Raw genomic sequence first — 144,179 nt, 5'->3', positions numbered from 1 at the left:
GCATGAGAAATAATTATTTTTTATTTCATATATTTGTTCATGTGTTTAATTATTTTATAAAATTAACTTTAATATTTTGTTAATATTCATATTTATATTTAAATTTCTTTATGCTGAATGGCAACTAGTTCTAGTTCTGATTCATGATTGCTAGGTTTTGGTTTCAAAACGTTGCTCGTAGCGTCGCATTTCGACAGCCGGAAAATAAAATGCAATAACTTAGCTATTTGTTTATAATTCATGCTGTTCCTAGTCATAAATTAATTTTAAACATTAGTAGCCAAGGCTACATCGTGGTGACCCTGATTAATTTTCGAAATGTCAACAAATGACTCTTCTGAAACTGCTATGAAAGATACGATGCAGTCACCGGAGCTTCATAAGGCGAGTGTAAAAATACCTCCTTTTTGGATTGATAAACCGGAAATATGGTTTTTTCAAGTTGAAGCTCATTTTAAAATTAGTAATATCGTTTCAGAAGAAACGAAATTTAATTATTTAGTTTCACAGCTTGAACCTAAGTTCGTCGAAAATATTTGGGACATTGTAACGAACGATAGTGCCACAAAATATTCGGATGCTAAAATTAGGTTATTACATTTATTCAAAGAAAGTGAAAATGTCCGGATTAAACGTTTGATTACTGGTATCGAACTTGGAGACATGAAACCAAGCCAACTTTTGCAGAAGTTGAGATCAGTTGCTACTACAGATGTGTCTGAAAATCTAATCAAAACTTTATGGCTGGAGAAGCTACCTGACTCCATAAAAAATATATTATTAGTTAGTGATGAAGATGTAACTAAGTTAGCGTCTATGGCAGATAAAATTAGTGATATGAATCGGAAACCAGAAGTATTTAGTACTAATGCTCCTTCCGTTCCCGCAAATGATTTGTTACAAAGAATTACCTTTCTTGAACAAAAAATTGATCAAATAACCATTCGCTCAAGACGCAGGGACTCGGATTTACGTAATTCACGTTCACGATCTCGAAGCCGATCTCGTAAACGATATGACCCTACTGGCAAATTTTGTTTTTATCACTTTCGTTTTGGAGCAAAATGCATTCCAGAGCATTTTGGAGCAAAATGCAAGCCTCCGTGTGCTTGGGTAAAAAACGATTTCAAAAACCAGGAAAACTCGAATCTGCAGTAGGTTCAGCGGCAAACGCTGCTGCAGAAAATATGAAGGATTGTCGCAAATTTCGTTTATTCGTTCGTGACCGAAGATCAAATTTGCACTTTCTTATTGATAGCGGAGCTGACGTAAGCATAATTCCTGCTACTTCACAGAATAAATGTAAAACTGAATATAAACTGTATGCAGCTAATGGCACAGATATTTCCACTTATGGCATAAAAACGCTAACTCTTGATTTGGGATTACGTCGTGATTTTCAGTTTCCATTCATAATTGCTGATGTCACAAAAGGTATTTTAGGAGCTGACTTTCTTCACAAATATAAATTGCTTATCGATATAAATAAGAAAAAATTAATTGATGGCGTAACACAGCTTTGTGTCCAGTGTGATGTCGCTGCTATTTCCAGTGATTACTCAGTAACCACATTAAATAAATCCATAAAAATTTTCGATTTACTGTCGAAATATCCCGAAATTTCTAAACCTAACCTTTTTCCTACACAAATTAAACATGGTGTTACACATTTTATTACGACTGATGGTCAACCCGTTTATTCAAAGGCACGACAGCTCGATCCAAAACGCTTAGCTATAGCTAAAGAGGAATTTAAATTTATGCTTGACAATGGAATAATTCGTCCATCAAACTCCCAGTGGTCAAGCCCCTTGCACCTTGTTACGAAAAAGGATGGTTCATATCGTCCTTGCAGAGACTACCGACGATTGAATGCGCAGACGATACCTGATCGATACCCAATTCCTCGCATTGAAGATTTTCATCATATTTTAAGAGGTACAAATATTTTTTCTAAAATTGATTTATTCAAAGCTTATTTTCAAATTCCCATTGCAGAAGAAGACAAATGTAAAACGGCTATCATCACTCCTTTCGGTTTATACGAATTTAATGTAATGAGTTTCGGTTTAAAAAATGCTCCTGCAACGTTCCAAAGATTTATTCACGAAGTCTTTAGAGGATTAGAATTCGTTTTTCCCTGTTTAGACGATATACTCATTGCATCCAGTACCCATGAAGAACATGAAAATCACCTTAAATTAGTTTTCGAAAGATTACATACATTTGGGTTAAGAATTAATGTTTCAAAATCTGTGTTTGCTGTTCCACAAATTGAGTTTCTAGGCTACCTAATTACACTTAAGGGTTCCTTTGCCAGAAAGAGTTCAAGCTATTACTAACTACAAACGACCAGAAACAATTCATGAACTTAGAACTTTTCTTGGAATACTTAACTTTTATCGTCGTTACATAAAGGATGCAGCGAAGAATCAAGCATTGTTACATGCGTATCTCAAAGGAGCTAAAAAGAGGGACAAACGTAAAATCGAATGGACTGAAGAAGCTGAAAAACAGTTTGAAACGTGCAAGAATGACCTGGTGAACACGGCACTGTTGTCTTTTCCCAATTCTGAATTACCTCTGGCGTTATTTACAGATGCTTCAGATATGGCGATTGGCTCAGTGTTGCAACAATATGAAAACTCCTCATGGAAGCCAATAGCATTTTTTTCTAAAAAATTAAGTGATACTCAGCAAAAATATAGCACCTATGATAGAGAACTATTAAGCATATATCTTTCAGTTAGACACTTTAAGCATTATCTAGAAGGAAGAGTATTTACAATTTATACAGATCACAAGTCCTTAACATTCGCCTTTCGTCAAAAACGTGACAAAGCAACACCTAGACAGGCTCGCCAACTTCAATACATCTCCCAGTTTTCGACTGATATCAAATATGTAAAAGGTGAGAATAATATTGTGGCGGATACATTATCTAGAGTTAATGGAATTTCATCGATAGATTATGATAAAATAGCTGATGAACAAACTCAAGATGAAGAACTGAAGAGTTTGCAAACCACTACTTCCTTGAATTTCAACCAATGTTCTCTACCTTCGGGGAAATATTTGTGGTGTGATACATCAACTAAACATGTTCGGCCGTATATTCCTCAGGCTTTCAGACAACACGTCTTTCAACGAATTCATGGTTTATCACACCCAGGAATAAAATCGACTATGAAATTAATGACATCAAAATTCATTTGGCCTAACATAAAAAAAGATGTACAGTTGTGGACAAGAACCTGCATTCCTTGCCAAAAAGCTAAAATCAGTCGGCACACCAAAACAAAATTAGGTGAGTTTGAAGTACCATCAGGAAGATTTTCTGTCATCCATATCGATCTCATAGGACCACTTCCACCATCTAAAGGGAATATTTATTGTCTTACTTGCATAGATAGATTTTCGAATTGGATGGAAGCAATTCCTTTAGAAAATATTTCCGCTGAGAACGTCGCAAGAGCCTTTTATAGCAACTGGATTGCGCGTTTCGGAACGCCAAGTAAACTCATTAGTGATCGTGGATCCCAATTTAAAAGTGATACATTACGAGCTTTGTCCAAAATCTGTGGCATCAATTTACAACACACTACTGCCTACCACCCCTCGTTTAATGGCAAAGTTGAGCGCCTTCATCGAACATTAAAAACAGCATTCAAAGCCCACAACAACATATCTTGGACGGACACGTTACCAACAGTACTTTTGGGTTTGCGTACTGCTATTCAAGAAGATACCAATCATTCTATCGCGCAAGTAGTTTATGGCCAGAGTCTCAGACTTCCTGGAGAGTTTTTCAGCGAACCAAGTATCCAGACAGCATCGGAGACTTTTGCTAATAAACTCCAGAAACAGATGGAAGTTGTTGGACCGAGACTAATTCGTAAAAATTCATCTGAACAGATATTTGTCCATAAAGACTTAAAAACTTGTTCTCATGTGTTTCAGCGAATAGATCGGGTAAAAAAACCTTTGGAACCTCCTTATGAAAGACCATTTCCTGTTATTGATCGCAAGGACAAATATTTTACTATTAGCATAAAAGGAAAACATGTTAATGTATCCCTGGATCGCTTGAAACCAGCATATATTTTAGCTGAGGAAAATTCTCAATTGATACAACCTCACTATGTAGTGGCCCAGTTATTGCATGAGAAATAATTATTTTTTATTTCATATATTTGTTCATGTGTTTAATTATTTTATAAAATTAACTTTAATATTTTGTTAATATTCATATTTATATTTAAATTTCTTTATGCTGAATGGCAACTAGTTCTAGTTCTGATTCATGATTGCTAGGTTTTGGTTTCAAAACGTTGCTCGTAGCGTCGCATTTCGACAGCCGGAAAATAAAATGCAATAACTTAGCTATTTGTTTATAATTCATGCTGTTCCTAGTCATAAATTAATTTTAAACATTAGTAGCCAAGGCTACATCGTGGTGACCCTGATTAATTTTCGAAATGTCAACAAATGACTCTTCTGAAACTGCTATGAAAGATACGATGCAGTCACCGGAGCTTCATAAGGCGAGTGTAAAAATACCTCCTTTTTGGATTGATAAACCGGAAATATGGTTTTTTCAAGTTGAAGCTCATTTTAAAATTAGTAATATCGTTTCAGAAGAAACGAAATTTAATTATTTAGTTTCACAGCTTGAACCTAAGTTCGTCGAAAATATTTGGGACATTGTAACGAACGATAGTGCCACAAAATATTCGGATGCTAAAATTAGGTTATTACATTTATTCAAAGAAAGTGAAAATGTCCGGATTAAACGTTTGATTACTGGTATCGAACTTGGAGACATGAAACCAAGCCAACTTTTGCAGAAGTTGAGATCAGTTGCTACTACAGATGTGTCTGAAAATCTAATCAAAACTTTATGGCTGGAGAAGCTACCTGACTCCATAAAAAATATATTATTAGTTAGTGATGAAGATGTAACTAAGTTAGCGTCTATGGCAGATAAAATTAGTGATATGAATCGGAAACCAGAAGTATTTAGTACTAATGCTCCTTCCGTTCCCGCAAATGATTTGTTACAAAGAATTACCTTTCTTGAACAAAAAATTGATCAAATAACCATTCGCTCAAGACGCAGGGACTCGGATTTACGTAATTCACGTTCACGATCTCGAAGCCGATCTCGTAAACGATATGACCCTACTGGCAAATTTTGTTTTTATCACTTTCGTTTTGGAGCAAAATGCATTCCAGAGCATTTTGGAGCAAAATGCAAGCCTCCGTGTGCTTGGGTAAAAAACGATTTCAAAAACCAGGAAAACTCGAATCTGCAGTAGGTTCAGCGGCAAACGCTGCTGCAGAAAATATGAAGGATTGTCGCAAATTTCGTTTATTCGTTCGTGACCGAAGATCAAATTTGCACTTTCTTATTGATAGCGGAGCTGACGTAAGCATAATTCCTGCTACTTCACAGAATAAATGTAAAACTGAATATAAACTGTATGCAGCTAATGGCACAGATATTTCCACTTATGGCATAAAAACGCTAACTCTTGATTTGGGATTACGTCGTGATTTTCAGTTTCCATTCATAATTGCTGATGTCACAAAAGGTATTTTAGGAGCTGACTTTCTTCACAAATATAAATTGCTTATCGATATAAATAAGAAAAAATTAATTGATGGCGTAACACAGCTTTGTGTCCAGTGTGATGTCGCTGCTATTTCCAGTGATTACTCAGTAACCACATTAAATAAATCCATAAAAATTTTCGATTTACTGTCGAAATATCCCGAAATTTCTAAACCTAACCTTTTTCCTACACAAATTAAACATGGTGTTACACATTTTATTACGACTGATGGTCAACCCGTTTATTCAAAGGCACGACAGCTCGATCCAAAACGCTTAGCTATAGCTAAAGAGGAATTTAAATTTATGCTTGACAATGGAATAATTCGTCCATCAAACTCCCAGTGGTCAAGCCCCTTGCACCTTGTTACGAAAAAGGATGGTTCATATCGTCCTTGCAGAGACTACCGACGATTGAATGCGCAGACGATACCTGATCGATACCCAATTCCTCGCATTGAAGATTTTCATCATATTTTAAGAGGTACAAATATTTTTTCTAAAATTGATTTATTCAAAGCTTATTTTCAAATTCCCATTGCAGAAGAAGACAAATGTAAAACGGCTATCATCACTCCTTTCGGTTTATACGAATTTAATGTAATGAGTTTCGGTTTAAAAAATGCTCCTGCAACGTTCCAAAGATTTATTCACGAAGTCTTTAGAGGATTAGAATTCGTTTTTCCCTGTTTAGACGATATACTCATTGCATCCAGTACCCATGAAGAACATGAAAATCACCTTAAATTAGTTTTCGAAAGATTACATACATTTGGGTTAAGAATTAATGTTTCAAAATCTGTGTTTGCTGTTCCACAAATTGAGTTTCTAGGCTACCTAATTACACTTAAGGGTTCCTTTGCCAGAAAGAGTTCAAGCTATTACTAACTACAAACGACCAGAAACAATTCATGAACTTAGAACTTTTCTTGGAATACTTAACTTTTATCGTCGTTATATAAAGGATGCAGCGAAGAATCAAGCATTGTTACATGCGTATCTCAAAGGAGCTAAAAAGAGGGACAAACGTAAAATCGAATGGACTGAAGAAGCTGAAAAACAGTTTGAAACGTGCAAGAATGACCTGGTGAACACGGCACTGTTGTCTTTTCCCAATTCTGAATTACCTCTGGCGTTATTTACAGATGCTTCAGATATGGCGATTGGCTCAGTGTTGCAACAATATGAAAACTCCTCATGGAAGCCAATAGCATTTTTTTCTAAAAAATTAAGTGATACTCAGCAAAAATATAGCACCTATGATAGAGAACTATTAAGCATATATCTTTCAGTTAGACACTTTAAGCATTATCTAGAAGGAAGAGTATTTACAATTTATACAGATCACAAGTCCTTAACATTCGCCTTTCGTCAAAAACGTGACAAAGCAACACCTAGACAGGCTCGCCAACTTCAATACATCTCCCAGTTTTCGACTGATATCAAATATGTAAAAGGTGAGAATAATATTGTGGCGGATACATTATCTAGAGTTAATGAAATTTCATCGATAGATTATGATAAAATAGCTGATGAACAAACTCAAGATGAAGAACTGAAGAGTTTGCAAACCACTACTTCCTTGAATTTCAACCAATGTTCTCTACCTTCGGGGAAATATTTGTGGTGTGATACATCAACTAAACATGTTCGGCCGTATATTCCTCAGGCTTTCAGACAACACGTCTTTCAACGAATTCATGGTTTATCACACCCAGGAATAAAATCGACTATGAAATTAATGACATCAAAATTCATTTGGCCTAACATAAAAAAAGATGTACAGTTGTGGACAAGAACCTGCATTCCTTGCCAAAAAGCTAAAATCAGTCGGCACACCAAAACAAAATTAGGTGAGTTTGAAGTACCATCAGGAAGATTTTCTGTCATCCATATCGATCTCATAGGACCACTTCCACCATCTAAAGGGAATATTTATTGTCTTACTTGCATAGATAGATTTTCGAATTGGATGGAAGCAATTCCTTTAGAAAATATTTCCGCTGAGAACGTCGCAAGAGCCTTTTATAGCAACTGGATTGCGCGTTTCGGAACGCCAAGTAAACTCATTAGTGATCGTGGATCCCAATTTAAAAGTGATACATTACGAGCTTTGTCCAAAATCTGTGGCATCAATTTACAACACACTACTGCCTACCACCCCTCGTTTAATGGCAAAGTTGAGCGCCTTCATCGAACATTAAAAACAGCATTCAAAGCCCACAACAACATATCTTGGACGGACACGTTACCAACAGTACTTTTGGGTTTGCGTACTGCTATTCAAGAAGATACCAATCATTCTATCGCGCAAGTAGTTTATGGCCAGAGTCTCAGACTTCCTGGAGAGTTTTTCAGCGAACCAAGTATCCAGACAGCATCGGAGACTTTTGCTAATAAACTCCAGAAACAGATGGAAGTTGTTGGACCGAGACTAATTCGTAAAAATTCATCTGAACAGATATTTGTCCATAAAGACTTAAAAACTTGTTCTCATGTGTTTCAGCGAATAGATCGGGTAAAAAAACCTTTGGAACCTCCTTATGAAAGACCATTTCCTGTTATTGATCGCAAGGACAAATATTTTACTATTAGCATAAAAGGAAAACATGTTAATGTATCCCTGGATCGCTTGAAACCAGCATATATTTTAGCTGAGGAAAATTCTCAATTGATACAACCTCACTATGTAGTGGCCCAGTTATTGCATGAGAAATAATTATTTTTTATTTCATATATTTGTTCATGTGTTTAATTATTTTATAAAATTAACTTTAATATTTTGTTAATATTCATATTTATATTTAAATTTCTTTATGCTGAATGGCAACTAGTTCTAGTTCTGATTCATGATTGCTAGGTTTTGGTTTCAAAACGTTGCTCGTAGCGTCGCATTTCGACAGCCGGAAAATAAAATGCAATAACTTAGCTATTTGTTTATAATTCATGCTGTTCCTAGTCATAAATTAATTTTAAACATTAGTAGCCAAGGCTACATCGTGGTGACCCTGATTAATTTTCGAAATGTCAACAAATGACTCTTCTGAAACTGCTATGAAAGATACGATGCAGTCACCGGAGCTTCATAAGGCGAGTGTAAAAATACCTCCTTTTTGGATTGATAAACCGGAAATATGGTTTTTTCAAGTTGAAGCTCATTTTAAAATTAGTAATATCGTTTCAGAAGAAACGAAATTTAATTATTTAGTTTCACAGCTTGAACCTAAGTTCGTCGAAAATATTTGGGACATTGTAACGAACGATAGTGCCACAAAATATTCGGATGCTAAAATTAGGTTATTACATTTATTCAAAGAAAGTGAAAATGTCCGGATTAAACGTTTGATTACTGGTATCGAACTTGGAGACATGAAACCAAGCCAACTTTTGCAGAAGTTGAGATCAGTTGCTACTACAGATGTGTCTGAAAATCTAATCAAAACTTTATGGCTGGAGAAGCTACCTGACTCCATAAAAAATATATTATTAGTTAGTGATGAAGATGTAACTAAGTTAGCGTCTATGGCAGATAAAATTAGTGATATGAATCGGAAACCAGAAGTATTTAGTACTAATGCTCCTTCCGTTCCCGCAAATGATTTGTTACAAAGAATTACCTTTCTTGAACAAAAAATTGATCAAATAACCATTCGCTCAAGACGCAGGGACTCGGATTTACGTAATTCACGTTCACGATCTCGAAGCCGATCTCGTAAACGATATGACCCTACTGGCAAATTTTGTTTTTATCACTTTCGTTTTGGAGCAAAATGCATTCCAGAGAAATGCAAGCCTCCGTGTGCTTGGGTAAAAAACGATTTCAAAAACCAGGAAAACTCGAATCTGCAGTAGGTTCAGCGGCAAACGCTGCTGCAGAAAATATGAAGGATTGTCGCAAATTTCGTTTATTCGTTCGTGACCGAAGATCAAATTTGCACTTTCTTATTGATAGCGGAGCTGACGTAAGCATAATTCCTGCTACTTCACAGAATAAATGTAAAACTGAATATAAACTGTATGCAGCTAATGGCACAGATATTTCCACTTATGGCATAAAAACGCTAACTCTTGATTTGGGATTACGTCGTGATTTTCAGTTTCCATTCATAATTGCTGATGTCACAAAAGGTATTTTAGGAGCTGACTTTCTTCACAAATATAAATTGCTTATCGATATAAATAAGAAAAAATTAATTGATGGCGTAACACAGCTTTGTGTCCAGTGTGATGTCGCTGCTATTTCCAGTGATTACTCAGTAACCACATTAAATAAATCCATAAAAATTTTCGATTTACTGTCGAAATATCCCGAAATTTCTAAACCTAACCTTTTTCCTACACAAATTAAACATGGTGTTACACATTTTATTACGACTGATGGTCAACCCGTTTATTCAAAGGCACGACAGCTCGATCCAAAACGCTTAGCTATAGCTAAAGAGGAATTTAAATTTATGCTTGACAATGGAATAATTCGTCCATCAAACTCCCAGTGGTCAAGCCCCTTGCACCTTGTTACGAAAAAGGATGGTTCGTATCGTCCTTGCGGAGACTACCGACGATTGAATGCTCAGACGATACCTGATCGATACCCAATTCCTCGCATTGAAGATTTTCATCATATTTTAAGAGGTACAAATATTTTTTCTAAAATTGATTTATTCAAAGCTTATTTTCAAATTCCCATTGCAGAAGAAGACAAATGTAAAACGGCTATCATCACTCCTTTCGGTTTATACGAATTTAATGTAATGAGTTTCGGTTTAAAAAATGCTCCTGCAACGTTCCAAAGATTTATTCACGAAGTCTTTAGAGGATTAGAATTCGTTTTTCCCTGTTTAGACGATATACTCATTGCATCCAGTACCCATGGAGAACATGAAAATCACCTTAAATTAGTTTTCGAAAGATTACATACATTTGGGTTAAGAATTAATGTTTCAAAATCTGTGTTTGCTGTTCCACAAATTGAGTTTCTAGGCTACCTAATTACACTTAAGGGTTCCTTTGCCAGAAAGAGTTCAAGCTATTACTAACTACAAACGACCAGAAACAATTCATGAACTTAGAACTTTTCTTGGAATACTTAACTTTTATCGTCGTTATATAAAGGATGCAGCGAAGAATCAAGCATTGTTACATGCGTATCTCAAAGGAGCTAAAAAGAGGGACAAACGTAAAATCGAATGGACTGAAGAAGCTGAAAAACAGTTTGAAACGTGCAAGAATGACCTGGTGAACACGGCACTGTGTTCTTTTCCCAATTCTGAATTACCTCTGGCGTTATTTACAGATGCTTCAGATATGGCGATTGGCTCAGTGTTGCAACAATATGAAAACTCCTCATGGAAGCCAATAGCATTTTTTTCTAAAAAATTAAGTGATACTCAGCAAAAATATAGCACCTATGATAGAGAACTATTAAGCATATATCTTTCAGTTAGACACTTTAAGCATTATCTAGAAGGAAGAGTATTTACAATTTATACAGATCACAAGTCCTTAACATTCGCCTTTCGTCAAAAACGTGACAAAGCAACACCTAGACAGGCTCGCCAACTTCAATACATCTCCCAGTTTTCGACTGATATCAAATATGTAAAAGGTGAGAATAATATTGTGGCGGATACATTATCTAGAGTTAATGAAATTTCATCGATAGATTATGATAAAATAGCTGATGAACAAACTCAAGATGAAGAACTGAAGAGTTTGCAAACCACTACTTCCTTGAATTTCAACCAATGTTCTCTACCTTCGGGGAAATATTTGTGGTGTGATACATCAACTAAACATGTTCGGCCGTATATTCCTCAGGCTTTCAGACAACACGTCTTTCAACGAATTCATGGTTTATCACACCCAGGAATAAAATCGACTATGAAATTAATGACATCAAAATTCATTTGGCCTAACATAAAAAAAGATGTACAGTTGTGGACAAGAACCTGCATTCCTTGCCAAAAAGCTAAAATCAGTCGGCACACCAAAACAAAATTAGGTGAGTTTGAAGTACCATCAGGAAGATTTTCTGTCATCCATATCGATCTCATAGGACCACTTCCACCATCTAAAGGGAATATTTATTGTCTTACTTGCATAGATAGATTTTCGAATTGGATGGAAGCAATTCCTTTAGAAAATATTTCCGCTGAGAACGTCGCAAGAGCCTTTTATAGCAACTGGATTGCGCGTTTCGGAACGCCAAGTAAACTCATTAGTGATCGTGGATCCCAATTTAAAAGTGATACATTACGAGCTTTGTCCAAAATCTGTGGCATCAATTTACAACACACTACTGCCTACCACCCCTCGTTTAATGGCAAAGTTGAGCGCCTTCATCGAACATTAAAAACAGCATTCAAAGCCCACAACAACATATCTTGGACGGACACGTTACCAACAGTACTTTTGGGTTTGCGTACTGCTATTCAAGAAGATACCAATCATTCTATCGCGCAAGTAGTTTATGGCCAGAGTCTCAGACTTCCTGGAGAGTTTTTCAGCGAACCAAGTATCCAGACAGCATCGGAGACTTTTGCTAATAAACTCCAGAAACAGATGGAAGTTGTTGGACCGAGACTAATTCGTAAAAATTCATCTGAACAGATATTTGTCCATAAAGACTTAAAAACTTGTTCTCATGTGTTTCAGCGAATAGATCGGGTAAAAAAACCTTTGGAACCTCCTTATAAAAGACCATTTCCTGTTATTGATCGCAAGGACAAATATTTTACTATTAGCATAAAAGGAAAACATGTTAATGTATCCCTGGATCGCTTGAAACCAGCATATATTTTAGCTGAGGAAAATTCTCAATTGATACAACCTCACTATGTAGTGGCCCAGTTATTGCATGAGAAATAATTATTTTTTATTTCATATATTTGTTCATGTGTTTAATTATTTTATAAAATTAACTTTAATATTTTGTTAATATTCATATTTATATTTAAATTTCTTTATGCTGAATGGCAACTAGTTCTAGTTCTGATTCATGATTGCTAGGTTTTGGTTTCAAAACGTTGCTCGTAGCGTCGCATTTCGACAGCCGGAAAATAAAATGCAATAACTTAGCTATTTGTTTATAATTCATGCTGTTCCTAGTCATAAATTAATTTTAAACATTAGTAGCCAAGGCTACATCGTGGTGACCCTGATTAATTTTCGAAATGTCAACAAATGACTCTTCTGAAACTGCTATGAAAGATACGATGCAGTCACCGGAGCTTCATAAGGCGAGTGTAAAAATACCTCCTTTTTGGATTGATAAACCGGAAATATGGTTTTTTCAAGTTGAAGCTCATTTTAAAATTAGTAATATCGTTTCAGAAGAAACGAAATTTAATTATTTAGTTTCACAGCTTGAACCTAAGTTCGTCGAAAATATTTGGGACATTGTAACGAACGATAGTGCCACAAAATATTCGGATGCTAAAATTAGGTTATTACATTTATTCAAAGAAAGTGAAAATGTCCGGATTAAACGTTTGATTACTGGTATCGAACTTGGAGACATGAAACCAAGCCAACTTTTGCAGAAGTTGAGATCAGTTGCTACTACAGATGTGTCTGAAAATCTAATCAAAACTTTATGGCTGGAGAAGCTACCTGACTCCATAAAAAATATATTATTAGTTAGTGATGAAGATGTAACTAAGTTAGCGTCTATGGCAGATAAAATTAGTGATATGAATCGGAAACCAGAAGTATTTAGTACTAATGCTCCTTCCGTTCCCGCAAATGATTTGTTACAAAGAATTACCTTTCTTGAACAAAAAATTGATCAAATAACCATTCGCTCAAGACGCAGGGACTCGGATTTACGTAATTCACGTTCACGATCTCGAAGCCGATCTCGTAAACGATATGACCCTACTGGCAAATTTTGTTTTTATCACTTTCGTTTTGGAGCAAAATGCATTCCAGAGAAATGCAAGCCTCCGTGTGCTTGGGTAAAAAACGATTTCAAAAACCAGGAAAACTCGAATCTGCAGTAGGTTCAGCGGCAAACGCTGCTGCAGAAAATATGAAGGATTGTCGCAAATTTCGTTTATTCGTTCGTGACAGAAGATCAAATTTGCACTTTCTTATTGATAGCGGAGCTGACGTAAGCATAATTCCTGCTACTTCACAGAATAAATGTAAAACTGAATATAAACTGTATGCAGCTAATGGCACAGATATTTCCACTTATGGCATAAAAACGCTAACTCTTGATTTGGGTTTACGTCGTGATTTTCAGTTTCCATTCATAATTGCTGATGTCACAAAAGGTATTTTAGGAGCTGACTTTCTTCACAAATATAAATTGCTTATCGATATAAATAAGAAAAAATTAATTGATGGCGTAACACAGCTTTGTGTCCAGTGTGATGTCGCTGCTATTTCCAGTGATTACTCAGTAACCACATTAAATAAATCCATAAAAATTTTCGATTTACTGTCGAAATATCCCGAAATTTCTAAACCTAACCTTTTTCCTACACAAATTAAACATGGTGTTACACATTTTATTACGACTGATGGTCAACCCGTTTATTCAAAGGCACGACAGCTCGATCCAAAACGCTTAGCTATAGCTAAAGAGGAATTTAAATTTATGCTTGACAATGGAATAATTCGTCCATCAAACTCCCAGTGGTCAAGCCCCTTGCACCTTGTAACGAAAAAGGATGGTTCATATCGTCCTTGCAGAGACTACCGACGATTGAATGCGCAGACGATACCTGATCGATACCCAATTCCTCGCATTGAAGATTTTCATCATATTTTAAGAGGTACAAATATTTTTTCTAAAATTGATTTATTCAAAGCTTATTTTCAAATTCCCATTGCAGAAGAAGACAAATGTAAAACGGCTATCATCACTCCTTTCGGTTTATACGAATTTAATGTAATGAGTTTCGGTTTAAAAAATGCTCCTGCAACGTTCCAAAGATTTATTCACGAAGTCTTTAGAGGATTAGAATTCGTTTTTCCCTGTTTAGACGATATACTCATTGCATCCAGTACCCATGAAGAACATGAAAATCACCTTAAATTAGTTTTCGAAAGATTACATACATTTGGGTTAAGAATTAATGTTTCAAAATCTGTGTTTGCTGTTCCACAAATTGAGTTTCTAGGCTACCTAATTACACTTAAGGGTTCCTTTGCCAGAAAGAGTTCAAGCTATTACTAACTACAAACGACCAGAAACAATTCATGAACTTAGAACTTTTCTTGGAATACTTAACTTTTATCGTCGTTATATAAAGGATGCAGCGAAGAATCAAGCATTGTTACATGCGTATCTCAAAGGAGCTAAAAAGAGGGACAAACGTAAAATCGAATGGACTGAAAAAGCTGAAAAACAGTTTGAAACGTGCAAGAATGACCTGGTGAACACGGCACTGTTGTCTTTTCCCAATTCTGAATTACCTCTGGCGTTATTTACAGATGCTTCAGATATGGCGATTGGCTCAGTGTTGCAACAATATGAAAACTCCTCATGGAAGCCAATAGCATTTTTTTCTAAAAAATTAAGTGATACTCAGCAAAAATATAGCACCTATGATAGAGAACTATTAAGCATATATCTTTCAGTTAGACACTTTAAGCATTATCTAGAAGGAAGAGTATTTACAATTTATACAGATCACAAGTCCTTAACATTCGCCTTTCGTCAAAAACGTGACAAAGCAACACCTAGACAGGCTCGCCAACTTCAATACATCTCCCAGTTTTCGACTGATATCAAATATGTAAAAGGTGAGAATAATATTGTGGCGGATACATTATCTAGAGTTAATGAAATTTCATCGATAGATTATGATAAAATAGCTGATGAACAAACTCAAGATGAAGAACTGAAGAGTTTGCAAACCACTACTTCCTTGAATTTCAACCAATGTTCTCTACCTTCGGGGAAATATTTGTGGTGTGATACATCAACTAAACATGTTCGGCCGTATATTCCTCAGGCTTTCAGACAACACGTCTTTCAACGAATTCATGGTTTATCACACCCAGGAATAAAATCGACTATGAAATTAATGACATCAAAATTCATTTGGCCTAACATAAAAAAAGATGTACAGTTGTGGACAAGAACCTGCATTCCTTGCCAAAAAGCTAAAATCAGTCGGCACACCAAAACAAAATTAGGTGAGTTTGAAGTACCATCAGGAAGATTTTCTGTCATCCATATCGATCTCATAGGACCACTTCCACCATCTAAAGGGAATATTTATTGTCTTACTTGCATAGATAGATTTTCGAATTGGATGGAAGCAATTCCTTTAGAAAATATTTCCGCTGAGAACGTCGCAAGAGCCTTTTATAGCAACTGGATTGCGCGTTTCGGAACGCCAAGTAAACTCATTAGTGATCGTGGATCCCAATTTAAAAGTGATACATTACGAGCTTTGTCCAAAATCTGTGGCATCAATTTACAACACACTACTGCCTACCACCCCTCGTTTAATGGCAAAGTTGAGCGCCTTCATCGAACATTAAAAACAGCATGCAAAGCCCACAACAACATATCTTGGACGGACACGTTACCAACAGTACTTTTGGGTTTGCGTACTGCTATTCAAGAAGATACCAATCATTCTATCGCGCAAGTAGTTTATGGCCAGAGTCTCAGACTTCCTGGAGAGTTTTTCAGCGAACCAAGTATCCAGACAGCATCGGAGACTTTTGCTAATAAACTCCAGAAACAGATGGAAGTTGTTGGACCGAGACTAATTCGTAAAAATTCATCTGAACAGATATTTGTCCATAAAGACTTAAAAACTTGTTCTCATGTGTTTCAGCGAATAGATCGGGTAAAAAAACCTTTGGAACCTCCTTATGAAAGACCATTTCCTGTTATTGATCGCAAGGACAAATATTTTACTATTAGCATAAAAGGAAAACATGTTAATGTATCCCTGGATCGCTTGAAACCAGCATATATTTTAGCTGAGGAAAATTCTCAATTGATACAACCTCACTATGTAGTGGCCCAGTTATTGCATGAGAAATAATTATTTTTTATTTCATATATTTGTTCATGTGTTTAATTATTTTATAAAATTAACTTTAATATTTTGTTAATATTCATATTTATATTTAAATTTCTTTATGCTGAATGGCAACTAGTTCTAGTTCTGATTCATGATTGCTAGGTTTTGGTTTCAAAACGTTGCTCGTAGCGTCGCATTTCGACAGCCGGAAAATAAAATGCAATAACTTAGCTATTTGTTTATAATTCATGCTGTTCCTAGTCATAAATTAATTTTAAACATTAGTAGCCAAGGCTACATCGTGGTGACCCTGATTAATTTTCGAAATGTCAACAAATGACTCTTCTGAAACTGCTATGAAAGATACGATGCAGTCACCGGAGCTTCATAAGGCGAGTGTAAAAATACCTCCTTTTTGGATTGATAAACCGGAAATATGGTTTTTTCAAGTTGAAGCTCATTTTAAAATTAGTAATATCGTTTCAGAAGAAACGAAATTTAATTATTTAGTTTCACAGCTTGAACCTAAGTTCGTCGAAAATATTTGGGACATTGTAACGAACGATAGTGCCACAAAATATTCGGATGCTAAAATTAGGTTATTACATTTATTCAAAGAAAGTGAAAATGTCCGGATTAAACGTTTGATTACTGGTATCGAACTTGGAGACATGAAACCAAGCCAACTTTTGCAGAAGTTGAGATCAGTTGCTACTACAGATGTGTCTGAAAATCTAATCAAAACTTTATGGCTGGAGAAGCTACCTGACTCCATAAAAAATATATTATTAGTTAGTGATGAAGATGTAACTAAGTTAGCGTCTATGGCAGATAAAATTAGTGATATGAATCGGAAACCAGAAGTATTTAGTACTAATGCTCCTTCCGTTCCCGCAAATGATTTGTTACAAAGAATTACCTTTCTTGAACAAAAAATTGATCAAATAACCATTCGCTCAAGACGCAGGGACTCGTATTTACGTAATTCACGTTCACGATCTCGAAGCCGATCTCGTAAACGATATGACCCTACTGGCAAATTTTGTTTTTATCACTTTCGTTTTGGAGCAAAATGCATTCCAGAGAAATGCAAGCCTCCGTGTGCTTGGGTAAAAAACGATTTCAAAAACCAGGAAAACTCGAATCTGCAGTAGGTTCAGCGGCAAACGCTGCTGCAGAAAATATGAAGGATTGTCGCAAATTTCGTTTATTCGTTCGTGACCGAAGATCAAATTTGCACTTTCTTATTGATAGCGGAGCTGACGTAAGCATAATTCCTGCTACTTCACAGAATAAATGTAAAACTGAATATAAACTGTATGCAGCTAATGGCACAGATATTTCCACTTATGGCATAAAAACGCTAACTCTTGATTTGGGATTACGTCGTGATTTTCAGTTTCCATTCATAATTGCTGATGTCACAAAAGGTATTTTAGGAGCTGACTTTCTTCACAAATATAAATTGCTTATCGATATAAATAAGAAAAAATTAATTGATGGCGTAACACAGCTTTGTGTCCAGTGTGATGTCGCTGCTATTTCCAGTGATTACTCAGTAACCACATTAAATAAATCCATAAAAATTTTCGATTTACTGTCGAAATATCCCGAAATTTCTAAACCTAACCTTTTTCCTACACAAATTAAACATGGTGTTACACATTTTATTACGACTGATGGTCAACCCGTTTATTCAAAGGCACGACAGCTCGATCCAAAACGCTTAGCTATAGCTAAAGAGGAATTTAAATTTATGCTTGACAATGGAATAATTCGTCCATCAAACTCCCAGTGGTCAAGCCCCTTGCACCTTGTAACGAAAAAGGATGGTTCATATCGTCCTTGCAGAGACTACCGACGATTGAATGCGCAGACGATACCTGATCGATACCCAATTCCTCGCATTGAAGATTTTCATCATATTTTAAGAGGTACAAATATTTTTTCTAAAATTGATTTATTCAAAGCTTATTTTCAAATTCCCATTGCAGAAGAAGACAAATGTAAAACGGCTATCATCACTCCTTTCGGTTTATACGAATTTAATGTAATGAGTTTCGGTTTAAAAAATGCTCCTGCAACGTTCCAAAGATTTATTCACGAAGTCTTTAGAGGATTAGAATTCGTTTTTCCCTGTTTAGACGATATACTCATTGCATCCAGTACCCATGAAGAACATGAAAATCACCTTAAATTAGTTTTCGAAAGATTACATACATTTGGGTTAAGAATTAATGTTTCAAAATCTGTGTTTGCTGTTCCACAAATTGAGTTTCTAGGCTACCTAATTACACTTAAGGGTTCCTTTGCCAGAAAGAGTTCAAGCTATTACTAACTACAAACGACCAGAAACAATTCATGAACTTAGAACTTTTCTTGGAATACTTAACTTTTATCGTCGTTATATAAAGGATGCAGCGAAGAATCAAGCATTGTTACATGCGTATCTCAAAGGAGCTAAAAAGAGGGACAAACGTAAAATCGAATGGACTGAAAAAGCTGAAAAACAGTTTGAAACGTGCAAGAATGACCTGGTGAACACGGCACTGTTGTCTTTTCCCAATTCTGAATTACCTCTGGCGTTATTTACAGATGCTTCAGATATGGCGATTGGCTCAGTGTTGCAACAATATGAAAACTCCTCATGGAAGCCAATAGCATTTTTTTCTAAAAAATTAAGTGATACTCAGCAAAAATATAGCACCTATGATAGAGAACTATTAAGCATATATCTTTCAGTTAGACACTTTAAGCATTATCTAGAAGGAAGAGTATTTACAATTTATACAGATCACAAGTCCTTAACATTCGCCTTTCGTCAAAAACGTGACAAAGCAACACCTAGACAGGCTCGCCAACTTCAATACATCTCCCAGTTTTCGACTGATATCAAATATGTAAAAGGTGAGAATAATATTGTGGCGGATACATTATCTAGAGTTAATGAAATTTCATCGATAGATTATGATAAAATAGCTGATGAACAAACTCAAGATGAAGAACTGAAGAGTTTGCAAACCACTACTTCCTTGAATTTCAACCAATGTTCTCTACCTTCGGGGAAATATTTGTGGTGTGATACATCAACTAAACATGTTCGGCCGTATATTCCTCAGGCTTTCAGACAACACGTCTTTCAACGAATTCATGGTTTATCACACCCAGGAATAAAATCGACTATGAAATTAATGACATCAAAATTCATTTGGCCTAACATAAAAAAAGATGTACAGTTGTGGACAAGAACCTGCATTCCTTGCCAAAAAGCTAAAATCAGTCGGCACACCAAAACAAAATTAGGTGAGTTTGAAGTACCATCAGGAAGATTTTCTGTCATCCATATCGATCTCATAGGACCACTTCCACCATCTAAAGGGAATATTTATTGTCTTACTTGCATAGATAGATTTTCGAATTGGATGGAAGCAATTCCTTTAGAAAATATTTCCGCTGAGAACGTCGCAAGAGCCTTTTATAGCAACTGGATTGCGCGTTTCGGAACGCCAAGTAAACTCATTAGTGATCGTGGATCCCAATTTAAAAGTGATACATTACGAGCTTTGTCCAAAATCTGTGGCATCAATTTACAACACACTACTGCCTACCACCCCTCGTTTAATGGCAAAGTTGAGCGCCTTCATCGAACATTAAAAACAGCATTCAAAGCCCACAACAACATATCTTGGACGGACACGTTACCAACAGTACTTTTGGGTTTGCGTACTGCTATTCAAGAAGATACCAATCATTCTATCGCGCAAGTAGTTTATGGCCAGAGTCTCAGACTTCCTGGAGAGTTTTTCAGCGAACCAAGTATCCAGACAGCATCGGAGACTTTTGCTAATAAACTCCAGAAACAGATGGAAGTTGTTGGACCGAGACTAATTCGTAAAAATTCATCTGAACAGATATTTGTCCATAAAGACTTAAAAACTTGTTCTCATGTGTTTCAGCGAATAGATCGGGTAAAAAAACCTTTGGAACCTCCTTATGAAAGACCATTTCCTGTTATTGATCGCAAGGACAAATATTTTACTATTAGCATAAAAGGAAAACATGTTAATGTATCCCTGGATCGCTTGAAACCAGCATATATTTTAGCTGAGGAAAATTCTCAATTGATACAACCTCACTATGTAGTGGCCCAGTTATTGCATGAGAAATAATTATTTTTTATTTCATATATTTGTTCATGTGTTTAATTATTTTATAAAATTAACTTTAATATTTTGTTAATATTCATATTTATATTTAAATTTCTTTATGCTGAATGGCAACTAGTTCTAGTTCTGATTCATGATTGCTAGGTTTTGGTTTCAAAACGTTGCTCGTAGCGTCGCATTTCGACAGCCGGAAAATAAAATGCAATAACTTAGCTATTTGTTTATAATTCATGCTGTTCCTAGTCATAAATTAATTTTAAACATTAGTAGCCAAGGCTACATCGTGGTGACCCTGATTAATTTTCGAAATGTCAACAAATGACTCTTCTGAAACTGCTATGAAAGATACGATGCAGTCACCGGAGCTTCATAAGGCGAGTGTAAAAATACCTCCTTTTTGGATTGATAAACCGGAAATATGGTTTTTTCAAGTTGAAGCTCATTTTAAAATTAGTAATATCGTTTCAGAAGAAACGAAATTTAATTATTTAGTTTCACAGCTTGAACCTAAGTTCGTCGAAAATATTTGGGACATTGTAACGAACGATAGTGCCACAAAATATTCGGATGCTAAAATTAGGTTATTACATTTATTCAAAGAAAGTGAAAATGTCCGGATTAAACGTTTGATTACTGGTATCGAACTTGGAGACATGAAACCAAGCCAACTTTTGCAGAAGTTGAGATCAGTTGCTACTACAGATGTGTCTGAAAATCTAATCAAAACTTTATGGCTGGAGAAGCTACCTGACTCCATAAAAAATATATTATTAGTTAGTGATGAAGATGTAACTAAGTTAGCGTCTATGGCAGATAAAATTAGTGATATGAATCGGAAACCAGAAGTATTTAGTACTAATGCTCCTTCCGTTCCCGCAAATGATTTGTTACAAAGAATTACCTTTCTTGAACAAAAAATTGATCAAATAACCATTCGCTCAAGACGCAGGGACTCGGATTTACGTAATTCACGTTCACGATCTCGAAGCCGATCTCGTAAACGATATGACCCTACTGGCAAATTTTGTTTTTATCACTTTCGTTTTGGAGCAAAATGCATTCCAGAGAAATGCAAGCCTCCGTGTGCTTGGGTAAAAAACGATTTCAAAAACCAGGAAAACTCGAATCTGCAGTAGGTTCAGCGGCAAACGCTGCTGCAGAAAATATGAAGGATTGTCGCAAATTTCGTTTATTCGTTCGTGACCGAAGATCAAATTTGCACTTTCTTATTGATAGCGGAGCTGACGTAAGCATAATTCCTGCTACTTCACAGAATAAATGTAAAACTGAATATAAACTGTATGCAGCTAATGGCACAGATATTTCCACTTATGGCATAAAAACGCTAACTCTTGATTTGGGATTACGTCGTGATTTTCAGTTTCCATTCATAATTGCTGATGTCACAAAAGGTATTTTAGGAGCTGACTTTCTTCACAAATATAAATTGCTTATCGATATAAATAAGAAAAAATTAATTGATGGCGTAACACAGCTTTGTGTCCAGTGTGATGTCGCTGCTATTTCCAGTGATTACTCAGTAACCACATTAAATAAATCCATAAAAATTTTCGATTTACTGTCGAAATATCCCGAAATTTCTAAACCTAACCTTTTTCCTACACAAATTAAACATGGTGTTACACATTTTATTACGACTGATGGTCAACCCGTTTATTCAAAGGCACGACAGCTCGATCCAAAACGCTTAGCTATAGCTAAAGAGGAATTTAAATTTATGCTTGACAATGGAATAATTCGTCCATCAAACTCCCAGTGGTCAAGCCCCTTGCACCTTGTTACGAAAAAGGATGGTTCATATCGTCCTTGCAGAGACTACCGACGATTGAATGCGCAGACGATACCTGATCGATACCCAATTCCTCGCATTGAAGATTTTCATCATATTTTAAGAGGTACAAATATTTTTTCTAAAATTGATTTATTCAAAGCTTATTTTCAAATTCCCATTGCAGAAGAAGACAAATGTAAAACGGCTATCATCACTCCTTTCGGTTTATACGAATTTAATGTAATGAGTTTCGGTTTAAAAAATGCTCCTGCAACGTTCCAAAGATTTATTCACGAAGTCTTTAGAGGATTAGAATTCGTTTTTCCCTGTTTAGACGATATACTCATTGCATCCAGTACCCATGAAGAACATGAAAATCACCTTAAATTAGTTTTCGAAAGATTACATACATTTGGGTTAAGAATTAATGTTTCAAAATCTGTGTTTGCTGTTCCACAAATTGAGTTTCTAGGCTACCTAATTACACTTAAGGGTTCCTTTGCCAGAAAGAGTTCAAGCTATTACTAACTACAAACGACCAGAAACAATTCATGAACTTAGAACTTTTCTTGGAATACTTAACTTTTATCGTCGTTATATAAAGGATGCAGCGAAGAATCAAGCATTGTTACATGCGTATCTCAAAGGAGCTAAAAAGAGGGACAAACGTAAAATCGAATGGACTGAAGAAGCTGAAAAACAGTTTGAAACGTGCAAGAATGACCTGGTGAACACGGCACTGTTGTCTTTTCCCAATTCTGAATTACCTCTGGCGTTATTTACAGATGCTTCAGATATGGCGATTGGCTCAGTGTTGCAACAATATGAAAACTCCTCATGGAAGCCAATAGCATTTTTTTCTAAAAAATTAAGTGATACTCAGCAAAAATATAGCACCTATGATAGAGAACTATTAAGCATATATCTTTCAGTTAGACACTTTAAGCATTATCTAGAAGGAAGAGTATTTACAATTTATACAGATCACAAGTCCTTAACATTCGCCTTTCGTCAAAAACGTGACAAAGCAACACCTAGACAGGCTCGCCAACTTCAATACATCTCCCAGTTTTCGACTGATATCAAATATGTAAAAGGTGAGAATAATATTGTGGCGGATACATTATCTAGAGTTAATGAAATTTCATCGATAGATTATGATAAAATAGCTGATGAACAAACTCAAGATGAAGAACTGAAGAGTTTGCAAACCACTACTTCCTTGAATTTCAACCAATGTTCTCTACCTTCGGGGAAATATTTGTGGTGTGATACATCAACTAAACATGTTCGGCCGTATATTCCTCAGGCTTTCAGACAACACGTCTTTCAACGAATTCATGGTTTATCACACCCAGGAATAAAATCGACTATGAAATTAATGACATCAAAATTCATTTGGCCTAACATAAAAAAAGATGTACAGTTGTGGACAAGAACCTGCATTCCTTGCCAAAAAGCTAAAATCAGTCGGCACACCAAAACAAAATTAGGTGAGTTTGAAGTACCATCAGGAAGATTTTCTGTCATCCATATCGATCTCATAGGACCACTTCCACCATCTAAAGGGAATATTTATTGTCTTACTTGCATAGATAGATTTTCGAATTGGATGGAAGCAATTCCTTTAGAAAATATTTCCGCTGAGAACGTCGCAAGAGCCTTTTATAGCAACTGGATTGCGCGTTTCGGAACGCCAAGTAAACTCATTAGTGATCGTGGATCCCAATTTAAAAGTGATACATTACGAGCTTTGTCCAAAATCTGTGGCATCAATTTACAACACACTACTGCCTACCACCCCTCGTTTAATGGCAAAGTTGAGCGCCTTCATCGAACATTAAAAACAGCATTCAAAGCCCACAACAACATATCTTGGACGGACACGTTACCAACAGTACTTTTGGGTTTGCGTACTGCTATTCAAGAAGATACCAATCATTCTATCGCGCAAGTAGTTTATGGCCAGAGTCTCAGACTTCCTGGAGAGTTTTTCAGCGAACCAAGTATCCAGACAGCATCGGAGACTTTTGCTAATAAACTCCAGAAACAGATGGAAGTTGTTGGACCGAGACTAATTCGTAAAAATTCATCTGAACAGATATTTGTCCATAAAGACTTAAAAACTTGTTCTCATGTGTTTCAGCGAATAGATCGGGTAAAAAAACCTTTGGAACCTCCTTATGAAAGACCATTTCCTGTTATTGATCGCAAGGACAAATATTTTACTATTAGCATAAAAGGAAAACATGTTAATGTATCCCTGGATCGCTTGAAACCAGCATATATTTTAGCTGAGGAAAATTCTCAATTGATACAACCTCACTATGTAGTGGCCCAGTTATTGCATGAGAAATAATTATTTTTTATTTCATATATTTGTTCATGTGTTTAATTATTTTATAAAATTAACTTTAATATTTTGTTAATATTCATATTTATATTTAAATTTCTTTATGCTGAATGGCAACTAGTTCTAGTTCTGATTCATGATTGCTAGGTTTTGGTTTCAAAACGTTGCTCGTAGCGTCGCATTTCGACAGCCGGAAAATAAAATGCAATAACTTAGCTATTTGTTTATAATTCATGCTGTTCCTAGTCATAAATTAATTTTAAACATTAGTAGCCAAGGCTACATCGTGGTGACCCTGATTAATTTTCGAAATGTCAACAAATGACTCTTCTGAAACTGCTATGAAAGATACGATGCAGTCACCGGAGCTTCATAAGGCGAGTGTAAAAATACCTCCTTTTTGGATTGATAAACCGGAAATATGGTTTTTTCAAGTTGAAGCTCATTTTAAAATTAGTAATATCGTTTCAGAAGAAACGAAATTTAATTATTTAGTTTCACAGCTTGAACCTAAGTTCGTCGAAAATATTTGGGACATTGTAACGAACGATAGTGCCACAAAATATTCGGATGCTAAAATTAGGTTATTACATTTATTCAAAGAAAGTGAAAATGTCCGGATTAAACGTTTGATTACTGGTATCGAACTTGGAGACATGAAACCAAGCCAACTTTTGCAGAAGTTGAGATCAGTTGCTACTACAGATGTGTCTGAAAATCTAATCAAAACTTTATGGCTGGAGAAGCTACCTGACTCCATAAAAAATATATTATTAGTTAGTGATGAAGATGTAACTAAGTTAGCGTCTATGGCAGATAAAATTAGTGATATGAATCGGAAACCAGAAGTATTTAGTACTAATGCTCCTTCCGTTCCCGCAAATGATTTGTTACAAAGAATTACCTTTCTTGAACAAAAAATTGATCAAATAACCATTCGCTCAAGACGCAGGGACTCGGATTAACGTAATTCACGTTCACGATCTCGAAGCCGATCTCGTAAACGATATGACCCTACTGGCAAATTTTGTTTTTATCACTTTCGTTTTGGAGCAAAATGCATTCCAGAGAAATGCAAGCCTCCGTGTGCTTGGGTAAAAAACGATTTCAAAAACCAGGAAAACTCGAATCTGCAGTAGGTTCAGCGGCAAACGCTGCTGCAGAAAATATGAAGGATTGTCGCAAATTTCGTTTATTCGTTCGTGACCGAAGATCAAATTTGCACTTTCTTATTGATAGCGGAGCTGACGTAAGCATAATTCCTGCTACTTCACAGAATAAATGTAAAACTGAATATAAACTGTATGCAGCTAATGGCACAGATATTTCCACTTATGGCATAAAAACGCTAACTCTTGATTTGGGATTACGTCGTGATTTTCAGTTTCCATTCATAATTGCTGATGTCACAAAAGGTATTTTAGGAGCTGACTTTCTTCACAAATATAAATTGCTTATCGATATAAATAAGAAAAAATTAATTGATGGCGTAACACAGCTTTGTGTCCAGTGTGATGTCGCTGCTATTTCCAGTGATTACTCAGTAACCACATTAAATAAATCCATAAAAATTTTCGATTTACTGTCGAAATATCCCGAAATTTCTAAACCTAACCTTTTTCCTACACAAATTAAACATGGTGTTACACATTTTATTACGACTGATGGTCAACCCGTTTATTCAAAGGCACGACAGCTCGATCCAAAACGCTTAGCTATAGCTAAAGAGGAATTTAAATTTATGCTTGACAATGGAATAATTCGTCCATCAAACTCCCAGTGGTCAAGCCCCTTGCACCTTGTTACGAAAAAGGATGGTTCATATCGTCCTTGCAGAGACTACCGACGATTGAATGCGCAGACGATACCTGATCGATACCCAATTCCTCGCATTGAAGATTTTCATCATATTTTAAGAGGTACAAATATTTTTTCTAAAATTGATTTATTCAAAGCTTATTTTCAAATTCCCATTGCAGAAGAAGACAAATGTAAAACGGCTATCATCACTCTTTTCGGTTTATACGAATTTAATGTAATGAGTTTCGGTTTAAAAAATGCTCCTGCAACGTTCCAAAGATTTATTCACGAAGTCTTTAGAGGATTAGAATTCGTTTTTCCCTGTTTAGACGATATACTCATTGCATCCAGTACCCATGAAGAACATGAAAATCACCTTAAATTAGTTTTCGAAAGATTACATACATTTGGGTTAAGAATTAATGTTTCAAAATCTGTGTTTGCTGTTCCACAAATTGAGTTTCTAGGCTACCTAATTACACTTAAGGGTTCCTTTGCCAGAAAGAGTTCAAGCTATTACTAACTACAAACGACCAGAAACAATTCATGAACTTAGAACTTTTCTTGGAATACTTAACTTTTATCGTCGTTATATAAAGGATGCAGCGAAGAATCAAGCATTGTTACATGCGTATCTCAAAGGAGCTAAAAAGAGGGACAAACGTAAAATCGAATGGACTGAAAAAGCTGAAAAACAGTTTGAAACGTGCAAGAATGACCTGGTGAACACGGCACTGTTGTCTTTTCCCAATTCTGAATTACCTCTGGCGTTATTTACAGATGCTTCAGATATGGCGATTGGCTCAGTGTTGCAACAATATGAAAACTCCTCATGGAAGCCAATAGCATTTTTTTCTAAAAAATTAAGTGATACTCAGCAAAAATATAGCACCTATGATAGAGAACTATTAAGCATATATCTTTCAGTTAGACACTTTAAGCATTATCTAGAAGGAAGAGTATTTACAATTTATACAGATCACAAGTCCTTAACATTCGCCTTTCGTCAAAAACGTGACAAAGCAACACCTAGACAGGCTCGCCAACTTCAATACATCTCCCAGTTTTCGACTGATATCAAATATGTAAAAGGTGAGAATAATATTGTGGCGGATACATTATCTAGAGTTAATGAAATTTCATCGATAGATTATGATAAAATAGCTGATGAACAAACTCAAGATGAAGAACTGAAGAGTTTGCAAACCACTACTTCCTTGAATTTCAACCAATGTTCTCTACCTTCGGGGAAATATTTGTGGTGTGATACATCAACTAAACATGTTCGGCCGTATATTCCTCAGGCTTTCAGACAACACGTCTTTCAACGAATTCATGGTTTATCACACCCAGGAATAAAATCGACTATGAAATTAATGACATCAAAATTCATTTGGCCTAACATAAAAAAAGATGTACAGTTGTGGACAAGAACCTGCATTCCTTGCCAAAAAGCTAAAATCAGTCGGCACACCAAAACAAAATTAGGTGAGTTTGAAGTACCATCAGGAAGATTTTCTGTCATCCATATCGATCTCATAGGACCACTTCCACCATCTAAAGGGAATATTTATTGTCTTACTTGCATAGATAGATTTTCGAATTGGATGGAAGCAATTCCTTTAGAAAATATTTCCGCTGAGAACGTCGCAAGAGCCTTTTATAGCAACTGGATTGCGCGTTTCGGAACGCCAAGTAAACTCATTAGTGATCGTGGATCCCAATTTAAAAGTGATACATTACGAGCTTTGTCCAAAATCTGTGGCATCAATTTACAACACACTACTGCCTACCACCCCTCGTTTAATGGCAAAGTTGAGCGCCTTCATCGAACATTAAAAACAGCATTCAAAGCCCACAACAACATATCTTGGACGGACACGTTACCAACAGTACTTTTGGGTTTGCGTACTGCTATTCAAGAAGATACCAATCATTCTATCGCGCAAGTAGTTTATGGCCAGAGTCTCAGACTTCCTGGAGAGTTTTTCAGCGAACCAAGTATCCAGACAGCATCGGAGACTTTTGCTAATAAACTCCAGAAACAGATGGAAGTTGTTGGACCGAGACTAATTCGTAAAAATTCATCTGAACAGATATTTGTCCATAAAGACTTAAAAACTTGTTCTCATGTGTTTCAGCGAATAGATCGGGTAAAAAAACCTTTGGAACCTCCTTATGAAAGACCATTTCCTGTTATTGATCGCAAGGACAAATATTTTACTATTAGCATAAAAGGAAAACATGTTAATGTATCCCTGGATCGCTTGAAACCAGCATATATTTTAGCTGAGGAAAATTCTCAATTGATACAACCTCACTATGTAGTGGCCCAGTTATTGCATGAGAAATAATTATTTTTTATTTCATATATTTGTTCATGTGTTTAATTATTTTATAAAATTAACTTTAATATTTTGTTAATATTCATATTTATATTTAAATTTCTTTATGCTGAATGGCAACTAGTTCTAGTTCTGATTCATGATTGCTAGGTTTTGGTTTCAAAACGTTGCTCGTAGCGTCGCATTTCGACAGCCGGAAAATAAAATGCAATAACTTAGCTATTTGTTTATAATTCATGCTGTTCCTAGTCATAAATTAATTTTAAACATTAGTAGCCAAGGCTACATCGTGGTGACCCTGATTAATTTTCGAAATGTCAACAAATGACTCTTCTGAAACTGCTATGAAAGATACGATGCAGTCACCGGAGCTTCATAAGGCGAGTGTAAAAATACCTCCTTTTTGGATTGATAAACCGGAAATATGGTTTTTTCAAGTTGAAGCTCATTTTAAAATTAGTAATATCGTTTCAGAAGAAACGAAATTTAATTATTTAGTTTCACAGCTTGAACCTAAGTTCGTCGAAAATATTTGGGACATTGTAACGAACGATAGTGCCACAAAATATTCGGATGCTAAAATTAGGTTATTACATTTATTCAAAGAAAGTGAAAATGTCCGGATTAAACGTTTGATTACTGGTATCGAACTTGGAGACATGAAACCAAGCCAACTTTTGCAGAAGTTGAGATCAGTTGCTACTACAGATGTGTCTGAAAATCTAATCAAAACTTTATGGCTGGAGAAGCTACCTGACTCCATAAAAAATATATTATTAGTTAGTGATGAAGATGTAACTAAGTTAGCGTCTATGGCAGATAAAATTAGTGATATGAATCGGAAACCAGAAGTATTTAGTACTAATGCTCCTTCCGTTCCCGCAAATGATTTGTTACAAAGAATTACCTTTCTTGAACAAAAAATTGATCAAATAACCATTCGCTCAAGACGCAGGGACTCGGATTTACGTAATTCACGTTCACGATCTCGAAGCCGATCTCGTAAACGATATGACCCTACTGGCAAATTTTGTTTTTATCACTTTCGTTTTGGAGCAAAATGCATTCCAGAGAAATGCAAGCCTCCGTGTGCTTGGGTAAAAAACGATTTCAAAAACCAGGAAAACTCGAATCTGCAGTAGGTTCAGCGGCAAACGCTGCTGCAGAAAATATGAAGGATTGTCGCAAATTTCGTTTATTCGTTCGTGACCGAAGATCAAATTTGCACTTTCTTATTGATAGCGGAGCTGACGTAAGCATAATTCCTGCTACTTCACAGAATAAATGTAAAACTGAATATAAACTGTATGCAGCTAATGGCACAGATATTTCCACTTATGGCATAAAAACGCTAACTCTTGATTTGGGATTACGTCGTGATTTTCAGTTTCCATTCATAATTGCTGATGTCACAAAAGGTATTTTAGGAGCTGACTTTCTTCACAAATATAAATTGCTTATCGATATAAATAAGAAAAAATTAATTGATGGCGTAACACAGCTTTGTGTCCAGTGTGATGTCGCTGCTATTTCCAGTGATTACTCAGTAACCACATTAAATAAATCCATAAAAATTTTCGATTTACTGTCGAAATATCCCGAAATTTCTAAACCTAACCTTTTTCCTACACAAATTAAACATGGTGTTACACATTTTATTACGACTGATGGTCAACCCGTTTATTCAAAGGCACGACAGCTCGATCCAAAACGCTTAGCTATAGCTAAAGAGGAATTTAAATTTATGCTTGACAATGGAATAATTCGTCCATCAAACTCCCAGTGGTCAAGCCCCTTGCACCTTGTTACGAAAAAGGATGGTTCATATCGTCCTTGCAGAGACTACCGACGATTGAATGCGCAGACGATACCTGATCGATACCCAATTCCTCGCATTGAAGATTTTCATCATATTTTAAGAGGTACAAATATTTTTTCTAAAATTGATTTATTCAAAGCTTATTTTCAAATTCCCATTGCAGAAGAAGACAAATGTAAAACGGCTATCATCACTCCTTTCGGTTTATACGAATTTAATGTAATGAGTTTCGGTTTAAAAAATGCTCCTGCAACGTTCCAAAGATTTATTCACGAAGTCTTTAGAGGATTAGAATTCGTTTTTCCCTGTTTAGACGATATACTCATTGCATCCAGTACCCATGAAGAACATGAAAATCACCTTAAATTAGTTTTCGAAAGATTACATACATTTGGGTTAAGAATTAATGTTTCAAAATCTGTGTTTGCTGTTCCACAAATTGAGTTTCTAGGCTACCTAATTACACTTAAGGGTTCCTTTGCCAGAAAGAGTTCAAGCTATTACTAACTACAAACGACCAGAAACAATTCATGAACTTAGAACTTTTCTTGGAATACTTAACTTTTATCGTCGTTATATAAAGGATGCAGCGAAGAATCAAGCATTGTTACATGCGTATCTCAAAGGAGCTAAAAAGAGGGACAAACGTAAAATCGAATGGACTGAAGAAGCTGAAAAACAGTTTGAAACGTGCAAGAATGACCTGGTGAACACGGCACTGTTGTCTTTTCCCAATTCTGAATTACCTCTGGCGTTATTTACAGATGCTTCAGATATGGCGATTGGCTCAGTGTTGCAACAATATGAAAACTCCTCATGGAAGCCAATAGCATTTTTTTCTAAAAAATTAAGTGATACTCAGCAAAAATATAGCACCTATGATAGAGAACTATTAAGCATATATCTTTCAGTTAGACACTTTAAGCATTATCTAGAAGGAAGAGTATTTACAATTTATACAGATCACAAGTCCTTAACATTCGCCTTTCGTCAAAAACGTGACAAAGCAACACCTAGACAGGCTCGCCAACTTCAATACATCTCCCAGTTTTCGACTGATATCAAATATGTAAAAGGTGAGAATAATATTGTGGCGGATACATTATCTAGAGTTAATGAAATTTCATCGATAGATTATGATAAAATAGCTGATGAACAAACTCAAGATGAAGAACTGAAGAGTTTGCAAACCACTACTTCCTTGAATTTCAACCAATGTTCTCTACCTTCGGGGAAATATTTGTGGTGTGATACATCAACTAAACATGTTCGGCCGTATATTCCTCAGGCTTTCAGACAACACGTCTTTCAACGAATTCATGGTTTATCACACCCAGGAATAAAATCGACTATGAAATTAATGACATCAAAATTCATTTGGCCTAACATAAAAAAAGATGTACAGTTGTGGACAAGAACCTGCATTCCTTGCCAAAAAGCTAAAATCAGTCGGCACACCAAAACAAAATTAGGTGAGTTTGAAGTACCATCAGGAAGATTTTCTGTCATCCATATCGATCTCATAGGACCACTTCCACCATCTAAAGGGAATATTTATTGTCTTACTTGCATAGATAGATTTTCGAATTGGATGGAAGCAATTCCTTTAGAAAATATTTCCGCTGAGAACGTCGCAAGAGCCTTTTATAGCAACTGGATTGCGCGTTTCGGAACGCCAAGTAAACTCATTAGTGATCGTGGATCCCAATTTAAAAGTGATACATTACGAGCTTTGTCCAAAATCTGTGGCATCAATTTACAACACACTACTGCCTACCACCCCTCGTTTAATGGCAAAGTTGAGCGCCTTCATCGAACATTAAAAACAGCATTCAAAGCCCACAACAACATATCTTGGACGGACACGTTACCAACAGTACTTTTGGGTTTGCGTACTGCTATTCAAGAAGATACCAATCATTCTATCGCGCAAGTAGTTTATGGCCAGAGTCTCAGACTTCCTGGAGAGTTTTTCAGCGAACCAAGTATCCAGACAGCATCGGAGACTTTTGCTAATAAACTCCAGAAACAGATGGAAGTTGTTGGACCGAGACTAATTCGTAAAAATTCATCTGAACAGATATTTGTCCATAAAGACTTAAAAACTTGTTCTCATGTGTTTCAGCGAATAGATCGGGTAAAAAAACCTTTGGAACCTCCTTATGAAAGACCATTTCCTGTTATTGATCGCAAGGACAAATATTTTACTATTAGCATAAAAGGAAAACATGTTAATGTATCCCTGGATCGCTTGAAACCAGCATATATTTTAGCTGAGGAAAATTCTCAATTGATACAACCTCACTATGTAGTGGCCCAGTTATTGCATGAGAAATAATTATTTTTTATTTCATATATTTGTTCATGTGTTTAATTATTTTATAAAATTAACTTTAATATTTTGTTAATATTCATATTTATATTTAAATTTCTTTATGCTGAATGGCAACTAGTTCTAGTTCTGATTCATGATTGCTAGGTTTTGGTTTCAAAACGTTGCTCGTAGCGTCGCATTTCGACAGCCGGAAAATAAAATGCAATAACTTAGCTATTTGTTTATAATTCATGCTGTTCCTAGTCATAAATTAATTTTAAACATTAGTAGCCAAGGCTACATCGTGGTGACCCTGATTAATTTTCGAAATGTCAACAAATGACTCTTCTGAAACTGCTATGAAAGATACGATGCAGTCACCGGAGCTTCATAAGGCGAGTGTAAAAATACCTCCTTTTTGGATTGATAAACCGGAAATATGGTTTTTTCAAGTTGAAGCTCATTTTAAAATTAGTAATATCGTTTCAGAAGAAACGAAATTTAATTATTTAGTTTCACAGCTTGAACCTAAGTTCGTCGAAAATATTTGGGACATTGTAACGAACGATAGTGCCACAAAATATTCGGATGCTAAAATTAGGTTATTACATTTATTCAAAGAAAGTGAAAATGTCCGGATTAAACGTTTGATTACTGGTATCGAACTTGGAGACATGAAACCAAGCCAACTTTTGCAGAAGTTGAGATCAGTTGCTACTACAGATGTGTCTGAAAATCTAATCAAAACTTTATGGCTGGAGAAGCTACCTGACTCCATAAAAAATATATTATTAGTTAGTGATGAAGATGTAACTAAGTTAGCGTCTATGGCAGATAAAATTAGTGATATGAATCGGAAACCAGAAGTATTTAGTACTAATGCTCCTTCCGTTCCCGCAAATGATTTGTTACAAAGAATTACCTTTCTTGAACAAAAAATTGATCAAATAACCATTCGCTCAAGACGCAGGGACTCGGATTAACGTAATTCACGTTCACGATCTCGAAGCCGATCTCGTAAACGATATGACCCTACTGGCAAATTTTGTTTTTATCACTTTCGTTTTGGAGCAAAATGCATTCCAGAGAAATGCAAGCCTCCGTGTGCTTGGGTAAAAAACGATTTCAAAAACCAGGAAAACTCGAATCTGCAGTAGGTTCAGCGGCAAACGCTGCTGCAGAAAATATGAAGGATTGTCGCAAATTTCGTTTATTCGTTCGTGACCGAAGATCAAATTTGCACTTTCTTATTGATAGCGGAGCTGACGTAAGCATAATTCCTGCTACTTCACAGAATAAATGTAAAACTGAATATAAACTGTATGCAGCTAATGGCACAGATATTTCCACTTATGGCATAAAAACGCTAACTCTTGATTTGGGATTACGTCGTGATTTTCAGTTTCCATTCATAATTGCTGATGTCACAAAAGGTATTTTAGGAGCTGACTTTCTTCACAAATATAAATTGCTTATCGATATAAATAAGAAAAAATTAATTGATGGCGTAACACAGCTTTGTGTCCAGTGTGATGTCGCTGCTATTTCCAGTGATTACTCAGTAACCACATTAAATAAATCCATAAAAATTTTCGATTTACTGTCGAAATATCCCGAAATTTCTAAACCTAACCTTTTTCCTACACAAATTAAACATGGTGTTACACATTTTATTACGACTGATGGTCAACCCGTTTATTCAAAGGCACGACAGCTCGATCCAAAACGCTTAGCTATAGCTAAAGAGGAATTTAAATTTATGCTTGACAATGGAATAATTCGTCCATCAAACTCCCAGTGGTCAAGCCCCTTGCACCTTGTTACGAAAAAGGATGGTTCATATCGTCCTTGCAGAGACTACCGACGATTGAATGCGCAGACGATACCTGATCGATACCCAATTCCTCGCATTGAAGATTTTCATCATATTTTAAGAGGTACAAATATTTTTTCTAAAATTGATTTATTCAAAGCTTATTTTCAAATTCCCATTGCAGAAGAAGACAAATGTAAAACGGCTATCATCACTCCTTTCGGTTTATACGAATTTAATGTAATGAGTTTCGGTTTAAAAAATGCTCCTGCAACGTTCCAAAGATTTATTCACGAAGTCTTTAGAGGATTAGAATTCGTTTTTCCCTGTTTAGACGATATACTCATTGCATCCAGTACCCATGAAGAACATGAAAATCACCTTAAATTAGTTTTCGAAAGATTACATACATTTGGGTTAAGAATTAATGTTTCAAAATCTGTGTTTGCTGTTCCACAAATTGAGTTTCTAGGCTACCTAATTACACTTAAGGGTTCCTTTGCCAGAAAGAGTTCAAGCTATTACTAACTACAAACGACCAGAAACAATTCATGAACTTAGAACTTTTCTTGGAATACTTAACTTTTATCGTCGTTATATAAAGGATGCAGCGAAGAATCAAGCATTGTTACATGCGTATCACAAAGGAGCTAAAAAGAGGGACAAACGTAAAATCGAATGGACTGAAGAAGCTGAAAAACAGTTTGAAACGTGCAAGAATGACCTGGTGAACACGGCACTGTTGTCTTTTCCCAATTCTGAATTACCTCTGGCGTTATTTACAGATGCTTCAGATATGGCGATTGGCTCAGTGTTGCAACAATATGAAAACTCCTCATGGAAGCCAATAGCATTTTTTTCTAAAAAATTAAGTGATACTCAGCAAAAATATAGCACCTATGATAGAGAACTATTAAGCATATATCTTTCAGTTAGACACTTTAAGCATTATCTAGAAGGAAGAGTATTTACAATTTATACAGATCACAAGCCCTTAACATTCGCCTTTCGTCAAAAACGTGACAAAGCAACACCTAGACAGGCTCGCCAACTTCAATACATCTCCCAGTTTTCGACTGATATCAAATATGTAAAAGGTGAGAATAATATTGTGGCGGATACATTATCTAGAGTTAATGAAATTTCATCGATAGATTATGATAAAATAGCTGATGAACAAACTCAGGATGAAGAACTGAAGAGTTTGCAAACCACTACTTCCTTGAATTTCAACCAATGTTCTTTACCTTCGGGGAAATATTTGTGGTGTGATACATCAACTAAACATGTTCGGCCGTATATTCCTCAGGCTTTCAGACAACACGTCTTTCAACGAATTCATGGTTTATCACACCCAGGAATAAAATCGACTATGAAATTAATGACATCAAAATTCATTTGGCCTAACATAAAAAAAGATGTACAGTTGTGGACAAGAACCTGCATTCCTTGCCAAAAAGCTAAAATCAGTCGGCACACCAAAACAAAATTAGGTGAGTTTGAAGTACCATCAGGAAGATTTTCTGTCATCCATATCGATCTCATAGGACCACTTCCACCATCTAAAGGGAATATTTATTGTCTTACTTGCATAGATAGATTTTCGAATTGGATGGAAGCAATTCCTTTAGAAAATATTTCCGCTGAGAACGTCGCAAGAGCCTTTTATAGCAACTGGATTGCGCGTTTCGGAACGCCAAGTAAACTCATTAGTGATCGTGGATCCCAATTTAAAAGTGATACATTACGAGCTTTGTCCAAAATCTGTGGCATCAATTTACAACACACTACTGCCTACCAACCCTCGTGTAATGGCAAAGTTGAGCGCCTTCATCGAACATTAAAAACAGCATTAAAACCCCACAACAACATATCTTGGACGGACACGTTACCAACAGTACTTTTGGGTTTGCGTACTGCTATTCAAGAAGATACCAATCATTCTATCGCGCAAGTAGTTTATGGCCAGAGTCTCAGACTTCCTGGAGAGTTTTTCAGCGAACCAAGTATCCAGACAGCATCGGAGAATTTTGCTAATAAACTCCAGAAACAGATGGAAGTTGTTGGACCGAGACTAATTCGTAAAAATTCATCTGAACAGATATTTGTCCATAAAGACTTAAAAACTTGTTCTCATGTGTTTCAGCGAATAGATCGGGTAAAAAAACCTTTGGAACCTCCTTATGAAGGACCATTTCCTGTTATTGATCGCAAGGACAAATATTTTACTATTAGCATAAAAGGAAAACATGTTAATGTATCCCTGGATCGCTTGAAACCAGCATATATTTTAGCTGAGGAAAATTCTCAGTTGATACAACCTGACTACACTAATTTGCAGAGACCGGACTCAAATTCGGATGTGAATCAAAAACATTCTCGCACAGGCAGAACTATACGTTTACCTGTCAGATTCAAGGACTGACTAAATTATTTTGATAGTGGTTAACACTGCAATACTAGTTACTACCTATTTCTCCATCTTCGTAACGTAACTTAGTTACTGGTGGGGGAGTAGTGTAGTGGCCCAGTTATTGCATGAGAAATAATTATTTTTTATTTCATATATTTGTTCATGTGTTTAATTATTTTATAAAATTAACTTTAATATTTTGTTAATATTCATATTTATATTTAAATTTCTTTATGCTGAATGGCAACTAGTTCTAGTTCTGATTCATGATTGCTAGGTTTTGGTTTCAAAACGTTGCTCGTAGCGTCGCATTTCGACAGCCGGAAAATAAAATGCAATAACTTAGCTATTTGTTTATAATTCATGCTGTTCCTAGTCATAAATTAATTTTCAACATTAGTAGCCAATGCTACAACTACACTAATTTGCAGAGACCGGACTCAAATTCGGATGTGAATCAAAAACATTCTCGCACAGGCAGAACTATACGTTTACCTGTCAGATTCAAGGACTGACTAAATTATTTTGATAGTGGTTAACACTGCAATACTAGTTACTACCTATTTCTCCATCTTCGTAACGTAACTTAGTTACTGGTGGGGGAGTAGTGTAGTGGCCCAGTTATTGCATGAGAAATAATTATTTTTTATTTCATATATTTGTTCATGTGTTTAATTATTTTATAAAATTAACTTTAATATTTTGTTAATATTCATATTTATATTTAAATTTCTTTATGCTGAATGGCAACTAGTTCTAGTTCTGATTCATGATTGCTAGGTTTTGGTTTCAAAACGTTGCTCGTAGCGTCGCATTTCGATAGCCGGAAAATAAAATGCAATAACTTAGCTATTTGTTTTTAATTCATGCTGTTACTAGTCATAAATTAATTTTAAACATTAGTAGCCAAGGCTACAGCATCTTTGTGGCTGGGAAGATCGTTTATATACATATTAAAGAAAAAAGGCGAAAAATGCGACTTATCTTTAAGATTGTGCGATATAGGTCGTGATCGTACTAAACATTTCGCGTTTATTTGTATATAATTGTGGCGAATGTAATTATTAACTTGAGAATAACTGGAATTTGGATGTATATTATAACAGAAGTATGTTAGTATTGCATTCCTGTATAATATTTAAAGTTCTATGCTTATAAGTAAATTTTTAGAGAAATAAATGTTCAGCCTCTTCATTTTAAAGCTGTGTTGCTGAGTGTGAAATATTTAAGATTATGATGCCTCTTATGGTAAAGAAGGAATGAAAGGTTAAGTATCGGAATTGTCACAACTTAAATGCTTTTAGACTGTATATTTTATAACATCACATTTTCAAATATTTGAGTGAAGTATTTTAAGAAAAAAGAAAATAAATGAAAGGAGAGAGGAAAAAAAACGCGGAAGTTCTAGCGGGCTACCCTTCCTATATTTATTCGCTTTTTAGTTTTCCTGTTTGGCAACAAATTGAATGATGACATTCCAATAGTATACGCCATCTGTTGGTTAGTAGTGTAAACAAAACATTGCACGTTGTAACTTCTGTTATCTCGCTTTAAACACTGCAGACATGTAAAATGGCGGTGAGTTCCGTGTTACCGACGTATCAGCGCTACATAAATGGCGCTCCTGTTACTTCCTCTGGGAGGAAAACTCTTCGTTTACGAGAGAAATATATAGTGCTTCTTGTGCTTGGTACATTTGTTGCAGTGTGTATCGGTACTTTCTTTTTTCTTCCCGAATTGAGGTCGAGTTCTATCAACACTGCATATCGTCACATACGAGATGCAGGTTCAGACTTATTATTACCTCCACCACCACATTATCATGACGGTGGAAATCTTATTCGACACCACGATGTAAATAATATAGATCCTCATAAAGTAGTTGATAGAGCTAAATTAATTTTAAAAATTCAGGAAGACCTCGAGAGAGAGAGGCAGAAAAATTTAAAAGAAAACATGGACAAAGCACAGCTAGAAAATCCTTTAGTTAAAAATAATAAGTTAATAAGTGGTAGTTCAACGAAATCCCATAATGGAGATTTATTACCCCAAGACCAATGGATAAACAATGTTGCTCAAATGCCAATGACTATACAGAAAAATGATTTTGCTGCCTCTGAATTAAACGATATCGTCAGGGATCATGCAGGAGGGCCTGGAACTAGAGGGGGCGAACCGACTGATCTTGATATTCGTGAGAAAAGGAATAAAATAAAAGAAGTAAGTCTAATCGATTAGAACTACAATTTTCATTGTTTATATCATTAATAGTATGCGTACAGTTAGTCACAAAAGTCTGCGTACAGACTAAATTTTAAATTTAAAAAACACTTAAAGCATAGAAAAATGTATTTTAATCATTGCATTTTTTTTTCTTCTATTAGCTAAAATTGTAAGCTTAAATAAAAAGCAAATAATATCAGTGTAATACTTTTTACATTTTTTCAAAAATATATTTTGTCAAAAAAACTCAGAAATTCCCTCCAATAAGTCTGCGTACACTTTCAAAAAAAAGCAAAATATAAGTATTTTACATTACTTCAATACTTTGTAGGATATCCTTTATTCTTTAGAACAGCTTGCAGACATCTGGGCATTGACTGAACTAGTTTTTCAGTGTCATCCGACGTAAATTTCGCCCATTCTTCCTGCAATTTACTAATTAGCTTATTTCGCGACGTAATATTGTGTTTTCAAATTTGTTTCTCCAATTTTGCCCACAAAAGTTCGATTGGATTGAGGTCTGGTGACTGTAGAGGAGTACGCAACTGTCTTGAAGTGTGATAGAGGAGATATTCCTTCACAATTTTAGCTGTATGTTTCAGGTCGTTGTCTTGTTGGAAAATAAAGGTATTAGAAAGGTTTAAATTTCGAGCACTGTCTCCTAGATTTCTCATAGAATATCCAGATAAACATATTTATCCATTACTTTATCAATAATGTGAAAATTTCCAACTCCTTTCGATGACATACACCCCCATACCATCACACCGCCAACTCCGTGTTTGACAGTTGGATTTAAATTTCTCAGATTCAGTTCTGTTCCTGGTTTTCTCCATACAATAGGGTGGCCATTAACTTTAAATATTGTAAATTTACTTTCATCTGACCAAATTACATTGTTCCAGAAATCCTGCGAAGAGTTTAAATATGTTTTGGCAAAAGCAATTCTTTTCTTTCTATTTGTCTCGGAAATGTATGGCATAGACTTAGGTTTGCGTCCATGATAATCGGACTTTCGCAGCACTTTTCGTACAGTTGCAGAAGAAATTTTTTTGTTGCTAGTTAAAAAAGTGTCTTTTGCAATGCTTGCAGCAGAAAGTTTAGGATTTTGTTTAATTCGTAAAAGAATTTTTCTTTCTTCTCTCTGCGTTAGCTTCTTCGGTCTCCCACATCTTGGTTTTACAGCAAGACTACCAGTGTCAAGATAGTTTTGAATAACTCTTTGCACACTAGAAAATGGTTTTCCAATGGTTTTACAAATATAACAAAGAGTTTTACCTTCATCTCTCAATTTGATAATTAGTTGTCTCGTAACTAAAGGAATTTCTTTATTGGTTGTCATTTTCATCAAAGAAAATAGAAATAGCAACTTCCAATCAACATGAAATTTGCTTCGGAGGTCAATAACCTTGAAAGTGTAACCTTCTTTGTATTCTCAAATTTGAAGTTTAAAAGTTAGATAAGAAATCCCCCGCCTCCTTCGCGTTGTACGCAAACTTTATTGGCTTTTATTTCTGGCCACTTATCTTTTAAAAATTAGTGTGCATAAATTATTAAATATGAAAATATTACAGTTAAATAATTTCAAAGTCCCTTATTGAAACTAAATATTTAAAAAATAAAACTTTAAGAAACTACCCTTTTCGTACCTTAAAATTTGGATTTGATATTACTTTTCTTGATGTACGGAGAACTTTATTGACTAACTGTATATGTATATACAATTTTCGTTGTTTACATTATGAATAGTATACATGTATGTATATGTAAACATGTTTTGTTCTGCTTTGATTGTGTTTCCGAAGTTTCAGGTACACAATATCCTTTTAGGGAAAAGAAATCTAAATTTTGAATACAAGGTATCAAAGCTAAGCCTGAATTATACAGTGGCTCACATTTTTTTCAGACACTGGTGTTTTTCACTTTTATTTGCAAATATTGCGTACTAAGTATTAGTATAGTGACTTTATTTTTTTTTCTCATTCACTTTTGATCATCTATTTTAAAACCTGCTTCTGTGGGAAAATGTTGTTCAACACACTTTAAGTAAACAAAAATAATTTGTTCAAAAAGTTCTTAAAATGACCTCACATAAATATTCACATGCCTTGAATAAACAGTTTATGTTCAATAAAACATGAAACTGCAGGGACTGATTGAATATCGTTTAGAAAAAAAATACACTTCTCATGTGCTTTACTATGGTTTTGACTGATTTTTTTCCATTCCTATGCCAGAATAGCATTTAGTACAGCTTTCAAAGATGTATCACATGTCCTTATTCTTTTTTCTAACTCCCTTCATTCATATTCTGTAGGACTTAAGCCTGCAAAACATGAAAAAGTTTTGGTAACTTAAGATAGTTGTATAATAACCACAAGTGGACATTTAGGGATGTATGTTCAGCATCATTATCCTGATAGGACAAGATTTCATTAAGAATATTTATATGTTTATATCAATCCATGGGTAAAAGTATATTTTAGGGTACCCCTCGGCGATTTTTGGTGGTACATGGATACCGAATTTGTGCAATTCCTTGACTTGTTATTTTGACTTTGTGTAGCAGCGATTTTTCGGGCAAAAATCGCCGCTACTCAAAGTCAAAATAACAACACAAAGAATTGCACGAACTCTGTATCCATATACACATCGACCTATTTTCGCTTAAAGAAAATCAGAGAATTACACAAACTAGGTATCCATGTACACATCGACTTATTTTCATTTGAAAAAAAATCCCTTGACTTTGTCCGTGTACACATCAACCTATTTTCACTTAAAAAAAACATCAGAAAATTGCACAAACTATGCCTTATGCACTCCCTTGAGTTTGTCCATGTACACATCGATATATTTTCACTTAAAAAGTCAAAGGAGCACCCAATTTTACAGTAGAGGCAAACAAAAAGTACATAATCTCAATAAACTACATTTTTAACCAAACAATAAAATAGCATAAAAAAGGAAAAACCTGTTATGTATTTTAGCACTACACAAAGCAAATATCCACTTACCTTATTTAGAAATTCTGTCGTTCTGTGGCACACAAAGCTCCTTAACAGCATCCAAAAACTTCCTAAAATTATCTGAACTATAATCCGTATATCGGCATCCCCACATAAATTCATAAAAATAAGATTCAAAAACATAGTTCTGCACTGTCCGGAAAATGGCTACTAAGTAAACCTTCATTTACACAGTCAATTAATGCACTTTTCCCCTTTCGTTCCAAACCTTACAGAAACTTCAAATTAATCCTACTACATTCAGCCACTGTACCGTCTAAACAGTGAAACAAGCTATGTACTTCTAAGCAACACACACCACAAAAGCCCTTGCAAAACATCCCACGATTCAAAATTTCATGGAATAATGCAAACGATTACATCATAATAGGGTTTCCATAACATTCAACCAGCTTACCATAAATGATACAACAACTTGGCGATAAACAAAACAACTTTGCGATAATACAAGGGGTACCTTAAAGCTAACTAACCAATCCATGTTATTTTTATAAATACTAAGTTTAATATTCCAAAAGCAGTGAAACATCCTGAAATCACGGTTCCTCTACTACCTGCATAACAGTATGCGATAGGGTTTACAAATTTAATTATTAAAACAGATTTTGCCGTATTAAGAAAAATGTACAATTTTGTGCCCCTTGTTTTTTGGCGTCAGGAAGGCACAATTTCAAGATGGCCACTACTTAAAAACAAAATAAGAAGTCAAAGAATTGGACAAACTCAGTGTCATGTACACATAATCTATTTTCACTTTAGAAAACATCACAGAATTGCACAAGCTAGGCATTGCGCACTGCCCTAACTTTGTCCATGTACACATAAATTTATTTTCACTTTAAAAAAATCTGAAATTTAAAACTAGCATGGTAACCAGAAATGGGGTTTTATTGCAAAAAAATGAACAAAATTTGCCCCTAATTGAAGGGGCACCCAATTCTACACTAGAGCCTATATTAATTTGTTCATCGGACCCAAATATATTAAACTTTGATGTTTCAATAAGTGTAACTTGTTTGGAAGCACTTCTGCAAAGAACCCAGTAAATGTAAATCCTGCCAACAATGTCAATAATAGTTCGCATGTGGTAATCCAACAGATTCGCATGTTCGGAAGTAGCAAGGAAGAGCTTATGTTTTTGGTTCCTTACATTGCTGTTTTTAATTTTGTATGTTGTAGCATTACACTCATTGTTCGTCGGTTAGAGTAGACTTTAAGGTACCCCTTGTATTATGGCGAAGTTGTTGTTTCATTTATGGTAGCCTGAGTAGTTGAATGTTATGGAAACCCTATTGTGACGTAATCGGGTGCATGATTCTGGGAAATTTTGAATCATAGGATGTTTTTGTAAGCGCTATTGTGGTGTGTTTTGGTTTTATTGTTTAGACGGTAGAATGGCTAAATGTAGTAAGATTAATTTGAAGTTTCTGTACGATTTGGAGCGAAAAGGGAAAAAGAGCGTTAATTGAGTGCTTTGTAAATGAAGGTTTACTTAGTAGTCATTATAAGTGTCCTGTATGTAGGAAGGATATGCGTCTAGTCGAACGTAAAAACCGTTTAGATAGATTTGAATGGGTTTGTACGAAGAAAGGTTCAGATGGTCACTACGTGAAGCGTTCGATCAGAAAGGGTACCTGGTTTGAAAAAAGTCATTTGAATATGATTGATATTTTGATTTTTACGTGGCTCTGGGTGTACGAAGCGAACTAGAAAATCATCAAAACGGAAGTGTGGTTAAGAGAGATTTTCGAAAAAGGTGTCATCGACAGTCGGGAACTACGCAGGATATTTTTTTTCTTATTTTTGTGAGTTTATGTGGCGACGCCGATATACGGATACGAGTTCAGATAATTTTAGGAATTTTATGTGCCACAGACTAAAAATGAAGGAACTTCTAAATAGGGTAAGTGAATATTTGCTTTTAGTAGTGCTTAAATGTATAACATGTTTTTCCTTTTTTATGTTATTTTATTGCTTGGTTTAACATGTAGGTTAATCTTCGGATTGTGGTAACTTGGCGAAAATTTGGCGACCAACCCTGCTACAGCAACCTGCTAGTTTTTTTTTTTTTTTTTTTTTTTGACGTCATTTTGTTTTCACGAAGTAAAAGCATGGTGTTTTTTTCCCCCAACAATCTGCTAGCCGAATTATGCTTATGCTAGAACTTTTATGGAACAAAAGTGCTTAATCATGACGAAGATTAGGTGCGAAATTGGGAGAAAGTGCAGAATCGCCCACTGCTTTGCGCGTTTTTAAGAATTCCACATACATGGTATCCATGTACACGTCAACCTATTTTCACTTAAAAAAACATCCCAGAATTGCACAAAAATGGCATTGCGCAAACTCTTGACTTTATCCATATACACTGCTTAAGTCCTAGCTAGTAACCTTTATTGCCTTACCAAAATGTCGCCAAACTACCTGTTACCATATTCCAAAGATTAGCCAAAATGTATTTTCTTGAGATTATATATTTTTTGTTTGCCTATATTGTAGATTTGAGTGCTCCTTTGACTTGTTAAGTGAATATATATCGCTGTGTATACGGACAAAGTAAAAGGAGTGCACAATGCAAGTTTGTGCAATTCTGGGATTTTTTTTAAGTGAAAATAGGCTGACGTGTACATGGATAAAGTCAAAGGAGTGTGCAATGGCATTTTTGTGCAATTCGGGGATTTTTTTTTTTTGAAGTGAAAATAGGTCGATGTGTACATGGATACCGAGTTTGTGCAATTCTTTGTTTTGTTATTTTGGCTTTGTGTAGCGGCAATTTCTGGTGCTTCGCAAGCCAAAATAACGAGTCAAAGAATTGCTCAAACGCGGTATCCATGTACCGTCAAAAATCGCCAAGGGGTATCCTAAACTATACTTTTACCTGTTCGTCTATGCACGTGTAATTTATTCTTCACTTATTGATTATTACTTTGCCTTAGTTTATCTTAGTTCATCACGAGTTATGATTTTAGAAATAATGAAATGGTCATCATTAAGCTTTTTAATGGTTTCTGGCTAAAAGTATATTTACAGGTACCCCTTGGCGAAAATTGGTGATTCTTGGTGGTACATGGATATCGAGTTTGTACACATCGACCTATTTTCACTTAAAAAATAATCACAGAATTGCACAAACTAGGCATTGCGCACTTCCTTGACTTTATCCATGTACACGACCACATGTTTTCACTTAAAAAAAAAATCCGAGAATAGCATACTCCCTTGACTTTGTCCATGTATACATCAATCTATTTTCACTTAAAAAGTCAAAGGAGCACCCAATTCTACAGTGAGACAAACAAAAAAATACATAATCTCAATAAACTACATTTTAAACCAAACAATAAAATAGAAAAAAAAGGGGGGAAGGAAAAACCTTTCATGCATCTAAGCACTACACAAAGCAAACAACCACTTACCTTATTTAGAAATTTCTTCGTCTTCAGTCTGTGGCACACAAAATTTCATAACAGCATCCAAAAACTTCCTAAAATTATCTGAACTTGGATCCATATATCGGCGTTGCCACATAAAAAATAAATAAATAATAAAGTTTAAAAAATAATCTCAGTAGTTCTGGACTGAATGAAAATGGCTACTAAGTAAACCTTCATTTACACACCAATCAATTAATGCTCTTTTTCCCTTTCATTCCAAATCGTACAGAAACTTCAAAAGAACCTTACTACATTCAGTTATTCTACCGTCTAAACAACAAAACAAGCAATGTACTTCCTAACCAACACACAGCACAAGCCCTTACAAAACATCCTATATTTCAAAATTTACTGGAATCGTGCAACCGATAACGTCTTAATAGGGTTTCCATTCAGCTACTCAGATTACCATAAATGAAACAGCTTGGCGATAAAAGAAACAACAATTTCACGATAATACAAGGGGTATCCTTCAGTCTATTCTAACCGGTTTCTGTATTGATTCTGGCAAAAAAGTAGTTTTTTCATATGCAGCTCATAATGAATAATTTTAAATGTAACTGTGTATCGAATGTCAAGTTCCTTCTGCATCATTTGGAAGGTACAGAGATTATCATCAGTGAACATTTTTTATATGGCTGACACATTTTCTGGGATTGTGGGTGACATAGGTTTCCAACCTCAACAAAATTCTGTAAATCATCTGAATACACTGATCGGAGAAGAAGCTTTCATTTCCAGCTGCCAACTGTAGATGCTGAAGACGTTCTTTTTGATGCAGCCCCACTTTAAAATCATAGAAAATCATACTGCAAAAATGTTATAACATCAGTCCCATTTTTCTTTGTTTTGAAATATATTTTATAATAGATGAATTGCAATTGTTGACCAAATTAACCATGTGGACATAATTTGAATTTGCAAGTGCATAGTGATAAGCACATACGTGCCTAAGTGATTACTGCTCACCTTTAAAATTTCAATTACTTATGTAAAAGTTTCTGATGTACTGGCAAAATAATAATGGGTTAATTTAATGTAGATCATGGATCATCACTTTGCTATTGGTTTCAACTACTGTGAGGTTTTACTGGTCGAATTAGTTTATTGCCATAAGGCTAATCAGGGTATTTTTTAAAATTATGGTGCAATTACACCTTAACCCGTAGGCAATGGTGTTATTTTTGGCAAAGAGCTTAAAGTTAAGTTTGTTAAGTTTGTAAATTAAAGTTCTTATGAGTGATTGAATTAAACGCTGTGGTCCTTAAGTCTTTAAATTCAGTCTGTAATTCATGTAAATATTGTTTACACAGTCTTTTTAGATATGCAGAATTTGAAACTTGCGATTTCTTGATGACGTGACGGGAACCAGCTAATGGGAAAATTTTCATTTTCATAATCTGCATATATGGAGAAATAATCTTGAAAATTAATTTTTAGGATTGAAGTCACATGTTGCAGGGCGACATATTGGGAATGAGTGTAAGTAAAGCCACTTGGTGTGATTTGGCTAATGGCGAACATTCGCTCTCAAACTTTGGTAGTAATTTTTACACTGAAACATTGAGTAATAATGATGATTAAATACATAAAGTAAATAATACCTAGCTGATAAGTAAAGTCCTTAACCAGCTTTACCAGGTAACTCAAAGTTCATACATGTCTAGAAAAACATAAATGTATATTAAATTCGTACTATATGTATATTTCTATTAAATAACTTGTGTAGTACAGTACAAAGTCCGAAATCCGGACTTGTCGGGACTTTCTCGATTCCAGATTTGGGATTTTTCAGGATATTAGATCATCAGTTTAAATCTAGTAAGATGGCATGTAGAAATCATAAAATTAAAGGAAAATCTCAAATAAGCAGCACTTGGCGCAATTTTTTCCACCATCTTGAATCGCAAAAAATCGCCATATCCTTGGGAGGAATTTTTTGATGCAAAAGAGGGAAATGGCATCAAAAGGCGCTTTTCAAAAATTCTCTCATCAGCCTGATATCGAGGGAAAAGCTCTGCTGGGCGACAGTTGCATAAGACAGTGTAGAGTATGCAGAGTATGCGATGATAAGGTGACATAGAACAAATTGTTAAATGATTATTTATTGTTGCAATTAATTAGATCTACGTACTCTTTTTATCTTAGTATTTTAGATTATGATATATATAACTCCGTAGCATTATTAACTTCTACACTTCTCTTTTTTAATTCTTACCATTAATTTGAACAATTATCCATAATAATGGTTATATATGTTTGAAAATAAGTACTTTGTATAAATGCAGTAATGATCACAAAAAAATGCAACATAAATCACATAGTTAAAGTTAAAAGTTTTAAAAAATAAAATATGCATGTATTTCCACAACAATATTACATCCTTGAAATGTATTCCAGGCTAGTCAATCACCATCCAGTCTGTTTTATGTTGGCCATTACGGATTCTTTTATGCACATAATTACACATTTAAGGTTAAGAATATTATTTTTATTCTTCTTTTCTTGTTTAAGAATGAAAAGGGTTTTCATGTAGGCAGTGGCGTAGCTAAGGTGGGGCAAGGGGGGACATCTGTCCCCGGGCGCAGCATCCAGGGGGCGCCAAATTGATGATACACATTTCAGAATGAAATGTTTTCCATTCTTGGAACACAGAAAGGGGCGCAAAATCTTAAGGTGTCCCCGGGCGCTTAAAACCTTAGCTACACCTCTGCATGTAGGTAAACAAAGAAATGTAATCCTGAATTGCATAACTCCACAGAAACAAGATTTGTAAAAAGTGCTTCTATGGCTTTTTATGACATTAGGCAATTGTTTAAATTTCAGAGAGACCAATCAAATAGAATGGGGTAATGTTAGTTGAATTTGTTTGTATTTATTCCATGGAAAGTTAAATCATAAAATATTTATGTACAATTTGAATGTTGTCTATTACAGTGGTTTTAAATTGACGGCCCCCGAAGCAATTTTATGCGATCGGCAAATGTATATCAATCATGTAAAGATATCTATGTTTTACTTATTTGAAGTTTGAGTGTACATTATATTCATTACTATTAAACATGAACATGAGTAACATCAGAAAAATCTATAAATATTAATCTTATTCAAAGATTAAAGATTCAAATTAATTAACTTTTATTCCTTTTTTGTGAAAAAATAAACTTTGGTTCATGTTTTGGCTAATGGTTTAATTTTTTTACTGATATACCCAACTTTTAATCTGCAAAATCCTCCATATAAAGAAATCGATGAAATATGTTTGACATAGAAAAATAGCAGAATAATGTTTTTTAATATTTTATACTAAATCATTTCAAAGTCTGATTATAATTTTATTGCATTTTTAATACAGTACAAAGTCCAAAATCAAGACGGCCATTATCCGGAATAATTTAAAATCCCGACCTCAAAGACACAAACTTTTTTTTTATATGCTTTATGCATGCACATTTGATTGTTCCTTCCATAATAAAACCTGTGGAGATTTTCACTTAAAAATTCCAATTCTTAATTTCACTTAGGCACTAAATAAAATACCTCATTATGGAAAAACAATCATGTAAGGATAAATTTGTAAGATTAATAATTGCGCTCTGTAGCTGAGTATCTACTTCGCATATATCTCAAACCGAAACATTCACCTATTTTATATCACTGACCACAACCTGGTGAGTCATTATTTATTATATTTTGCTTTCATTAATGCATGTTTATCAATACAGGACAGCTTAAGTAATAACTCGTGCAATGATGTCTAAACGTTATTTTTATATTAGTAATTGAATAACAAGAGTATGGCAACCTTTTATGCTAACATTACACTTGGTGATGATTATAGATATTTAAATGCTCTAAGAAATGTTGACGAGGAAAAATTCAACAAAAATTTCTTTTCATATGCTAAAAATAGATTTTTTTAATGAAACTCATAGTCCAAAATTTTACATTTAGTGCTATTTTAATTAAGAATAACTGATATGTTATTCACCATAAACCCAGAATATGTCGGCACCAGACGGCAGAATTTAGGGAATACGAAATTTTTGGAATTTGGGGAAGGACCGAGCGGCAAAATTAAGGGATGAGAAGTTTTTTATGATTTACAAAAAGCACTGAGATGAAAAGTTTAGGTGCGGTCAAAATTTAGAACTTAGGCGCTTTGTAGGAGAATTTAGGACCTGTAGAGACTGCACCAGGCGGTATTTACCACCGGTTAAGTATATGTGAGAGTTTATTTATTCAGGACTCATATTAGTTTTAAGCATATGCAAGAAATAAACATAAGTATAATAAATAACTAAACTAATACAATTCAGGCTTAATTCAGTACGCAATAGAAGCAAGAAAAAATTTAACAACTTGGCTTTCGTCGCCAATCTTGTGATACACAGCCAATAATGTATAACGGACGCTATTAAGCTAAACTAAAATTATCTTTACTGATTCTAAGGCATTTCAGTTAATGTATTGGACTGTGCTGCTCTCTAATCTTCTAGTTTGATCCACCTTATTATTTTTTAAGACTGTTATTATTATGGCAATTTTATAAAATCTAAGCTTGAACTTTCGATTATGTCGAAAAGAGTTTCCAATTCTGGAGCTGCCAAAGGATCTACAAAGCGAAACCATGTTTCGATGTCCATTAAACAGAAAGTGGAATTGCTGCAAAAAAAAAAAAAAAAAAAATGGATAAGGTCGTATCCGTCTCAAAATTATAGGAGTATGGCACTGGAAAGTCAACTGTATATGACATAAGAAAAAAGAAAAAGGAACTTTTTGAATTTTTTGTGGAAGCAACTTTAACAACTTGCAATGAAAGAAATGTTTAATAATGTAAACAAGTAAATATTAAGCTTTTTTTTTTTTTTGTAAATTTTGATACCCTTTAGATCATAATTGTTCTTTAGTTTATAAATTACGATTTCATATTTTTAATTGTATAATTTCTGCATGCCACCTTACCAGATTTAAATTGATGATCTAATATCCGGAAAAATCCCAAATCCGGAAACGCGGAAGTGCCGACGAATCCAGATTTCGGACTTTGTACTGTAATTATATTTGAATATAAATTTGATTATGAGGGGTTAAAAAACTGCTTTTGTGATACAAAGCGTCTTTCAGCAGCCTAAGGGTAAAACTGTTGCACACAGGAATCAAGCCCCGGCTAACGGGTTTCCGTCTCCTGAAGCAAATACACCGGGAGTGCTTTTTATATTATAAATAATCCTAATCTTGTGTATACATGGACATAATTTTAAAAAAAGGTGTTTGGTTAGATTAAACAAATGACCCCATAAATTGAAAAAAAATATATATATTCATATTAGAAGTACAATGAAAATATTTAGAAATTAATTACCATTTGTTATGGCCAGACTGCCATATATTTAAATATTAACTAGATAATTAAAAAAAAATTTCATTATAATTAGAAATTATCTGGAAATATGAGCCATAAGTTAGAAAAAGAGCATATTTTATTCTATAAAATCATTTTACTCTGATTAGAAGTGTATTTAATTTATTATTCTATAATTAAAAAGTTTAAATAAATTATTAAAATTAATTTATTTAGAAATTAATTATATGTAGGATTAATTATTTAGAAATTAATTACACATGGGGTAATGTGAGCCATAAGTACAAAAAAGGAGCATATTTTGTGATTTTCTTATATAAAAAAAAATTATCTTATTTTAATTACAGGTGTAAATAATTTATTTAGAAAATAATTAAACAGTGAATTCAAAACATCTGCTAACAAAGTCATGATCATCAACATAGAGATTTATCTGCGAAGTCACGACATCCTACGTAAAATATCTACATATATTAGAAAAAAAATATCCTTTTCCCTATCTTAGTTAATATCTGAGCTAGCAACCTAAACACTCTTTCTACTGTTTGGCGCCTATCACCAAGTTGGTGAACGCGATTTCAGGAACTTTGCCAAGTGCGGGTTATCTGAGTATCCCCAAATTAAAAATATGAAACCGTGATTTATGAAATATTGAAGTATTTATGATCTAAAGGGTATCAAAATTTTAAAAAAAGCTTAATATTTATTTGTTTACCTTATTAAATATTTCTTTCGATGTAAGTTGTTTTAAGTTACTTCGTTTTTTGTGCTAATACTTTCTCTTTAATTCTGTAGACAGACCTAATCTCTTGTTTAATTACATTATTGAAGTCCTGTAATTGCTGTTTTAAGAATTCCAACTAACTTATCAATCAAAATTTTCTCATTTTCAGTAACTTCTCTGTCACTTTCTTCACTATCAGTAGTGGTATTTTCTGAATCTAGAACCATACTACAGATTTTGCCATTCATTAATTGATTGAAGATTGAGAAGCATTGTCATCACAATGAAAAACTTCTTTTATATCATCTTCATGTATTACCGCTTCTCCACATTTCTTTACAAAATCCGTTAATTGGAAAATTTCATCTTTGTTTTGTGATAGCCGAAATCTTTAAAATGAGTGCCTTTCATCATCAAATTTAGCTATCCTTCACTATACATATTTGGCTATGCATCATGAGCTTGGCGACTAACGACAAGTTCCATTAAATTTTAACTTGCTTCTATCACGCACTGAGACAATTAACTGCCTGATGCAGTCTCTAGTGCATTTAACTTAAATCTGTAATCATCACCAAGCGAAATGTCAACACAGAAGTTTACCGTACTCCTTTATTATTGAATTACTAACAGAAAAAAATTGTTTAGGCATCGCTACAGGAGTCATTATTCAAATTGTCATGTTTTGATAAACATGCCGTGATGAAAGGAAAGTATAATAAATAATGATTCGCTAGGTTGGGGTTAGATCAACGATGTATCTATGTGGAATGTTTCGGTTTCAGATGTGTGCCAAGCAGATATGCAGTAATGGAGCCAAATTATTGATCATACAAATTTATGCTAAAATGATTGTTTTTTCATTAACAAGGTATTTTATTTAGTGTCGAAATGAAATTAAGAATTGGGACTCTCCAGATGTTTTATTATGCGTGGAGAGGGGGTTAAATCAAATGCGCATGCATAAAACCTGTGAGAAAAACTGTTGGTGGTTTCGAGGTCCCGATTTCAGACTTTGTATGTTAAATTTGTACTATATATGTATATATGTAATATTTTGGCAGTCAGGCACTCGCATGAAGCTTGGCATGAAAAGATGACACAGAAAAAGTTAGCTGTTTTGATTCCACATCTTTATTCAGTTCAAATGGCAAATCATTATTCTTTTAGATTCTTCAAGATTACATACACAATGGTAATTTAGACTTAGGATTAACTTTAAATTTACTGCATCATATCATTCAAAGAAAGACAGACAGACAGAAAGAGCGGCAGTAAAGTTCTTAAGCAGCAGGATGAGAAAAGCAATCTGAAGAAAAATGGTGTGAACTCTTCATTTATAGTAGTGATTATGTAACATGCCAGAATATTCTCAAAAGTACTGGTCTATAGAGAAGATCCTGAAATTGGAGAAAGTTAATTAGAGGTTGCCTGTTCGCATAGAGCAAAGCCAATGTATTATTTATATTTTACATCTCCCCCCCTCAAAACGAGAGGCCGGAAGAGCAAAGCCATTGTATTTTTTATATTTTACATATATATATTTATATTAAAGTCAGTTTTAAAATTTATATTACAATAAGCTTCCAGAATTAGAAATATGTGCAAGTAAATTTCATTTTTTTCTGTTAATCATATGAAGTAATTTGTGTTCAGCTGATATCACATGCATGCAGATAATAAAAACAAGGGAGCATATTATCTAGTACTCAAAAAACTCAAATATAGCATACCAAACTGTGTTCTGTGAACAATCAGCAAGTGTTCCCCAAAAAATTACAAATTCAAGGTTAGGGAATAACAGAACATTGCTTTTATATGTATTTAATACAATTTAGAACTTTGGGTTCTTTGAAAAATTAGGAAGCTGAGGTTAGAGAAGAGCAGAATGCTGTCTGCTATTATATATTTAACACAATTTAAAAACAAGTCTTGAAAGAAATTTAAAAAGAAAACTTATGTCTTCTTTTGTCAGAGTGATTATAAGTGTTGAGATTTAAACAAAGTGGTGATTTAATAAATAGCAGAGGAGATATATTGGAAAAGTCCTTCAGTTCTTCCTTCACAATCACTTTATTTCACGATGCATTCAAAAAGCTTAATGAAAAATACTGAAGTTATTGAAACCTAAAAAGGTTTTGTTTTATATTATTTGTTTTATTTAATTACTTTAATGGGCTATTTTTTGTAACATTAAAAACTAATTTTTTTATAGGTGCAATATAAAAATTAGAATAAACATTTATTTTGTTTACCTAATACATCTGTCTTTTATTTCTTATAACTAGAAACCTAAAAATACTCTAGTGTTCCTTAAAAATTTTAGAACTCAAAAAGCGTTCTATGCTTTAAAAAATCATAAGCATAGCATGCTCTAGTGCAGGGATTCTCAACTGCTGACCGGTCATCCGAGATTCCTGTCCAAGTTAAAAACATTTTTATATTCAAAAAGTAATAGTAAAATTTTGCATGATATTTTTTACATTAATGCCATAATTTTAAGATCTAGAATCCATAATTTTGTCTTTGAAAGTTGGCAGCACTGGAGATTATTCACATTTGTCACTTAAAACCTCTCACTTTTTTTTCTTAAACTGGACAGAATGCTTACAGTAGAGAAAGGATTGCAGTAATTCTACTATGCAGAAAAGTAAATTGCATCCAGGTGCATAATTGAAATGGTCATCAAATGTGGCAGACAGTCCGGAGAACGTTCAGAGGTATCATCTCTGCAGAGCACTTTGCTTCTGCAGTCATTGCAAATGTGCTTTAAATCTCGTGTGTTAATGATATCCACCTCCTCAGGTACTAGTTTTGTGTGTGTACCAATAGTCAGCAGTACTATCTGTGTTGCTGACCATTGGTTACTTTTATATTTGTTACCAGTTAACCTGTTTCATTTTGGTAAATATAAAAGTAAGTTTATTGATGATTTTTAATACTTATGTAGGTTCTAAGAAAAAATTATTTTTTAGCTCTTAATAACCTAGACTAGACTGTAAACAAGGATGCTACAGTCAAAAGTCTTTAATCCGGACTCGTCGGGACTTCGGCGATTCCGGATTATCGATTTTTCCGGATTATAGATCATCAGTTTAAATCTGGTAAGATGGCATGCAGAAATTATAAAATTAAAAATATGAAACCGTAATTTATAAAATAATGAGCAATTATGATCTAAAGGGTATCCAAATTTACCAAAAAAGAAGCCTAATATTTATTTGTTTACTTTATTAAACATTTCTTTTAACGCGCGGATGCGTAAAGCATACCTTACGCATAGCCGAAATTAGAAAATTGCAACCAGAAAACTATGTGATTTGTATTCGTGATATTTATAATGACGAGGAATTTGATTTAAATCATATGAAAGACGGAGTACATCGAAATTAAATACTACATTTAGTAAGGAATTATAAGCCGATAAATAAAAACATCTGCCCTGAAGATAACGATAGTGTTGACAGATCAACTTCCAGTTCATTGCGCGCCGCGACGTGCCCCCCCTCCCCCCCGCGCAGAGCAGCGTGAAATTGATAAACAGATTTCGGAACGGTTAGATAAACAAAGGACATGCTTTTATCCATTTTTTGTAGCAATTCGTTTTTTGTTTGATGGACATCGAAACATACTTTCGTTTTCTAGATCCTTTGGGAGCTCCAGCATCGGAAATTCTATTTGACATAATTGAAAGTTCAAGCTTACTTTTAGAAAATTGCTCTTACAGTCTGCAAAAAATAATAAGCCAGATCCAATTTGAAGATTAAGGAACAACGCAATTATCAACATTAACTGAAATAGATAATTAGATAATTTTAGCTTATACCGTCCGTTATACATTAACCGCGCACGCGAAAACATATTCTGCACTTGCGCAGATGCATATGCGCAGTCGTAAATGTCTTGCGCGCACGAGTAAAACGCCTATGCGCATGCGTCAATGCGGCGCATGCGCAGAAAGATTTTAGCTTTGAGGTCCGAATTATAGATCATTCCGGATTACGGGTGTCCGAATTAACGACTTTTGACTGTATTGAGTTTTTTTAATACTAGTTCAACGTCTCGAAAGAATGACAGAAAACAGAACTTAGGTGTCTGCAAAAAAAAAAAAAAAGAGAGAGAGAGAGAAAGACACCTTTTACCATGCACTGCAATCATGAATATTTAAAGCATGGATTTATTCTTTGGCCCATATATGCGGGGCGAAATTGTACTTCTGGTGTGTATCATTTGAAATGAAGTTTTTGTAAATGATGCTACAAAACCATAAAAAATGTTACGATATTTAGTCTAAAACATTAAAAGCTGGCAAATTAACCTTGTGCATATTTTGAGCATAAAAAACAAGAATTAGGATTTCAAACAAAAGCTTTTCAACAAAACTTTGTTCAGAATAAGTTACTACTACTAAAATACTCATGCCTGTGTTGTACTTTGGATTGCTGAAGCCAAAAAATTATTTACCACTAGAGAAAATTAATAAAACATCAATTAATCACTCTGGGTTTCCCAGATTACACCATAAACATCATTAATTCCTATCTCTACAATAGACGTTTTGTCGTTCGCTATAACAATACTCACTCCATATGAAAAGTAACTTTCGTGGGCTTGCGTCAAGGAAGTTTACTTTCGCCTGCATTATTTTCAATCTATACGAACGACATCCCTCACAACCCCCTCACTACACTAGCACTTTATGCAGATGATACTGCGATCCTCTACCAAGACGCGTCCATGGCCGCAGTCGTACACAAAATACAAGAAAACATCCATGCATTAGAGTCCTGGATGCTAAAATGGAAAATAAAAACGAACGTGGAAAAATCAGAAGCTGTGTACTTCACCAAAAAAAGAATTGTCGATCTGAGTATCACCCTCAAGATGTATGACGTCAGCATTCCCTGGGCCAAGCAAGTCAAATACCTGTGTCATTTTAGACCAAAAACTCACATGGACCCCACACATCACACATATCCTGAATAAGTTTTGGGGTACTAAAGCATTACTTAACCCCTTAATTGCCCGAAACTCTGTTTTACCTATCCATAACAAGTTTCATGTATTCAGATCCATGCTGCGACCAATTGTAACCTACCCGTCTACCCGACCTACCTGTCCCGTCTGGGGGTATGTTTGTAAAACCCACGTGCTTAAAATCCAGCAATGCCAGAATATCACGTTGAGAAGAATCTCCAATAGTTCCCTGTACTTCAGAAACGAAGCCATCCACAATGAACTAAACATTGATAGCATCAGTATTTGCATTGCAAAAATAGCAAAAAAAAAAATTCTTCAACAACATCGAAAAAGTCAACAACACTTCCATACCCAGACTGAACTACGATTACACTGATGATAAAAACAAAAAGAGACCCGGAGCAGTACTCCGGCATCTGATGTAGCTGTACCTTGCTGTACCCACATTTAAGATTCATTTTCCAATGCTTTTAACCAAAAATCACATCATATAACTGCATTTGAAATAATATTTTTAGGTTCTTCTAAGACACACATAAGTGTTGCCATCTACATTTAATCCCTTGTACTACTAAATTTATTCTTACTACCTTACTTTACAAAATATCTTTATTTTCTCACATAATAGTTATTTAGGCCACTTTATATTATCTCAGCACATGATGCCTTCACTTTCATACGTATTCTAGTTTTTTATTTCTACCAGTATTAACTAATTTATAATTTGAATCTTCGTTAAGAAAAATTTGAAATTAAGCCTCGCCCCCAACCAATGCCTCACGAGCAAGAATATGCACTTTCTTTTCAGATCAACCATTGGCACACGTGACCCAGTAGCTCCTCCCTGCAAAAATAGCAAAAAAAAAAAATTCTTCAACAACATCGAAAAAGTCAACAACACTTCCATACCCAGACTGAACTACGATTACACTGATGATAAAAACAAAAAGAGACCCGGAGCAGTACTCCGGCATCTGATGTAGCTGTACCTTGCTGTGCCCACATTTAAGATTCATTTTCCAATGCTTTTAACCAAAAATCACATCATATAACTGCATTTGAAATAATATTTTTAGGTTCTTCTAAGACACACATAAGTGTTGCCATCTACATTTAATCCCTTGTACTACTAAATTTATTCTTACTACCTTACTTTACAAAATATCTTTATTTTCTCACATAATAGTTATTTAGGCCACTTTATATTATCTCAGCACATGATGCCTTTACTTTCATACGTATTCTAGTTTTTTATTTCTACCAGTATTAACTAATTTATAATTTGAATCTTCGTTAAGAAAAATTTGTAATTAAGCCCCGCCCCCAACCAATGCCTGACGAGCAAGAATATGCACTTTCTTTTCAGATCAACCATTGGCACACGTGACCCAGTAGCTCCTCCCTGCACCTCCTCGACCTTCTCTGCAATTTGTTCCTTCTTCACTTGAGCGCCGGACGACGTAGCAGTAGCATCTGTTACTGAAACTTCTGCTTATTACATCTCCAGCTTAGGATTCGACTAACTCTTTGTACTGTACTTGTGCAAGGCTCACCCATTGCTGATAACGTCCACTGCTTATCACGAGAAATTTTTCTCTTTTAAGAACTATGCCATGATATGCCATCTCACATGTGCTATATACAGGATGTGGCTTTCCCAGCCTAGGAGCCTGTTGAAGTGCCCAGCACCTGAGCCTCCTCAAAAATTTTTCACAAATTTTACCAGTCAACAAGCCAATAATCATCGTGAAATGCTGCTCTAGTGTATCTTTCAAGTTACTTAGAAAAATGCATCAGATCACATACTTTTTGCTGAATTTTATCTTTTTCTTATCTTGTTGTTCTTTCCCGTCTCTGACCTCTGCTAGGAAAGATTCCTTGGGACTGATTTATGTGCATTGGAGGATATATTTAAACCTGTAACGGCTTTATAAACATTTTGGGCACAATAAACTAAGGATTTATGCTTAAATATCTTTGTTCTTGGGCAAGAAAGTTGTTGCAGAAAATTTCACACAGTGATCCCAAAAGAAACCAAAATGAGATAAAATTAATACACATTCATAGAAATATAGAAGTCATTTTCATTGCAAATAGGTTAGTTCAGGGGCTCCCAATGAGGTCTGTAATAACACCCTGAGGGTAGATGAAATTTTGAAGGGAATCAATCATGATCAAGGGGTTGATTGTGGAATACGAGGTGACAGATTGATCAGCATAATCAGGATCCCATTGACTACAAGGGGAAAAAATTAATAAAATTGATAATTAATTGTTTATTGAATTATTTATTATAGTGAGGAAATCATAGAATAAATGTAAGGGGGGAAGTGCACTAAAATTACTGAATGTATCTACTTGTAACAAAAGTTTTCTGCCAAAAAAGTCCTTAATAAAATTAGGAAAAAAATTAAAGTAGTGTCTTTAGTACAGGTAGTAATCACCATTCAAATTTATGATTTTCTGCCAAAAAAGTCCTTAATAAAATTAGGAAAAAAATTAAAGTAGTGTCTTTAGTACAGGTAGTAATCACCATTCAAATTTATGATTTTCTGCCAATGTTTTGGTACTTTTCAAAGCCTTCGGCCCAGAAACTTGGTGGCCATGAGTTCAAAAACAGATCAACCTCATTTCAGACATTTTGTGCAGAATGGAAGATAGCACACCAGCAAGATGGAGCTACAGGTCTGTAAAAAGATAGAAGTTCGAAGGAGCGATGTCGAGGCTATATGGTGGGTATGGCAAAAGATCCCATTCGAGTCCAGAACTCAGTTCTCTTTTCCTTGGTAGCAGTGTCAACACGGACTAGCGTTTTGCTGTACGCCTTAGTGTCGAGGGTTTTACCTTTTCCTAGATACTCTTTATGGATAATACCACAGGAATCCCACCAGATACAAAGCATGATTTGTTAGTCAAATTGCACTTTGCAACGCTGCCCAATGGGTTCACCGGACATAGACCAGCCCCGTTTTCAGCCTGTGTTGTTGAAAAAAATCCACTTTTCATCACAAGTGACGATCCAGTCCTTATTGTGCTTATCTGCTTGAGTCAGCTCATGCGACACCCAGCGGCTGAACTTGTACATCAAGTTTATGTGATGCATAGCAAAACTAATCAACATGGCCATAACGTCTTACTGCTTAGCAAGCTCTCGAGTAGTCTTCCACAAGTTCTCGCAGGTGGGTCTCATCAGCGTTAGCAGGCCGACCACAGCGCTGTGCTTCGTAATTTTATAGTCCTTGTTTTTTAACTTTTGGTACCAAACCTCCGCAGTGTTATATGATACAACATTAGTACTTAAAGCTATACGCATGATTTGGTGTTATTCTGTAGCTGACTTTTTGCAACAGAACTGGAAGTAAATGATGGTTCTAATCTGGGTAGTGTGATCCTTCCATTTCAGACACCTTGTACTTAATGATAACTATATTTTTTTACAAATTTCACAGGACAGTGTTCTAAAGCAGAGCTCTCCCTTTGAAATGCCAAAAATTCATTTGACAGAATGTGATTGAACACGCCTATGTGAACTGCTTGCGCAGACTTTTTTGCGGTGGCAGGAAACTTCCATTAAAACCTGATATTTTTTAAATCAGTAATATTTTTTTAAAAAAAAAATTACAAAGATGCAAAACTCTAATGGAAAGCAAAAAACAAGTTGAATACTTTTGAAATTAAATTTAAAAATTAAGTTAGCATTTTTATGCCAAATAGGAAAAATAAATTGCATCGAGACATACAGTGCAGCCCTCAGAATAATTAGAATCAAACTTTTATGCAATTAGAATCTGTGACCTTGTTTCTGAAAACATTTTTTTATATATGTAAAATTAAAAATGATAATACAAGAAGTAATTAGGCATAAATATAATAAGCCATTTTTTTCCAAACCTTTGCATTCTTATTATTCAATTATTAGTACATTATTTATAAGCAGATATTTGTATTGTGATTGTGTTGTATGATGCATATTATAGAGAAAAATGTAAAAGGATTCAATTAAAAAAAAACTTTTTTATAAAAAGTGTTAATTCAAGAAAAGATTTGGAAGTTCCTGGATTTGTCTGGTGTCTGTTAAATTCCATTTTAGTTTGTAGCAAAGTCTTTGGGCAATTTTTTGTCCCTTCAAACAGCTTAGTGATTAAAAATACTGAACACTGTGAGTTCGATCCCAGGTGAACAAGCTAGCTGCATGCTTGGTTCTCGTGATTTCCACCATGTGTAACGTGAATATAAGCCAGTTTTGGTGAAAAACTTCTCAAAGAATCCCTCTCCTTAAACAGATAGCCTTTTTGTGCTATGCCACAATAAAAAATAATCCATAATAAAAAGCCCGTTTTGGAATTTTTGTAACATTAAACTTATGATATGTGTTCACTTTCATGTGTGTACTAATGTTTCACATGCATGTGCTCCTATATTAACACATATATAAAACTGCAATTAAAAAAATTGCATCTTCAATCTTTTAGTATGGTGCAAAGTCCAAAATCTGGACATTGAATGATCTAATACATATCTAGACATTGAATGATCTAATACATAGATCTCCAACCACCAGCATTTTTTTTTTTTTTTAACAAAATTTAGAAAATGGGAATATTATATTCCAGAAGATGGCAGGTGTGTCATAAAAACGATTTTCTCTAACTATGGTACCTGTGTGTCACTTTCAAACACCTTTGCGGGTGAATTTTGATTGTCATTCGCTGCATATTTGAGAGGTCTTAGGAAATTAGGTTACCTGAATATGGCAAAGCACATGAGGGCTATCTGCCTAAGATGAGGAACATTTTCTAAGAGAAATTATTTGTTATTCACATTATGCATGGAAAAGACTTTGAAAACCAATCATGCAGCTATCCTTTTTGTGTGGGATCGATAAGTCAAACTCCCAGCATTCAGCAGTCTTAGCCTTTCGATGACACAGGAAAAAATGGACTACTACTACAATTTTTGCCATAGGAGCTAATTGAATACTAAGCTTACTAATTTTGCAATAAAGGCACATAAATATTAAAGTGTTGCAAGCTTGATGAGAGCACAGAAAAGCTTAACAAATACTCTGATGGTGCATTATATCTGAAAATAAGTATTGTAATCAAAAAAAATTTGGAGTTTTTGATTTCAGTGGAAGTGTCCATTTTGACAGTTCCCAAATCCATTTTTACCTTTTTTTTGGGGGGGACAGTATGTGTGTATCCACAAACAGACTAAAGAACTCTTTACATTTAAACTTGTTTTTGTGCTATACTAGTAGTCATCTTATCAGAGTACTACAGCAAAAAAAAAAAGAAAAAAAAAGAAAAAAAAAAGAAAGAAAGAAAAGAAAAAAGACCAAACAAGAACAGGTTTGAGTGTATTGAAAAATAGATTCAAATGGGTTTTTTTTTTTTTTCCCCTTGCATGATGTCTGCATATATGTATCTTGCATAATTCTAAAATGATTAGCCGTAGAACATTGAAATTTTGTATATGGGACTACTATAACATCTCCCTTTTTTTATTGCAGTAGGCAGTACTAAAAGTATATATATATGTAATATTTTTGAAGCATAGAAGAGGAATCAGCTTGCAGTCGTTGTGGCATATGGTGAAGGCTCACAGATGAAGATAACAAAACATGAAATTGAAGAATTTCCAGTCTTTATTTTCATGCATATAAAATCATTTCCGTAGATATTTTTCCAATCATAATGAAATCCGGTGCATTTCTATGATTCATTCATAATGAAATATGATAAATTACATTGGTTTCTTAAAATTAAGATGCAGGCATTTTAGAGAAGCGAAACGGAAAGACATTAGCAATGTAGAGCTAGGTAAAAGAATGAAGTAGTTATTCCGCCAAGAGTATTTATACCAAGTCTGAGGTATAAGTAGAGCTAATATGTGATTGATTTATATTAATTTTAGTTACCCTTTTCCAGTAGTGATACATAACACAGAAAAATCTCAAATTTGGGAGAACAGATGAATTTAGGGGAAGAGCATCAAATCTGGAATCTTAATTTTAAGATCACCAATTATTTTCAAAGCAACTATCATATTTTGTTATATTTTACATATATGTATATGTAGATGGATAGATAGGTAAATAAGAAATAAGAGATTTAGAACCAACCATATTGACAAAGACATGAAAGAAATGAAATTCAAAACCAGCAAAAATCAAAATTCTCTATAAATATCTAAAAAAAAATCAACCAGTAGTTACTAAACCACAATAGATATGGGCAGCATATTGCATGGAAATAATATTATGATAATTTAGTTTTAAAATAAAAATATATATATACCCAAACCCCTTTCCTAGCCTTTATTTTTGCAATTATCGATCATAGACATTTACAAAATGTTTTAGATGACAAAAATATTCATTTTTGGGCAGTTCCAGATTTAAAAAAAAATAATAATTTTGGACAAATAACAAAATCTTAACAATTAAAGAGGTCTTCAGGTTTGAATACGTGTATTTGGGAAAGTTTGGTACTGTTTTGTTATCGAGACTGGATTTAGAAATGTATGAACGTGTATATAGGTATATGTATATGCATACATGAACACATACATGCGTACATGTGATAAAAAAGAGCGAAAGACATAGCAGTATTTTTAGATGTAGAACTTAGATCTGTATTGAAGAGGAAGAATACTGAAATGCCGATCCACGATGAATAAAAAATTTAACAGTCGAGGCCATTTTAATTATATTTTTATTTAAAATCACATTTATAGCCACAGTTCACTTGGCACTCTAATTGTGCCTATTTTCAGAATATTTACTTTTTTGAATATTATTGCAGTAGGAAGAGAATACAGCAAAATGAAACTTCATCCAGCAGCAACAGAGATACAAGCAAAGTAAGCATTTATCCAATATGGCAACTCACCAAAGATAAAACTTTTGATTTTCAAAGTTTTCAATTCTCAAGAGTTTAAGTTCAAAAATATCTATATCATCAGCATTGTGCAATCTTTGTGGCATAGATTAATCTAGAAATTACACAATCCAGAAATGTTATCGTTATTTTTAGAATAGAAAGGAAATAACCAAATTAAAAATGAGGAATTAAGAGGCTGTTATTAAAATCTATGTTCTATGTGCAATATTGCTATGTCTTTTTCTCTTTTTTGTCACAATTGAGTCCACAGGATTGGCCATCACTTTTTATGCATATCTAATGAAACAAATTTTGATGCAAGACTGTGCCATGCTTATTTTTTAATTCCTGCGTTGATAATTGCTCCTGTTGCTCCTGTCAATGATAATTGCAGTGTCAACGAAAAGAAGAAGGAAAAAAAAAATTATACTCTGAAATCATCTATGATTTAAGTGCTTCAGGCTCAATAGGATTCTATTTTCGGTCAACTACAAAATGATTCACTATTCCATTCATTAGTCTGTGTTTATAAAAAGTGTTTTGAACTACCCATATGCCCAGAGACTTCCCTTCTGCATCAAAATTAACAGAGGTCATCAAGTGTCATTTACTTTGTGCATTTTGAACTGTGGGATATCCTTCTAATCCATTTCTCATTCCTGCATTTTAATATACAACCTTATGTTTGTCCAAATGACTTTCTTTCAGTCAAAGTGTATTAAGTTACTGTTTTTCAGTGAAACAAAACTGATGCTGGTTCAGTGGATTTTAAATTTTGTATGAAAAGTTTTAATTCAAACTCTTATAATTTAATCTTATTGTATTAAGATAAAAACATAGTACTACATAGTATTCGAAGAATGAAAACGCAAGTATTCTGATATTTTCATTTAATGATATTGCATTTATTAATTTAGTTGGCACATTTTATTTGATATTTTCTGCTAATAGAGTATGTTTAAATTTTTCATTACTACGAAATAATTAACTAATTAGAATTATTAATTAAATGTTATTTTGAAATACTGTTTCTTCTTTGTTTTATGAAAATGAAAAATTAAGAATTGTATGGTCAAGTTTAAACAACTTTTTGAATTAAATAAGCAAAGAATTTAAATTTTTTTTCAGGGAAGATTATTAAATTGTAATGTAGTTAATCATATTTATGAGTTACTTTTAAAAGTGTTTGAATTAATTTTAAGGCCTTTTATAATTATTCTGAGAATGAAGTGACTATAAAAAATAAGTGAAATTAATACAGATAAGTAATATGAGTTTATGATAAATGCATGTTAAAATTTAGCGGTAATTTTTATGTTAAGTATAGATAGAGTATGCGGAGGGAATACTGGTTTCAAAAGAGAGGCCTGTTATTACCTCTGCATGGTTGACCCTTTAATCCTCCTCATATAGGAGAATGTTGAAGGCTCTCATTTTATGATTAACTGTAATTTATATATATATTATTATTATACTTTTTTAATTACGGAATGTATTAGTGCATTTAGCAAAGACCAGTTGCCTTATGCATGGACCTGAGGCCTTCTTAAGTAATTCCCTTAGCATCCCTGAGCCACTGCTGCAGAACAGACACACTGGTTAGCTCAAATAGGTAGACCTACTGATGGAAATGTTTGTTTAGAAGTACTTCATGGTCTTCCAATTCAGTAAAATAAGGAATTGAAAATGAAAAGATCACAAGAGTGAAACATAATTTCTGCAGTATTACTCCTCCTATATAATTGATCAACATGGAAATCGGTGTCATCTATTTTTATATGTTTTAGTTAATTAGAATAAGTAATGGTTACGTAGAAGTTTTTGTGATACTCTGTGATGACGAATATTTTCCCAAGAAGACATATGATTATGTGAACTCTAAAACAAAAAGACTTTTGTACTCAAATGCTAAAAAATTTAATAGGATTCTAAAAATTATACTTTACAGTTATTTAATTAATTATGTTGATCAATATTTTATGATTAACATTTTTCTTCATTTGCTACTGCTTTAATGCTTCCTCTTTAAAAAGGCTTCTCTGTCACCAAGGCTTTTTCTTCTTAAAAGGGTGTGGGGAATTTGTAAGAAAAATTGAATATGTAAAAGATAAAATCTAAAATTAGCAGCATAAATTATTTTCCCTTTTCTGTTCTAAAAATAGTAATCTCTCTTTGATTGTGTCATTTCGAAATTAATCCATGTCATATGACTTTTACATAATTGTGATTATGTAAATGGAACTGAAACAGCCAATAAAAATTTTACAGCAGTATTAATTATAATTATACAATCAAAAATGCATTGAGAACCCAAACTAACTTGTTCTGAATTAATAATTAACCCTGAATGTAACGCACTTGCTCTCTACTCTCAGGCTTAGCTGGTCTGCCGTCTGCTGCTTCCTTCTTACTGCCAAGTTATAAAAAATGTAGTAAACCTACTGAAGTAGGGGCAAATAATGTGCCACGTTGTGGCTGCAGCATGTTTGCTGAAATAAAATAAAAGATTTTATCTGCCTGCTGCAAGTTTCCTATTCATTATGGATCAACGTTTCTACGCCAACAGAATTCCTGCTGTTTATTACTTCTAAGTTTGTTTCTATTACATACATGCATGGATGCATACATACATACATATATATGTCCATTCCTGACAACAGAACAGTACCAAAAGTTTTATATTCATTATGAAAAAAATAAAAATACAAGCATTTTCACTCTCATGCAACAAAAATTGACTATCATGTTTAATTTCAAAATTTGCGATTTTTGATGTTTTTTCAACTTGCTTGGAGAGATCGTTTCATTAATTTAGAATATTTCAGGGAAATAAGTTTATATGCAGTGCAGTAAAAACTGTGTATAATTTAAAAAATGTCTAAATCAGGTTTTTTTTAATAATATTGTGCCAGAATAATTGATTTATCAAAAAATAAATAAATAAATAAAAATGTGTAATCACAAATCTTTTTCAGATGATGAAACATGCTTGGGACAACTACGTGCAATATGCCTGGGGGCAGAACGAGCTGCGGCCCCTATCAAAGCGTGGGCATTCTGCGGGAATATTTGGTAAGACCGCTCTGGGAGCGACGATTGTCGATGGCCTCAACACTCTATATATTATGGAACTGTATGATGATTATCAGAAAGGAAGAGACTGGATTGCTGCCAACCTGAATTTCGATCAAGGGGTAAGCATAATAATTTGATACAATTTTTCCCTTCTGTAATATTTATAATATTCATGACAAATTATATGTAGCTAGTTCATAATGTTTCTAAAACATGTATGATCCATTAATTTTGATCAACCATTGTCTTAAAAGAGCAGGCGTTAAATACTCACTCTAAATCATTTAACTGATAGGGATATGATAATTTGTTCCTAAACCTGAGAAGGCTGTATAAGTTGGATGACTATCAGTTGGAGGATTTGTACATAGTGTAATTACAAAATTGTATATAATGTAAAAAGCTAATTGTTTTCAGACTTATTCTGTTACTAAAAAAATGAGCCTATTTCATAATCTTTTGTCTGTCAAATAGCTTGTTGACAGTGAACATTACTTTTTCCTTTTCTAAATTTCTTCCTCGTTCGGACATGACAATTAGCCAGAAATTAATTAATTTTCATTCACTAGTTATTATATTTAAAATTTTAACAGAAATTTTCACTCGCGTAAGAACTCCGCAACAAACGTTCCTCAAGCATTTCTACTCCCTCCCATGTCCCATAAATTACTTTTCACAATTTCGCTGCCTGAAATAATTCAAAGTATCCCCGCTGCCGATAACGGAATTTCGGACACACATCCCTTGCTCAGCCGATGCGTTAACTGCCCCCCAGATGCGCAGCCGATGCGTTAACTTTGCGAATAATTTTAGGTGTAGCAGCGCAAAGCAAATGATAGCAGTTTGGAAGGACGTATATATACGCCTGGGGCAGTTAACGCATCAGCTGAGCAAGGCGTATATATAAGCCCGCGGCAGTTAAGGGGTTAAACATTCTTACCCACTTTCTCACCATTCCATCACTTATCGTGTATTCACCATAAACTTCTGTCACTTTACGCTAAATTTCGGCTAGGTTAACATTCCTCGCATTCAAAAATTTAATCATGGCACGAATCTCACAGTCAGCGGGAGAACTAATTGTCTTAAACATTTTGAATGTGCACAGCAAACTAAAAACACAACATAGAGCAACCAAAATGGTGACAATTGAAAGTCAGTGAACAAGAAAGACTAGTGCGCATGCGCGGGACGCCTACCACAGCGCTGCGACGGCGCTAGAATGAAACGGTACTTAGTTTCCGAATACGCTACGTATATATTCATTTTTCGATTTTTATTATTTGATTTGTTTTTGCAAAGATAGCCTTATGTTTCTTAATTTTCTAATGTTTATTTCAATTACTTTGAGTTTTATTTCATAATTCTAATTAAGATTACCACTGTTTAATTTTTATACAAATAGTTTTTAATTAACATGCATAAAAGCGAAGGTGTCGGGGGACATTTACTCAAGTATTTTATAAATTTTACTACATAAATTGCTTTTCACTCAAAACTTGTATTAGTGAAAATGTTTAATTCAGAATGAGTTCTTTGGTACTCTACTTTGGTTCTAAATTCCATCACTTCATGGAACTATTTGGCCTAACTTAATTTGCCAGTTTGGCATAACCATTCTTACTTGAGTAAAAGACGAAACACCTTCGTATTTATTAATTGTTGTTCATTGAACGGGAGTTGGTTTGTTCCCCTTGAAAAGTCAACTAATTTCTGATCAATAGCGATAATTACTTGCTTTTAATTTAATTTCTTTTTCAAAGTTTGAAATTTTGTTATTCATGATTTAATTTAAACATTTTTAATAATTTACATTCATACCCGTAAAACATTTTTAATAATTTACATTCACATTACTTTAAAACACAATTTTTGGAATTAAACTTCCTACATATGGGTTCATTCTTTTTTGATACTTGTACTAAATTTATATTAGAAGATAATATAATCTTTCTTTAGTAAATAAATTATTATTATCTTACTTTGCAACTATTGCTCAAGTATTAGAAAAACTTGTTTTCGAACTAAGTGAATTTAAGATCATACAACATTTGTAATATTATAAAAATGTTTAATGTTTTTAATTAGATATATCAGGAATTAAATAAATTTTTTTAAAATCAATCTGATAAAAATGTTTAAAAAAAAACGTTTGTAAGAACTAATTCTGTTGCTTTTCAGTAATGTATTTTGTTAATTAATAAGACAGATTAAATATGAAAGAATAATATCTTATGTTTTACTGGATGGCAACAGACACTAATCAAATGGGAAACAGCTCAAAATCATATTTTAAGACTAAGTAACCCTTTGAGCTAACAGTTAACAATTTTTATAAAGGTTTAAAGTTTATCTGAGAAATTGTAAGCATACAATATAAGATACCCTTGCTGAACATAGAAGTTACATAATTAATGCATTGCATGTCCAACAAGTGACTTTCACACAGTTTACTTTCTATTGAAAATATGTGTTGCATATAATTCAGATTAAAAAAAGTATGTCTAATTTAAATAAACCTAAATATTATTGTAACAGATTTCCAGTGCTACCTGGAATACCGGGAAAAGTCAGGGAATTTGAAAACGAACTAAAAAGTCAGGAAATGTGTATAAATATTTTAGCCAAAATCAGGAAAAGTCAAGGTATTTCATAAAGTGATCCCTAAAAAAGCAATTTTTATGGCAACGTTAGAAGTGGATCCTTTTTTTTTTTTTTTTTTTTTTTTTTTTTTTGTGAATTAAATATTGTGTGAGCATCATTCCAGCAGCTAGCTTAAATTTTCATAGTGCCAATTTGATCGTCTTTCCGAAAAGCAAAGCAAGTTTCCAGCATCTTTGGCTCTCTGTAACCTCCAGAAGCCAGAAAACATGACTCGAATGTTCTTGTAAACAACAAGAAATCTGTACATGTTGAACAAAAATTCTGCTTCTTGGTTTAGAGAGCTTGTTCTTCTGTGGTCATCTCCAATTAAAAATATCTGGTGGTAAGTGAAACTTTATAAAAAAAAGAAACAAACAAAAATGACAATTTATCCCTTATTTCAATAATTTAATGGTTTTAAAACATAATTTAAATAGTGTCACTAATAATAGTTTAAAAGTAAGTAAATTTAAAGGTAAAAGCCCCTTAGTTATCTAATTTTTTAAAACAGTTATATTTTTCAAAAAAATGTCATGGGAAAAAGTGGTCCCCCCAGAATATGCTTTTCTGTAATGGAACAATAGATTATTTAAATTTTTATCTTTTTGGAACAGTTACTGCCATAAATGTTAAAAAACTGTATTATGTGAAGATATGAAGCTGTTCTCTTGAAAAGTGAAAAACTATATTGTCATTTCAGAATTCTGAAGTATCTGTGTTTGAAACAAATATACGGTTTATTGGAGGATTACTATCGTGTTATGCCATGACTGGGGATGTGGTAAGAATTATTTTTCAAGTCTGTTTTCGTTCTGTGTATGAAGGTTAAAAATTAAACTAACTTCAGTGATGAAACATTTTTGTGCAAGAAACTGACAATTAGTATCTGTTGCTGAATTTTATTTAATAGAATGTATTTCAGATTGCTCTGAGTTGTCTGGAATGTGCTTTTTTACATTCACTCATGACTAGTATAATAGGATTGTGCAATCTACAGTATTTCTCCATTAACTATACCAGCATTTTTCAAACTGTGATCCTTCTTGATTTTCAAAAATGTCCTGTTATTTATAAATAAAATCAATAAGTATTTACATCATATCATGCTGGTATCATGAAGTTAAGTACACTGGCATATCTTCCAGATATATTCTCAAAAATTAATGTACTAAATCATTGTTTTCAGCATAAGTTTTATTATTAAAATTAATTTGACTTGAATGGTTGTAATCAGCATTAAGCAAATATTTTTAACCATGGGCCCAAAAGCTGCTCTTAATGTGTATCATGCAGGCAGAGCCATTGTAAAGTAGTTTTTTTTTTTTTTTTTTTTTTTTTTTTTTTTTTTTTTTTTTTTTTTAAATACAGTTTAAACTAGCATTTCATGCATTTACTTTTTATTATTTACTTTAAGTATCTCCATGGATGGTGAACACAGGGTCATGTCTGTCCTACCTGATTTTCATTCTTCAGGTCAGGCTTACTCGATTATTTTATAGATTTTTACAGAGAAAGAGTGAGTGGGATTGGATTACTGGCAAATGGCAGTTTTACCAAAAATGGGATCTGTTCCTGTTGATCTTTGCATTCACTTGCAAATATTACTCATTTGCATACTATTTCATTTTTAAATAAAAAAAATAGAGGTGAAATGTTTTTTCCCTAAGCTTCCTTTTCTGATTTCTCTTTTTATCCCAAGACTGTTCATATTTACCGTATATTTTTTAATACAAGCCAAGAATGCATTTTTCTTCAAAAATTTGTCCAAAATTCAAAACTGATGTATAAGTTGAAAAAAAAAAAAAAAATTCTTGTAACATTTAAACATGTTCTCAAGAGTGCAAAAATTTTGCGAAGCAAGTAAAATGTGTGGATTATTCTACAATCAAATCACTGTAAAGTAAAACAGCATATGCCAGAGATGACAGTTTTAGTTCTGGTAACCTTCTTTGAAGCATTATTTTTTTCATTCATTTGTAGTCTTGTATATAATCTGTGGTACCTGTAATACTCTTATCTTCTATGCCATTTTATTTTTTCTCTGAATGATGAGTAGGATGAAAAGTTCTTATACAGCAAATTGCAAACTACAGATGATCACATTTGATGAAAATTATAATAATGGTATGGCTGTTTGACATTTCTCCATAAATGAAAACAAAGTTTGAGAATGGAGAAAGTGTGGTGAAAATTTTGACAAATCAGATTTTTTGTATTGGTAGTGACGCGCAAACCAGCATTATAAATAATTTCGAAAATAAAAGAAATCGTTTTCATAAAATAAATGTCTCATTTCATTTAAAATTTCTTTCATATCCAAAGAAATAAAATGTGCTATATTTGGCAATGATCACTTGCTCATGGATAATGGAAAAATTCCGAATTTTTTCACTAGACTAGCGGATCCATGTATAATATGACCCTCGTAATGTAGCTTCGGGAAAAGATACAAAAATTCTCAGTTTATGCACGGGAATATATGGTAATACTTTAATTTCTGAATGAAAGCTGATAAAATGATAGAACTGTATTCTTCAGCAGATGCACGTGCTTTCTAACATATATAATATTATTGCGTTCTTACGGGTTCGTGGATTTGGAGTGATTAACGTTGACTCTTGATGAAGTATCAAAACAATTTATTTGTTATTACTCAGGACAGCTCCAGAAACACGTTTACAGTTGTTGAAAAACTACAACAAACATGCTGAAACTATCAGCAACACAGCCTTCAGGCTTCACGGCAAAGCACTGGAGTACAGTTCTTGGCTCTGTCGATAGCTCTCGGAGCACTCGACGACGCACTGTGATATACTGCTACTCCACATAGAGGCAGGGTTTATATAGCTTTTGGGCTGCTTTCGAGAACATTCTGGGCCAATCCATTAAGAATTCATTCCAGAATGATCTCCATCCGTCTGTGGAATATCACCATTTTTATCGGCAAATGAGCAATTTCATGTCAAATCTGGCAACCCTAAATCCACCTTGCGGGGAAGCTGTCTTACCACGGCTGGACATTTCGTAAATATATTTTCAACTTTACAGCCATGTGTATATATGCATATAAGCACTGTAACAATAAATGTGTACTAATTTTGGTTATTTGGTTAATTTCGGTTGTACAAAATTAAATAGGAAAGATATGAAAATGTAATTGCACAGGATTTCATAGTGGGTCAGATTAAGCAATTAAAAGGGCTGCATTTGGCCACAATGTTCTTTTGTGCATCCCTTAATTTTCTCTAGCCATTTGTGAAACATTTTATGAAGATTCGACCAGTGTTAAATTAGTTAGTAATTGTATTTAATTTTGTTTCACATCAACATAAGATGCACTGCTAAGTTTATCTACATATCCATGTACATTATTAGCAAATTTCAAACTATTAATTATTCTTTTGTTTTCAAAAGTATTTTGATAGATAAATTCTCTCTTTCCCTACTTTTGGTTTTCTCTGTATAAAAGTGAGAAAATTTCAAAATGAAATTTAGGAATAAATAAAAAGTGTAAACTAATTAAACATTAATACATTTTAAATTAGAATCATGTTATAGTTTAGTAATTTGAATCATTATAAAATGAATACAAGTGGTACAGTCAGGCAAAGCAACAACCTTGTGTTTAGCATAGATTTTTAACCAAAACTCTATTGATTTTGAGTGCAAACAGGTACAGTTCTCTCTTCATCAGAAGCAAAGAAATTCATGGTTAAAATCTATGCCAAACTAAAGGTTGTTGCTTTGCCTATTGGTGTGTTTTACTTTGGAATGTTTATTATCTTCTCTCTTGAATTTCAAGTCAGTTTGAAATTCTCTTGAAGTAGTGTTGTCCATGCATTGTAAAAACTACCAGAAATTGAATATTGATTTAGGGATCATATATTGAAGTAATAATTTTTTATTCATTTTTATTTCATTTAAACTGTCATACTGTACTGTAGATATTCGTAGAATTTTCCAAAGATTCAGTGATTGTTTAATCAGTTAATATTTATAATTTTGTCTTACATCAATTTATGATTAATTAATAATTTCAAATTAATTAATCATGTTGTAAAATATTGAATTAACAATTTTTCTTATACAATTTTGTTTAATTTAAATTATAATCTACTGTAGATATTCATAGAATTTTTTTATGAAGATTCAACCATTCTTTGATCAGTCAATTATATAATTTTTTCTTATATCTATATGTAATTAATTAATAATTTAATAATTATTTAATTATAATATTGATATAATAATATTGAATTATAAATATACTGATTAATATTATTTAATTTAAATTTATAATCTAGATATTTGTAGAATTTTTTACGAAGATTGAATCATTGTTTGATCAGTTAATGTATAATTTTGTCTTATGTCAATATGTGATTAATTAATAATTTACTAATTAAGTAATCATTTACTCATGTAGTAATACATTGAATAATTATTTCTCATTCAGTTTTATTTCATTTAAATAATCATAAACTACTGTAGACATTCATAGAATTTGTTATGATATTGTTTAATCAATATTTCTGCATAATTATGTAAGTAAATGATTAATTCATAATTTATTAAGGTCATCCATAATATTATGCACATAAGTTGTTTGTTTTATTTTTATCATATTTTAAAGTACTTTCTTTTCTGGGATTTTCTCAGTAAAAAATGTCAAAGAATTACAAAATGAAATTAATTTAAGTATAAAATATTTTGGAATATATAATTAAATAGATAACCACAGTTACATTATAAATAGTTCAGTAACACAAATTGTGCATTATAAATTGAATTGAAGTCTTGCTTTTGAAATGGAATTGCCATGCAGGTAGATACCTCCTATTTTTTTCATATCTTAGTGTTCACAATTATAATATAGTAGTTGTATATTAATTTCAGTGTTACAGATATTTATAAATGTGTATTTCATTTGCAGATGTTTAAAGAGAAAGCTGACCAAGTGGCTCAGAAATTGCTGCCTGCCTTCAACACACCTACTGGGATACCATATGCGATAGTAAACTTGAAAAGGTAAATTATACACAACTACTTAACGTTTCTAGAAATCACTTTCATTCTAAGCATATCTGAGTTTAATAAATGGTGATTCCAATATTGCAAATAATACCAAATTTGAGCTTGTTTAATAAGATAGTTACTAACAATTAATACTTAAATTATTAACTAAAAGTTAATGTTAAAATTAAACTATTCATAAAACTTCAGAATTTAAGACATAATTTATAAAAAATTTTAATAATTACATACATAATGAAATTTTAAACTTTAAGAATTGTTCTGCTTGTATTTGTTTCAGATTGTTCATCAGCTGTCTTTCAATTGTATTTTCAATTTCATAAAACTGTTCTTAGCTTTTCTGATCTCCACCTTTAAATTCAAGAGTTCTATTTAGAGTTTGTATTGCTTTTCTTCAGTTGATTTTGGCATAATCAGTTTCTGCAGCTCCTTTAACACTTTCTGTAATATCGAAGTCAGTGTTTTCACATGTTGTCTCAATATTATCATCAGCTGTAATGTATTCTAAAAACGAATCTTGGAATCTGATGTCCAAAATATTGCAAATGGTTTGCAGTTCTATGTGGCTTCTTTTTAACAAAACCCACTTTTCTAAAGCACTTTTTAACTGCTGTGGAAATTATTTTGATTAATTGATAGATGACGTGCCATCTGAATTTTGAGACTCTCTCCACCGGCAGCTCGATAGATGGATGTTTAGATGCTTCGCACTCTTTAGGAACACTTTGTTTCCTGTTTAAAAGATTTCAATTTTCGATTGTGAAAGCATATAGAGATTTGTTTGATAACTGAACCGCTATGTTTTAATTAATGATCTGTATATAACGTGTACATATTACAAATTACATTTTAAAAGCTATTTGAAGTTGAGTCCTCATAACCTTAGAATATTTTGAAACAGCTGGTGCATAGCAAAATTGGATTTAGCACATTGCAAGTGTGCGAAGACAGCAAAGGTGAGGCTAAATTTTCTATTTTATAAAGTAACAATGGTGGAAGAGTCTGTTGTTAAATTAAAATGGAAAGGAAAAGTTATCAGGACCACCGTGTCCAAGATTCTAAAAAGAATCCAAACGGAATTAAATGAAGAAGAAATTGATACAAGTACATTAGAAGAAAATTTAGATCAATTAATCATGAAATTGAAAACTCTGAGTGAATTGGATGCTCAGATAGAGCATGACTTGAAATCAGAAGCAGAAGAATTTGAAACAGAAATTCTATCTTATATCGAATACGAAGAGAAAATTCAGTTATGGCAGTTCAGAGGAAATAAAAAATTGAAAGAATTAAATAAAGTAACAAATTCGGATAATGAAAACTCTCTTAACGAAACTAATTCTAAATCGAAAGCAGTAAATGTACACGTCTCCCAAAATTAACCATCGCTATATTCTATGGAGATTATACCCAGTGGACAAGTTTTGAGAACTCTTTCAAAGTAGCAATCCATAATAATGAATCTTTAACAAAAATTGAAAATTTTCATTATTTAAAATCGTACTTATGCGGCAACGCTGCAAACTCAATAGAATGTTTTTGTGTTTTGGAACCAAATTATGATGAAGATATCGAAATACTTAAAAACAGGTTTGGCAGGAAAGATATCATTATAAACTCACACATGCAAAAACTCCTGAATCTTACCCCAGTAACAAATCCAGTGACACTTTAAAACTTCGCAAACTTTGTGACAACTCAAATACGCAGCTTGGAATCATTAGAAGTCACACCGGATAAATACAGTTATATGTTAATTCCGGCCATAATGAAAACTCTGCCGTCTGATATAAACTTAGAATTCAGTCCTAAAATGGATTCATTATCATTTTTTGATGTGGATAAGTTATTGCAGTTTGTTCGATTAGAACTGGAAAGAGAGAAACTATTTTTTGCTTTCTGCTCATAAATCAGAAAACACTTTCTGTGTTTACAAAAAGAAGGGAGGGAAGGGGAGTATCACCCATTCCACTTACCAGCTCTTGGCGCCAGTTAAAGAAAACAAAACTAATTGGTGTCTGTTTTGTAATACATCCAAACATGTTACTGAAGACTGTGAATCATTGACAGTTGATGAGAAGAGAAATTTATTGCGTAAGCAAGCAAGGTGTTTTGTATGTCTTAAATCGAATCACTATGCAGGAATGCAAAAGCGATGTCGTCTGGTCCAAGGTCGACATAACCGTTCAATATGCTTTCGAGCTGAGAAAGAATTAAAAGGAAAAAATAAAAGTATAGAAGATTTGCATGTTCTTTCAGCATTCTCTCACAAAACTATTTCGCTTCAAACGTGTTGCATAACATTTCGAATACAGTCAGATTTAATTAGAGCTCTACTGGATTCAGGTAGTATGCATTCCTTTCTGAGAAAAAAAAACTTAGATAAATTGAAGCTTCCTATTATTCGAACAGAGGCTCTTTCAATATTTATGTTTGGAAATAAAACACCCATTAGAAAAACATTTGGCATTGTTAAGATAAAATTACAGAACAAGGAAACACCGAATTTGAAGCCCTCGTGACTAAACAAATTTCAAGTCTGATTTAAAACTTCCTAATCTGGATAGACACATTTTAGGCAAACAGTTAGAAGGTTTACAACTCACAGACTCTTGGGATTGCAAATAAAAAATTACTCTTTTGATAGGAGCTGAATATTATTATGATATAGTGACTGGGAAACTTAAGCGTTTAGATAACCTTAAGCATTAGATAGATTATTTAGTAGCTATCGAAATCTTATTTAATTGGTCTCTGCTAGGTTACACTAAAGGTACAACATATACTTCCACAGCCTTTAATATGGTAGTTGAAAAAGATATAATACCTAATCAGATAAAGAAATTTTGGGAGCTTGAAAGTTTATGTATAAAACCTGAAAATTAATCATCTGACCCATTAGACGCTAATATAATGGAAAAATTCGAATCTGAAATTTTATACAAAAATTCTCGTTAGACTGCCATGGAAGTCTGATAGAAAATTTGAGTTACATGATAATAAAGCGATTGCACTGGAACGATTTGAGAAACTTATAAAGCGATTTCAAAATAACCCCGAACTTTTTTATTTGTACCAAACAGTTCTACAAGATTATTTACAACAAAACATCATTGAACTAGTTCCAGATACTGTTGGTAGTGAATCTCAAATCACATTTTATTTGCCTCACAGAGAAATCGTTCTTGGTGATCAAAGTACTAGTAAACTATGTATCGTATTCGACGCATCCTCATACGGACCTGGGGAAATTTCTTTGAACGACTGCTTACGTATTGGTACAAATTTGTATCCTGACATTTTTTAACTTCTATTAGCTTTCAGGCTTCATCCTGTAGCATTCACAAGTGACATAAAGCAGGCTGTTCTTCAGATAGAAGTGGATGAGAAAAACAGAGATGTAATGCGTTTTCTGTTTACTAAAAACCCATTTGGTGATCTACAAAATTTCACAACTTATCAGTTCACTCATGTGGTATTTGGCATAAATAGCAGTCCGTTTTTACTGACTGCAACCATTAAACACCATGTGAAACAATGCGATAAAACCTACCCTGCCACTTGCGAATTTCTAAATAATCAAATTTATGTAGATGACATCATTGGAGGTCACCAAAATGTTGAACTTGCTTTCAATACCAGTTTAGAATGTGTCAGCATTTTTAGAGATGCTGGTATGATTTTAAATGGTACACCAATTTTCAAGAACTGCACTAATTATGGATTAAAGAAGGTATTGAATTCGAGGAATCTAGTCATATTTCGGAAGCTAGAAATCCTCCACTGAAAGTGTTAGGAGTCGCTTGGGACAACTAAAGTGACATAATTTACTTTGATGTAAAAAATTTGATAATGTTTCTATCAAAACAAGGTAATACTAAAAGTTTTGTCTTACAAGCAATAGGAAGAATTTTCGATCCTGTAGGTCTATTATTTGATTCTAAGTACAAATGGTGTATTATCACCATTTGTACTTAGAATCAAAATCATATTGCAACAAATTTGGGCATTTGCTTTAGATGATGAACTACCAGAAAATTTATGTTCTGTATGGAAAAAATGGTGCAAAGAAGTTTTCAAATTTGGACGACATCGGTATTCCCCGACATTATTTTTCTGCAATCGGTAATAGTGATGTGGAAAGAATTGAGCTGCACTGTTTTCCTGATGCTAGCAAAAAGGCGTAGGGTACAGTAGCATATCTGTGTGTAATTTCTAGCAATGAACAAATATTTACAGTTTTTATTGCTTCAAAGACTAGAGTAGCGCCTTTAAAATCGCTTACCTTACCTAGGTTGGAACTAATGGGAGCTCTTGTCTCAGCTAAATTAGGCACTAGCATCATTAAAGTTTTGAAGTTACAACTTTCTTATTTTTTCTGGACTGATTCGAAAATCTCACTTTTATGGATAAAAGACTGTGTGAAGAAATTTAAGCTTTTTGTTAAAAATCATATTCAAGAAATACAAAATTTAACATCCCCCAAAAATTGGCGTTATTGCCCTGATAAATGTAATCCCTCTGATTTTGCTTTGAAAGGAGCTAAACTTCATGAGTTGAAAAACTATCTGGTTTCAAGAACCAGAATGGCTTAGGATGTCATCTGAAATGTGGCCTCGACAGAATGAAGAGAAACCTTTTATTGAAGAAGAATTAGAATACCTCAGGAACATTAATGATATTTATGAATTTGTGTGCACGGCAGTTGAAGAAAGAATAGTAGACATCTCAAAATATAGTAATTTAAGAAAATTGTTGAGAATAACCGGTTGGATGAAGCAATTCAATGAGAAAATTTGGAAAATAAACTATTTGACAGGTCCATTAACAACTGAAGAAATAGTAGATGCCGAAAATTATTGGATTCGATCTGAATAAGAATGTTTTTATCTTAAGGAAATCGAGTCTCTGAAGAAAGTGAATAAAGTCGAAAAGAAATCATCTTTATATCTTTTTAATCCATTTTTAGACCAGAACGGGATACTGAGAGCAAGTGGAGGATTAGAACATTCTAGTTTGTCACATGATGAAAAACATCTGGCAATTCTTTTAAAAGACTCCCTGCTGACAAATTTGATGGTAGAAAGTGCACATGTTAAAATGATGCATGGAGGAGTAGCAACGGCCTTAGCTGAAATTTGAAGTCGCTTTTGGATCCCAAAAGGATGTCAGTTTGTCAAGAAAATAATAAATAAGTGTCTTATTTGTAAAAGATATTTGTTGAAGTGTGCCGACCAGACCACTTCTCGGCTTCCAGAAGGTAGAATCAATAAGACACCACCATTCTACGTGTCTGGCATCGATTTTGCTGGGCCGATTTACATAAAAAACATCGAAGGACGTCAAAAAGCGTACGGAACATTATTTACTTGCGCTATCACAAGAGCCATATGTCTGAAACTTGTACCGAATCTCTCTACAGATTCTTTCTTGATGACATTCTAAAGATTCACATCTAGGAGAGGCAGTTGTCGAATAATTTATTCGGACAATGCAAAAAATTTTAAAAGGGGAAAAAAGGAACTTGAAAATTTCTCTAAACTATTGTCAAATGAGAAATTCCAAAATTTTCTGTCAAATGAAAGAATTAGTTGAAAGTTTATAACAGAACGAGGGGCTTGGTGGGGAGGCTTCTATGAGAGATTAGTGAAATCAGTGAAAGAGTGCTAAGAAAAATTTTTGGTAAAGCTTTACTAACGTTTGAAGAATTGTCAATGGTTTTAGCACACGTGGAAGCTGTTTTGAGTTCTCGTCCTTTGACCTATGTATACAAAGACCAGAAGAAATCATTGCCACTGAAACCAGTCAATTTCTTGATTTTCAGAAAAAAAGTTTCTGCACTACCGATCAACTTTAACTCCATTGTTAAAAATGGCTGTTATAAATCCTCTCTGACTAAAAGAAAGATTTTTCAAGATTTGTTAGTTAGACAATTCTGGACTAAATGGAAAAACAATATTTGATGGATCTTCGAACAGCTCATCAATTAAAAAATCCTAATGTTTGTGATGCTCTAAAAGTTGATGATTTTGTATTAATCGAAGGGAACAACAAGTGTAAACTTTTGTGGAACTGTTGTGGTAGAGTGATAAATGTTTCTCATGGTCGTGATAACATCATTTGTTCTTGTGAACTGAAAACTGCTGATGGAACAATAATAAAACTACCAGTTAAATTATTATATCTATCAGGAACTTAATTTTTTTTATTGTTTAATAATATGAATAAGATTGAATATGTTTTATGCAATTGTTTATTTTGCTAATTTAGCATATGCTTAGATTAAGAATAGTTTAGATTTACTGAAGTAGTGTGAAATTGTATTTGATGTTAACATACATTTTTTAGAATTTAGTATAATGATTATAGTTTGAATATATTTTCTATTCATTTAATATACTTATTAATTGTTTTGTAATTATATGTTAAAATGCTTATTGATATAAATTTAATTGTTGTTAGATTAATGTGAACTCTTGACAGAGTTCAGGTGGGGAGTGTGGGGAAATTATTTTGATTAATTGATAAATGACGCTAGCGTCGCTTGTTAAACGCGACGTTCCTTCTGAATTTCAAGGCCCACCAGCGGCCGAGCGGTAAAGTCGCTGAACACTGGTAGTTCGGTCCAAGGTTCGAATCCCGCGAACGGGCTGGCTGCATGGGTGTTTTCGTGGTATTCCCCATGTGTAACGTGTATATGAGCCATTTCCCTTAGAAAGTCCTCCACGAAGGCATCCCTCCCATTAGGCAGGTAGCCCTAGTGTGCTTTGCCATAATTAAATACACACACCTTCTGAATTTCAAGAGACTCTCCACCGGCAGCTCGATAGATGGATGTTTAGATGCTTTGCACACTTTAGGAACACTTTGGTTCCTGTTTAAAAGATTTCGATTTTTGATTGTGAAAGCATATAGACATGTTTGATAACTGAACCATTATGTTTTAATTAATGATCTGTGTATAACGTGTACATATTAAAAATTACATTTTAAAAGCTCTTTGATGTTGAGTCCTCATAACCTTAGAATATTTTGAAAACTATGTTTTGGAAAACTGCTTTTCACGTGTTGACTATGTGGTGTAGTGGCCGAAACCGCTATGCAAACCCTGGGTTGTGACATCAGGTTCAACACAAAACACAGCATAAAAATTTTATTGAACGCAAAAGAAAATGGCTACATTCAATTCGACAAGAGAGAAACTTACTATTTTCAAAAATATCAAATTCTATACATTTTACGTGCGAGAGCAATTCGTGGCTCTCGAGCTTGCATTTTTAACATTGCCAATGATTTAATTATTTTAATAAAGACTATTTTAATAACTATTGAAAACGTATTTGTAAGTTAAAAAAAGAATAATAATTTTCAGCTTATGCTCACGAGACATCCTTGTCCATATAAATCTTCAGTCTCTTCTTCTTTTATGTAACCTTATCACAACTCCTCCCCTCATAAAGAAATTTTTCTTGACTATGGAAGGATAAATTCTAAATACTTTTCACTGCTTTCAAAACACAAGTGGTAACTATTTAAGTGATAATAGAGAAGCCAGTTATATTACCCTGCACTTATTTCTAGATAACATAAATGCAAAAATACAACAAAAAGATTTAAATTTTGAATCTACACAAAGTACCTTTTCAGTTTACAAAATGCTAATACTTAAACATTTGATTCTAACCATTTTGAAAATGAAACACACTATGCAAACAAATTTAATCGACAAAAATATAATTCCATTTTCCATTCAAAATATAAATCATTTTTCAAACAACAGTTTACAGAACAAAAAGGATTGGCTCCTCCATATACTTCATATGTTAAAGTTCCTGCTGTCCGTAGATCTGATCTCGAATAATCAATCACTGAGATAGGACACTCTTCAACATTTACAACTATATTTGGATGAGGTCCCAATTTCTTTTTCCTGACTTTATGATTTGTCAGTTCATCCAAAGAAAACTCGCCAATGGCTGGTAATGTCTTAATGTCTCCTTATACATTGCACGCCATATAGCATATGCATTTGATTCAGCATTATAATTGAACATCATTTTTACAGCAAGGTTATTTGAAAGCAATTTCTCAGAAGGAAACGTCTTGATAGAAATGGATTTTTCAAATATCGAATTCTGAAGATCTTGTGTTCCTTTAATATGCGATATAATAAATTTTGCTTGGTGTTGAACATTATCATGAGTTTCTGTTGTTTGAGCTTCTGAGAATTCTGCTGGCGAAACATCCGAAAAGATAGCCCTTTCCTCTAAACTGATGTCTGGAATTTTAATGTCCTCCTCCGTATTACTGGTTAACCTCCTTTCTTCCAAATGTTCATTTTTAACGACCCTTTCAATTTCTATCTCTTTCTCTTCTTCCGATCTGGAATCCAAGTCTTTTGCACTCGCTCTCTCTAAACTCCTCCGCGCATGCGCCTGACTACGAGTATCCACAGCATTCAAGAGAACCGGTCATTCCCTAATTTCCTCAATCAACTGTGCAGTTTTATTTCCTAACAAATGGTACTCTTTATCTAACTCTACCAGAGTAACCACTGCCTTTGTGGTGACCACACCAAAATCACCTACAATGGTGACTTTCGCCAAAGGTAAACATTTACATTCTGTGTCCAAAGGCTGTTTCACCCATACAGTTTCCCCTAATAAGTCACTAATATTAATCCAAGTACTATGATACAGATCTATACCAGCTCCAGTATCTCTCAGATATTCTCTCTCTATCCCATTAATTACTGCTTTCTTGAAATACGGCTCAAAACATTTTCCTAAACTCTCCGTTCCTAGATTATTCACCAGATTAGCCTTATTCTTTTCCAGCGATGGACAGTTAGGTCGGATATGTCCGTCCTTTCCACATTCGTTATACCTTATTTTCCGCTGTTTCTCAAAACCTGCTTCATTGAAAACTTGCGTTTTTTTAGGAGCCTTCACTTTTCTATGCTCCTCTGATTTAATTCTTTGATGACCACTACTTTTCTGATTATAATTACAGTTAGAATTTACATACCACTCTCTGTCTTTCTCAAATGGTTTCTTTAACCCCGCTCTCTGTTCTAACGTCCTCGTATCTCTTTGCAAAGCCTCATATTTGTCGCATTTCTCTGCTAAAATGGAAGCTGTTTTAAATTCTTCCCAATTGTCTAAGCAGTGCTCTCTTATTTCTAGAGGGACTCGCCGCTTAATTTGCTCAGTGAGTATAAGTTCCTTAAGACTTTCAAAATCTTGAAGTTCTACTGAATCCAACCAATTCTCTAAATACACTCTCAATTCATACACTAAATCCACCCATAACGTTCCGTTTTTTGTAGAATGTTCTTCAAATTTTGTTTTTAGTGCCCAAGAACTAAGCTTGAATCTCTGCATGAGTAATTTCTTAACATGCTGATAATCATCCCCTTTATCCGCTGGTTCTTTCACTATTAACTGGGCTACATTGTGAAATAATAAAGGGATTAATTGCGAGACCCAATCAATCTCATTAACGTTCTCTTTTTGAGCTTGTTTCTCAAATAGCATAAAGAATAATGAAATATCTATATTACTCGGTTCAAAACGCGGTACTAAATCTTTCAAATTAACCTTTTTTACTCTAGATTGTTCAACTTTCGAAACCGTGGAAGCTAGGCTATTAGTCTGAACCACATTCATCAGTTTTAACCTTTCCAATTCAAAAACTCTCGCCCGTTCCGCTTTATCTTGTTCACGTTCCCGCTCCGCTCTCTCTTGTTCGGCTATTTCTTCTGCTTTTCTCTGCTCAGCCGCAGCCCAAATCTGCGTATTCTTTCGCAGCTTCTTCTTCATAGTCCTCGGCATTTAGAATAGCCTGCCTAATTTCTCTTACTCTACTTGCCTGAGACACATTTGTTTCAAACTCCTCCGCTAACTCCAATAGCAGAGTTTTAGTAAATTTCCTCATAAACTCACCCATTATGGAAAATTAAAGAAAAATAACCTACCTCAAAAAACAATAACACAAAAACAACAACAGGTCTATCTCTTCAAAACTGAATAATTCCCTAACAATTCTGAACACAAATTGCCTTACAACACTTAATGATAATACCTGTGCCTACAAACAAATTGTATATAAAAAACTGCTAATTAAGAGGCAACCTTTTCCTGCTCTATATCCAAAATAAGCCTAGTCTCGAATAACTGGCATAACTTCTCCAAAATCACAAAAATGGTACTCACCAATTTTGAAGATGCCTTCCATTGACTCTCCTGGCACTACTTGGATATTCTTCCGGGAAATTTCACTATTTTGCGGCACTAGATCATGCTTCCTCCGGCGTTCCCTTCTGACACACTGTCACTTATCACTGAAGAGGCTTCACCATGCGAACTGTCCTTTCACACAAAATTAGATCGTTCTTGAAGAGAAGTCTTGACTTTAAGTTCTTGAAGAGAAGTCTTGACTTTAAGTTCTTGAAGAGAAGTCTTGACTGTTCACATAAAACTCAAGTTCACAGGCAAAAAAGTCCATTCTTAAGTTTACTCTCAGGAACAATCCCTAAAAGCTGCCACCAACTTTTAATATTTACTGCTGTGGTGTAGTGGCCGAAACCCCTATGCAAAACCTGGGTTGTGACATCAGGTTCAAAACAAAACACAGCATAAAAATTTTATTGAATGCCCAAAAAAATGGCTACATACAATTGGACAAGAGAGAAACTTACTATTTTCAAAAATATCAAATTCTATACATTTTACGTGCGAGAGCAATTCGTGGCTCTCGAGCTTGCGTTTTTAACATTGCCAACGTTTAATTATTTTAATAAAGACTATTTTAATAACTATTGAAAACGTATTTGTAAGTTAAAATAATAATTTTCAGCTTATGCTCACGAGACATCCTTGTCCATGTAAATCTTCAGTCTCTTCTTCTTTTATGTAACCTTATCACAACTATAATATGCATAGCCTCTAGCAAAGATATTGACTTAGTTATCTCATTAAAAGTGGTTATGTTTTAACAAGAGGCAGTTTTTTTTTTTTTTTTTTTTTTTGACTGACACCGTTTTTATAATTCCATTTGAAAGCTCTTACAATACTTTGGTCTAACGGCTGAATGAAAAATGTCGTATTCACAGGAAGAAACACTGATTTAATGTTTTTTCGTGTGATATCGGATAAGTGTGCTGCACAGTTATATGACATTATTTATTTTATTTTATTTTTTATTTTTTTATTTTCTTCTCCTTTTTTTTTTTTTTTTTTTTTTTTTTTTTTTTTTTTTTTTTTTTTTTTCAGTTTTCTGTTTTGTTTTTAAAGGAAATCAGTAAAAATACTGCTTCTCATCCATGAATTCTTGTTATTACTGTATAGTAAAGTAAAGGTAAATTAACTCCTTTTAAACATCAAGGTTTTCTACTATTTCCAATAACCAGTGGCATCTTTTTAATTGTTGCATCCATATTGCGCATTAATAACACAGTAACTCATTCTTTTAATTTCTTAAAACCAGCTGCTGTTTCACATTTAAACATTAATATGTGCTCCGGTAATACTTTGTAAAGCAGGCCAGTTTCATCTGTGTTTTAAATTTCATGTGGCTTATATTCTTTTAAAGCTCAGGTAAAATGCCTTTTATCCAGTTCTCAGCTGCATGATAATTTGCTCCTTGCTTCTCATTGTGTCGTTTCTGATAAGGAGAGAAATGTTATTTCTGTCTTTCCATTTTGTTATCCATCTATCAGATGGCACAAAATTTTCTCTTACCGTTTTAGCTCATTCTGCAGCTTTTTGTGGTCAAAAGAGCTCTAGAAATTGGAAACTTTTTTAGTCATAAAGCTTAAAACCATTCTAAAAGACCAGTTTTCAGCATCTCTTGGTTTTCCATCCTTGTTGCACTTCATTGAGACATTTTCATTTTTTATTAGTTCTTTATCAGTTTTGTTTCTTTGTTTTAAGTGAATTGAACAATGATGTTTGAGAAATCCCCAGCTTAAAAGCTGCTTCTATTTGGCTGCATTTACCGAACATAGCTTAATCTTTCTGCAATTTATCCTTTTCTTTCAGGCTTAAATCATTTCATTTAGGCATTTTCGACATGTCACAAGTCATGCACACAGCAAATAGAAAATGTTTTTTTCCAGTGATTTGTTCAATTTAAAATTCCCATTTCTTACCAGCAGGAAGATAGCACTTTTTTCTGTCGACCTGTCACTTCATGGTATAGGCATAGTTAATGCTTTCTTTTTTCTTCAATAACATTCATTTATAATCAAAGAATTTGTTTCCAATGCGTCTAGGGGACTGCCTTTGTTAATCATAATGTAAAGGTATTCTATCACTCTCAGCTGTAGTCCAGATATAACTATTTGCAGACAGTGGGTGATGGGAATTAGAGAAGTGTACCTAACATCCCAGGTGTTCTCAATTCTAACTACACTGGCCGAAATTTCTGTTAACCCATTTTATTGAAGCATGCATAACTGAAAAATAAATGAATGAACTACAAACAGTTTGTTCCTGATATGAATAATTACTTTCACCAGTTTTAATTTTATAAGTGGCGGAGAAGAGGTTAATAAATGGTGGATTTTCTGTTGATTAGTACAGTCAAAAGTCGTTAATCCGGACTCGTCGGGACTTCGGCGATTCCGGATTATCGATTTTTCCGGATTATAGATCATCAGTTTATATTGGTAAGATGGCATGCAGAAGTTATAAAATTAAAAATATGAAATCGTAATTTATAAAATAAAGAACAATTATGATCTAAAGGATATCAAAATTTACAAAAAAAAAAAAAAGAGAGAGAGAGAGAGAGCTTAATATTTTTTTTTTTTTTTTTTTTTTTTATTAAACATTTCTTTCAATGTAAGTTGTTTAAGTTGCTTTGTTTTATGTGATAATACTTTCTCTTTAATTATATAAACAGACATAATTTCTTCTTCAGTTACAAAGTTCCGCTGTTCAAATCCTATAATTGCTGTGTCGAGAATACCGACTAATTTGTCAATCGAAATTTTTTCGTTTTCAATAACCTCTGTGTCACTTTCTTCACTATCGGAAGCGAATTATAATGAGGAGGAATTTGATTTAAATCATATCAAAGACAGAGTACATCGAGATGAAATACTACATTTAGTAAGGAATTATAAGCCAAATAAAATAAAAACATCTGCCCTGAAGATAAGGATAGTGCTGACAGATCAACTTCCAATTCATTGCGCGCCGTGTCGTTTCCCTTCCCCCGCAGAGCAGCGTGAAATCGATAAACATATTTCGGAATGATTAGATAATCAAAGGATATGCCTTTATCCATTTTTTTGCAGCAATTCCACTTTTGGTTTAATGGACTTCGAAACATACTTTCGCTTTGTAGATCCTTTACATATTAGTAAATATATATCGGAAATTCTATTTGACATAATCGGAAGTTCAAGCTTACTTTTATAAAATTGCTCTAACAGTCTGCAAAAAATAGTAAGCCGGATCCAATTCGAAGATTAAGGAACAACGCAATCTGCAACATTACCTGAATTAGATCATTTCAGCTTAGCTTATACCGCCCGTTATACATTAAACGCGCTTGCGTAAACGTATTATGCGCATGCGCACACACATATTCGCAGCCGTAAAGGTCTTGCGCATGCGTCAAAACATTTTCTGCGCGCATGCGTCAAAGCGACGCATGCGCAGAAAGTTTGTAGATTTGAGGTCCGGATTATGGGTGTCCGAATTAACGACTTTTGACTGTATATATTCATTTTGGTTCCTGGAAATTTGAATGTAATAAATATCTGAGTTTATCTACCAGCGAGTTTAATAAATGCAGGCATTGTATTTACATTTTTCCTTGTTTATAGATTTTAAGATTATCAATTATAGTATGTTTTCATCCACAGCTATTAATAGCAATGGAATTTAAGTAATGTGATATGAATACAGTCCATTGTACTATGAAATCCGGAGTTGTCAGAACTTTGGCAATTTCGGAATCTTAGATCCTTAGTTGAAATCTAATAAAAATGACATGTATACATGGGAACATTGCAGCTTCACTTATTTTTTAGGTCATATAGAAAAATGCTAACTCCTACAGAGTTGGTGCCAAAGCAAGTGTAACAGATGGCAGAATTAAGGAGCTGCAAAAATTTTAGAATTTAGGAGAAGCACACTAAAGTATTAACATTTAGGGGAGCAAAATTTTTAGAGGGAAGTATCAGGCAGCATAACTCAGGACTTGTAGAGAAAGCATGAGGCAGCAAAATGTGTAATATTAGCCCTACCCTCACCTGCAACCATTCAAGGACCAAACATGTGATTCTGGTCATTATCAATACAGTATGAATCATTGCATTGTTACATGCAGCCCTAAGACTGCATTTATAGCACATATAACTGCATTTATAGCACACATGCTTCTTTTTGTTATTTTATTGTTCATTCCTAGACACTGTATTTTTTTTTTTTTTTTTTTTTTTTTTTTTTTTTAATTTTTGGTGGTAGTCCGGAGGTTAAGATATTAGATCATGCAGCACATTGGATGTCTAGATTTCAGACTTCATACTGTGTAACTAGAAATATATAAACATATACTTTCACTGAATTTTAATTAGGAAAAAGTAAAAGCTTGTTTGTGAACTGTTCATAATGTTCCCAGAAAGTATTTGACTCCTAATCTTAAAAATCGGAGGACTTCCTTCATGGAAAGAGGACATGGCAATGTAATTTAAAAGTAGGCAAAATTACAAGTAGTTTGGCAGAAATGTTTTCAAAGGAGAAAAAAGTTCCACGAATGATTTTTTTCCTTTTCTTTTTTAAGAAGAGGGACCATATTTGAAACCAATCTGTTTGGCAATATTTGTCTGGCACTTGGCTATTTTATAATTCATTTTAAATTTATTTAGAGACTTCAATTTTAAAAATTTTAAATTTTCATAATTTTAAAAAATGTGTAGTATTTTGATCTTATTAACTGAATTGTTGATTCCAATAGGTGATGTATTTTCCACATTTTCATATGCAAATGGCGAGGACTTTGGAAATTTAAAATTGAGATTTATAGTGGGGTTTGTTTACCAAATAGTACCAACAGGCACACTGATGTGATGGGCTGTTGTAGAATTGTTTGAAAAGAGGTAAACAAGGGTAGTACATATAATTGTGACTCGTTGAACTTGACTTGCATTTTAAACAAAGTATTTAGTGTCCAAACATAATGTATACCAAGTTGGACTTATTTCAAAGCATGTGTGTAACAGTCATTTAAAAAGGTTGCAGCTAAAATTTAAGCCAGTTTAAACTATTTTAATAATTTGGGAATTTTTGGTACTTTGTTCCTTTATTTGATGATTCAGTCTTTTCAGATCCGAGGAAATTTTGTGTGGCTCTTGAGGACATTTCACGTATGTATTTGTTGTAAAGATTTTAGGTATTTGAAGTCTGAGTTTTCATATCCATTAAAATGGACATAATGCACCAGAAAAATCTGTAATAATGTGTATAAGTCTATAAATCAAAGATTTGAAGACACAGATTTGATTACTTTTTATTCATATCTGTCCCTTCCCCCAGAAATTTTTGCATGAATTTTTGCATGCTTTGTTATGAATTTTTGCATTAATAACAATCACTTTTAGAAATTCGTTTATGTGTGAGCAGCTTTTTCACAGTGGAAGATTAATCAGAATACAACCCACCCCATTTGCATTGCATACATTTAATTGACTGTTGAGCATTTACAACCTAAAAGTTTATAATTATTCACATGCAGACATATATATTATTTTTATTAATACTTCGAAGAAAAATTTAATAAATAAGAGTCTAAATTACTATGTATTCTTAAGTCTGGTCCCATTTTGTAAATTTTCTCTGAAGTCTGTTTTATAATGTTATTTATGGATTAATTAAACATTATACAGTTATTTGAAAGAAATATCTGGCTAAGAATTTAAGATTTAGCTGCCGTATTTGAATTATTATTGTTATTGTTTATGCATGTTTTCATAAATATTTAGAAAGCAAAATTTAATTTAAATATTTTTTATTTTATTAAAAAAATAGAAAAAACTCGGACCTGTTAGCTGTTTTTAGATCGCATATGCAACCTGCATGGTATTTCAGTTTGAAACTGCTGTCGTAATCAGTTCATCAGTTTTGGATCAAATTAAAATCGTTTAGTCACTGAAAATTGGAGAAATTGAAAGCTGTGTTTCAGTTCAGTTTTTATTAGCATTTCTGATGATGAGTGTGAATGTATTGTGGATTGTTCAGTTTCTTTATGTGCTGTTTCCTTTTTCAGTGGTGCGAGTAAAAATTATGCATGGGCCTCAAGTTCCAGTTCCATCCTCGCAGAATTTGGAACTTTGCATTTGGAATTTACATACCTCAGTGATATAACAGGCAATCCCATTTACAGAGAAAAGGTCAACCATATCCGTGATGTGCTCGCAAAAATGGACAGACCCCAGGGTCTTTTCCCTAATTACCTGAATCCTAAAACAGGTCGATGGGGACAGCGTAAGTTTTTTCTTTCTTTAACATGATTTTATAGTAGTTGCCTAAGGATACAGTAAAAACTAGACTAGAAGAGAAACACGCTAATGTGACAATCAAAATTGTAAAAACAACCTTGTATTTAGCGTAAGTATATTGAAACACTCAATCGATTTCGAGGGCAGCTAAAGGTCCCTCATCATCAGGAGAAAGAAATACCTAGAAAGAAGAAAAATAAAGGGGAAGGAGTCTCAGAAACACGTGGTCCTTATCAGCACTGCACGTGGTTATAACTCTCCGGTTATTAAATTTAACTAAATTAATGGTTATATATTGAAATTATATTTAGGAAATAAAATTAAAATAGAACATTTATATTTTTTTGCTGTTATATTATGAAGAGACATTACTTTCCGTTTTGGCGACTTATTATACAGTATTTTGAATATGAAAAATAAACAAGATAATAAATATTATAAAGCACAGTTTACAAAACAATTCATAGCAAAAGCAAAATAGCTATGTAATTAAAAATTTCTTCCTTTCAATTTTTTCATGGTAAAATGTTTTCCCATGTAATTGTTTCAGAATTATTAGAATATGCATCAGTTTTCTCTGTAATTTTAATTTCACACTTTTTTCCACTGATTTTTTTTTTTTTTTTTCAAACTATTTCTGGCTTTTTTTCGATTACAGAATTGGTAGGGCTAATTTTTCTTTAGGATTTTAGACATTGCAACTTAGAAAGTTTAGAAGGATTTGAAGGCAAGATTTACAGACCCACAATTCTAGAAGGCTCCATTAAAATGTGACAAAATAAAAAATATCTTCATTGTATTAAAACATAATGGATGTATTTTACAAAAATTTTATGATGAATTTCATACATTGGGAAGAATTTTTGGAATTTTTGAAAATATAATGTTTGAATGTTGTACTTCTGATGCTAGAAGTCTCTTTCTTAACCTGTTTATCTTCTCTTTATTTTCTCAACTTTTCACTAGTTAGAAGCATCGAAAATACCAAAAATGTTTCTAATCTTTTTGCCTGGATAGTCATTTATAAAAAAAGAATTTTTTTATTAATAAAGAAATTGAAAATTGACAATTTAAAAGATTCACCTTATACGTCTCAATGGATCATACACAGGGCTGGCGCTGGGCTTTTTCCCAACCTGATGAAATCTCTGTGGTTCCTAAATTCTGCTGCCTAGTGCCTTCCCAAATTCTGCTGCTTTATGCTCTCCTCAATTCTGCTCCCAGTCCCTGTCCTAAATTCTAAAAGTTTTGCCATTTCTAGATTTTGTTGCTCGGCGTGTCACTAAAATCTAAAAATTCTGCCTCATCGGCTCAAATCAGCTCTTACCACATATCATTTCATATTTATTCTGAATGTTCATATTACTAAAGAAATAGAATTAGCAGCTTTTCCTTTATATTCTAAATGCATTTTGTTTTTTTAGAATAACAGAAATCTTTAATTCCAAAAATTCTGAAGTGAAGAGGAAACATATTGAAAAGAAACTGAACACATATGCAAATTAATCAGTTGTTTAGAATTTTAGCGTTTACTATAGATTTCCCTTTCTGTTTCCTCACCATAATGCAAATCAGATAGTTTTTAAACTGAGATTTTTGAATTGTAAGACAGAAGGTTTTTGCCTTCCACTTGGATGTTGCTTTAGTTCCTGTTACATCTGATAATTTGTAATTATTCATCTTTGCATTATCATTGCTAATATTTGAATTTGTTACTACAATACAGTTACTGAGTCACCTTAGGTTAAATTTAAATTGCATAGTCTTTGAATACTAGTCCGCATTTTTAGTTTGAATTTGGCTGTTCCTGTTTACTTGCATCACCAAAAGCTGTAGTTAATTTTGTCAACATAACATAAGAACATGCCTGTATGTTCCAGAGTCTTTTTAAATAAGAGGTATATTTAAATCTTTATGTGACGCTGTAGTTACCTTCAGACATAACAATAATTTGCTTCATGTCTATCAGAGGTTTTGGATTATTTAACTTTTACCAGATCACGTAAAACCTCATTAGGTACACTGTTGAGAGACTACAAGTTAGGAGATAAAGCATGCAGAAACTAGTGGGAACATTGGTTTGTGTATTGAAACAGATTTCTAATTGTTAGAAAGGTGTTTAAAGAGAAGAAAATTGATATAAATTAGCCAAAATGTCTAGGAACACTTTGAATTAAAAAGACACATAAATATTTTGTTTTGTAACTTTTAATGTGTAATTATCCTAATACTGTTTAAGAATCAGTGTCATAAATTGCATGTATTTTAAACTGTGAAATGTTATTAGATTGTGATTTTAATAATGGTCATGTAAATCTATAACGACTGAGGGTATTTAACTATCTAATTTAATTATTTATAACTAACTGCTCATCTTTAAAGTTTTTTATGCATATTAAAGCAAGTTATTTCTTTTCAATAATCATTACTCTGGCCACAGGATACAGCACAAAAATGTAAAAACTATTGTAAACTTATTCTTTGCATCTAGTGAGACTTAAAATAATACAAAACAACTTATCACCTCTGCTGTATTAGTGGCTTATTGGAACCTTAAAATGTATTAACCAGGTTACAATCCCAGAAACTTTATATGAAGGTACAACATTTGTAGAAACATCAGGATTTTTTTTTTTTTTTTTAAACAGGAACAAACGAAAAAGCGGCTTCACCGAGAATCGAATCGCGGACCTCTGGAATACGCGCCCAGCGTGCAGACCACCATACCAAGAAGGTGGGAGAAATACGTTATATACTCCCCCTTTTAGAAGGCGACTGGAGTTTTAGGGGACCCAGTCGCCAAATCCTGAGTGAGGAGAATCATCATCCACCACCCTTTTAGTTCAGGCATTATACAGGCTGTAGAGACATTAGGTATTTTTTGGAAGCAGGAAAGATGAAAAATATGCAAAGCCTTTACCGGGAATCAAACTGCGGACCTCTCAAATACGAGCCGAGTGTGCAGACCACCACACCACAAAGACATGCCAAGAAATGTGGGAGAAAAACCTAATCTACAACAGGCTTTCAGGTTTTTTTCTGATCAACAGGTCTCTCTCTCAGCAAGCAGCAGCACTAGCAACAGTTAATCTTCTGTTACAAATCATGCTGATTATGATTTTATTTCTCATTTTAACCTATGCCATTTGACATAAAATTTACTAAACCTCTAGACTGAGTAAGTACATGGCAAAATGAGACATAAAAGATAAAATCAGCATAAAGTTTTTAATGAAATGTCCCCAATCTTCTTTCAAATATGTCCAACTATTATACGCGTGAAAATATTTAATGCTATTTGATAAATTTTATAATGTGGATTTCATTCTCAAATTTTTTTAAAGTTATGTTTAATAAGAATGCATCCTACTTACGGATCTATTTTATTCTTAGAATGTTATTACAAAAGCGAAATTCAGATATAAGCTGATTGAATTGAATTTTTAGCTCCTGTTGGCTGATAGGCCCTTTATTATTTTCATTAATGGTCCTTAAAAGTACTTAATTTCCATGTGCAGAAATGTGTACGAACCCTGTAAATGGACTTGTCCCTGTAGCCTTATTTTTCCGGAGGACTTCACATTCTTCAGGCTTTTCATGTTAGATCATTACACAAGAGATACTATAATTTACACATAATTACTAAATTCATAATACTATCATAGTGTAAATTAATTATCTCCATTTTACATTTTCTAGGGCATTAGTCACATTTGTATTTGTTTGATGAAAATAATGTAAAATTTGAGTCCATATCATTTAAAGCTTAAATGTTTTCTTCAGATTCTTGTCATTATAATTAATGTCTTTATAATGCAAATTAATTTAGGAAAAATATAGTTGAGAGCTGTGGAAAATTGTTTCAGGAGCCACATCCTGCCATATTGAGACTCCTGACAGAAGATAGATAGTGGAGGTGTAATATCAACTAAACACACAACAAAGCATTAAAATTAGTACTTGGATTTAGTTCTAGAAAATTTACTCACTTTCATTTATAGCAGAATTCATATGATGGTAGAGACAAGTTGTGGAAAATAGCAATGTGTTTGTTGTGTTGTGATTACCACCCGGGGCCTATCAAAAATCTGTTGCATCGATCTGCTGATGCTGCTTTCATCATCAAAAGGTGCCAACATATTGATGGCAATGTATCTGCAGGTATCAGTTAATACAGAACCAAAAACACCCAAAATAATTTCCATGGTCATGAAATTAAAGCAGTTACATAAAAAATTACAAAAATTCTTAGAAGTTGGCAGATATATACTTCATTGCTGCCAATTTTCATGGTAAATCATGCAATCTTCTGGCTTTCCATTATTAAAAAAATGGTTTCCTAGCTGGGGAGGAAATTTACTGGATTAATGAAAGTTTGAATTGTGCAAATTATGATTTTCCCTTATGATTCCCCCCAAATCCCTTATGATTTTCATCATACATTTTCTTATTAAAATTTATTGGATCTGAATTGTCTTGACATGTTCACACTGGCTCTGATACTCATGTTTTCCACTATGAGATGGTGCTCAAATTCATTCTTCACTTCATCTGGCAGCATGGTATTATCACTTATTCTTTTACTGTATGTGCAATTGAGTGCCCAGTAACAATGTATTTTACAAGTTGTGTAACTCATACCATTTTTTCCAACCTGACTGCACATTTCTTCCAATAAGTGTCACCAGAAAGGTGAATTATTTTTTCTTTCTTAATTTTTGCCCATATAAATAATACATAATATAGATATGGAAATAACTGATTCGTCTCGTTAATCTGTAAATGGAAGCAGGAGAAGTACGTCAAGATCAAGAATACTGTCAACCCGACAAGGATTTTGTTAATGATGTGCAGCATCTGATCGAATATTCGAGCATGACACACCAATAATGCATGTCGCCTGATGGGAGGGGTGTGACCCACTGGTGATGCATGCTGCCTGATGGGAGATTCAAGCATGACCCACCAGTGATACATGCTGGCGTGAATATGTTAATCAACTGTAGACGTTTGTAGACCATTTTATGAGGACTTAACCAATGTTAAATCGATTAATATCTGTAATCTGTATTTAATTTTATTTTGTATCAGTACACGTGACATATATTCACATAGTATATCAATTAATTATTAGTTGGAAAAAGCTATTTGTTTCAAAACATGATTTTGCTTTGGTTAACTTTAAATGCATTGTTTTTATCTAAGAGGGAGCTAAGAAATACATAAAATGCATACTTTGCTGTCAGCTGAAAAAGAGGGCCATGACTAAAGACAACAACTAATGTTTAGTTCACTCTTCAAAAACTAGGAAGGCTGCAGCAACAGCTTTACATTAAAATTAAAGCAAAGATGAAAGTGTGTGTGTTGTGTGGAGTCCTTTGGTTAACTTTAAATGCATTGTTTTTATCTAAGAGGGAGCTAAGAAATACATAAAATGCATACTTTGCTGTCAGCTGTAAAAGAGGGCCATGACTAAAGACAACAATTAATGTTTAGTTCACTCTTCAAAAACTAGGAAGGCTGCAGCAACAGCTTTACATTAAAACTAAAGCAAAGATGAAAGTGTGTGTGTTGTGTGAAGTTAACCAACTCTGTAATTTATGCATTTTAAGACACCCTAGCATGGAGGTGACAGGCTTAGAAGGAATTTCAGCCTCTACTAGATATTGTGGATTCAGATCTTGCTTTTTCCTCATGTTAGATGTTGCTTTTATTTCTCACATGCATTTTTTGGCCCGATTATTTTCATACTTCCTTTTTCTTGCAGACTTATTATGTTCATTAGTTAGTTTAGCTGTCTCTCCCTACACTCAATATGTCAAAATCTACATTGTTGGTGCTTTGTCATGTAACATCAAGACCTAAGATGTTAAGAAAGGAATGTTAATCTGCTCAGGACCTTATCTTATGTCTCAATAATAGATTTGGTAGGATATTCTTTGATGAAGGTAAGCTGTTCCAAGTTAGGTACTCCAGCAGTGCATGTTTTCTTGTTGATAAAGGACATTCTCATCTACACGTCATTGGCCAGTCAGTAGAAACATAGTATCCAGTCAGCAGTAATCATATCACTTTTCTGCCATTTAACCTCTGAAAATTTTCATGAGCAAAAAACCATGCAGCCTTTAAAACTATCGATGAGACCAACAGTTTCACTTTTTATAGAAGTTAGTTGCTATTTGGCAAAATGTAAGATATTTATTTTTCAGATTGGCTCTGTCCAGTATGGCTTAGCGGACTAAACTATTTAAAAGCAATAGTTCTAAATGCACACTTTTTAAAAAATTTTAATTGATTTAAATAAAAATTCATTTCTTTCATAATGGAAAATATTCAGTGTTTTTATCAAATGACATTCTATAATTTTCACTTTTCAAATGGATAGAAAATCTAGAATGTTTCCATTTTAGTCTAAGTGTATATTCGTCTAGCACCCTATGAATTGTTTTGCCATTCTATCTTTATTTTTGCTTTTATTGTATCTTAAAGTACTTCAATAAATAAGAGCTTTCCTTTTGTACTTGAGATTTCCTGGGTATAAAAAGTGTAATAGAATTTCAAAATGAAATTTGATGAAGAACACAAAATGTGTAATATTAATTAATTAATTAATGATATATTTTGCATCAGAAACATTATAAATAGTTCAATAACCTGAATCATACATTATATAACATAACCCGTCAAAATAGCCCATGACAAAACAGCCTAAATATAATTATAAAAATATATTATTCCTAAATATATTATTCTTAGTTTCACTTCTAAAAATTTTTTATGCAAATATCAACTTTTTATATCATTTAACAAAATTCCCATCCAGCTTTAGTATCTAAAAATAAATAAAAATATGTTCACATGTATTTCTTTATATATCTTTTTAAGAATAAAAATGCATGTAATACCAGTAAACACAACAAAATTAATGCTTATTGAGATAACACATTTCAAGATTATTGTGATACTTAGACATGTTTTTGTGCAAAACATATAAAGCTTCTGTAAATTATTTAATGATTATAATTTAGAATATAGGCCAGAGGATGTTAAACTTCTGTATGTTGGGGTAACCTGTATGTGGAAATTGTTACTAAGGCATCCTTCATGACAAATGGTTGGGAAGTATTTTTTAATAAGCCAGCATGTGTGAATATGTAGAGGAAATCAAATATGAACATGTGTATTTTTCAAAATGCACTTATGTGCAAGGTGTAATTACTCATTTATATGAATTGTGTATATTTAGATACTAAAAAAAATTTTTAAAAAATGTTTGCAAGACCCAATTCAGAAGCCTTCACAAAGATTTAGGCTATTTTGTAATCAGCTGTTTTGTTGGAGTTATATTTTCTTGGGCTATTTTCTCAAACTGCCAATACATGATGAACTTAGTCAGTTTCAAGTTCTTTCGAAATGATGTTTGCATGCAGTGCAAAAACTTTGCGGAAGTAGCTAGTTTTTCACATTTCAAGGTTGGCAGCTATGGTATTTGCTTTCCTTACAGTTTGTTAAAATTTTTGTGGACAAGTTGTTGTAGATGAGCTTTTTAGAGAGAGCAGTTGTGTGAAAATGATAATGGATTAACTTTTCAGGATGAATAACTGTATGTTTGGATTTCAGATCACATGTCTATGGGAGCTCTTGGTGACAGCTTTTATGAATATCTCCTAAAATCCTGGATCCAGTCCAATGGCGAGGATATGCAAGCTTTGCAGATGCTTCAGGAGTTAGTTGAAGTAAGAGTACATTTGTTTAGTGCAGGGATTTGTAACAGGGTCAGTACTAACCCCTTGAGATGATTATCAAGGGGTTGATAGCTGAATAGGCAATGACATTCAATCAACATAATCAAGACTCTATTGATTACAAATATATATATATAAAACCATAATTTCAGGAAGAATGGCCACATCAGCGTAAATAGTGCACTCAAGGAAAATGCCACCCCCCCCCAAAAATCTAAAATGCGCATAAAATACCACATTAGCATAAACTCCACTTTAAGTTAAATTGTGTGTGACATTGCCATGAATGTTATAGTTGCAAAATCTTGACCTATTTGATGATATATGTCATATCAGTTAAGAAAATTGCTTGAAATGAAACCATAGCTCAAAAATAAATTTATATGTAAGAAATGTTGAAATAATCTTACATTCATGAATGTACTTAACTAAAGAAGTCCATATACATTATACTCATGCTAAATAATATAAAACATATCAAAGCAATGAGATTTTAAATTAAATGACAGAAGAAAATTTAAAATTTTACTCTTGCTAACAAAAAGTGTTAAACCAAACTGTGCATCACATGAAGCTGTCAAAATCTGATTCTTTGCTATCTGAATTAGTTCGAGTCTGCCAGATGCCATTTCGCATTCATTATCTTAGTTTACAGTCTCTTAGTACCTGGAGATATAATTTCAGCTTTGAATCCTCCTATTATTGGCAATATTTCCACTGATTTCCATGCTCTGCCTACCCCATTTTGCAACTTATTCATAAGATGCTCTACACATTTTTGCTGTTTTTGGAAGACTGCTTACAAAATTCATGCTAATTCTGGTGGCAGAATTTAATGATGGTCTGAGAAATTTAAGTGTGGAAGTTTCAGCTTGCTTCAAAGTCATATTTGAAAGTAACACAATCACTCATTCACCACTTGCACTTTTTTTGGACTTTGAAGGATTTAACTGAAAAATCTAATGGTTTTTAATTTTTTTCAAGCAACCAGAAATTATTGTTAAGGTGGTAGACAATTTTTTGATATTTTGACATCTGGATTTCATTGATCATGTAAATGAGAATGCATGGAATCCATTTTTAACAATGCTTTTGATTGGAAAAAAAGATTCCATATGATATTGCTAAAAAAAATTTGGGGGGGGGCAAACCTTTTTTTTTTTTTTTTTTGTGCCAAACATTTTTGATTGTTTCCGCCCATCAATCCATTCTTATTTGATCAAATAATTACTTCACTAAGAAGATCTCTGATCGGAACAGTTTTCCTTTTAAAAACTATCATTGGCTTTAGCTTGTCATGGTTTGTGGCACAAGCTATCATACATTAGAAGAACTGTGAAATCTCCATGGTAAACATGGATACAGTTTTTTCAACAGTATCATCAGCAGTTCTGTTCTCAGAAAAGTCAAAAGCTAATGGTTTTGATCCATATTTATTATCTGTGGTAGAAGAAATTTTTTTATTCTCAATAATATCCGTCACTTATTTTAGAGAAGATGCTTTTTTATCATGCCAGTCCATTGATAATTGTTGCCCGACTGTTGCTCTTAATTTACACCATGCTAAGCAGCTACTAATCAATTGTATGTTAATGTTGATGAGAGAGGTTATAATATTGCTTTCTTGCAGGAACCTTATGTGGTGAAAAATAAGATTCGAGGAATCCCAATGAAATGTCGGGCATGATACGATCGAAAGGATTGTTTTTCCTTTATGTGGCAATAATGCTGTTCGGTAATCCTCCAGTGATGCTTTTATTTTCTTCTCCTAATATTGTGACAATAAAAATGCCTATAAACAATTTAGATGCCATTTTAATTTCAGTATATTTTCCTTTTAGGGAAACCGTTGATGATTACTTGCATGGTATCAGTAATATTATTAATTCAAATGAAGGATGTGAAATATTCATTTGTATGGTGACTTTAAAGCAAGGAATCTGTTGAGTCCTTGCCATTTTGTAATCAATCCAAAAGATGTGGTTTAGTTTGGTTTATTTGTTTATGGCAATACACTCAAGGGATCCAAAGAGTGAGGCCATTATTCAGTTTTGCAGTATTGATAATATGAATGTTCTTAATAATTCAGGTAGCTTGGCAACATTTTCCAGTGCTAGAGATGACTCTTCGATTGGTTTGACAATTGTCGATATTTACATTGAATTAGTCTGATTGTTTGGATATCTCTTGTAGTGATTATTACTGTACTGAGATTGATATTTCCCATAAAATTATTGGGGAGAGGAATTGGGAGCATTACTACGCAAATGATCTAAACTGGTTGAGTTTTCATATAGAACTATATAAGTTTGCTGAAGGAACTTCTAATCAAAATTTGAAAATTATTTCTGATTGCTGTGATAATGCTCAGTTACCAATCAACTAATGGATGATTGATTCTAAATAGAAAAAATATCACTACGGACGATGAAGAAAGTGCGAGAGAGGTAGTCTTTTTCTTATTACATGCTTCGCCCTTAGGCACTATGTGGAAAGGGAGGGAGAGCCCTTAAAGGTCTTTTTAACAGAAACTGGCCCGTATTCACGTTAACATGGAGAAAATCATATTCAAATCCTGTTCATCGGCATTCAAACCCCGGAACAAACTACCACTGTTTAGTGGCTTTTACAATTGGCCGCTAGTGGGCCATATAAAGGTAGATGAGAACAAAAAAATTTAAATTGACAATTTAGTGGGAATTCTCAGCAAGGCAATTTGAAAATATGAAGGATGGAACTTTGTAACTGAACAAGAAATTATGTCTATAGAATTAAAGAGAAAGTATTATTATTTAAAAAAAAAAAAAAACTTGCATTGGAAAAAATATTGAATAAAACAAATAAATAAATATTGAGCCTTTTTTATGGATTTTGATTCTCTTAAGGTCATAAATGCTTCACTATTTCATAAATCAATGTTTCATAGTTTTAGTTTTGTAATTTCTAGATATCATTGTACTAGGTTTAAACTATTAATCTAACATCCAGAAAACTCCCAAATCCGAAGGGCCCACCAGCGGCTGAGCGGTAACACCGCTGAACACTGGTAGTTAGATCCGAGGTTCGAATCCTGTGAACGGGCTGGCTGCATGGGCATTTTTGTGGTTTTTCCCATGTGTAAAGTGTATACGAGCCAGTTTCAATTAGAAAGTCCTCCACAAAGGCATCCCTCCCTTAAGGCAGATAGCCCTCGAGTGCTTTGCCGTAATCTAATAAACCAACCAAACCAAGCCAAACCCAAATCCGAAATTGAAGAAGTCGAAACAAGTCAGAATCTTGGATTTTGTATTGTATGTTCCTTGTACTGTGGAAAAATAACTGCACCTAGAGTCATTTTGAACACACAGTCTTTGACTCAAATATAATGTGCCTCAAAACCTAAATTTTGTGTTTGTTTGCCCAAAGAGACATTAGACCCAAAAAGCTATTAGTCTCAAAATGGCATTTTGCAACATTTCACTTTTTGCGTTGAATCACTTTTCAAACTGTTACCACCAAATATTATTGCCAAAGCCATCAAATTTTGAATAATGTAATCCTCCAACCGAACATGGGCACTTGGAAGCCTGAATTTTAAATTTGTTTTATTATCTATTTTAAATTTTGTAAAACTTTAATGAATTTTTGAATAATAAACTCAACAATTTCAAAGCGAGAAATAGCAACACTGTATGGAAAAAAACATTTTTATCTTTTTATCTCCAGTATCAAATACTATGTATCAGAAATTCTAAAGATATGCTGTTTTCCTGTTTTTAAATATTTTGTGATGTTGCTGTTGAATTGGATTTTATGTGGTTAAGTGGGAAGAACATGATATTTAATAAATAAAGGTAACAAATAAAATGTTTAAAAAAATGCCCCTTTGAGCATAATATAATTTTTTTTTTTTTTTTTTTTTTTTTTTTTTTTTTTTTTTTTTTTTTAGTTTCACATTTTTTATGAATTTCTCAGCGATTTGAAAGCCAGCAGTGTTTTAAAAAAAAAGTTATGTTCAAAGTGCCAAACTTTTACCATTCTCAAAGTAAAAAATATTTTTCTTTCAGTTTTAATCAATAAACTCAACTGTCTAAAAGCCTGGTTAAAATGCTTTTATCTTCCTTGTGCCAGCATGTTGCCTTTCAGTAAAGTATAAGATATTTAACATTCAAATTTAATGTCTGTTGGTGATTAACAAACCAAGCAATTGAAAGCAATAAATGCAGTTGTTTAATTTTTTTTTCTTTTTAATCTGATTTATTTAAATAAAAATACATTTAAATCATAATATGTATAATTAGAAATACTAAATAGCTTTTTATTGTATTAAATATTTTGAAATGACACTGACTAGACTCGGTAAAATCATTATACATTTTTTCCATTTTCTGTTTTATTTTTTAACTTATTTTCAGGTATGTTTGAAGTGTATAAAATGCATTACTGTGGTTTCACATTTTCTGTTTATTTCTTCCCTAGGGTATAAACGATAAACTGGTGCAAACATCTAAAAGTGGGTTGAAGTATTTAGCAGATTTAAAGTATGACAAAATTGAACATAAAATGGACCATCTAGCATGTTTCTCTGGTAAGGATTTTTAATGTGTATGTTTGTGTTGTAAATGTATTTCATTGGCTGTAGTACTGACAGAACTTATTTCAAGTTATGACCATTCCCAACATTCTAAAATTGTCTTCTTTGTGATAGTAGCACTGGCACATATTGTGTTTATTTCTGTATTGGCAGATAACAGTAGCATTCCTGTTATGTTATTTTGGTGTCTTGCCTATAGTTACTGTAATATCAATACTTGTCGGTTTGCACCAGGTGCTTGTTAGGAGCATTGCACATTTTGTTCATCAGCTGTGAACCTTCTCGAGTTGTGCCTGTGTTATTGAGTGATTTAACTCATTTGTTGTAGTCTGTCTCAAAGTGCACTATTTTTGCAGTGTTTGGATAAAAACCAGTATTTCTTATGTTATGTGAGTTGAGAAGATTAACTTGTAAAACAAATAGTCATGTTGAATTCATAAAACTATGTTAATCTCTCACTCTGTGTATCATGTTTGGTTTGCAAGCAGCTGTAACCACACCAAGTGGAAATATTGCATTATTTATTTTTAATAAATCAAAATTATCCGCTTACAACTTGACAATTTCTGATAGTTTTTTAGAGTAGTCTTACTGATGTCTATTGCTACTCATGGCATGAAGCCAATGGAAAGAAAGGTGCAGCTGAAACTCTAATATGCTTGCTAAACATTTTGGTATAAAAAAGGGATACATGAAGATCAGGTGATTTAGAAATAACACTTTATTCTGACAGTTGCTATCCATATAAAAAAATAAATGCATTCTTGCCTATTACTTATATGCTGTGGCAATTTTACTGATTAAAAGGATAACACATATATTTCTTGTTGTTGACCTTAGGCAAAATGAAGGAGGTAGTGCTCACACTTAAATTGAAAAATGCTAAATAATTATTCAAAGAGGACCATTTATGTTCCATCTCAATATGCCTTTTTAATTAGAACCACAAAGAAACAAGGCAAACTTTCTAACTTTTAAAAATGTGACATAACGACTTTACTGATGTCACAGATTAGATATGTCAAAATTTTATTGTAAATAGCAATGACACTGTTCACTTTAACATTTCTGTATCAAAAGTAAAGAAACAATCATTTCATTACTTCTTCTATGATACTTCTTTTAAAGAAACAGATTTAAAAGGCTGTCAATGTGAATGCCTTCATGTGCAGGAAAAGTTTACCAACTTTCTTCCAGGAAGCAATATTTATATTTATATAGTGTTATACCAAACTGTTATTCAGCATTTTACAACACTCTAAAATTTGAATAATAAAACAAGTTTTGTTTTGAAACTTTTAAAAATAAATATGAGAATTGTAAAATGCTCATAGGTGATAGGTGTAAATATTTGTTGTATTGGCTTTTATATATTTTATAGTGTTTTAAACCATTTTTATTTATTTGGTTTATTTTATTAAATAATTTTAAGTTTTGTTTTATTTAATTATTTAATCAGTAATTATTTTTTGAAATTGAATCTGTAGCCACATACTTTATTTTTAGGTGTTTATTTCTGTTTAATTATGTGGATTTTGTAATCCTAACATGATTGATGTTTACCTTGTAAGATGAAGATAGCTCAATTAGAGTCTAAGGCTACAGGCAGAAACTCTGCTGGTGGGCCTTCATGGCAGCTTTTATTAATAAGTTAATGTGCAGCCTTGTAAATACGGATGCAAATATCCAAAGCAAATCATTTGGGCACTTTTATCAATTTACTTTCCAAATATAAGTAGTATAACGAATATAAAAAAAAATTGTGGCTGCACTTAACAGTTTGTAAACATGAACATTGATTAGCTGACTGCATCTGCAGCACACACATTCACCTTTTCTAATATGAGATTTTTAGTTATTTCTGTTTATTTTGAAACTTCAGTTTTATAATTTTTTTGGTTTTTAGCTTTTACTTTGGTTTTTAACAATTCTAAAATTCTTCCTGGTGCTTGCTACCATGTTTTATTTACCTATTTTGGATTAACTTAATTGGTTGTTTGCTTTATGAAATTAAGGTTGAAATTTAAATTGCCTTTTATTTATTTATTTCATATTATTCTTTTTATTTATTTATTTATTTATTTTAGTTTCTACTTTTACAAAACTAAGGCAATTTTGCTTTATATGTAATTTTGGTTTTGCCAATTGCCTTATAAGTAATTTACACATTTATCTATATCATGATGGTTGCCTTTTAAATTTTCTTAAACAACTTTTTAAAAAAAAAAACTTCAGTTTCTTTTATTTTAAATTTAAAAAGTAATTCCCTTTGATTATTTTTATGTGAAACTGATCCAGGCATAACCCAGAAATGCAGTTCTGTTAATAATTCTTTTGGCTGTTTCTTGACAAAGACCAACGATTTATTTACCATTATTTAGCATTTAATCATTATTGTTTTATTTTTGTATTAATTTACTTTCGTTTAAGTTCCCCCCCCCCAAATTCTTGTTGTAAATAATATTTAATTTGCACCATGTTAAATAGTTTACCACTGTTGATTGATATTAATTCTGTACATATTATCTTTTTCTTAATTAATTCATTTTGAAGCATTTTGTGTAGCATTAATAGTATTTATTAATTTTATATATATATATATATCTTTTGTGGGCTGCAGTATGGCACAACTCAGAAAACTGGCATTTCGGGACAAATATGTTAAAAGTTTTGCTTGATTTTGAAATACAGGATTTTTGCACTTAATCAATAGATTAAAGCATGAGCCATAGTAAAATGCTTCATAGGAGTTTTCTTAATAATTACAAAATGTTTAAAAAATTAATTTTATTTAATAATAAATATTATCAATATTGTACTGTTCTTATCCTCTCTTTCTGTGTTTTTTTTTTTTTTTTTTTTAACATTACTATGACCAAATTTTACTTTGAACTATACCAAAAGTTCATGGCTCATATTAATGAAAAAAAAAATAAGTTTTATTAGTAATGTTACCATATTGTGATAAGTACCACGAAGTTATTAAATGGTCTTCTTAATGTTTCAGTGCTGCATCATTAATTAAAGTGCAAAATAAAGTGAACAGTTTCTTTAAAATAACTATATATTTACATTAGTTTTAATGTCAAACCTATTTTTACAATTCAAGTTTTAGATAATCATAAAATGCTGAATAACAACTTGGCATTCCTGGCAAGGTAGATTATCAAATTTTCTCAGATATTGAAAAAACTTTGTTGTTATCTATTTCTATTATTACTTCCTTGAAAGACTTCTACCTTTTCCTGCATCTGGAAGATGTGTTCCTTATAGAAGAAGTAATCCAATAATTGTTTTTCTGCTTTCAGTAATGCCAAAATGTACAGTGCTATTGATTTATTTATAATAAAATTTTTATCTGTCTGATGTATAAAATCCTTTGCAACAGTAAAGTCATCTGACATAAAGTGAGAAGTGTTGTTGCAGCCAATATACACAAGCAATCAAAAGATGTAACAGGTACATTACTATTATCTGCTAGTGTGGTATTAAACTAAAATATCTGGCAGTATTGCTGTCTCAGAAAGGTGATTTTACAATTTTGATGACAATTATAGCCCAAAACTTATATTTTTAGCTGTACCAATATTGCAGCCTATGAACAATATACAATATAATAACAACATAAACTAAAAGTATCTATCTATGTATATATATATATATACTATGTATATAAGAGAGAGAGCACCTTAGATTTCTTAATTTCATGCAAAGATAGATTTCTAATATTTGATTTACTATAAGATGATAGTTTTAAAAAGTTTTAAATACAAATTAGAAAAGTCTTAAAATTTCCAAATTTTCCAATCTTTAATGACAATCTTAGGCTTCATGGAATGGCAATGAGTAAGAACAGATGCAGTTGTACCATGTAGTAGTCAAAAGGTAAAACAAATGTGTTGTTGATATTTCTAATGTCAAAAACGATACAAATAATGTAAATAAAATTAAATATTAAAAGTATTGATAATAATATTATAAATAAAATTAACTATTTCCTCCAAGTTTATAAATTTGGTACAAAGACCTAAATTATTTTCATTGAATACTAGGATTCTGTAGAAATTCATCTGGCAGATTGTACATTTTGAGTGTACGTAAATGTAAGCACAAAAATGTACAAAAGCTGTTAAATCTAGCACTGTGTGGTGTCCTTTTACTTCCTTGTGTAAAATAAAGAAAATATCACAATCGCAAAAATTTTGATTTTCGTTTATCAATGGAGATCTTTATTTTGATTACTTTTTGTGTAGTGTTTGTATGCATGAATAATGATTTTTTTATTTCAGAATGGCTTGCAAAAGGAATTTTTCTGTAAAGTCTGTATGTAGGTATTAACTCAAAAAGATTAGCCATAGAATGTTGAAATTTTATATTTCGGACTGTTGTAATATCTAGTTGCAGAGCTTCCTTTTTACTTGCAATCAGCAGGGCTAAAAGGGCACATTATTCGAAGGGTTTTTAAACCCAGTAAAAATATGTTACAAATGTAAATTAAAAGTCCAGTAATCTTTCGGTGTAAAGAATGCTCCTTCAAAATTGCTCCACATTTAACATAAATACATTTAATTACATTTTATTACATAGTACAGTTACATAGCAAATATGCGTTACACAGCTTTTCACACTACATTCTCAAAACCCACGCCAACTCTCTCTCAAATCAAAACTTTTCTCACATAATTGAGGGGTGCTACAATGCCCTCTATGGGAGATCTCAACATACTCCCCACGGATGACCGTTCAGGACATCAAACTACCTCTTACATGAAATTAATACTTAACATTATTCTTAGTAAGCATATAATTTCTAGATTTAATAGTTCTTGCTTATAAATGAGTAATACTAAGCCTAAATTAACATATAACGATAAACAATGAATTACACAAAATCAATAACAGAAATATGTACAATAACATTAAAACTTAAAGAATTTAAATGAATATCGAAGAATATCAAGTTAAAGTTCAAAATTTTTCACGATACTTAACTGTCTATTGGTAACACACACAGTTTGTGAATGGGTCTCTTGAATTCACCATCAGCAGTTTTTACTTTTACAACACGAACTCTGTAATCTTTACCTGAGTAAATTTCGGTGATACGTCCCAGTTTCCATTTTAAGGGAGGTTTGTTATCTTCCTTAATGATTACTAAGTCATTTACTTTAATATTTGCTGAAGCACGATGCCATTTTGTGCGAACTTGCAGTTGAGTCAAAATGCAGTTGAGAACTTGCAGTAGACCATTTCCTCCAGAAGGACTGCGACATTTCCTGAACTAGTTTCCAACGATTGCGAAGTGTTAGTGTCTCGTCGCACACATTTGGTTCCAGAATAGCCTTTAATGATGTTCCTATTAAAAAATGACCCGGTGTAATCACGGAAAAATCATCTGGATCACCTGAAATCGCTACTAATGGTCTTGAGTTCAGACATCCCTCGACTTCTGCTAGATAAGTAGCAAATTCTTCAAAAGTTAGAACTTGAGAATCAATTGCTCTTCTCTTATGATATTTCATAGCCTTTACCGCTGCTTCCCATATTCCACCAAAGTGCGGCGCAGAAGGCGGATTGAAATTCCATTTAATTTCTTCCTCTATTAAGTATCTAGCTACCCTTTGGTCCGAACGATATGATTTCAGTTGTCTGTTGGCACCTATAAAATTAGTGCCGCAATCATTATACTTTTCCTCCGGTCTTCCACGTCTAGCAATGAATCATTTTAGAGCTGCTATGAAGGAATCTGTCGTCACGTCTCCAACTTGTTCTAAATGCACTACCTTAGTACTAAAACATACGAAAACACAAACGTAGATCTTCACTGTCCGAACACCGTGCCCTTTCTTCAGTTTAACTTGGAAAGGACCTGAAAAATCCACACCACATTTCGAAAAAGCTCTTGCGGGATTCACTCTGGATGCTGGAAGATCGCCCATTGCTTGATAGGACAGCTCACTTCTATGTTGACAGCATGTTACACATTTAAGAATGATCTTTCGAATAGCTGCTCGTGCATTAAAAATCCAATATCCCTGCTTGATTTCTGAATGGAGCATTTGTGCTCCTCCGTGAAGATATTTATAGTGATAATATCGTATTATCAGTTCTGTAATATAGTGTGATTTAGGCAGAATGACTGGATATTTTACATTCCGTGCGATGCTAGCATTTCTTAGTCTTCCTCCCACTCTTAGAATACCCTCATCATCTAAGAATAGATTCAACATATTGAGTTTACTGTGGGTTCTCACTAGTTTTCTCTTTTTCAAATGATCGATTTCTTCACTAAATTCTTGCATTTGCACAGACTTGATTACCCAAGAATGTGCTACGGCTAGCTCTCCAGTCTGGAGAAAATTTAATTTTGTCCTTGTTATTGATGACCATTTCACATTGGCAATAAATCTGAGACACCAAGCTATAACTTGTAAAAGTTTTGTCCAAGAAGAATATTTATGAAGCAGTTCATCAATCACAAAATTCTTAATCACAGTAGTATGCACAATGCATCCCTTTCTCTCAGTTTCTACTACTTCCAGTGGGATATCCTTCAGTGGATGCTTAGGGAAAAAATTTTCTTTTCTTTTTAGCCAATATGGACCACACCACCAACAAACATTGAACTGGCACACCCTACTAACTAAATCAACAGGATTTTCCCTTCCACTGCAATGATTCCAAAAGCTGGGATCTGATTTTTCCTGCACTTCAACCACTCTATTACCGGCAAACTGTTTCCATTGCTTCGCAGAACCCTTTATCCAAAACAAGACAATTAAGGAATCAGTCCAATACACAAATTTATCAATAAGATTCTTAAAAACCTCTCCCACATACTTTCCTATTCTAGCTCCTATGACTGCTGCCATTAGTTCCAATCGTGGCAACGTCGATTTCTTCAAAGGAGCTACTCTGCTTTTCGACATGACAAACGACATGGAAATGTCACCCTTATCATTTAAGTAATGACAATACGCTACAGCACCATAAGCTATAGGAGACGCATCGCAAAATACATGTATTTCCATTTTTTAATTTTAAGTTATCACAACACACAAATAAATTTATCGGAACTGAAATATCCTTCAGATATTTAACCTCAGAACACCAGCTAGTCCACTTGATTTTAAGGTCATCTGGCAATTTCTCATCCCAATCAATACCACGTTCGCAAATTTTCTGTAGCAAACACTTAATCCTAACTATAAATGGAGCTGCAAAACCAATTGAATCAAAAATTGCTGCAACATGCAAGACATAACGCTTTGTGCTCTTCAAACTCTTTAAAATATCCAATAATCTTCTTCTATCTAAAGAAAATTTATCACTTACTGGGTTCCAGTTCAAGCCTAAAACCTTCAACTGACAATCAGAAGTACAAGTATCATTGCTAAGTACATTCTGCATCCACAATGACCTCAGTTTCTCAGAATTAGTTTTTAATTTTCGCTAAATCATACTTGCATCCTTTAAAAAATCGACGCAGCTTCAGAAGACAGCTTAAATGCCTCTTCAACACTATTTCCCTCAAAATATAAATCTTCTACATACAGTGAAGAGTTCAACATTTCAACACATTCGGGTTTATTATTCCTGTTCTGCTGTAAGTGCTTTTTTATTGTTGCACTTAAAATAAATGGCGATGACTTACATATGCATTATTTTGTAGTCTTCATTTGTATTTTCTGATAACCACAAGAATTTAAAAATTTCCTATCCTCTTCTGAAATTCCAATCATCAAAAATGCTTTCTCTATATCAGCACAAAATGCAATTTTGAATTTCCTAAAATTTAAAATAATATCCAGTACATTGGGATTCAAATTCGGCCCAGTCTCTAAATAATCATTCAAAGAGAGATTTAGTTTCGCTTTCGAACTGCAATTGAAAACCACGCGAACTTTAGTAGTATCCTTTCACAACTGCTCTATGTGGCATGAAATAGTCCTTCGCATCCCTAGAACATTCTTCAATTATTCCTTTACTCTGTTGATCTTTAATTATGTCCTTGTATTCATTTGCCAACCATTCATTATTTTTGAAATTGTTTTTTAAGTCCTCAAGTCTTTTTTTTTAGCAAGACAAAAGTTATTTTTTAAATCCGTTGGCTTTATTCCCCATAACAAACAAGTTTCGTATCTTCCATCTACAAACCTTAGATTATCTTCAAATTGTTTTATCAAATTCTCATCTGCAATTGATAACTTATAAGAATCTGTAATTTCTAACGATTCTAAATTCCATAGCATCTGCATATTGGTGGCAATGCAAAAATTTGTTGATACTATGTTTCCCCAAATTTTATCCTCAGAATTATTTTGTATGCCCTGGAGCATAAGGCCAAAAATAGTGTGTATACAGTTTAGCGTTTTGGTTATTTTTTCTTTTTTCGACTCTTTAATGACGTCCCAAAAATAATCTGCTCCTATTAAAATGTGAATACCTTCATCTGAATCCATGCATGCTTCAGCTAAATTTAAACCCTTTTGCTGAAAAATATTTTGAATATTTATATTGGGAAATGCAATGGGTGCAGCAGTAATCATTTCAGTAACTAATGCTTCTATCTCAATATATTGCTTAGGATCGTTTCTATTTCTCAATGTTAACTTTACTACACTGTAAGTTTTATCTATGGCTTTCGTGGACCCAAAAGCATAAACTGACAATTTTTCCTTTCGAATAGTTTTAAGGCTAAGGGCATCTGCTGAAGATTTTGTTATCCAAGATCTTTCACTCCCATTATCCATTAACACCCTACATAGTTTAAAGTTTCCTTTCGAACAAGCCAAGACAGTACAAAGTTTTTAGTAAAGCACTGCCATTTGACCCCCGTTGAGAGGGGCTGCACTGAGTCACTGCGTTTGAATTCTCTTTCCCTCCCCCCCTTCGACTTCAGCTGATTTATTACTTTTTTCACATAGCAAGGAGTGGTGAACTAAGTAAGCTGTTGCAGTTCTTGCATAGATCGAGTTTAGTTTTACAGAATTGCGCTAAATGGAATTTTGAGAAACAGCGAAAACATCGATTATCTCTTCTTAATCTATTTTTCCTTTCTATGACGCTTTCAAATTCGCAAAATTTGTGTTCTTTGCTATTACGAAAAATGCAGTTTCTTTTAACATTTGTAGTATAACAAGCAGTTGATATATTCCTATTAGTGTTGAGCTTTTTATTTTCAAATTTCCTAGAATTACTTTTATATTCATTACCCAAATTATGATAATTTTCAGTTTTGCAACTAAATAAATATGTCCTTTCCCTAGACCGTATCTCTTTGTCTAAAAAGGTAAATAAATCCTTAAAATTCCAATCACTATCTAAATACGCTCTATTGAATTCTAAAACAAGTTCCTTTGGAATTCTTTCTAACAAAATGGGAATCAATAAAGTGCTGAAAAATTTCGTTTCAACTCCTAACGACTCTAAACTTCTAATTTGAGTATCAGCTTTGTCAAACAACCTTCTCAATCCTGCTAAATCATTTATACTTCTAATAATAGGAATTTTTAGTAACTCATAACAAAAAGGAGTTATTGCTACAAAGGAGTCATTGTGGTGCCAAATCTGTTTTTCCCCCCTCCCTCTCTCTTGTGTGTGTGTGATAATATTTTCTTGAAATTAGGGATTAGCATTTTATAGTGTTAATATTTTTGTAAGAAAAATTGCATTCGAAATCTTTTTAGGTGGTTTCTTTGCCATGGGTTCTGAATACATGCCACCAAACAGAAGGGATTATTACTTACAATTAGGAAAAGATTTAACCCATACATGTCATGAAGCCTATGACAGAACAGGTAAGCATAATCACATTTGATTTGCACTATACTTCTGGTTAACTCCAGATGCGAATTAACAGAGTTGTGTCTAAAAAAATAGTTCTGTTCCAGTAAGCCCTCAATTCTGTAACGAATTGAATATTGCTTTAAATTAAAATGACCAGCCAATATGCTTGTCTTTGTCAAATTTTCATCCCTTATTTCAACACTCGCATAGTTATTCTGAGTTAACCCAGAGCGCCTAAGCAGTAAAATTGATGAACTCTGTTAGTTCCAACTTGGGTTTGATTCCAGGTGAATGGACTGGCTGCATGGGCAATTCATGGTTTTCTCCATATGTAATGTACGTGAACCAGTTTCTGCCAAAAAATCCTCAACGAAAGTATCTCTTTTCTTAGGCAGATAGCCCTAGAGTGCTTTGACATAATCAACTAAACCAACTAAGATAAATAAGTCATCGAAAATAATTATCTTGAGTTATCTCATGATTTGTGGCTATGCTGGTGACCTTCCCAATGTTTTGTTATGAGAATACAGCAGTTTTTATGCCTATTGTAAATGTATTAAAATAACATCTTATCTGTTTTCCAAAATAAAAGTTTTCAAACTTTGGATTTGATTTTAAATTGCTTTATAATTTGTTGCCATCGAAGGCTTCAAAATAAAGAAAAATTAACTTTGATATTTTCCATATTTTCAGAGATTCTAAAGTAGTATTTTTATATGTTAACAGTTCATATAAACTTTGTCAATAAACATATCCAAAGAACAGAAAAAAATAAGCAAAAATTTGTAATCTTTTTCACAATTCCAAGCAATAACATTTTTTACAGATGAAGATATCTGAAACAAATCATTTGGATACTTTCATTAATTTAACATCCCAAATTTAAGTAGTATAGCTAATATTTAAAAAAAATAATAATAATAATTGTAGTATCATGCAATGTTCTATAAACATGAGCATCCATGGCATACACGTGTGCATTTTTTAACGTAAGCCATTTTGCATGTGAATTTTGGACTATGGTGTATTTATAAGCCTTATTATTATGATATAATTTTATTATTTGCATTCTGGGAATTGTTTTAATTTTAGTTTTAAGGTATTACAAGATGAATAAGCTTTAAGGTATGAGCTGCCTACTTTAGTTACATATTGGGCATTTTTGAAAGAAAGATTTTCAGAAGCATTTTTGGAGGAACATAAAAAGATGGTATGTGGCTTATCATATAAAATTTGGAGCTGTATTGCTCATGTAATGAACCTGACATCATTAATTTCATTAAATGCCAAAGAATAAAATGCGCAGGCTACAATATCAGAAAGGGTGAAGACCGTGCAACAAAAAATATCTTCAATGACGGATCATCAGGCACATGGAAAAAAGGCAGATCAAATCTAAGATGTTTAGACTGCCTAGAAAATGGCCTATTGGTCTTAAAAACTAAAAACTGGAAAACACAAGGAGGGAGAAGATTGGCCTGGAAAAAGCTTTTTGATAAGGCCAGGGCCCGCCCAGTGCTGTCAGGGCATTGAGGAAGGAAGTAATGCAAAACATTTATGCAGAATCATGAAAAATTACTGTTGCTGATCATTCTGTAATACAGGGTTCGTACAGTCCTTAAGAGTCCTTAGATTTTTTGGAATTGATTTTTGGTCCTTAAAAGTACTTAATTTTGGCTAAACTCAGCAGAAGGTCCTTAATTTTAATCATCTGAAAATTCTGTTTGTTTTATGACTGCCATTTTGAGTGTGAATTAGCATTTTGGAGAAATATTTTTGGCGATTCACTGACATATATGGTTATCTTTTGAATGGGTTCATGGGTTATAATTTGTTCCTATTTCTAGTATAAATGATGGAATACTTGCGTTTCTAAGCAAGAAGTGAAACATAAGCATTTCAAAATTAATTTTTTCTAATAAAGAGATTTTAAACAACTTTTCGCTTTTGGGGATGTGAATTCTTTTATTAAACGGTTCTAAATTTGGCGATTTTAACATCAGTTTCTATAGAAAATTTTTAATTCCGAGATCTGAAAATTTTTCGACGATTTTTTCTTTAAACATCATCACATTGTTAAATTTCATTAAAATAATGGTAATATATTGAAATTATATTTAAAAAACAACATTAAAATAATTTTTTTTTTTTTTTTTTTTTTTTTTTTTTTTTTTCTGTAATATTGTAAAATTTTGTTTTGGCAACTTATACAATATTTCAATCTGAAAAATAAACAAGTTATAATGCTCTAAACACAATTTACGAAACAGTTCTTAGCAAAAGCAAAATTAGCTATGTAATTAATTAAAAGTGTCTTGTTTTTAATTTTTTCAGGGTAAGAGTTTTTCCCATGTAATTGTCTCAGAATGTGCATCAGTTTTCTCTATAAAATTAATTTTATACTTTTTTCCTCCTATTTTTTCCAAAATATTTCTGGCTGTCTGCTGTTACAGAAATGGTAGGGATAATTTTTCTTTAGGATCTTGGACATTGCAGCTTGGAAAGTTTGGAAGGATTTGAAGGCAAGATTTATAGACCCACGATTCTAGAAGATTCGAGAAATATGTGACAAAAGGAAAAATGTCTCTGTGGTATCAACATGTAATTGATGTATTTTACAGAAGTTTGCAATGAATTTCTTACTTTTTGGAGAACGTCTGGAAGAGCAATGAAAACATAATATTTCAATGCTTTACTTTCTGATATTGGAATCTTAATATGTTTATCTTCCCTTTATTTTCTTTACTTTTCACTAGACTCAAGCATGGAAAATATCAAACACACATCTTATCACATGAGCAGGCATTATAGAAAGGGATTTTTTTATTAATAAAGAAATTGAAAACTTAAGTTTAAAAGATTCATCTAATATCTAATATGCATCATTCGTATAGCTAGCACTAAGTATTTTCCTACCTGATGCAATTTCTTTGGATCCTAAATTCTGCTGCCTAGTGCCTTTCAAAATTCTGCTCTAATTTCTAAAAGTTTTGCCATTTCTAGATTTTGTTGTTAGGTGTGTCACTAAATTCTAAAAATTCTGTCACATCAGCTCTGTAGCCGGCCTTTATCGGTTAGAAAGATGAAATATGAAATATATATATAATGAAATATGAAGTTTATATTACTAAAGAAATAAAATTAGCCACTTTTTTTATACATTCTGAATGCATTTAGTGTTTTTTAGAATACAGTCAAAAGTCGTTAATCCGGACTCGTCGGGACTTCGGCGATTCCGGATTATAGATCATAAGTTTAAATTTGGTAAGATGGCATGCAGAAATTACAAAATTAAAAATATGAAACCGTAATTTATGAAATAAAGAACAATTATGATCTAAAGGGTATCAAAATTTACAAAAAGGAAAAGCTTAATATTTATTTGTTTACTTTATTAAACATTTCTTTCAATGTAAGTTGTTCAGTTAATCTTTAATTCTATTAAACAGACATAATTTCTTGTTTAGTTACAAAGTTCCTCTGTTCAAGTTCTATAATTGCTGTGTCAAGAATACCGACTAATTTGTCAATCGAAATTTTTTCGTTTTCAATAACCTCTGTTACTTTCTTCATTATCGGAAGCAAATTATAATGGCGAGGAACTTGTTTTAAATCATATCAATAACGGAGTACATCGAGATGAAATACTACATTTAGTAAGGAATTATAAGCCAAATAAAATAAAAACATCTGCCCTGAAGATAGGGATAGTGCTGACAGATCAACTTCCAATTCATTGCGCGCCGCGGCATTCTCCCCGCCGAGCAGCGTGAAATTGATAAACAGATTTCGGATTTCGAAACATATTTTCACTTTAGATCCTTTACATATTAGCAAATATATATCGGAAATTCTATTTGATGTAATCGAAAGTTCAAGCTTACTTTTATAAAATTGCTCTAACAGTCTGCAAAAAATAATAAGCGAATCCAATTCGAAGATTAATCTGCAACTTTAACCGAAATAGATAATTTTAGCTTAGGTTATACTGTCCATTATACATTAAATGCGCATGCGTAAACGTTTTATGCGCACACGCATATTCGCAGCCGTAAAGGGTTACGCGCACACGTAAATGCAACGCATGCGCAGAATGTTTGTGGCTTTGAGGTCCGGATTATGAGTGTCCAAATTAACGACTTTTGACTGTAACAGAAATCCTTAATTAAATCCAAAAATTCTTAAATGATAAGGAAATGTGTTGAAGGAAGAAACTGAATACATAAAGAAAATTATTCTTCAAGGATATGTGCAGTTATTATTATTATGTAAATTACCCAATTGTTTATGATTTCAGCCTTTACTATAATTTCCCATTTCTGTTTCCTCATGTGATAGAGTTACTGAGTCAGATTAAATTAAAATTAAATTGTATAATCTTTTTTAGTTTTAATTTGACTATTTTTGTTTAATTATGTCACCGTGAGCTGTAATTGATTTTGTTCACATCAGAGCATGCCTTTATGTTCTAAGTTCTTTTTAAATAAGAGGCTTATTTATGTAGTTACTTTCAGACATAGCAATAATATGCTTCATGTCTGTCAGGGGTTTTGGACTATTTAACTTTTACCAGAACAAGAAAACCCTCATAGGTACATTGTGGAGAGGTTGTTAGGAGATAAAGCACACAGAAACTAATGAGAGCATTGGTTTGCATATTAAGACAAATCTCTGCTTATTAGAAAAGGTGCTTAAAGAGAAGGAAGTCGATATAAACTAGCCAAAATGTCTGGGATGGCTTCAAATTAAAATGATAGATAAATATTTTATTGAGTGTTGTTGTTACAAAACATAAATGTTTTTTAGCTTTTAATGTGTAATTAATTATCCTAATATTAAGAATCAATGCCATAAATTACATATATTTTAAACTGTGAAATTTTATTAGATTTTAATAGGGCTTTTTTAACAAATATTGTTAAAAAAAAAAAATTTATTAGTGGCCATGTAAATCCATAAAGACTGAAGTAATCAAACTACCTAATTTAATTATTTATAACTAAATGCTTACCCTTAAAAATTATCTCTACATATTAAAGCTAGTTATTGCCGTTCATTAATACTCACTGTGTCACAAGATAAAATACAAAAATGTAAAAATTCAAGTAAAACTTTGCATCTCGTGAGACTTAAAATAATACAAAATAACTTATCACCTCTGTTGCTTTAATGTCTTATTGGAACCTAAGTATTGTTACGGATTTGGTATTTAATTAGCTAATGTTAGTAGAATTATAAATTAAATTGTTTATTCCCTGTGCAGTGCAGTGCAGTGCATGATGAATATTAAAGGAAAGCTAAGCCAGAAAATTAAAAATACAAGAGCATGTGCATTTAACGTTTAATAAATGAATATCTCTTTTTGATTTCAGGAAAGTTCCAGAAAATTCTAACGCGCTATTTAAAATCTTATAAAGAGGAGGAAAACCTTTCAATTCAATTGTTGTTAATTAGTTTGTTGTTGTTTTAAGAGTTTGTTTAGAAAACTGCTTTTGTTGACTGTAGCGAATTCGCAGATTAGCTTTCTTTAGCTGTTTTGAATTAAGTTCTCTTGAACGTTTGAGTAGTTAAAAGATAACTACTGTGAGATATTGTAATACTGCATGAATATCTGAGGAAATTTAAGCATTTTTGTTGTGATAATAATAACTTTTGTTTATTTTTCATCGGACTTGTGCACTCATTTCATAACGAACCCGTACACACGCAACAGTATATTAACTGGTTTACAACCCCTGGAACTCTACAAGCACCTACGATACTAACTGCATCAAACAGAGCCTGACTAACTTTCAACACTTACCAATCGTACCTTTCAGGTTCATCAGGCCTTTCAGGTTTGTTCTAATCAGCAGGTGTCCCTCTAGATAAGCAGCAGCAGTGGCAACATTCAGTCTTTTGTTATGAATCATGCTGATTGGGATCTTACTTTTCATTTTAATGTATGCCATTTGACATATGTTACCTGCTATTTACTAAACCTCTAGACTGACCAAGTATGTGACAAAATGAGACATAAAAAAAATCAACATGAAGCTAAATGTTAGTAAAAAGTAAATGTCACTTATCTTCTTTCAAATATGTCCAACTATTATAAGTGTAAAATATTTAATGCTACTTGATAAATTGCTTAAAGTTTATTTTATTCTCAAACTTATTAATAATTATGTTAATTCATGTTTAGAAATAATGCATACTACTTATGGATCTATTTTATTTTTAGGATGGTATTACAAAAGTGAAATTCAGGCATAGATAATATTTTTAGATGAATTTATTCATTTGCCATTTGGTCATAGGTCCTTAATTTTTTTCATTAATGGTCCTTAAAAGAACCTAATTTCCGTGTGCAGAAATGTGTACGAACCCTGTAATATCAGAAAATAATAACTAAGCCACTCAGTGGCATAATTCAAGTTCTGTTGTGTTAGTCAAGTTCTTGAAGGTCATTTATAAAAGGTCTTCATTTCTAATGATGTTTATTTTTCTGTTGTTTATTGATTTTTTTTTTTAAATTGATATAAGTTGTATGACCAAGTAAACTAGATTTACAGATTACAGTCTGTACTTGTTCTTAATTCAATAGATATTGTTGTATTTTATATGGATATTTTTTTTCTTTTTATTAAGCTTAAAAAAAAAGCTGTAAAATTATAACTTTTATATGTTATTATATTTATAAAAGTTATAATCTTACAACCTCCATAAATTTAAAAAAAATATATATCTTAATTATTTTAACTGAAATAAAAACAACCTCCCTCCTCCTCCCAGAAAAAGGATCTTTTCTGTTATATGACAACATGGGTCAAACTATTTTCCAAGCTATGTAAATATAATGTATAATGGATCACCTGGAAAGTGCTGTGGTTTTCAAATTGAAGCATGTTTTCCTCTAATTATTTTATTACTGCTGTTAAGGGATGACCTTGACTGAAGCAGATGTTTAGATAGTCTCTGTCAACTCAAGTTGCATAATTCTAGTATGTGTAATAGAATTTTTTTCCCCCTTTTCTTTTTTTTTCCCCAATGCAGTGCTAAAAATGGAGAATCCTGAGATGTTCCCTTTTTTAATATTATTCTCTTATATTTTTAAGAATAAAAAAGTGTTAGATAGACAGCTCATAAAGTTTATGCTGTATGTGGACAAAATGGTATTTCTAATGACAGTCAAAAAATTCTGTAACGTGCTTAATTGCGGGTAAATTTTGGTTTCGAAGATGTTGCAGCTAAACAAGGACCCATTAAAAGCAGCTGTAGCTGAAATACTATGTTATACAGTTCTGGAACTCTCTGACAGATTAAATATTTCCAAAAGTATAGAAGTTGATCATTTGAAAAAGATTGGGTATATGCAAGCCGCAAGGATATATGGATACCCCATGCTTTAACAGAGAAGAATATGCTCCCTCAAATTTTGTCTTGTGATTCTTTGTTGAATTGAAATAAAGAAGCTCCTTTTTTGAAACAGCCCAATGCTGGAGATGAGACGTAGATATGATGCAATAATGTTATGGAAAAATCATGGTGTAAGCCCAAAAAAAAACTCTTTTAGTAATACTGGGAGGGAGGCTGCATACCAAGAAAAGTTTTTTTTGGGGGGGAGGGAGCACAAATAAACCATATACTGTGAATTAGTGCTGCCAAATCAGACAAATTTTGAAAAGATAGTATTAAATGGACCAAATGTCGTGGTGTTGTCGTGTCATGACAATGCACAGTACCACATTTCGATGAATGTGAGATGACTTATTGAACATGGCTAAGATGTTTGTGTTACCACCTATATTCACTAGACCTTGCTCTCTCAGATTTTTATATATTCGCCTCATTTCATTCTCTGAAGAGCCTGGAGTTAACTTCTTTGATGAATGTCAAAGAGCATCTTAATGACTTTTATAAATAAACCTAATGACCTTTTAAGAAATTTTTCAGCTGCCGACGAGATGGTGAAAATTCATAGAACAAAATGGTATTTATGTGATTCAGTGAAATTTCAGGGTTTTTATATATCTTCATGCATACTTTATGCAGCTTCTATCAACAAAAGACTGCATAACTTTCTGGTTGACCCAATATATAAAGCTTTATGTATATAGAGTTTGCATTTCGTGAAGAAAATTATTCTTTTTGATGTGCTGTGTATTGCGGTAGTGTAATAATATTTAGATGCTATTTTAAAAAAAAATTTTCCCAACAGCAACAAAGATTGGCCCAGAATCTTTCCGTTTCTCAGATGCGAGTGAAGCGAGAGCCCTGAAGCAAAATGAGAAGTACTACATCCAGCGACCAGAAGTGATTGAAAGTTACTTTATTCTTTGGAGAGTGACCAAAGACCCAAAGTACAGGCAGTGGGGCTGGGAAGCAGCACAGGTATTTCTGCAAAACATATTTTGGCACCTGAAGCTTTATTTCTCTAGATGTGTAATTTAAGCATGAGAAAGTGTTTTCTTAGTTATTCTTATTAAATCATCCCATGAATGATGATGTTTCTTGGAGTAAGTTTTTCAAAAATATGGATTTAATATAATCATAAATATATGTAAATATGTATTTACATTGCTATAATGATTCAAAATTCAAAACAAGTAATGTAGTATTTTCTATATTTTCATCACAACAAGTGATATGCAACACAACAAGTTGATCACAACAAGTGATAAATTTTCTGTATTTCCATCTACAAATGGGCAGAACTTCGATGAATATTGGCTGTGAAATATATATTTTCATTACACTAAAGTACATATGAAGTTTTGAGTCGAAAAAATCTCAAAGCCCTGTTGATAAAATTTTAGCTAAAAAAATCTGTTACATAACTGGACAATTTACCAAAATTCTTTACTTTCCACAAATCATTCTCTTACTTCTAGCAGTTTTTCATTTCTGACACTTGTTAATATGTATACTTCTAACTCTAATACTTAAAGGGTTAACTGAAAAGCCATTGTCTACATCAAAATATCTTCCTGATCATATTGGGCATTCAGTTGTTAGTAAAGAAGTGATATATCTAATAAACACAGCAGTTTCCTCTAAAAAGTAATATATTATCAATTATTTTTTTAAGTATTGAAAAAATTAAAAATATAGCCATCTGTGTAAAATGACATAGCAAAACACAAAAATATTTTTAATAAGTTTTAAAAAGTTGTATTTTTTGTTTTTTTCATTAATGAAATTGAACATATCTGTGAATTGATGTAAATGCCTTTCACATCAGTTGTCTGAATTATTTGAAGTAAGACTCCGATTCTCTGATGAATCCAATAATTATTAATAAATTAATTTTGTAACAGTTATTAATAAAAATGGAGTATACAATAAGATAGGCAATTCCTACCTTAAGGCTCATTCATCTCATAGTGTCTGAAAACTAATATCAAAATATTTCACTGAACGCAAGTCATAAAATTAGATTATAATAATAAGGCTTAAAACACTCTGTAGATTGTATTATTTGAATCTTGAAATCCACATTAAATATATAAAATACCATAATTTTACAAAGGTTTTAACAATAAGAATTCCATTTGAAATTACATTACAAATTATTGTCATCCTCAGCTTCAAAACGATAAAAAATTAAATATTTTGGTATTTGCCAGTGTTTTCAAGTAATGAGTTAGTATTTTTATGTGTTGATGGTTTGTATAAACTTAGTGAATAAACATGTGAGAAAATCCCCCCTCCCCCCACCAAAGAAATTAAAACATTTTGAATCTTTTTTGCAATTCCAAGCAATAGCAATTTTTAAAAAATGGTGATATCTGTACCAAGTCTGAATATCTTCAACACAGAGAAATTTTCATCAATTTATATAATGTAAATAGCATAGCAAAGATAAAAACGGTTTAACAACAGTTAACACTCTATAAACGTAAACATTGATCATTTGAGTGTGTCTACACTTCATAGCTTTTTCTTCTTCACTGATAGAAAAATCTGAATAAAAATTTATTTTGTTTTCCTAATTTATCGATGTTTTCATTTATTATAAGTAAAAAATCAAATTTATGCTAATGTTTATTAAACATTTTAGAACTTGTTTTGTAATGAATAAAGTTTATGAAACATTGTTCTAAATAAATGTCATTATTTTCCTTCCCTGCCAACAGGCCATCGACAAACACTGCCGTGTGGATGGCGGCTTCACAGGTCTGAAAAATGTGTACATGATAGACAGTGCAAAGGATGACGTTCAGCAGAGTTTCTTCCTGGCAGAGACACTTAAGTATCTGTACCTTCTTTTCTCCGAGGATGACCTAATACCCTTGGACATCTGGGTACTGAACACTGAAGCCCATCCATTGCCAATTAAGGGGAAAAACCCAGCTTACAAAATAGTCAGCTGATATTCCAATATCTCTGATGCCATGGATCGGCCAAATTTAAGAAAAACCAATCAGTAAACTGCTTTTTATCCTAGAGAATGTTTTCAGAATTATTCAAATTGTCAATTTATTTTAAATTGAAAATTTTATGGAAGGTAATTTATGAATACAGTAGAATGATATAGCTCTTGTTAAATTATTAGCATTGCCGCCGATTGCGTATCATGTATTTTTGTAGAACTGAATTTTGCGTTGTTGATTCTTCAGATGTGTATTTTTCTTCTGTACATTTCCATTCTGAATCTTCTGTATGCTAGATTTTTATTTCAATAAGGTGTCATTTTTTTCCATTTATTGTGAAACTATTGTGCAATCAATGATAATTCATTGATGGTGCTAAAATGTGATACCCTAAATATGTTTTATTGATGTTAGTTTAAAACTGCATATAATGTTATAATCTTATATGAGGGTGATTTACATTATGCTCAAAGTGTCACAATTGTCATAGGCACAGCTTATATTTGAAATTACTTTATATTTTATTCATATGTAATACTGCTAACTCTCTGGGTTTCATCGGGAAATTCTCAGCTTTTCCTGTCATTTCTCGGTAGATCACTAAATTTCACATATTTTGTTTTGATCCTTTACTAAGAAAGATGCTTCTGAGCAGTAGATTAAATTTAAATAGTGTAAATGATAAATTAAATTCCGTCTTCCCACCTATGGTGATTTTGAATATAATTTTTCTCATTAAAATTTATTTAATCTGAATTATCTAATTCAGTTAATATTTCTATATACATTAGATCAGTATACATCCTAGTCACAAAATCCGTACCCAGGCCTTATTTTTGCTACCATTAATTGTAAAGTGTTTTAAATAATGCAAGGATTCTTTTATTATTATTATTTGAAGTAATCAATTTTTAAAAATTACGAAATCTAACTTTTTGCATGTTTCTGTGGTCTATTTACTTATATTTAGGGTAATGTTATACTTCCTTTTAAAAATTAAAACACACTTGACTTCCCTACAATAAAAATCGTCCAAGATATTTCATTTCAAATTTTGCTATTTCTAATGTAATATTCAGTTTCTATAGAGGGGTTGGTTAATAAATAAGTTAGAAGAATTCCAGGTTGATAATTTTTTTCAGATTAAGTACTATTCAATAATGTGATTTGATAGTGTCTTTAAGGGGTGTTGGAACCCCCTATACAGACAATATTAAATTGGCCATTTTCGATGTACCTTTTCTCAAAATCTGCTGAAGACACATGCTTGAAATTTAACACCTTTCTCAAAAAAAAAAAAAAAAAAATATTTTTGTAATCACAAAAAGCTGATTTCAGTATATATTAGGGAACATAATAAATATATGTATCTGTGAGCAGTAGTTCCTGAGAAAAGGTACATCGAGTGTAAAAATATTATGTTTGGAGAAAAACGTATTTTTTGTGTTCGATGATAAATTAAAACTAGATTTATAGTTCTAATTTTCATAGAGATTAAACTATGGTATTTTTAGAAAGCTAAAAGTGTAAAGAATTTTAAAATGCAAAAATCCCAGTTCACCCTTTTTTGAAGATTTTTGACTTCCAACATCCCTTAATTTATAATTTTGTTACAATTGGTATGCCGAAAGAATTTTCACAAAAGTAACTCATAAGCTTTCAAGTATGTATAAGTATGTTTTTAATATTCACATGTAGTTTTACTACTTTAGAGTATTAATGTGATAATTATTCAAAAAAATCATTAAACTACAAATATTTTTTATTTTTAATTACTGTAAATAATATTACAAATTGGCTCGAGGATCTCCCATAGTTTCATATTTCAAAGTTGGCCGCTGTGTATTGATAGTAATTTAAATATTTTCATTTGCTGCATAATTTAATAACTCTCATTTTATGTGTGTAATGATTTTTTTTTTTTTTTTTTTTTTTTCAAGAATACTTATATGTTAAAAACATAAAATGGAAGTAAAAGTAATAAGCTGAAATAAAACTTTGAACTAAGTTTCATTCTAAAAGCTGCAATAAATTTTATGGCAATAATTTTATAATGATTAGAGACCAGTAAGAACTTAACACTGTGAAGATATATTAAAAAAAGGGGGGACATTATTAGAACAGCATTTCAAACATTTTTCAAGTGAGGACCACTTTAAGAAATTAAGAGTGTTTTGCAAACCGTTTCACTCTTGCTCCCTTCAAAAGCAGTTTTTCTAACATGTATTATTTTAAAATGCAATTAATTAAAATTGATTTAATCTTATGTTGGTATTAATTAAGTCAATACAAGAAAAGTTATATTCATTTTTAATAATTCAAGGCTATTAGAGTTTTGTGTAAACTTCATCTCAAACTAAAAACTAAACAAATGTTGGTACTCACATTTAATGACCCTGATGAGCTTGCTGAATCTGTGCAAGTATTCTGCGTGTGGATGTATACTGGTCAGTTTAAGTCTGAAATCTGAACATGTATCAAGTCAGTTTGACTAATTTTTATTTGATGAAAATACTTTTTTACACAGATAGTTAGAAGCAAAGTGTGAATTATAATTTTTAAAGCACTATTATATATCACTACATTGTGTTTTTCATTCAGTGTCAGTTTCTTATTTTCAAAATGGCAATGGAAAGGACCATGAACCTATGAAAATTCATTTTATTTACCATTCAGGAAATAATTTTCAAACTCTGATTTCAAAGAGTTTCGAGATGTGAACATGCATCACTGCATGTTTCTTTTCCCAATAGAAATATCATTTTCTACTATGAAAGATTCTAGAGTTTGAAATGGTGATACATTTCTCTGTTTTACCCAATAACCCATGAACAAGTTTCCTCTCAAACCCCTTTATTTCATCATAGGCAGTGAGAACAGTCAAAGGATTATGTTGTAGACTGAGAGTCAGGCAAATAGTTTTGAGTATGCATCTGAAAGATATGTCATTGTACTTTGCCAGTGTCTTCAGCAAGAAGTAATGTAAAATCTTGTTGATTTTGTTTGCAAATGGCAAGAAATTTTTTCAGGTCTCCAAAGGATACAGTGGCACGTTTCTGGGACCACAGTTTAAGAAAAGCTGCTGTTAAGTTAGAATACAGCGCCACCTATTGAATATGGAGAGAAACGCACTTGGCCATCTGGATTCAGCTAAGCAACATGCCAGAGCATGTATTAGAACTGAATGTAGTTAATTACTGTCAGTAAATTAGTTCTTTTACTATACAGTCCACTCATTAGTTTGGAAACATAGTACAGCTGCCATAGAAGAATAAACTAAAACAATTCAAAATTTGAAATGAACTGATATCTTTTCTATAGTATCTCTTTAGAGGATTGGTGCCACAAAGTAATTTAACAGGGCAACAATATGTCTGCCATTCTAATCACATTGGGTATAAAATATTATCAGTTTGCATTCTTGTCCATGATTTAAAGTTGTATCATGGCTCGATAATGAAATTTTGCATATGACACTTGTGATACTTACTTCCATAATGTGAAGGCACAACAATAGTGAAAGCCTTCATTGCATACATGTACTTTGTAAAGTATGCAGTTTGTTATCTTTTGTAAAAAAAGATTAAAAATTTATTTGATAAAGATTCTGAATTTGTTTAAAACTTTCAGTAATGTTTAAATTTAATGTGAGTGTTCTGGATGAACATGACGAGAGGTACATAGGGAATGTAAAAATGCAATTAGTATCTTATTTTGTGTAGTTGTTTTTTAAATAATTTGGGACCAGTAAGTTTTGCTTTTAGTGCATTATTACTGTGTATGTAGAAGATTTTTGTTTGTTTTGTGGGGGGGGAAGGTTTTCTTTCTCTTTAAATGCTACATAGAATTGTCTTCATTTGTTGTTGTTGGCCTCCAAGCATACATAGACACAAAATTTATTTCATCTTCCCGCCCACCAGCGTCTGAGCGGTAAAGTCGCTGAACACTGGCAGTTCGATCCGAGGTTCGAATTCCATGAACGGGCTGGCTGCATGGGCGTTTTTGTGTTTTCCCCATGTGTAACGTGTATATGAGCCAGTTTCCCTCAGAAAGTCCTCCATGAAGGCATCCCTCCTCTTAGGCAGATAGCCCTAGTGTGCTTCGCCATAATTAAATACACCTTAAATTATTTCATCTTCCCATATCCTATTATAATATTGGTCTCTGCACAGTGATAATTGTTATCTGGGAATTTTATCTTGTGCTGTATCTCAAACTTTATCTTACAACCAAATTTATTTTATCTCTGAATGGGACTTTTTCGTGAATTTTATCTTGTGCACTAAGAATTGAATTTATCTTGCAAGCTGTATTGGAAGTGAATTTATCCTAGTCGTGAAACATATGTGGATCCATAACTTACTTTATCTTCCCATAGTACACTATCAGTTTAATTAAATTAGTTTAATTTAAATTTTTATTTGTTTTGTAAAAAATCTCTCTATAACAAGACAGGGGTCTTCATTTATTGTTGGTGGTTGATGAGCATATATGAACTCAGAATTTATTTCATCTTCCTGTGGTCCATTATAATATTAGTCTCCACATAGTGATTATTTTATCTGGGAATTCGAATTTATCTTGGTGGTCTACATTAGAATTAAATTCATGTTGATTTCTATAGTTCGACCACCTCATCCGCGACCATGATGCGCAAACACGCATGTGCCATTCGGACCGAATTATTCTGAAAATAGGGTGGAAGGATGGGGATTTTCTTTTCCTCCAGAATAGCTCTTTCTGGAGAAGAGAAAACCTTTCACGTCGCAGCAAGTTATACCACTCCTTTTGGATGAGTCTATGTGTTTTGGCAGAATGCCAACCAGGGTTGCGCTTCAGACGGTCGATCTATATCTTGGAATCTTTATTGGAATTGAATTTATTTTGAAATTCAGTTATTAGGTGATTATTGTCTCCACAGTAAAGGCAAAGATTACCAAATGGCTATAGAATTTTTAATCTTGGAAGTGCTAATACTTTTTCATAAAAGCTGATGTCAAAAAATTATTACCTACTAAATTTAAAATTTTTTATCAAGTCTAAGATTTGTTTTCAAATGATCTGTCCAACAGGAGCAGTACTGATTTGTTCAAAAGTTCCAGCTTATTTAAAAAATTAATAGCAAAAAAAAAAAAAAAAAAAATGGAAAGAGTAGAGAGAATTTAGATTGTTATAATAGTTATTTTTTAATAAGCATGTGTATTTAGGGTTACCATATTCTAAGAAAAATAATCCAGGGCAATTTATGAAAAATCATTTTGCAAAGTAAAAATACCAGTAACTTTTAAATAATCTTGCTTCTTGCATGACAAAAAATTGAAGACACACAAAGCTTTGCAGAGACCAATATTTAACATAGTAAACTAAAAATAAAAGTAATAGTAATAATTAAATAAATTAATGCATTAAAATAGATTAATTTTTTTACATACTTGAATGTATTTTTATTGTGACAAAAAGGTTGACCGTATAAAATGGAAAATTTCTTCTTTCTGTACCTTAGTCTGAGTATGAGAAATGTGTTTTAATTTTTCTCCATTTTTGTCGTACATTTGTGTTCATTTTATGCCTCTGAACACCATCGTTTTTAAAAAATAATATATTCAAGCATGATCAACTTTTTTTTTACATTTCTGTAATTATCTGTAATTTCATGAGTTCTATATTTATTATTCAAAATATGTATTGTATTTGCATAATTTAACAGATTCTGTGTTTAAAGAATAATATGAACAAATTTATAAAATTTGCTTGCCTTAAATATATATTATATATATCTTTTTTTTTTTTTTTTTTTAACTATTTTTATATGGTCACTGAATTTTTAGTACACTTCAGTGCAGTGCAGCATTTAATGTAAATTATTAGTAAAGAATTAAATTACTCTAAAAATGACACAAATAGCTATTAAAATCTGTTTTCACTTCCATATGAATAAAATAAATGTGTTCAAGCCATATTCATACTCAGGTTGATATTTCAGTAGATATTATAACATGTGTTTTTGCAAGTCATAATTTTTGTTTGCAAAAGTATGTATATGGCAGTGACAAAATATTTGTATTATTTCAATTCCTAATAAAGGGTAATATATTCAAAAGGAGTAATTAACCATTTGAGTGTCATAAAAACTCAAAAAATTTGTGTCTTTTTTCGCCTCCAAAGATAAACTGCTTGCCGCTGACACTGGGCTTAAAAATGTTTCTTTCCCCTTCACCAGCTGCTAAGATCTGTTTCGTAAACTACCTATTTATCACACTCAAAGATGCGAAACAGTGTCACTGTACTTGGGAGACAATTCTTTTGTTCTAGTCTCTTATCTGAAAATTAATCAATACCTTACAGCAGGGTTGCCACTCAAACAGAAGAATGAAATTCCCTGACTTTTTCAGGTGTGTTTTAAGAAAATTCCAGTCTATGCACCTAATGCACATTGGCTGTGCTAAGAGGTAAATTAATTATGGTATTACTTGAAAACACACAAATTTGCCAATTACATATGACTTATAATATATGTATATATATAATTCCCAAAACATTACTATTATAACTATAATAGGAGTTGTTTTCTCCACTGAATATTGAGATTAGAATCTGCCCAATCTGGATTAAAGAAGTCCCCCCCCCCTTTTTTCAGACATTTTGAAGCTAAACAAAAGAAAGAAATCTATTTAATGATATTTTTAAATAAATTCAGGTATTTTATAATTATTTAGCAGCATACATAAGCAAAAAAATATGTACATTAAATTTCGTGATGGTATGTGATCATACTGCTAGAATTAATTTCAGGATTATGCCAGAGAAAATTTTCTGAAATTTGAAAGTATTATTTACTAATAATAAATAAATTTAGTGGGAAGAAGCAACGTTAAATCATATGAATAACATAAAAATAAAGATAATTACTTAAAAATTGAATTAGTTATGTTATTTTAGCGAATATAGTTATATTAAATGGTTAGCCTAGATGACCGATTACTATTTTTTTTATTTTACTGCAAAATGACAAATAAGGCATTTATTAAAGAAAAAAAAAAAAGGTTTAAAACATTTTGGGGTAAAATTCTAGCATATGGTAAGACCTTGGCACGATTTTGAAAATTGTCGCCAACACCAAAATGACCCATTTTACTGCTCATTGTAATGTCGCCAAATCCCATGTGTACCGTTCATGGAGGTTATTCTAACCAAAGAATGTCTATGTGAAGAAGGAAAGGTTCCATAGACGTAATGCTATTACGCCGCTAGAAAGCGGATGGAAAATTCGCCAAGGGATTTGACGACGGAACCTGGCAGCCAGAATTTCCTCTCCGTGATGTGTACAGGAAGTTGAGGAACTGTTGTTAAGAAGAAACGTTCTTTGACAAAATGTTTCTTTTTTTTTATTTTTTTGCAATAATTTAAACACGGCTTTCCGTAGGGTTCTTTTTTTCCCCCTCAAAATAACTAATCCATTAATGAATTTACCTGATCGAAAAAATATTTTCTTTTCCTTTAAAGTTTAAAGAAATTTTAAACGATATTCATTTTATGAACTCTTGATAGAGTAACTTCTAACTCCGACATGGGCTTTAAGCTTTGGCAACTGATATTTCGTGCACAGCTGTTTCCCTCTATGTTGGAACGGAGACACTCCTGTTGCAGAGAAGTTTTTCCTTCTTAACAATACATATTCTTTGATTCTAACCTCCATAGTACCATATACTAGGATTAACATTCACTGCACATGCGCATGCGATTCTCGAGGTTACTGGAAAGCAAAGCTGCTGGAAACTTGCTTTGACTTTCTAAACGACAATCTAATTGGAGCTGCGAAAATTGGCTCTATGCCAGCTGCCCGAATGATGCTCACGCGATACAAAATTCGCCAAGAAAGTGATCGCTTCCAACATTGGTGCAAAATTCGCTTTTTGGGGGGGATCGCCATATGAAATTCCCTGACTTTTCCAGATTTTGACTAAAATATTTAAATTTCCTGATTTTTTCCAGTTTTCCAGGTAGCGTGGCAACCCTGTTACAGGCACACTTTTAAATGAGCAGTAGTTCCTATTGCAGTGCTAGCTGAAGGAAGAGTGGAAGTGCATTTCTTTTCCTCATTTTTTAAGTGAACTTTGCTTTGTATGATCCTGATACACTCCCACTCTGTATGAAATGCAACCAGTTAAGCCATAAATCTTCTTTTTATTTTTGTTGCATTCATGGAAAACATGAAGCAATGAGTCTCTATTGAGGGTAACAATCCAAGCCACATTTAGCTTTGATGAACGTGTTTTGTTGCTGATGCTTAGTGACACTTTTCACATCGATGAATGTGTCTTAGTGCAAGTGGTTACAAGTTCTATATTTAAATCAATTTTAAAATATAAATTTATTCCAATTTAATTTTTTGTAAATCTTGTTATATATCTAATATTAATTATACATATTTATGTAAAAATCTGTGTATGTCTACTTGCCTATACAGTACAAAATCCGAAATCCGGACCTCCCGATCACCAGCAATAAATAAAAATAAAAGAATAAATATATAATATTTAAAAAATTCCCTCCCTTCTCTTACAAATACAGGAATGGAGAATGTAATACTTAACAAAAGGAAGTGGGTGGGCTGTAAATGCAATTTTATTTTCGACTAACTGACATTCCTGCATGTTACATTCAAACACCTGCTGCCTAAGAAAATGGTACGATAGCCAATGACAATGTATTGATTGATGTTGGCCAGGATCTTACTTTCTGCCCTCGAGTAGTTGTGGGTGGGGGTTACTATTTTTCTATCTGTCCTAAACAATACATGAAGTCCCAATGTTGCTATGTCTATATGTCATCTTAACTAGATTTAAACTGATGATCTGAAATTCTGAATCGCCAAAGTACTGACGATTCTTGATCTCGGATTTTCTACTGTATTATATTTCTTGCAAGAGGCAATGAATTGTTACGGAGATTATAAAGCTTTAATGTTTTGTGCTGAAAATTATTTCATATTGAAATAAATGCCAGTTTTTTTAGAGAAGTGATTGTCCTATATTAGTTTTCATTAATGCATTTGAATTGTGTTACAGACTTCTTTTTTAAATTACGAGTAAGGAGACTCATATGCTTGTTCAGAATGTTACTACAAACTACCTTGCATTATTTATTTCTGTTGGAGTGTATTTATAAATATGTAAATAGATAGGTGTAATAAATAATTACAACTTTTCAGAGGGATTAAAAATAAAAGTTTTTTTTTTTTTAAATTGTTGTTGTATTTTTATTTATTGTATTTCCAATACAAAAGGTCATATCATCCTAATAGCTTTTACATATTACTCTTACCTAAATGATATTAGTATAAAGGAACATAACGTTATGAATTTTGTATTTAATTAGCTAATTTTAGTAGAATTATAATTAAAATTGTTGTATTTCCCCATGCAACACAGCGCTAGACAAATATTGAGATGAAGTTATGTCGGGAAAAGTAAAAATAATGTGCATTTAACATTTAATAAATGTAATTGACTACTATGTTAGCTGTAACCGTAATTCTACTCTTTTTGCTTTCCTTTGGTCCTGAACGAGTGCTGAGGCAACTAGTACTTCTTTCGGGGTATTATAATTCTTGAGATATTCCATGACGCCGAAGCAGAAAGTTCTATTTTCGGCTACAGATCCAGTAAGTGAAAATTCTGTTCTTGCCGGTATTGTGATATTGTCTTGTGCTATGATTTTGTGGACAGTTTTAACCCCTTCGTCATTAACTCTGAATAGGGCTATGTTCTCAGAGGCAGAATGAAGTTTATTATTTTTCAATCCAAGGAAAAATTGTGTTTACTTAGAAAGTCCAATCCGAGAATACAAGGATCTGTAATATCGGCCACATATGTCGCTTCTCTAAATTATAAAAATTTTGCCGCCTGGTGTGTCCGTACCGGCTCTGAAGTCGGCTCAGATCCGGATATCATTTGATAGCCCAACTGCTGGTTACTTGCATGACACAGTGTAAAAAAAGTTCAACAGAATAATAAGAAAGAGAACAAATTTTTTGGAAGCTTTTGCTGCTTAATATCGGAGTAAGTGCCCCTCCCTCACCTCCTTGGCTAAGTCCATGATTAGAAATTGATTCTTTGAAGTTCATTTCCACAATAAACTTTTAAAATTTCAATGCATATGAATTGTTAGCTTAGACCTTTTTTGTATTCCTACATATAAATACATATACTTAGAAACTTGAGGTTCTTTCGAGACTCCATTCCTGAACTGGTGCGCAATGACGAGTTTTCGCTATTATCTGAATTTTTTTTTTTCAGAAAACAGATTGATGTAAACATGAGGAAAGAAGTGGGGATTTCGCGAAACCTGTGTTTTATTTTTTGATGTATCACTTGTGATTTTGACGTACTGATTGACGAAATTTAACTTCTGTTTTTCATGTCTCGAAAGTGCGTTTTAGGATATATATATTATATACAATGCTTAAACTGCGCTGGAGTCTGGCTCCAGTATTCAATTTTTAAGGTAAATTACAATTCTAGCCAGAGCCCTAAATAAGATGAGCTCCAGTACTTCTTTTTATAAAACTGAGCCACAGTTTCAAGGAAAAAAAATTTATAATTCCTAACTTTTTAGTTTAATAATAAGCAGGTCTTGCAATACTCTATTTCCTCAGAAATACGAGAACATAAGACCTTCAAGTAAAGTCCCTTCACTTACATGCGGAAATTTTTCCCTTCTAAGAAAAATCAATAAATTTGGGGGAGTTTGTTTAGGAACACGTAAATTTCTCGCCATGCCATCATATCTAGTGTATTGTTATTGATGGTTACAGTTAGTTATCCTCATAGGAAGGAAAATGTGCGTTAAGTGACAGCAAGTACAGCATGAGGGAAATATTGAGATAAACTGCTCAAGCACATTCTATACATTGTCTTTCCGCAGTATCCACTAATGTAACCAAATACGAGGGGCGAAAAGCGTAACCAGCAACTTTACAGTCATCCTTAGGAGTCAGATTCAGGACTCATTTTACCTCTGACACACATCCGCTTGATGGCTATAATTATATCAGCAAAGAAAACGTTCTACCTCACCAAGATTTCCTTCATTTTTTTGTTTCCACCCACTCATACTCTCACACCCTCATTCTGTTTTACCCTCTTTTTAGCATTATCTGAATTTTCATCAGCTATATTTTAAGTATATTTAATTTTTGTGATGATAAAAGAACTTCCCTTTTCCTACGATCAGAGCTTAAATTGCGCCAGAGCTCACCAGATCCCGGCTCTTGATGCTTCTTAGTTTTTGTAATAAATCATAATTCTAGTCGGAGCGCACCGGAGCCCTAAATAAGAAGGTTGCCGCACTTCTTTTATGTAACTGAATAACAATTTCAGTAGAAATTTTATATAGAAAATGTTATTTTTAGCAATAAAATTATATTAAAAATCACTTATTAAATTTTAATTCATCTCTTTACATTTAATTTTAATTATATAATAATTATCGATTAAATAATTTATAAATATTAATTAAATAGCTATTAATTAATTTGATAGTAATTAACTATTTAATTTTAAAATTATTAATGAGCTTAATAGTCATTTTATTTACTCTTGTTCCTCTTTGCTGACGGTCTTCCATAGGACTCCAGTACTTATAATTTTAGAAATTAAGCCCTGATTATATATATGAAATAAACAGCAAGGAAAAAACAGAGCACTATTGATGCGTACTTAGATCTACATTGAAGAGGAAGCTTTCTCATTGCGTTGTATGCTAATATGTTGAGTTCGTAATATTTAAGAAACTTGGCAGTCATGGCGATTTTAATTCCATTTTTATTTCATATTGACTTTTTTAGCCACAGTTCCTTGGGACTCTAGTTTTGCCTATTCAAAAACATTTTCGTTTTTAATATTATTGCGATAGGAAGCATGCCAGCGAAATTGCGTCCAAGCAGGGTAGAGAGCGAAGTTGAAGTGCGTAGTTATGAGAAACATAGAACATAGGTTTTGGTTTACAAACATAGATTTTGGTTTAAGTTTCAGTTCCCAATTATTAAATCATCAGCGTACATTCATGGACCTTATGAGAAACAGACCAACACAAATGGCTTTTCTCCCTCTTCTGACGCATTCCCGGCTGTCACCTTGATATGACTTGCAGAAACTGCATGTGGGTGACGTGCATCCTGCCCACTGGGTTAGTCTATCTCTTATAAGGTCCATGCGTGCGTTGCGCAGGCCATCTAAAATAGAATGATCTAGAAATACCGCAGTCCAGAGAAGTTATAACGATTTTAAAGAGTTTACCGTTAATTTAAATTATAATTTTGATTCACATTTTTTTTTTTTATCTTACACACACAAATATATATATAATACGTAGTGTGAAGTATGCTCTTTCAAAATTGCTCCACGTTAAATAAGTACATTTAATTACATTATATTACATAGTACAGTTACATAGCAAATACGCATTACACAGCTCTTCACACTACCTTCTCAAAACCCATGCCAACTCTCGCTCAAATCGAAACTTTTCTCACATAGTTAAGGGGTGCTACAGCGCCCTCTATGGGAGATCTCAACATACACCCCACGGATGACAGTTCAGGACATCAAACTACCTCTTACATGAAATTATTACTTAGCATTATTCTTAGTAAACATATAATTTCTAGATTAAATAGTTCCTGTTTATAAATGAGTAACTAAGCTTAAACAACATATAAATGTAAACAATCAATTACACAAAATTAGTAACATAAATATGTACAATAATATTAAAACTTAGAGAATTCAAATGAATATCGATGAATATCAAGTTAAAGTTCAAAATTTTCACAATACTTAACTGTCTATTGGTAACGCACACAGTTTGTGAATGAGTGTCTTGAATTCACAATCAGCAGTTTTTACTTTTACAACACCAACTCTGTAATCATTACCTGGGTAAATTTCGGTGATGCGTCCCAGTTTCCATTTTAAGGAAGGTGTGTTATCCTGTTAATGATTACTAAGTCATTTACTTTAATATTTGCTGAAGCACAATGCCATTTTGTGCGAACTTGCAGTTGAGTCAAATAGTCCTTAGACCCTTTCCTCCAGAAGGACTGCGACATTTGCTGAACTAGTTTCCAACGATTGCGAAGTGTTAGTGTCTCGTCGCACACATTTGGTTCTGGAATAGCCTTTAATGATAACAACCCTTTCAGGTACTATGTCAATGTATGCTCCTGTTTCTTTTCTTTTATTGCCTAAACAGGTAAGCCTGATGATATATAGGACTGATGATGATTCTATGTAAGTTAGCTCCTTTTCGATAATTCAGTGTGTTAATGTCTGTGAAGATTATTACTTTTTGCTATGCTTAAGTTAAGCAAAATTATTCTATTTTATTAAATAAAGATTTCGTAGTTAATTTTTTGACTTATGATTCTTTAATGAAAACTGTGCTTTGAGGAGACGTACTCATTACGCCTTCAGTGCTAATGCACAACCAACAATTTTACACCTGCTGAATAATTTATTTCCGTAACACTAACCAGGGGCATCATTATTGTTTTTATCACCCTATGACTATCAACACCGCAACTTAAGAAACGATTTTAACACCAAAGAGCATGGTACTCTTTTATGTTGATATTACGTTTACCGTCAATTACAGATTTCAGCTAACTGCGCTGCAAAGTGTCGTGTGTTGACCAAGAGAAATTTAACAGAAATTTCCATATGCAGTAACTAGATTTTGTAAATGATATTTACAGGGGAAAAGATTACATTTAGTGCTATTTGAAATGAGATTAAATGGTTTGTTATTTAGATAAACCTGGGCCGATGCCAGAGATGGTACGACAGAATTTTAAAAGGCAAAATTTTTAGAATTTAAATAAGCCCCAGCAAAATAAATTGAGGAATGATGAAATTTTAGAATTTAGGAAAAGCAACGAGATGCAACATTTAGGAGAGGCAAAATTTTTAGAATTTAGGGTGGCACCAACACTGATTAAGCATTGTTGGAATGTTTCTATAAAAATGTACAAAATCTGCAACAGATTAAGACAACCTGGATCAAATGAAATTGAATATGACCAAAAAAATATCATAAGGGCAGTAAGAGCTTTCTGACAGAGAAAAACGTAAAAATTTCCCTTATTTATCCAAGTAAAACTCATTGCAAATTCAAAATATTTTATTTATAGAAACTAACACATTATCATTATGTTAAAGTAAAATTTTGATTTTTATTCTTAATATTACATTTTGGGAAACAATCTTGATAGATCCTTGAAAGATTTCAGATACATGATTTTACTTAGGTACACATAACAATTTTTCTTATTCATAGAATCACTTCGAGTTTTCATTTACATTTGCAGATACATTCAGAAATTTAAGTGAACCTCTTATTTATTCTAACATGCAGAGCTAAAAAATTTGGAAAATCTCTCAATTCAAAAAATTTTGAATTCTATAAACTATAGCATGTTTTTAAGCAAATCAGGCTCTCAATAATTCATTTCTTCTCACAGATGAATTTAAATAGTTTATTTACATTTAATTCACTCAATACATTTATGGAAGTTATGATATGAAATATTCCTTGAATTCTGTTTTAAGGATAGAATTTTAGAAAATCGTGCCTAAATATTGAAAAAAAAAACTCATTTTGAGAAAAACGAACAAGGTCCTTCCATCAATAAATTTTCTTCTGATTTTTTAACGTTTTACACCATACTCATGTTGCAATGTGCATCTTCAGGTTTTCTGTTTCCTTAGTGATTTTATAAATTATTCTTTCAAATTTAAAGAATGGACCTTGTCAATCTTTTAAATTCTCTTATACCTATCTGCATTAATCTTTGAAATTTTCACTCTTCAGTTTTAAAATAGTTCTTCAAAACATATAACTATAGGCTCGTCTCCAATTTTCAATGATTTTACACCAACAAATCTATGCTCAATCATTAAATCTCCGAAAAGCATTTTTTCTGAAGTAAAAAAGAAAATCTTACTCCCGTAAGAAAAGAATTCAATTCAGATGAAATAAAATTTAATAATAATAAAAAAGTGCTGTAAATCATGAGAGGTAGGATAACTGAATTTGTGTAATTTAAGTGTTATTCATTCAATAAATTTCATTTATTGCTGGGAAACATTTTTCTTAGTAGAGGCTATAAAAATTACAAACCAGGAGGGTTACCAGCTATGACGTATACTATATGCGTTTACTTAGATTATTTTTTAATGTTTTATAAATTAAACAACAAAAAGTATACAAATTGATTAATTATATTTGATAAATACCAACACTTGAATAAAAATGTTTTTATATTCATAAACTAAAACTAAATACTTAACAGATAAATGAAAAGCTGACTGTGTCACCCTCCAGTCTTATCAGTCATTTACAAAAAAATTTCATACACAATAGTAATCAATTTAACAAGGAAATACAGAATGATTATTCTCTTTATGATTTTTATTACTACACATTAGTTAAAATTAAAACAAAATAAACTTTTTTTTTTTTTTTCAATATTGTCTTTCAATGCACACTGGCAGTAAAACTGTTGGTTCAAATATTACCAGACATTTTTGATTTGCCAAGAGACACAATAATCATTAACCCTGCAATGGAAGAACCAGCCTACAGAGTCAGTCCCTCCTACATACAAAGCCAAGGCTCTAGGTTTGCTTGAACCATGGACCTTATAAGAGATAGACTAACCCAGTGGGCGGGGCGCGCGTCACCGACATGTCTGCAACAAAGAGTAGGAACGATCTGGTTTACTTTAACATTGAAACCTACGGCGTTTGCATCACATGACTCTTTTTAATTATTAAATGTGATACGTTGTATAGTGATGAGATTATAAAAGCCACAGATTTTCCAAATAGGATATAATATATCTCATTAAAGCAATTTTTACTGCATTTCGCCCATTTTTTTCACGCGTAATTCTTGAACAAAAATCTTTACTTTGGTAAAACGGTAAAAACTCTTAAGTACAAAATTTATGAACTTAATTTTGCGAAAAAATAAAGTAAAATTAAATAAGATTGACAGTACGCGATGCTTTGAAATAAATAAGGTAAAATTAAACAAGATCTGATATTTTTTTAGTCCAAAGGGATTTGAATCCCGAAGGACTATTAGTTTCGTTTTGGCATTTTGCGTCGGACTCATAAATGTCGGTTCACTTTTCAAACTGTTGCCACAAAATGTTAGAGTCCTGCATTATATTTGAAGAAATTAAATAATGAAAAATCTGCATAAATGTATGTATATTTCTCGTATTGTGATAAAACAACGGTACATAGAGTCATCGAATTTTGAATAACGTAATCCTCCAACGAATATGAGCATGTGGAAGACCAAATTTGAAATTTGTTTTATGATCGATTTCCTATTTTTTAAAACTTTGACGAATTTTTGATTAACAAACTCAAGGATTTCAAAGCGAGCAATGGCAACGTTGTGCAGAAAAAACATTTTTATCTCCAGCGCGTGAGTCTCTGTATCGGAAATTCTAAAGATATGCTCGTTTTAAAACTATTTTGCGATATTGCTGTTGCACTGGATCTTATGGTTTAAGTGCGAGGAACATGATATTTAATAAAGAAAGGTAACACACAAAATGTTAAAAAACGCCCCTTTGGACGTAATTTAAAATCTGAAACATTTCAGATTTTTTTTTGTTTTGTTTTGTTTGTTTTGTTTTTAATTTAATGAACATTTTCAGACAATGATTTTCCAAACTATAATAACATTACAAAACGATCATATTTATTTGATTACATGATCATTAAATTAATAACATTAAAGTGGATTAGTTATTTTAATAATTCATAAAATTGGGAGCATAAAATTTTCTGAGCGTAATGAAGGGGGGGAAAAAGATAAAATCTAGAAGCACGCAGATTTTATATTACGCCCAAAAGGAACCTTTTTTTAAAGTTTTGTGTGTTACCTATATTTATTGAATATGATGTTCTTCGCCCGTAAACCACATACATCAACGACTTCATATAACAGGTAGACGGCTGACCCACAGAGAATTCGTCTGCTAGGGTGTCTCCAACATACACCACGTGACTAATGCTGTTGGCGCTCTTGGGGAGTGATAGCTTAGGTTGTTCATCGCCAGTTTGGCCCGCTTTTGATATGGCAGGTAGTACTTTTTATTTCCGTCTGCTAGCAGTCAGCAGACAACGGCCTCGAATTAGGTTGTTCGATTTTTTACAAGTATATTTAGATATAACTTAACCCCTTTTTTCCTGAATATTTTATCTATATTTTTAATAATTGCTTTAAATTATTTGCACCATTGTTTAAGATGTTTATGTTAAATAATTTTAGGAAGAAAATCTAAAATAAATAATAAAAAATTGAGATGGAAACTTTAATTTTGAATAACGTTAAAAAATTAATTGCACTACTGTTATAATATTTGAGAAGGTAAAAAAAATCTCGTTTAATTTTAATACATTGCATCCTAAAGAGAAAAAGAAAACCACATTGTATTATATGTATTTATGCCATTGATTGCCTTTCTTTTCTTGAGATTATATTACTGGAACAAAATAATGCAATCTTAATTACTGATTTCCACACTCATGTGTATGTCATGGGGGGGGGGATCAATACATCTTATTAACTATAAAAATTATTTTATATTGAATATGTATCAAACGGTAACAAACCAACTCAGTATTTATTATTAGGATCAAAACGATATTACAGTTAAAAATTCTCTCTCTCTCTCCTTTTTTTTTTTAAATACTATTTAAAATAGGGTAAGATTTTCACATCGCATTTTTTCAATTACAATAAATTTCTAACAGCATCGTAGATGAGACAGAATTATAATCCAGATTATTTTTATTTTAATTGATTTTATAGAAAATAATGATAAAGCATTGAGCTTTATAAAAATCAGATTACTTTTATAAAGCTCAATGCTTTATCATTATTTTAGAAAATAATGATAAAGCATTGAGCTTTATAAAAGTAATCTGATTTTTAAAATAATGCTGTTTAACTGTTTATGTTCAATGTTGCATGAATCAAGATGCTTTTTTTTTTTTAACAAAGTAAACATATCGCACAATCTTTTCTCAATAATTTAATGCTAATAATAGCGTTTTTCTTTTTTTATCGCAGGCAGTAATTGTTTATGAAATCAAAACGCGTACGACTTGGCGAAAAAAGGTTAACGCCAATTGGCGCAGCTTTCTATTTCAACGGAATACACGGAAAAAACATATAAAATTCAATTATTTGTAAAGGGTGATTCCAGTAAATAGTGTCACAGTATTTAATACATTTTGATGCTAATAATACATGCTGAAAATGTCATATACGGCGGCAACTTTCTTATACAGTATGGCTGAAACTTTCCAACCAATTCAACAGAGATAGTAAAATGACAAAAATACTGAAAATAAAATAATAAATCATGCAGTTTTAACTTACCTATGAAAGGTTAGAAGTCCTCCTTTCACGAAATTTTCTTTACATCCGTAGGCGCTGCAGCGAATAACCATTTTTACTTAAATTTTATGTGACCAAGCAGAGCAGCAGTCTTTCGTCCCATAGGAAGCAATGTAAAGTATTTCCGCACTTTCGGAATTCGCGCAGCAGTCACGTGACACTAATGTTGGAACCGGTTGAAGGTTGCAATACGCTCTCTACCAGTATATTATCTCGTTGAGTTTTGAGTGTTACCTATATTTATTGAATATCATGTTCTTCGCCCGTAAACCCCATACATACGTTTGAAAACAGCATATCTTTAGAATTTCCGCACTGGAGATAAAACTGTTATTTTCCGTACAGTGCTCGCTCTGAACTCGTTGAGTTTGTTAATCAAAAATTCGTTAAAGTTTTGCAAAATATAAAATAGATTAAAAAAAATCGAAATTCGGATGATTCGTCCAGATGCCCATGTTCGGGTGAGGATTACATTATTCAAAATTTGATGGCTCTAGATACTGTCGTTTTTGTCACAGTGCGAGAAACATACATTGTATTCGTGCAGATTCTTCATTATTTAATTTCTTTACATATAATACAGAGCAATAATATTTGGTAACAACAATTTGAAAGGAGACACGGACATTTATAGTAAAACAGCGCAAAATACCGCTTCGAAACTAATGGCCTTTCTAGGCTACCGTCCCTTTAGGCTAATAAATTAAATTAACAGTAATTTAAAAAATCATATGCAGAACTAGAAATAAGTTAAAAAAATAATCACTATAAAATACAAGCAAAATTAATTATTACGGTTAAATACAATTATAATATTAGCATTAAATGTATAAACATTTTTAAGGAGTCAAAAGTGTTTATCACTATGATGTATTATGAAATATGATTGAAATAAAATTCCTTTATAGAAATTGTGCTATAATACTCATCTATAATTTTATAAAAGCACCACAATTTAGAACTTTAAACACAACTTTCAAAAATTCGTTTTTAAATATTTTAGTATTTTTTACTTATTTACACCAATTAAAAGCATAAAAATTGCAAGAGAAAATTGCTTGTTTGAAATTTTCTATTAGTTCAGATTTAAAATATTATTTTCTAAAAGTAGTAGTTACAAGTTTCCTTACAGCATAGGAAAAGCTAAAAAAATATCCAGTCCTGAAAGCATGCAATAGCTTTATAATTATTTGGAACATTAATTATGCTTGATAAATATGCTAAATTTTTTAAAAATCAATGTCAATTTCAAAAACAAAACTACGTAGAAATTCTAATTTGTGAAATGAGGCGCTAAAACCAGCTTTTTCTTGACAATTATACACGCTGCAATAGGCAACCAATGTTAAATTTCTGCAAGTCGTCCCTAGTCCTCCGGATGTGATCAAGGTGACAGCCGGCAACGCCTCAGAGGAGGGAGAAAACCCGTTTGGGTTAGTCTATTTCTTATAAGGTTCATGGCTTGAACGCTCTGACGTCACGAAAGTCGTCTTTCCACTTTGTCAACACCTGCCTCGTGCTCTTGTAGCGTAGCTAACCGACTGTTGTTTGAAAGTCTAGTACGCTGTAGTTGAATATTTTACATTTGCGAATTATTTTATTTTTTTACTATGCCACACAAATTCTGTTATGCAGCATGCAAAGGAAACTACAAGAATGGCTCGAAGGTGGCCGTATTTAGTTTTCCTGCGGAAGAAGTGCTAAAAATGAAATAGATTTGGAACTGCAAACGACAAGATGGATTCCAGCCTACCAAACATTCATACCAAGGTAAACATGCATTCCATTTTTAAATTAGAAAATTCCTGAAAGATTAATGCTATTGAAACATAAGTGACTTGAAAATGTTAAACAAAAAATTCCGACTGCGAGGGAAATAACATACTAAAATTCTATCGCATTCAACC

At 32.8% G+C, this 144,179-nt stretch overlaps 1 protein-coding gene across 1 annotated transcript; it reads left to right on the top strand.

Annotated features, from left to right (window-relative positions):
- The first annotated feature begins 38,951 nt into the window (after positions 1–38,951).
- Positions 38,952–133,031, top strand: alpha-Man-Ia (alpha-Mannosidase class I a). Its single transcript, XM_035351284.2, has 10 exons — positions 38,952–39,643; positions 67,038–67,256; positions 70,481–70,561; positions 74,714–74,808; positions 91,093–91,310; positions 98,945–99,060; positions 103,528–103,636; positions 113,332–113,442; positions 121,632–121,804; positions 123,550–133,031. The coding sequence occupies exons 1-10, from the start codon at positions 38,996–38,998 to the stop codon at positions 123,784–123,786; spliced, it is 2,007 nt and encodes a 668-aa protein (XP_035207175.1). The 5' UTR covers positions 38,952–38,995; the 3' UTR covers positions 123,787–133,031.
- The last annotated feature ends 11,148 nt before the right edge of the window (positions 133,032–144,179 follow it).

The sequence above is a fragment of the Stegodyphus dumicola genome, chromosome 1 (genome assembly GCF_044657685.1).
Source record: "Stegodyphus dumicola isolate Sdum_Otavi_A_Nest chromosome 1, ASM4465768v1".
Classification (NCBI taxonomy): domain Eukaryota; kingdom Metazoa; phylum Arthropoda; class Arachnida; order Araneae; family Eresidae; genus Stegodyphus; species Stegodyphus dumicola.
This window is presented reverse-complemented; position numbering and strand designations above follow the sequence as displayed.

What these genes read in the sequence shown, in the direction of transcription:
- alpha-Man-Ia (XM_035351284.2), top strand. Translation starts at nt 38,996, where the DNA reads ATGGCGGTGAGTTCCGTGTTACCGACGTATCAGCGCTACATAAATGGC. An exon ending in ATGCCATGACTGGGGATGTG is followed by an intron (nt 70,562 to 74,713) that starts GTAAGAATTATT and finishes TTTCATTTGCAG; the next exon opens with ATGTTTAAAGAGAAAGCTGA. An exon ending in GGGGCTGGGAAGCAGCACAG is followed by an intron (nt 121,805 to 123,549) that starts GTATTTCTGCAA and finishes CCCTGCCAACAG; the next exon opens with GCCATCGACAAACACTGCCG.